Consider the following 144,179-nt stretch of genomic DNA (forward strand, 5'->3'; position numbering starts at 1 on the left):
CAAGACTTTGTACTAAAATTTCTCCTGCAGTTGGAAAGAGAGAGAGGGAAGAAGGAGAGAGAGAAGTGGTAATGTTGTAGTTGGTTTTTATCTAGCAACTAAATTTTTCATGAGTTTGTATCTAAGGTGATATAGCATCTCTTTTGGGGGGCAAGGCAATTCAGTGAATTGTCGGTTAGCGTCTTGTGGAGCAAGTGAAGAAAAACACATTTTTAACTCTATAAAAATAGATTTATCATGTTCAAATCAACCAAGGACAGATATCTATCTTGACCTGAGCATTTACTTTTCAGCACAAGTGGATATACTCAGATACCCATCCTATATCATCTGAGGCATGACTATGATGTTCCTGAGCTTATTTTCCAAAAAAGGACATGGGCTTCCCATTCTTCAAGTATTTCCTGAAATCACTATAATTTATTAAGTCTATAATAATAAGCATTATTATTGAAACAACTTTCAATCTATTTCAAATCCAGTTTTTGAATTAACGAAGGATGAACTTGGCTTTACCTTCCCAGAACAGGGTTCTGGGAATTCCTAAGCAGAGGAAATGGTCTACCTCCTCTGCTTTCTCCTACACAGACTCAGAAACTCTTAGTTGTGAATGGACTTTTTGGCCTCTGTTAAACATTTTGCTCTGTGTTAGGGCAAATGGAGGTATTGGGATCATGCTGGATGTAGGATAAAATGGAGCAGAAACCCAAAGAACCTATCTAACTTTGGAAACAGTGCCAAGAGCCCAGTGCAAGGACCAGAGTGAACAGATATAAAAGTAGGAATTAAATTTAGATCCCTACAACTTTTGGAATATTAAGATAGTATGGAGTTGTAGTAATTATCTGGTCCAATCCATTTTGGTGAGGCGACTTACCAAAGTCACAAAATTGCCACTGGCCAAACAGATGTTGAAGTTTTGTTCTCTTGGACTGTACCTTGAACTTCTCTTCCTCCAGCATCTGAATTCAGAAAAGGGCCTGTTGTCTGGCTCTCTTGTTAACAGCATCTGTGATCCTGTGCAAATCACTGACTGTCACTGGAATTCATTCTCCCCATCTGAAAACTGGACAATGATACCTTTCGGGCTATAGCTGATTAAATTGATTTGGAAGGACTTTGTAGAAGTAAAGCACATGGAGAAGTTAGTAGAGCTGTGGAATCAAGCTGAGTCTAGTTGGATCCACTCACATTCTTTAGGAAATTTCATGCTAGATCTAGACTTCTTCCCAAATACCTTGGGTGTGTATCCAAAGCCCATGAACATGTCATGCAACAAGAGGTGGTAAGGTAGTCAGGCACGACCTCAGTAACATCATCCCCAAGGACCCACTTATAGTTGGAAGGAGTCTTGACTCTTGGGAGTTGCTGTAAAGATTATGTGGGCATCCTTTAGCATCTTCTTTCCACTGTGAAAAAAATATATAGTTAATAGATTTCACTACTGTCTATAGGAGTGTTCACCAGGGATCTTTGGAAAGAGTAATCTTCACATTTAGCAGTATTTTCTCATTACAGGTAATGGGATGATGAGGTGGGAAATGATCTTGGCTACCTATGATTCTAAAAAGCCTTCAGAGTGAATAATGTTTGGTGAATTAGACATAATGGCAGCAAAAAAATAACTCATTTAATACAAGGTCCACTTAGTTATTTAATCACTTTTACTGTCATACAAATATGCATTCCCATGCAAAGTGTTGAAAAAGTTAGTAATGGCATAAAATGCAGTGGTGTAATGACATCTCTCTTCTATAAAAGGAGAGCTTCATTCTGGACAGTTCTGTGATTGAGCCAAGACTCCTTGTGGCATGGATATTGTAGAGCAGCAGTGATTGGAATCTCTCACTTTGTCCCTAGATTATTATACATTGTGGAACAGAGAGGCATAAAATTGGCAAGTTAGACCTGGATTTCATTTGTGCTGAAATGAGATCATTAGTGCAAAAATACTTTGGGAGAATCCTGGCAGAATATGGGGTTACTATTACCTTCAATTTTTAGATAATATAGGCCAAAGAAGGGAATGGACACTATTAGCCACATATTCTGAAAATATTACCAGAAAAACCAGTCCTAGAGTTATGACAGGCATCAAAATGCTCCATTTGGATTCTGGTGTCAACTGAAATTATTAGCAAAAAGCACAATTGCCAAATTGTGTTACAGATGCCGAGTATGCGGACACTCGGTGATGTGGTATGGCCAGTGGGTAGAGGAGCAATTAGAGCTACACGAAGATCTTGAAGAATGGGAGGAATTTAAGTGGGGAGCAGGAAGGCACATTCAAGGCTTGTTTGTGCTCCAAGAAACTAGTCAAGGTTAGCAGCTAGAAATGTATGGATGGTTCTAAAAGCTGGGCCAGTCCTAGCGTTGTACCCTTGCCCTTCTTCTGGGTCCCCAAAGAGTTTTTTTTTTTTAATTTTTAACATTTTATTTATTTCTGAGAGAGAGAGACAGCATGAGCAGGGGAGGGTCAGAGAGAGAGGGAGACACAGAATCTGAAACAGGCTCCAGGCTCTGAGTTGGCAGTCAGCACAGAGCCCGACACAGGGCTCAAACCCACGAACTGTTGAGATCATGACCTGAGACGAAGTCGGACGCTTAACTAACCCAGCCACCCAGGGCCCCCCCCCCCAAAGAGTTTTTTAACAGTGAGTCAGTTTGAGGATCTTGCTCAAAGATGANTGAAGTCGGACGCTTAACTAACCCAGCCACCCAGGGCCCCCCCCCAAAGAGTTTTTTAACAGTGAGTCAGTTTGAGGATCTTGCTCAAAGATGAGCACAAGTGTAGTTGTGACACAGAAGATGGCAGTGGTGGATGGTGAAATTTTTCTCCCCTCTCAGTCTCATTAAACTGTAAAGCAAGTATTCTCTCCTGTAAGAGAGCTGCAGTAATTGCCGTCACCCTCCTGGCTTAGCTCTGCTTCTTATGAAGAGCTGTGGCAGAGAGAGTATCTGTTAGAGCTCTGCTGTCCAACAGAAACGAATGCAAGTCACTTATGTATGCCACATGTGCAAGCCACGTATGCAGTTTAAATTTTCTAGTAGCCACATTAAAAAGTAGAAACAAATCTGATGAAGTCATTTTAACTTATATTTTATTTGACGTCATATATGTAATATAAAAAGTAATCAATGAGATCATTTATATTCTTTTTTTCAAAACTAGTCTTCAAACTCTAATGGATAATTTACTTTTTTAGTACATCTCAATTTGGACCAGCCACATTCTAAGAGCTCAGCAGCCCCATGTGGCTTTTGGCTACTGTATTGGACACCACAGGATTTTCTTCTCCCTTTGAGGAGTGGCTCTGCCTGAGTTCACTGCCTGTATTTGAGGATATTTCCAAAGTATCTGGGTGGGGTGGGGGCCTCTGTCCATACCTAACGACACATCCCAAATCAGCTCCATGTGATCTAAAAAGTTAAAATATTTACCAGAAGAATTTGTATGTTGTCATAGACTGTGGGTCTGGAGTTCTCTCTTGTCCAGCAAGAAAACACGGAATTTAGGATTAAAAGTGCGAGAGAGGCTAATGTCTGGGAGGAGACAAGAGCCCCAAGTAAGGGCCCTTGCTCCATTTTTATTAGGATCAGAAGGCTAACAAGTGTGATGGGCATGCATAGATCGACAGTGAAATTGTGAACATTAGCTCATGGGTATGGAGAAGTTGGGCTTTGGAGATGTGCAGTGTTAGGGGTTTGAGTCAATACAAAACAAGATTCTGGTGCTGAGTGGAAGGTTGTTTACAGCAAACATGAGGCCCCACCTCTGTTTATCTAAACTGGCCTAGGGGACAAAAAAGACAGAGCATGCTACCTCAGGGTCAACAAAGCATCTTTTTCTAATTAGGTCCTCTCTGGGCAACTTCGCCCTGCTGTGGTCTATTTTACCTGTTTACCTAATTTGGTTCCTTCCTTCCTTTCTGCTATTGTCCTATACCTTTGTCCTATACTGGGGGCCTTTGCCCCTTTACCTAATCTTATGTACCTAATCTTGTTTACCCAAATTTGAGTGTGTTCATCCTATGGTTTTATAATTCTTTATGCCTTGTTAACCCATCAGTGCAGGCCCAGGGAATTCCTAAGCTTATTCCCCACAGTATGTATGTTAGTTTTCTTAATTTTGAACAGAAAAAAAAAAAATCACAAAAGAAATGTTTGGTAATCTACCAGTATCACAATATAAAACTTACAGGTAATGAAAAAGTCAAAATTATTATTAAAAGAAGGAACTCAATAGATTGAAAGAGATATTTGCATTCATTGTGAGACAGGTTTTAATGAATACATACACCATATAAAAAATCCTCATTCACATATAAGGAATAAAATTAATACCTCATTTGATTTATGAGATATAATACAATTTATAGAAGAGAAAAAAGAGAAAATGAAAACATTCAATTTGTTTATTCCTTAAAGAAATGAAAACCAAACTATCATTAAAACAAGGTAATTTTTTTATACTTACGAGTAAAACAAAAATGATAGTGCCCAGTGCTGATAAAATTATAGTGAAAAGGGTACATTGGTAAAATGCTTTTGAAAAGTAATGACACAAGGGATCTAGAACCTTTAAAACTATTCCTTTCATCTCACCTGTAATTCCATTTCTGAGTTTATATCCTAAGGAAACAATCTTTCAGAAGAAAAGAAAGTATATGTTTCAGAATGTTTATTTCTACTTGTCTATAATAGTGGAAAATTGGGGGGTAAGTAAGCAAGTGATGCTAGATCACCTTAACCTATAATTATGTAGTCATTAAAGTGGTAATTTTGAAGATTACACAGAAAAATGTCTAAGGCATATTAAGTGGGAAAGAAGAATATAAAATCTCAAAGTACATTTTGGTCATAACAACATGAAACTATGTCCGTGGATAAAGACCAGAGGGAGTATATGAAAAAGAAAAAAAAAACCCAAACTATGTAAAAGGTGGAGGGATTATGAGTGATTTGGTGTCTTTGTTTTACAAATTCCAAAAGATTGGATCAGGATAGTAGGGAAGGACCATATGCATCTATCTCTTCTATCCAACGCCTTATGAAATGTAAGAAATATGAGCAAAGATATTAAATATATAGTCATCCCTGAAAACATGAGGGAGCATGAAATGAACTAAGGTAATCTGTGGACTTTGGGCGGTTATGATGTTCAGTGTAGGCTCATCCATGGTGAAAAAAAATGTAACATTTCAGTGGGTGGTGTTGATAACAGGGGAGGCTGTGCATGTGTGGAGGCAGGGACCATATGAGAAATCTGTGTTCCTGCCTCTAAATTTTACTGTAAACCTAAAAGCACTTTAAGAAAATTAAGTTTTAAAAAAAAATGAAGCCCAGATGTGTATTTACACATGGGCCGGTCTCTTGGATGGTGTCGCTAAAGTGAAGAGACCAAGTCTGATCCCCTTCATGGAAAGAAAATGTTCATATACGTACATAAGTCCATGTAAAAATGATACAAAGGGAGTACAGAAAGGGACCGTTCATGTTTTAAATCATGTAATTTTGGATCTGTGAATCTTCTGCAACATGAATATATCCCCATGTTAATTATGCAATACAAATTGAGATGAGAAAAGAAATGACAACCTTTTTACTAATTTGTTATCTTTTTTTATTGTCAAGAATATAAAGTAATACTTTTCCATCTGTAATGACAAATGGGAATGTAGAAACACTGCGGGTGCCTGGATACATTTCTCTACAAAAGGCATCTTTTGATACTGGCTCACATTTCCAAATAGATCAGGCTGGTTTTGGGGAGCATGGACTCCAAAGTGGTTTCTTATATCTGTCAGGGACTTCCTCACTGGCTCCCCAACCCTGGGCCAGAGCTGAGGGGTGCTCTGTTTTCAGGCACAGGCTGACAGTTGGCAGCGTTTGCTCAAAGNAGGAAAGGCCAAGATTAGATGAGGAACCACAGTGAGAGCCCCTGTTTTTTCCTTTTTTCCTCCTTTCCCCCTTTCTTCCTTTTCTCTTTTCCTCGCTACTTCTGCCTTCTCTTTTTCCTTCCCCATTTTTCTCTGTTTTCCTCTTTCACATCCACCGTTCTTTTCCTTTTCCCTGTCATCTCTTTCATACACAAATGATTTTTTTTACTGTTTTTGGCTTTAAATTTTTTAAATGTTCATTTATTTTTTGTGGAACAGAGAGAGTGTGCATGAGTGGGGAAGGGGCAGAGAGTGAGGGAGACAGAATCCAAACCAGGTTTTGTGCTGTCAGTGCAAAGCCTGACATGGGGCTGGATCCCAGCAACCCAGGCACCCCTAGTGTTTTATTCTTTTAGAAAGCAGATTTAGAAGAAAAATTTATGTGTATTACTACAGTGCTTCAAGTCAGTGTTGTTCTAGGAATATATCCCAAGTAGCACTGACGGGGAACATTCTTGAACAATTAGTAAGTTATATCAACAGGAATCATTTTGAGTTTTTTAAAAATACTTTTAATTCAAGAAAAATCATGTTTTTACTGGAATTTATTTACTTGAATATAAATAAATTTAAACCTTATAAAAAATTTAGTATTCAAAAAATTTCATATTCCCTGTTCTCAGTTTATTTTTTTCTTCAAGAAATAACTAAAGTCAATTGTGCATTAAATTCTCAAAATTTACTTATATATTATTAGTGCCTTATTTGAGGTTTTGTTGCTGGCTTAAAGTAATAAAAAGTATTTAGTGTGAACATATTTTTAAAACTTTTTAAAAGTGTTTTTATTTTATTTTTGAGAGACATAGTGCGAGTAGGGGAGGGGAAGAGAGAGAGGGAGACAGAATCTGGAGCAGGCTGCAGGCTGTGAGCCGTCAGCACAGAGCCTGACATGGGGTTTGAACTCACAGACTGAGTTTGATCATGACCTGAACCAAAGTCAGTTGCCCAACCAACTGAGCCACCCAGGCATCCCAGTGTGAACAGATTTTTTAGAAAAAAATTTTTTCAGTGTTTATTTTTGAGAGATAGGGGGAGGGGCAGAGAGAGACAAAGGGAGAGAGAGAGAGAGAGGGGGAGAGAGAGAGAGAGAGATAGAGAGAATCTGAAGTAGGGTCCAGGCTGCAAGCTGTCAGCACAGAGACCAACATGGGGTTTGAACTCATGAACCATGAAATCATGACCAGAGCCAAAGTCAGATGCTTAAGCAACTGAGCCACCCAGATGTCCCTGAACAGATTTTAATTGGCATTAAAATGGCCTTTTGCCTAAAATTCAGTAGCTGAATGCCAAACCAAAACATTGTAAGACTATCTAAACTGATCAAAACAAACATTTCATTATATCTTAGTGTTTGTTGCTCTCTCCAAGGAGAATGGTGCCCTGGTGGGTTATGTTGGTTGTTCAGGAAAAAGAAAATACAAATTGAGCTCAGATTATTAAATTTTCTGCCCATCAGCTTTTTATGTGAAATGGGGAGAGTAAGAGTAGTATCTACTTCATAGATGCTCATACTATTGTGAATATAAGATAAGAAACAAAGTATGCAAAAATTGCTATGTAAATCTTAGTTATGATTCAGTGCTCAGAAGGGACAGAGGTCATGATTCTCAAAGGTCATGATTTATTTCTAATTTATGGTTTGTTTGCAGCAGCCATGGATATCCACTGAATGAAAATGGATATTTTATCCAACGATGAAAACTTGGTATGTTTATTGGAAATTTTCTGAGAGAATAGTAAGATATTCATTAAAAAATTTAAATGTACATGGTCTTATCTTCAAAGAGTCTCTGGGACTGTGTTTCTTGAGGAAAGCCCATGCATAATTATTCATCTTCGCATTGCTGTCACAGTGCCTGGTTCAAGGTTTATGCTGTAAGTAGATAGTTACAGCATGACTGGGTCTAGAACTCCACTTGTGGGAGAGAATGTTGGTCCAGTCCATTATTAAACAGCTAATACCTGGGAATTGAGTACAAAGAGTCCAGAATACTCAAAATGATTCTTCATCTTTATAAAGTTGAACAGAAGCCATAGGTAGAAACAGGATTTGGAGTGGCTCACCTTTCATCTTTAGTGTCTATAAACTCCCAGACTTTCAGGGCTTTTAGGTTCTTCAGACCTGACTTATGGGGTACCTCACATACCCAGTCCTAGATACTTCTTGTTGCACTTTCTTTCTCTTCTTCTTTCCATTCCTAACCTCTCCACCTGCATTTTCTCCTCTTCCCAGAGACTGATTTCTTTTCCTTGGCCTCTACAGCAGCTTGTCAACCATCCAGTTCCATTTGGCTCCACTCTAGAATGCATGGAGGCAGCTTTTGGTCCCAACAAGTAGATCGTTTATATTGCTAGTGTTGATCTCCTCCTAACATGGCCACTCTTCTTTATGATGCTTATAGAGTCTCTGTCACATCTTCCATGTTGAGTTGTATTACTGAATTCCACTTCAAGTACCCAAGCTTAACATGGGCCATGCCCTAGAAGGAGGATAAAGTTGGGATTGGGCTGGAGAGAAGGAAAAGGCCATCCCATCACAAATGAATGAGGGTACTAACGTTTCAGTACAGAGAATATTCAATGAAGATCTAAAACTTTGTTCCCTGTACACAAACCACCAGAGCTCATTATTTTCAGTGGAAGCTGAAGTTGCCAGTGCCATTGAGGTTGGAAGAAAGATCTTTTCTGGAAGCCAAAAGTAAAGAGAATGAGTCAGAGCAACTGCCAGTGAGTTGTGTGTGAGAGCAGGCAGAACCCAGGCTCATGGGTCAGTAGTGAAGTGGTCGGAGAGCCTTGCCCAGTGGAAGAAGTGAAGGGGAGAGGCCAGTCTATGGTGCTGATGGCTGGCAGTTGAATTCCCTGATAAAAATTTTCCTTCTCAAAAGGCTTCCCATGAGCAGCACAAATGGGGTCCTCACTCTACCACTGCGTGGCTGTAGAACGTTAGGCAAGTCTCTTGAGCTCTCTGAATCTGGATTTCTTAACCGTAAGATGGGGTGACAGTAATTGATAATATCTGCTCTCCCTGTTTCATAGGATTGTTGCAAGTATAAAAAAGGACAAAAATAAATGACCCAAAGTGTTAATCAAGTGTTTATTTTAGGTGAACCGACAGGTCTCACATAGAAAAGGAATTGTGAATCAAAAGCCAGAATTACCACTCATTTGTAGATCCCTGCACCAATATATGTGTTTTTATCCTATTCTGGAAACTTAATCAGTGTGTTTAAAAGTAATATTCATTATAAGTCGTTTCAATCCAGAATTGAGCCAATATATTCTGTAATTTATATAGATACAAAGCAAAACTAGACCTTTAAAATATTTAACTTTATCAAATTGATGTTATATATATCAGATTCAGTTCTCAGACATTAGCTTGTGATGAAGTATCCTTTTCAGACATTCACCATTATCTATTTCAGTGCTTTAATAATCTCTTACAAGTGCGGCCAGAGTAGGCTCATCTCTCAGGATGTCTTCCCTCTTCAGTGTGGGCTCTGGCCATTAGTGCTTAGGAAGCACGGCTGTGACACAGTCACAGTCTCCTCATTTATTGCTGTTCTTGACTGTCAGTATTCTGACAGGGTGGGTTTGTTACTCTATGAGCTGGCTCCTCAACTTTGACATTTAGCCACAGTGGCTTACATTAGTCTTCAGACACCTAGACTCTGGCCTAATTAACAAGGCCACACACACCCCTCTCATCTCCTCCTCAGGAGCCTCTCACAAAGACCCAATTTGGAGTGAGATTAGTGCTAGATTCATAGCTTGCAAACCTGCCTTTTGATTCTGGCTCTCTGTTATGCAGGGAGGGGCCTTAGCATTAAGGAGATGAAAACAAATCTGTGAGGGAAGATGAGATCCACAGTTGGTGGGCTCAGGGACAGAGTCAGGCATGGGCAGGAGGCTTGTCAGGGGAAACTGAACAGGAAGGGGAGGAAGTGGAGGTGGCAGTAGTTATAACAAGGTTTTAGTGGCAGGCAAAGCAGATAAATGCAATTACCCGTAAACTCATAAATGCGGCTATTCTCACCGCAGATTTGTGATCCACAAATGGAGGGGTGACCAGGAGACAGGAGAGTGTGCTGGTTCCATCAGTAATATATGACTTGATAAGGCTCCTTAGAGAGGCAAGCTCAAACGGATTGATAGTGAAATATAATCTTATTAGTAATAAAAGGAACCTGGCCATTATTGAGATGTATGCTTAATGATCAGTTAAACCTTATGATGATGTACTTAATTCTGACTTGAGAGAGGATATTTCGCCAGGGTAGGAAAGAACATATGATTATATCAAATTGCTTATTTTCCCTCTCTCCGTATTGTGGGTAAGGGGATGTTGCATTCAAGTTGAAGAATACCACTGTGCTCATGTTGTTGGAAAGAAAGGGCTATTTCCTTGGTATGGATGGGGTTGGATGGAGTCTCTATCCTCAAATAGAAGGACTAAGGCAATCAGCAGCATAAAAATATACTGTCAGTAACAGATAGATACAGATAAAATATAGTTCGCTCTCAACTGACTATGTGTGGCTTACGTTTTTGTAAGTTAACCTATGGCAAATGCATGCAAATCTCTCATGGCTGATTATAGATATGCACAGAATCAAATGCAAAGTTGTTGCTAAGTTAGATTAAGCAAAATGCAAAAGATGCAAAATTCATAGTGAAAACAACTGGTTACTAATAAATCCATTTTTTATTTGACAAATATTAAAGAACACTTCCTGTGTATCATGTACTGGAGACAGCATACAGACTCTCTAAACTTGTGGAATGGACACTCCAGTGCAGTAGAGATGACCCTACAGAAAAGAGTGATCAAGGAAAATAGTATCCAACAGTGGGACAGTGCCAGTGATCCTCAGAGGGTGGTCCTAGGTTAACAGCATCAATGTAACATACAAACTCGTTTGAAATGCAAATTCTCACAATGCTCAGATCTGCTGGAGACCAATTGAATCAGAAACTCAGGGGGAATAGTCTAGGAATTTGTGTTTTAACACGTTCTACAGGTGATTTTGATTGTCCAGGTTGAGAGCCATGGTACTGTGCACAGAAGTAACATTGCCATATGTAGTTGAGAGTGCTCAGGTATTTTAGTTGAGAGGATTGGGTGCTGAAGGAAGAGGTGACATTTAAGTCAGAATCTGAATGTCAGGAAAACACATCCCTGGTTCCAGACAGAGGAGAGACCCTATGTTGGGAATGCACATGGCATATCTGAGGAGCAGAAAGGTCAGTATGGCAAGAGCATAGTGGTCAAGGGAAAAAGTGGTTCACCTATGGCCAGAAGTATAGGCAGGGCTCAGATGTGGTAGACAGAGGCTTCTCAGATTTAATGGACATATGAATCACCAAGGGATTCTGTTAAAGTGTGGATTCTGATTTAGTAGCTCTGAGGGTGGGGATTGAGATTCTGCATTTTAGCAACCTGCATAATTGCTGCCAGTCCATGGGCCACACTTGTGTAATGTTCAATTGCAAAATGCAATGGCAGTACCAAAGCTCTGTGGGTATGTATATGGTGGGTTTGGGTTTATTTGTTTTAAATTTTCTGCTCTTGGATAATCAAGCTTTGACATACACTGAAGAATTGTTCTGTGAGGGGATAGTTGATTGTATCAGGTTGTAATTGGGACACTTGGAAGGTTTTTGAAACTAATTTAAAGAGACCGTATAGTTCAGTGCTTAGTGACAGAATCTGGGTAGGTGTGGCTTGTCTGGGCTTCAAGAGGGACAAAGGAAGGCTTGGTTACTTTAAAACCCAGCTGTGTCATCCTCTCCCACTCAGGTGTTCAGCTCTTGGAATTCTTAAGCTGATCAATGGAGACTTCTCTTTATGCTGACTTTTGTTCAGGGGTTTCCTTCCTGTTCACCTCCTACCTCAGTGGCCTTTGACTGTCTAACCCTTACCTCTCTCTCCCATGTCTTAGCTTCCCATTAGTGATCCAAATTGTGCAGATGTTTAGTTTGCCCTCCATCCATTAATTCCATCTTTAGTACCAAGACCTTGAGATCTGCTGAGAGACATTCCCTGATGATGGCAAGGCTGAAGACCTTTGAATGAAGCCCTGTTCCCCAAAACACTATCCACTCAAATTATGTTGGACCCACTGTGGGAGCCACTTGTGTTTCCTAGCCTCATCATATGTTCCTGCCAGATTCAGTGTCCTGCCTGTGCATCCCAGGGCATCTGACAATGATGTGTCCCCGATTGTTGGTGTTACTGGGGTTTTCCTCCCTCCCCTGCTATAGGGCCTTGCCTAAGGGCAGTCTTGTCCTGGAAACTGTCTTCTTGGGAGTTAGTTTTTGCTCCTTTGCTCTCTGCTGCCCTCTGCTGGGTCTCAGGAGCCAGAGCCTTTCACCTTGCTGTACCTTGGAGCTCTTTTGCTCTGAGTACTAAGTACCAAGCAAAGTCCTTTTCCCACATTCATTCTTTCCTTTTCATGCTCATCAAATACTAGTGAGGGAGATGTCCTATGTGCCTGGAACTGTATAAGGCCCTGGGATACAAAGGTGGTCAAACAGCCCCTGTGTGTTCGGACCTCATTGTCTAGAGTGAAGACAAAAGATAAATAACAATTAGCACATGGCTTGAGAAGGGCCAAATGAGAGAAAGGCAGAGGAGGGATACAGCTGGGAGGAAAGAAACCTTAGTGTTGCTTGGGGAAGTAGAGAGAGCTTCAGTGGAATTTGGCATTTGAGTGGAGTATTAAGGGATGGTCAGGTGTGGGCAGGTTGCTGGGGTCTTAGATTTATAGACTAGGAGGGATGGAAAGGATACTGGAAATTACATTTTGGCTTACTTAATAATGAGTCATCCACAGTGTTAGAGGACAATGTCATAGATCATTTAAATTCATATCATCTTTGCCTTGAGGTTTAAACACTAGGGTCTTTTTATAATCCTGCTGCCTTGTATTTAGGCATATAAAAACATAAGAAAAATAAGCACCAGGGTTTTCCTGTTTAAAATTAGGCAAAAACTCCACAAACAACCAAGCAACCAAACAAACAATACAGCCACAGAAAACCAAAACAACAAAAATCTCTTAAAGAAATAGGTTTCTATGAATTTCTATATTTTTTTAAGAGAGATATTGTATGCTTGTTCTCTCCTAAAAGCTGAGGAATGCTTTCACTCTTGTATTATTTGAATTTCTGTGCTACATACCAAATAAGAACAGTAAATACATTATCCTCAGAAAGATGTTTTGTTCCTGTTGCTGGTGAAAAAAATTAGCTCACTAACACTTCATCCCCCAATTATGCTGTTCTTTCACTGGAGCGTGGCTCATCAAGATAACTGACAGCTTCAATTGTTATTTGTAGAAAAGTTGACATCCAGGCTGGGCATCTTGCCTGCAAAATGGCACAGGCTGAGGATGAATGGTAAGTTAAGGAGCCTGCCTACCTCTCCTCCCCTCCCAGTGCCCTTAGCAGGAGGTACAGTAAACAGCATCTGGCTTAGTAGTGTAAATGAGGAGGCATTGGAACTCTGAGGAAGATGAAGTTATTACATCCTTATCTGGATAAAAAATGAAAATGGAAAATTCTCAGCTTATTGGTTAAAGGAGCTCATGTCTCCTCATAGAGCATGGCCCTTGCCTTACCTCTTTTTATGTCCCTGGTTCCTCTCATAGGATCTGGCTTGTGGTAGGTGCTTTTAGAGTGTCAGTATAATTGGGTTGAATTTTATTGCCCTTTGGACAGAAGCATCATCTTTATGTCTTCCTACTCGGTGGTAGTCCTAGAAAAGAGTTTGCTTTGCTGAATATTCCGTGGCACACGCGTAGACCTTTCATAGAAACTATGGAGGGACCCTGTTTCTTTACACTTACTCATTATGTTCCCTTTTTTGACTCTTCAGGCTGCCCCCCGTTCTTGACACAATCTTTCTAGTATGATTCAGAAAATCACTAAGAGCTTTTGCCAGTCCTTCATCTCTTTCCTGAGTAACTGAGCTGTGACAAAAAAGATGAAACAGATAGAAGGAGATGTCAAGACGAACCATAGAAAAGTCCATTTCTCCTGGAGTAGGAGTGCCCAGTGAAAGAAGTGTGACAAAAATTGAAGAGAAGACTCTTACGGAAAATCTATTCCTCAACCAGAAGGTTAAAATAAATAAGTCTGAGGGATTGAGCTTACTACTCAAAGAGCTTCTTACACTTCTATAGTCATGGAATCCGGGACTGGAGAGTCTTTAAGAATCCAGTATTGAAAATTTGTGTTTTTTTATGAATGGCATATTTGTATTTATTTAGAAAGAGATATTCTGACTTGCAAAGGCTTAAAGACAATAGAATTTTCTTTATTTATTTTTTACACAAAGAAGTCTGGTAGTATTGGTTCAGTGGCTCAAATATGTCGAGACCTATCATCACTTATTGCCTCTTTCTTCATAGTTGAAAGAAAGCTGCCATTGTGTTAGACCTCATGGCTATGTTCAGTGCAGGAAGAGGGGGTGGAAATGGTATTGGCCACGTTTGTGCCTTTTATGGGAAAGCAAAATTCTTCTAAAAGTTCTTCACGTGCTTCGCTCCTTCTTATATATCTCTTTAGCCAGAACTGGACACACAGGGCCTCCCCTAGATGTAAGAGGGGTGGATAAAGTGGGGACTGGATCCAGTGCTGTCACTAACAAAATTGAGGGGCTTTTAGCAAGAAGGAGGTGGAGGTGTAGTCAGACAGCATTGATCACAAATGGAGAAGCATATAAGTACTCAATACTGGTGGACAGAATATTTTTAACAATACCTTACTGTTCACATAATTCAAGCAAATTAATGCTAGGCTAGTATTGTCAATTGTTATGCCCAGTGGCTTGGCAGAATATAAAACAGATATGGATTACCTGGTTTTGACCAGTCTGGGTAACTGCAAGTGGCTTTGATAGTCAGGATTATCCCAGTGAGGTTTATTTGCATTATGGGAGGCAATATGCATTTTTGCGTGTTGTAATTCTAATACCTGATGGCACTGAGCTATATAATAGACTCTTGGCATTTGTCCTGAGACTTTCAAGAACCATCTCATATTTATGAAAAACACTAGTGAATGACAAACTAACATCAAAATGCAGGCTCTGGCTCATTCACCACCTAAATGAGCAATTTCCCAAACACTAGCTCACAGTGGGGGTGATTCAAATTAGTGCCTTAGCAAAATTACAAATTGCTACATGTCATGGTCATCCAGGATCTCTCACAAATCATCAAAACCATGAAAGTTAAATTTGCAGATGGAAAAATGCCTACTACGTATTCTTCAAAATGCTTTCATATCATCAGTGAGATAACTATGACATAATGACAAGTTTTCGGTATTTAAGAAAATATTGAGGGGCACCTGTGTGGCTCAGTCAGTTAAGCATCCGACTCTTAATTTTGGCTCAGATCACGATCTTGAGGTTTGTGTTTATAACCCCATGTTGGGCTCTGTGATGACAGTGTGGAGCTTGCATGGGATTCTCTCTCTCCCTCTTGGTCTCCTGCCCACCCTCTCATATCATGTGCACACTCTCTCTCTCTCTAAATAAATAAACAAGCATTAAAAAAAGAGAAAATGTAGCAATGGCTACAGTTTTACTATTTTCATTTATTAAGAAGCGATAGGAGGCTAGTGTCCTCTTGTAATTTTGTCCTCAGATATTGTTCCATCTGACACACGACCAGGCCGAAGTTTGAGCTTCCTTTGTCTTACAGGCTTGACTCTGTCCAGGTAGGGTAGTGGGGAGCCAGGGTCCGGCATAAATGATCCTAGGATAGCTGGGTTTAGGCCTTAACAGAAGGGATGGTAGCCTAGAGGTAAAAGAGAAGCAGAAGAAGTGGGGCTTTCTAGCTCTGAAGAAACAGAGATGGTCAACATCAAGGAAAGGGTTGAGAAGTTTCCCTCACACTAGAGTTTCCCTCCCACCTTTCTCTCTGTGCTATCCCATTGTCCCTCTCAGACTTTCTTCTTTTATGTTTAGTTTTATTTTTTAAAAACGTTTATTTATTTTTGAGAGACAGAGAGAGAGAAAGAGAGAGAGAGAGAATGCACAAGCAGGGGAGGGGCAGAGAGAGGGAGACACAGAATCCAAAGCAGGCAGGATCTGAGCTGTCAGCACAGAGGACAATGCAGAGCTTGAACTTACAAACCATGAGATCATGACCTGAGCCGAAGTCAGATGCCTAACTGACGACCAGGCATCCCTTCTTTGTTTTTTTTTTTTTTTAAACACTTCTCCTCATGGATGACATTCTGGAAAATATATCCATACTCACCCATACTCAGACTGTACCTATCCATGTGCATCTATTGGTATTAGGCCAACAAAATTGCCAATATAATTACCAAAAATGGCAAGTATATCAAAATATAACTGGTATTGTAATCACCAATTTTATTATCTAATGTAAGATATACAACAACTCTACAAGAGTGGAAGTCCATATGTTATTTAGGAATTTCCTTGGTTTTATACAGAATGTTCTCTAGAAAACTTGTAGGAAATGAAATGTATACGACTTTAAATAAGATGACCTGTGAGTTTTGTTACCAGAGAGCTAAAAAACATTCTAACATTTCTAATCACACCTTGTCTTTTAGGCATTGTCATCAATGATTAATACATTTTGTACATGTTCTTTCATTTTGTTATTTCCCTTCAGAACATAGCACAAGGTTGACCAGCTTGAAGTCAATGAGCATCTGATTGAGGCTAATGACTTATTAACTCAATACAATTGAGACAAAGAGAGAAATCATTAGGCCTGCGGAAAGTGATAAGTCATTTGCTTCTTATCACGGTATCAGCACTTTCATTGTTCTTTTCTCCACTCATTTTTGTAACGCAATAAGGAAAAAATGCAATAAAATATTCATATAATTGCACAAACATTGTTTTACCTTCAGAACTGGGATGCACCTAGGTAGCAGTGCTGCTGCGAAATAGCCAACCAAGTATAGATGCAAAAAAGTTCTTGTTTATGGAGTTAAATCAATAAAGTATCAATGCATGGATTGCTTAGAAGTTGGATACATGGAAATGACACACAACCAACACAATTTTATAGTTGGCCCTCAGGCATACATTACGTGTCCAAAGCTGGGGCCAGGAGCCAGTACTCCAGACGAATGTTCTTTAATTTATTCAGCACATAATTTTTTGAACACCTGCTATTATATGCAAGATGCTTTTCTAAGTGATAATACTCTGTTTTGTGTGATCCTGAACTAGTCTTTGGTGACAGTCCTCTGATTCCAACTTGAGTTTCATCTTTGTAGCCCCTCATTAGCCCTTTGTCTTTGTGTCTGATGTTTTCTACTGTTGTGCTGCTTTTGAAAGAAACTTTCTGCTTGCAACATGTACCCACTTAGATTTTTCTGTTGTGTAGGAGTAGAAGCCAGGCCATATCAGACTCCAAGCATCTCCATTTATGTGACTGTATTAACTCTGCAGTGCAGTGTAGACAAGGAGCCTTGGAAGAATCTCTGCTGAGTGATAACGACAAACATTTGCAGCCCCTACAGCCAAGCATTAAAATGTAGCACTCTCAAATGATGACCAAATGGCAGGAGAAATTCTTTCCTATCGTTCTACCTTTAGTCTCAAGGTTGTTTGTGAAGCTTTCCTATTGTTCTCCTTCTAGTCCCAAGATTGTTTAGTCTGCTGGAAAGAAACCCCCACCTCGTCTTTCATGAAGTGGCATGGAAAAGGAGTTTGCTCTATAAATGAGTCACAGGTTGCATTCTTAGAAGTAGGCATAGAGGTAGAGCTTAGTGTTCAGGTTGTTTATTAGAAATCAGCCTTATAAAAGGAGGATGGAGAAGCAGGGTTGGGTAGAGGGAAAAGTTGGACTGTGATATAGTCCCACACACTGTGATAAAATATTTACAAAATATATATCTGAGAAATGACTTGTAGCCAAAATATATAGAGAATTCTTAAAGCTATACAATAAGAAAACAAACCAAATTAAAAAGTGGGCAAAAAATCTAAACAGTCACTGCACTAAGTAAGCATATGAAAATATAAGTGAGAAAGATAGTAAGTAAGCATATCAAAAGATATTAAACATCATTTGTCATTAGGAAACAGCAAATCAAAAGAATAGTGAGATACCACTGCATACCTACAAAAACAGAAAAAGAAAGAAGAGAGAAAGCAAGAAAACAAGCAAGCAAGAAAGAAATTAAGAATAAAAAGTCCTGATAGTACCAGTTTGCTGGTAAGTGTTCAAAGAAAGAAAAAACCCTCATTTATTTCTGGTGAGAATGCAAAATGGTAGTCACTTTGGAAGACAGTTTGGCAGTTTCTCACAAAGTTAGGCATAGTCTTACCATCTACTGTAAGGACACACTCCTAGTTGTTTCTCCAAATGATTTGAAAACCTGTGTCTACACAAAAGCCTGCATATGAATTTTTATAGCAGCTTTATTCATAATTGCCCCAAACTGAAAACAACCAAAATATCCTTCTGTAGTTGAATGGATAGACCTTGGTGCATCCATTCAGTGGAATATTATTCAGTGATAAAATGAAATGAGCTACCCAGCCACAAAAAGAACAGAATCCATCCTAAATGCTTATTGCTAAGCAAAGGAAGCCAGTTTAAAAAGGGCACATATTATTTGATTTCAATTATATGGTGTTTTGGAAAAAGTAAAGCCATAGAGACAATGAAAAGATAAGTGGTTGCCAAGGGCCTGGGGAACTGGGAATTGTAGGTTAAGTAGGTGAAGCATAGGAGATTTTTTAGGACAATGAAATTATTCTGTATAATATTATAATTGTGACAAATGACATTATATATTTGTCAAAAACCATTGAACTTTACCACAGAGAATAAACCTTAGTGTATGAAAATTAAAATCACATAGAGTTCAAGAGGAATCCCACGATGTAATGCAGACTGTGACAAAGCAATCTATCTAACTGTATTGCAAATATATGAAGCAGCCTCACTGAAGGAGGGATGGGGAAGAAAGGAGCTGACCTAAGAAACTTTGGAAATGAGTGGAATCTGTAAAACTAAGGGCAAAAGAAGCTTCACATAAGCATTTTGTTCCAGCTGATAAAATTGTATCTCATGGGACTCTGGGTTAACAAATCTGATGATGCTATACATTTATACTGGAATTGAACAATTAAGTAGATGGATGGTGGGTAGTCAGAGCCAGGTTTCTTGATATTGGAGAAGTTTACAAATAAGAAGAAGAGGCTAGAATCTAGCTATATGGTAGTGAATTAGAGTTGGAGATATCAGTATGAACTTATGTTTAGCCTAATATAGATATGGATGTCACATATAGATATATTTATAGAGATGTATATATACCTGAGTTAGTGTCCACATGTATATTTCCTTGCTTGTTTGGTTACCTGAGGGGGCCTACCTAGCAGCAGCCCTCTCCCTGCCAGTAATAATGAGCAGATTTGGTATCTAGATCATGGTTTAAAATTTTTTTTAACATTTATTCATTTTTGAGAGACAGGGACAGAGCATGAGTGGAGGAGGGGGAGAGAGAGAGAGAGAGAGAGAGGGAGAGAGAGAGAGAGAGAGAATCTGAAGCTGAAGCAGGCTCCAGGCTCTCAGCTGCCAGCACAGAACCCGACATGGGGCATGAACTCACGGACTGTGAGATCATGACCTGAGCTGAAGTTAGACGCTTAACCTACTGAACCACCCAGGTGCCCCTAGAGCATGTTTTTCAGTACCATTCTCCAATACAAGAAATCAGATGATCTAAGACTAAAGGCAGGAAATATACCAGATGAGCCTGGAGCATCTTGTAATGCTAGAAAGTAAGAAAGTACTCAGCAAACAAACAATCCCTCCTCACAGTGATGGGGATATGTCAGAGAGACATAGAAATCACAACTGGAGGAGCTTCCAGTGGCCAAAGCGGGAACAATTTGATCAACAAAACAGTACTGGATTGTAACCCAAGGTATAAAATCAATATCTGTGTGTTCATACTGATGCAAATAAATGATTACATAAATAAATACATGGGAGGAAAGAATACATAAATATCCTGTGCAAATGAAATCCAAATAATTTACGTGGATAATATACCTTCAAGGATGTGGAACATAACTCCTGATTCCCATAGTGTAGGCTACGCATTGTGACTTCTTCCCAAAATAAACTATGGAGAAGATGGGATGGGGGGACAGTAACTTTGCAGTGAAAAATCTGACAAATATAACCTCAGTCAGATGATTAAAGCCAAAATCAACAGTATAACTGGCATTATGTGTAGACTTGATAGGACGTGATGACAATGGCACTTAACCTCTGGGGTCTTCCTCCCCCAAACCTATAATCCTGGTCTGTTCATGAGAAAAATATCAGACCAATTGCAACTGTGGGACATTGTACCAAAAAAACCTGACTAGAACTCCTCAAAACCGTCAAAGTCATCAAAGACAAGGACATTCTTTTTTTTTTTCCCTTCAAATTTTCTATTTTATTTTATTTTATTTATTTATTTATTTTTTTACAAATAGTTTATTGTCAAATTAGTTTCCACATAACACTCAGTGCTCATCCCCACAAGTGTCCTCCTCCATGCCCATCCCTCCTCCCCCCCACATNTAAGACAAGGACATTCTGAGAGACTGTTACAGCCCAGAGGAGCCTAGAGAGATATGACCACTAAATGTAGTGTGGTGTCCTGCATGGGGTCCTGGAACAGTAAAAGGACATTAGGTAATCTGAATAGAGTATGGACTTTAGTAATAATGTATGCATATTGGTTCATTAATTGTGGTAAGTGTGCCATATTAATGGAAGGTTTTAATAGTAAGAAAACTGTGAGGTTTATAGGAACATTCATACTATTTTTGGAGTTTTTCTGTAAATCTAAAACTATTCTAAAATATAAAAGTTTATTGTCAATTAAAAAATGCATGGCAAGCATTGTGGTGGGAATGGGAATGTGTAAGAATGACCTGTCCTTAAAGAACTAAAGTTTGTGAGTCCACAGGGGCGTGAACATACAGTTTAGGTTCAAGTTGGGAAACAGATGCCTAATCAGAAGGCTTTGGAAACATGGAGTTTTATTTTATTTTATTCTTTTATTTTATTTTATTTTATTTGTGAAACCTTGGGTTTTAGATTGTCTGAAGACATCTTTCCCACATCCTTTGAAAAAGCCAATATTCTTTCTAAAATTTCTGTGAATACCAAGTTTGGGGTGGTGATGACCTTCCTATTTCTAGGTCTAATGTATTGTTGTGGATGAGATCATGATCTTTCTTCTCCAACTGATGTCATGTGGACTGGGAGCAAATGGTCAAGAAAGAATTCTCGAGATATATTTCAGTGCAAAAAGATGTTTTTGTTAAAGCAGAGAGACTGCATCTTTGGGCAGAACACTGCTGTACAGGGATTGTGAAGAGGGACTGATTATACACTTAAAATTTTTTAAAAAATGTTTATGTATTTTTGGGAGAGAGACAGAGACAGAGGCAGAAGGAGACACAGAATCTGAAGCAGGCTCCAGACTTTGAGCTATCCACACAGGGCCTGATGTGGGGCTTGAACTCATGAACTGTGAGATCATGACCTGCGCCAAAGTCGGCCACTCAACTGACGAGCCACCCAGGCACCCCATAACCATTTTATTTTAGAATAGATTTACAAAAAATTATGAAGATCGTAGTTACTTATACAATTGAGTAAGCCACCCTAGCACCACTGATTACACACTTTTAGGCTGTGGTAGGGGGTAGAGATAAAGGAAGTTTCCCAAACCATTTCATATGTTAAAGAAGACTTACTTTGGGGATACTGGAGATCTGGTTGTTGTCAAGCTAAGGTTGCTTTTTGCCTTCAGCAAAGCATTAACATTAAGGCACTAGTGAGTTCCTTGAGCAAAGTCCTACTCTCCCTGTCTCCAGTCTTGGTTATGGGCTGCAAGATGTAAGGACATTTAATTTTATCTACATTTTTTTTGCCTTTGTTCTCCTCATCACTGCCACTGTCCTCTTTGCTTAGATTTGTGCTGTGGTGCTGGGTTTTTCTGCCTGTTTTCTTCTTTTTTTGCCCACGCACGTGTGTTGTCAGACTTTATTGAAGAATGAAGATATAGAAGTTGTTTACATGTCTTAAAGACAAAAAAAATTAAAAGTATAGATTTGTTACCCTGTTCCTAAAGCTTCCTTGGCTGTTTCACCATAGGGAACATCTCAGTGCTGCTCCTGGTTTGCAGACTTGAGCTTCCTGCCACGTCTGGTCCTCCCTCTCCTATCCATTACTCTGGATCATTTCTTCTGCAGCAAAGTTTACCTCTCTTTTTATGTCTTGTCCTTACAAGGCAGGTTTGGGAAATCACCTTCTCCACCCCAAAGCAGACTAGAAAAGTATGTTTCTTAATAAAGACAAGTTCTTCTTTATTAAAAATTTTTTTAATGTTTTATTTATTTCTGAGAGAGAGAGAGAGAGAGAGAGAGAGACAGCGTGAGCAGGCAAGGGGCAGAGAGAGAGGGAGACACAGAATCTGAAACAGGCTCCAGGCTGTGAGCTGTCTGTCAGCACAGAGCCCAATGCGGGGCTCAAACCCACGAACCATGAGATCATGACCTGAGCTGAAGTCGGAGGCTTAACCAACTGAGCCACCCAGGCGCCCCAAAGACAAGTTCTTCTAAAAAGCAAACAAACAATAAAAGAAAATAAAACAAAATAAGGTAAGGTAAAGTGAAATAAAGAGTAAAGTGTGAAAGGAAAATAAAATGAAATAAAGTATAAAATGAAATCTCAGATGCCAACCATTATAATAGTAATTTCTTGATATTGCTGTATCAGGTCAAAAAACAAATTGAGTATGTCGAAAAAAGGAGGCTTGTTAAGCAGGCATGGGACAATACCATCTATGTCAGCTGCAGGACATAAATTGGGATGGTTGTAGCTGGACACTGGGAAGAGGGGATCTGTAGTCTCTCCCTTGGCTTCCCTCTGCCTTTCTGTAAGGAAGTGCCTGCTTCCTTCTCTCCTCAGAGTTCTTGGACAATTCACCTGCTTTCTTTTTTTTTTTTTTAATTGTATTTCAGGATGTTTTTTTTTTCTTAAATAGTTTATTGTCAAATTGGTTTCCATATTAACACCCAGTGCTCATCCCCACAAGTGCCCTCCTCCATGCCCATCCCCCCTCCCCCCCACATCCATCAGTCCTCAGTTTTTGTCAGCATTCAAGAGTCTCTCATGGTTTGCCTCTCTCCCTTTCCCCCACCATTTCCCCCCTTCTTCTCCCCCATGGTCCTCTGTTAAGTTCCTCCTAATCCTCCTATACGTGCAAACATATGATATTTGTCCTTCTCTGCCTGACTTATTTCGCTCAGCATAACACCCTCAAGGTCCATCCATGTTGCTATACGTGGCCAGATTTCATTCTTTCTCATTGCCATGCAGTATTCCATCATATAGATAAACCACATCTTCTTGATCCTTTCATCACTTGATGGACACTTAGGCTCTTTCCATGTTATGGCTAATTGTTGAGAGTGCTGCTATGAACATTGGGGTCCATGCGCCCCTATACATCAGCACTCCTGTATCCCTTGGGTAAATTCCTAGCAGTGCTATTGCTGGGTCATAGGGGAGTTCTATTGTTCATTTTTTGAGGAACCTCCACACTGTTTTCCAGAGGGGCTGCGCCAGTTTACATTCCCACCAACAGTGTAGGAGGGTGCCCGTTTCTCCACATCCTCGCCAGCATCTAGAGTGTCCTGATTTGTTCATTTTAGCCACTCTGACCAGCGTGAGATGGTATCTCAGTGAAGTCACCTGCTTTCATTTGGATTATGGCAACACCCCAAAATGGCAGTCCAGTTCATCAGTGCTGTCTGATATTTCAGTTCAACTCTTCCTTGGTATTTGGCTCAGTTTTGGTAGTTTTCCTGGTATCTCATCGATCAGCTTTGGTAGGGGAACAGAGTCAGCTTCACCATGGCCATGGCCAGAGGTGCTCACAGATGCTGGTTGTTATCACTTTTATTGGGGTTCTTATTTATTGAATTGTTTAGAACAGCTTCCCTCAGCCAGCTACAGCCATATTCTATAGCAATTGTTTAAGAGTCTGTACTTTCTTCTGCCTTCTATTCTGACTCCTTTATCCTGAATTGATAAAGAGGGTCCATATTTCTCAAGTGTCTATCTCAGTTGGAAGAAATACCAGGAAGTATACTAATCATGACTCTTTTGTTACAAGCTATAAAAACCCAAATTCAACTAGCTTAAGCAGAAGAGGGAATGGACGGTAGTTTCAAGATCAAAGGATGAACTAACGGATTCAGGGCACCTTGACAAAAGATTTACGTATGTCTCTCCATTTCTCATCTTCTTTTCTTTGGCTGCTCTTTGCAGGCAGGTCCTTACTTACAGCCCCAGAATTTCATCCTCCTACTTCAGCCACCCTGGCAGGAAAGGGCCTGTTTTTGTGTCATGTCTGTGAGTCAGTACCAGGGAAGAGACCTGGGCAGCCCACCTGGGTCACACACTCTCTCCTTGGGTCAGTCACTATTGCCAACAGTGTGGGGGCTCGTGATTGGCTGAGTGTAGCTCCTGTGCACCTCTTAGGGCAGTGGTTTTGGGCACTATGACTAATGGCATCAGAATGGCAGGAGGTGGATACAGGGCAGACAAGTCAGCCTATGTCCACTACTAAAAGGATGCGACTTTTTCTTTTTTTTCTTTTATAAATTTTTTATAGTTTTTATTTATTTTTGAAACAGAGAGAGATAGTGCATGAGTCGGGGAGGGGCAGAAAGAGAGACACACACACAGAATATGAAACAGGCTCCAGGCTCTGAGCTGCCTGCACAGAACCCCATGCGGGGCTCGAACCCACGAACCGCTAGATCATAACCTGCGCCGAAGTCGGATGCTTAACTGACTGAGCCACCCAGGTGCCCTGAGGGTTCTACTTTTTCATGCTGGGATAATGAGTGTAAATAGATCTTTGGAGAGACGCTGGGAATAGAAGAGGTAGGAGGGTCTGACAGGTAGAAACTTGTCTTCCTCAGGACTGCTTAGCCTGTACTCCTTTCTCAGAAGCAGGAGAAAGCAAACGAGAAAACTCACCTTGGCGTGATGGATCATGTGATTTGGAGGGCATGAGGTCCAGATAAAACAGCTTGGGAATATGTCCAGGGATCAGTAGAGTCTCACTGAGGTATGGGGTCTCACCTGGACCTCTAACATCAGCAGGGATGAATGTGGTATCTTCTGTGTGGTTTCCACAGAAGCCTCTCAGCAATAGGCTCCTCATTCTGAACTGGTCTGGAATCTCTCAGCTGGCCATGATTGCTGGTACTCTCATCCTGGGCTTTCACAAGTCTGAATAAAGAGTTTGAAAAGGTCTTTATTTTTCTCCTGCCAGAGAGGTTGGAGGCCCCACTTGCTGGGGGCCATTCCCAGTTCTGAATAAGAAAGTGGCTAAAGTGGTAGCATATGAGAGTCTTTTTTCTTCTTATTAATGGTTGCAGCGGATTATAAAATGAAATCCAGCAGGCTTGGAAAGGCTTGCATCCATTTCAAAAGCACTAGTACATTCAGAGGCCAAAGAAATCTTTTGAGAGTGCACTGCAAAGAGTGTTGTCAGTAGTATTTGTCGCTGTAAGCCTGGCAGGGCTTCTGGAACAAACCAATGCCATTTCATTCTCAGTTCTAATCACAGTCTAGTGGAATTGAGTCAGAGGCCAGCTGGAGTCTCTTCTTAGGCTCAGGAGAAAGCTACGTAGAACTCAATCAGAAAATATTTGTGGAAGGCTTTCTTGTTCAGGACAGGCACCTGAGTCCTCCAGGCTGTACATTCCTGCCCTTGGGGAGCTCACAGTCTAAACAATAGAAATTTGTCACTCACACACAACTATAGTTTAGGATTGGATAGGAATAGAACCCTGAGGGAGGTAAAGGCCAATGACTTGACTTGGAGGAGAGAGACATTTTCTTTAATCAGGTAAAAAAGGGTAGGTGGTGAAGTAGGGAGTAGAGAAGAGAAGGAACATAATTTTGTCACTGGGGACTTCTCCTTAGAGTTCAAAGAGAAACATCAGAAAGAAATATCAGAAGTCTAATTGCCAAATCTTAGAGCACTTAAGTGATTTTGTGATATCTCCCAAGTAGACAATGAAACATCCCGAGATTGGCTTAAAGCAAGGCATTTTGAAAGAGTTATATGTGAATTAAAATGCCTTTCTCATTATTGTAGTATTTCACAATACTCTCCAAATCCAGACTTCCTTCTTCTTTCTCCATAAGTCCCATTCACTTAAATGGGAGGAGTGGTAAGAGGGGTGAACCTGTCAATAAAACCCTTGTCCTAGTTAGTGGAGATTAACCCAAGATCTCTTACCTTATTGTGACATATAGATCCCACTCATGAGCCCTGAAAAGTTTCCAGATAGAGTGAGGCTAGAGTTGTCAGATGAAATACGGGACACATAGTTAAATTTGAATTTCAGATAAACAGATTAACAATGGGTAATTTTCTTATATCAGTATGCCCTGGCTCAGTCCAGGCTTGTTTGGCATCTTAGCACTAAATGAATAGCGTGATTTCTTCTCCTTATGTAGCTTTATTAGATAACATCATTACCAACGTCACATGCTTGTCAAAACAAGTCCAACAACCCTTGTTCCTGTCCTAACTCCTCATAGTATCAGAAGGGAGACTCAAAGCAGAGCAGGGGAAAGGCACTGGCTGAGCATATATACTAACAAGAAGCTAATCTTGGGAGCATCAAAGGTCTGATTGCCATTCTAAATTCCATCCCAGGTTTGGATCTTGGTCAGGGCTTCTTATCCTGTTCTCTTCCACTGTCCACAGTATTCAGAAAACCATTTTTACCCTAGATGTGTGCAAAAGGAGAGCAGAATGGTTGAGCAGAACTTGGGCTGGAGGCCGAGCTGGGGAGTGGAACACAGGGGAGAGTGAATGACGAGGTTAACAGGATGAACTGAAATGAGGCCAAGCATAAGGCAGTGAGTCCTCTCAGCTGGTATGAGTGGTTGTCCCCACGAGGGGGACGCCCTGAAAGTATAGAATCAAGGCCCCACAAGTATTGAGGCAACTGGGGCCATGTTGATAAAAGCAGTACTTCTTGAACTTTGAACTTTAATGTCCATACAAATTACCTGGGGATCTTGTTAAAGTGGAGATTCTGATTCAGCAGTTCTGGGTGTGTCCTAAGATTCTGCATTCCTAATAAGCTCCCAAGTGATGCTGATACTGCTAGAACATGGTTCACATTTTGAGCCGTGTTAAAGAGAAATTGCAGTGGACATTTGTTAAAAATGGCAAGGAAGACTTTATTCAATGGAGGAGAGAGATTGAATTCAATGTTGAATTCAGCAGGCGCAGGTGGGGATTTATAGCTTCCAGGCAGAGTGAGGGAGAGGATGGAAAATTACTAAAAGGAACTTGATTGGGTATCAGGGGGGATTCTTGTTCAACTGGCTTAGCAGGATTTGTGCTAAAACCACCAGGCTTTTTGCTTAACAATAGATTGTCAAATTGTGAACACTCTCCCCTCCCCTCCTGCCAGTATCATGCATTGCTGATGTTTTATAAACATTGAGACAAAATTCAATACCTCAAAATCTTTCTGAAGAAGGGGGCCCAGTGCATGCAGTGGTTTGCCCATTCAGCAACAGGGGGCTCAGTTGAAGGTCATCTCATCTCAGGGGCTTAGCCACAGCATTTCCTCAAGGCCATGATGGGCAGAGGCTCTACTCTTTTAACCACATTGAGAGCTTTTCCCGTTATCTTTCTCTGTAACTTATCCTCGGTGGCCAACAGCACCCGAAAACCCTGTAAAGACTCCCCAGGGAGCGCCTGCAGACTGTCCTGGGAAGAGAGATGTCTACTTATAGGGGAGATGTGGGCAGAGGAACAGGTTCAAGTGTTCTTTTTCTTCTCAGATCAGGACAAAAGAAGACTTCAGAGAATGCAGAATTAAGGAGGGTCCTCTCTCCAGAGTCTGGGGTTGACCTACTCTCATGCTTCCCCACCCTCCCTCATCCCATGCCCCTTTTACATAGCCCAAAAGGCTTCTGTGGCCTTTTCTTTTCCGTATTTGCCCAACATTTGTTTCTTTCCTTTATTTACAACTTTGTTGCTTCATTGCTTTTAAAAATGGAAGCCAGCGATTTTCTTCCTTGTGAAGCAGAGGGAGATGTGAAAGGAAAAAGCCCCAGAGCTTAGAGGCTGGCAACTAAGATCCTTTTTCCCCACCGCTGCTTTCCTTGAAGATACGGACATGAGCAGTGGTAAGAGTAAGAGAGATCACTTCCAGATGACTTCTCCTTTGATCTTGGGCAACTCATTAACTACCTTTGTCTCCATCTTCCATATTTAAAAAATGAGGGTAGAAATCACTCTTCTTTGCCCACATTAAATAAACGGATAGGAAGGCATTGTGTGGAGTATAAGTTGCAAATCACACTTTGGTTACTTTTGCTACTAGGAGCAGATTGTAAGTAGAGAACACATTTTAGGAAGTTTTTTCTTCAAATGAATAAGACAAAGGCGTGGTGAAAACAGTTATACAGTGAAAAGTATGCTTCCTTCCCATTGTAAGTTCTTTCTCAGAATAGTAGCTACTTTTAACCAATTTCATATGTTTTCTTCCAAAAATACTCCCTGCACATATAAGCATTTGCATATATGTATGCATGTATGTGTAAACTTGTATTATTTATTTTTAAACAAATGATACCATACTTCTCTTTCTGTTAACTGTTTTGTGATTATTCCACATCAGCATGTTAGATCTTTCTCATTCTCTGTCGCAGCTACACGTTATTTGATTGCATATCATCACATACTAATTACAATTTACTTAACCTTACTTCTGGTGATGGACATTTAATTTATTTCCAGTGACTGGCCATTTCAAGTTATGCTGCAACAGCCATCCTGAACACTGGTGTATCTGTACAAGTAGATCTGCGTCACAATGTATCAGAAGCAGAGTATCTGGGTCCAAGCGTATGAGCACTCTACATTTTAGTAGAAATCACCAAATTGCCCTCTGGAGAAATGTCAATAATTTACATTTGCACCAACCCAGTTTTCCCATACACCTCTCTACCAATACTGTGAATCAGTCTGTGCTAATATGAATTTATAATGCTATCTCATTGTTAGTTTAATTTTGTGCTGCTGTAATTTTGAGTGAGCTTGAACATCTATCTCTCTATGGGCTTAAAAACCATGTATCTGTGCACAGCTTGAGTATGCTCTTTTTCCATTTGAAAAAGCACATATTAAGAGGGCTGGCCCAGATTGGCCTGGCTCAGCAGGGCCACTCTCCCCAGGGCTCCCTCTCAGCTCCCCTAGCTCCTGTGTCTCTTTTTTTGGTGTCTGGATGGTGCTCCGGCAGTCATGGAAGCCCTAGGCTGTGTATCTGCGCCAGTGCATCCATCCATTTGCCCCCGATAAGAGAAAGCTGACTGTATAGTTCTGTATTTATTTATGGCTTTTCTTCTAGCCACAAGGCGTATTTTATTCCTCTTCACCAAATTCCTGAGAGCTGGTGTGAAACAAGTGTCTCCTCAATTTTATAGTACAGCAAACGGAGATGTGAAGACATATAATTGGCTGTTTGAGCACCTAGTAAGACAACTGCCAAGTCTTTGAGTATAAGATGTTTGGCTATGCCACTGGGTGGAGCACTGTACTAGGCATGTAGAGATATGTACTTTCTGCTTCCAGTTTTAGTATGGATTTCTTGAGAGATTGGGCAGAGTGTGTTCCATCTTTCAGGTCATCAGACCACAGCGAAGTTCTGACACCTGTGTAAAGAAGGGGAAGGGAGGAGAGTGGGGTAGGAAGAGCCTCAGCTAGTAGAGTAAAAAATCTGAGAAAGTCTCAACTGTGCAGATGGGGAACTCCAGAGTGGAGACCACACACTGGAGGGTCATCTCAGACAGAGACTGTTGGGCCCTTACACCCCTGTGTGTAGTCATTGGCTAGTAGCTGCTCCGAGAGACATTGCCTGGCCTTGGCTTAAATACTGTTGTGCATCCTAAAACTCTGCATTTGGAGGCTGTCAGCCACCTACACTCCTCATGGCAGACTCTTCCCTGCATGAGCTCTGGGTAATAGACCTCCATGGCTGCCAGGGCTGGCTTGTTTGGGTGGTTTCAGTCAGAACTGGGGGTGTTACTCTGGGCCCCTCCAAAAGCTTTGCAGATCTGGAGACATAATTAATCCAGGATTAAGCAATAATCATACTCCTCTCCTTCCTATATTTTTTAAATTTATTCTTAAAATTGTGGGAGGTAATCTGTTCTTTCTTACTGTGGAATGTTTAGAAATATATTTTCTCAACTGTATATAGAATTTGCATAATCTCGGACTCATCTAGACACAAGGGAGGGGCCAAGTACCAAAACAATGATAAAATCCCATATTCTTAGGTATTTATGGGATGAGGGACACAATATGCCCAGATATCATAAGAGGAAATTGGAATGAAATTTTCACGTGAAATTTTCAATGACAGCTCTTATTTGAGTTTTCTCAGGACCCTGAAGGTCCACATAGCAGCAGACCTTTGGTGCCCCATATCTCATGTCTGTTTCTGATTTTAGCCTTAACTGTGGAGGACAGTTCTGTGGAAGCTCAGACTCTCCTGGCAGCATCATACCTGAAGCATAGAGGTACAGAGTTCTTTTCTGTGTTCTGCCCTGGGGTTCTTTCTGAGCTGTCGGAGTCTACTTGGGTCCTGGAAATGTCAGGGGGCTGATGTGTCTGAGGTCAGTCTCAACCCACAGGGGCTGAGAGTCTGTGGATGAATGCCCCAGGCCCTTGTCTTTCAAGTGGGCAGTTCTGGGGGCACTCTGTACTCATTTCTGGAGCTCCCAAGAAATGCAACCCCTTTGGTCAATAACTGGAACCCCGATTATGCACCCTTATTTGGTCTTTTCCTCTTTGCCAATCTTACTTTCCTTGGTTTCTTCCTTCCTTTAGTTACCTGGGATTGCCTAAAGAAACTACCTACACCCATTCTGTCTCAGGCTTTGCTTTTAGGGGAACCCAACCAGGGTTCACAGGCCACACAATGCTGCAAAGTGGGTCCTAATAACTTAGGCAGCTATTGGAACCTTTCTGTGAACTGTAAGTGAAGAGGTAGGAGACTGCTTTCTGCTTATTTCCTCTTTATGTCTCTCTTAGGTGGTATGGTGGGGTATGGTACCTTGTTGGGAGTGGCCTGAAATTGCTAATCTTAGGGTGGTTAGTGCCAAGAAACAAAGGAGATTTGGGCAAGAACCTATGATTCCCAGGTGACCACCACATATGAGGTAGCCTAGATACTGTTGACTCCCTGCCTCTAAACTAATATTCTCTTCATTTGGCTTTTCTTGAGTAAGGCCCAGCCTGGGACCATTTCCTCTTCAATAGATTCTGTATAAAGCTCAGAGTCTGAACTATGGAGCTGCTGTATGCATCAAGGTTGTATTGTTCTGCGTAATGGCTGGGTACCCTCAGATCTCCTGATTCTTGACTATTTGCTCACACTTGTGGTTATTCTGCATTTTGGCTTTTATTGATGTCTCCCTGGTTCTGTCTTTAGCAAGTTCAAATATAACCCAATCACTAAGGTTTACTTAAAATTAAAAAAAATTAATGCCTTTTATTTATTTTTGAGAGAGAGAGAGCGAGAGAGCGAGTGAGTGCACAAGTGAGAGAGGGGCAGAGAGAGAAGGAGATACAGAATCCGAAGCAGGCTCCAGGCTCTGAGCTGTCAGCACAAAGTGCGATGTGGGGCTGTAACTCACAAACCGCGAGATCATGACTTGAGCCAAAGTCAAATCCTCAACCGACTGAGCCAGTTAGGTGCCCATAAAAATTTTTAATTAAAAAATTGTAGTAAAATATGCATAATGTAAAATTTGCCATCTTAACTGTTTTTCAGTCTACAGTTCAGTGGCATGAAGTGCATTCACCATGACCACCATCCATCCATAGAACTCTTTTCATCTTGTAAAACTGAAGGTCGATATTCATTGCACACCATCTACCCATTTCCTCCTTCCCCCAGACCATGGCAGCTACCATTCTACTTTCTGTTTCTATGAATGTGACTACTCTGGGTACCTCATATAAATGGAATCCAATAGTATTCGTCCTTTTGAGGCTGACTTACTTCACTTGACATCATGTTCTGAAAGTTCACTGATGTTGTAGCATGTATCAGAATTTCCTTTCTTTCTGTGGATGAATCATGTTCCATTGTAAGTATATACAACATTTTGTTTATCCAGTCATCCATCGATGACCACTTGAGTTGCCTCCACCTTTTGGCTGTTGTAAATAAAGCTGTGATGAACATGGGTAAATAAGACTCACTTTTGATGCTTCTTCCTTTAAGAAGTCTCCCCATGTGCTTTTTTATCCTGTCCTTGCTAGATGGTGAACAGTGATGTGGCAGTGTCTCATGCATCTTTTTATCCCATTGACAGAGAACCTAGCAAATATTGGGCACTTACGTCAATGGTTGTTGAATTCCTTGATTCCTATGCATTATATCCCCCAAAGCTTCTGAATCTCCATAGCAGCTTGCCCTAGCTTGCTACCTGGTTCTCCCCTTCCTCCAGTGTCTGTAGCCATCCTGAGTATCTGTTAAATCAGTGAGTGCTCCTGGACTCAGTGTCTCTTACTGCCCTCTGCAGTCAACTTCTACTTAACCTCCTGGCCTTGACCTGGAAATTCTGACTTAGACTTAAGAGTTAGGCTCTCTTATTGAATCATCTTCCTCTATTGACAATAAGAAGCAGGATTGTGAGGGTGTTGAATGAGGTGGTGTGTGTAAAGCACCTAGCAGAGGACCTGGCTCATGCATGTGCACAGTAAATAGTGATCATTATTGTTAATCATAGCATTCTTTATTATATACATATGTATGTATATATAGAATAATCTTTTTACTTATATTCTTCTTCAAAAATCACTTAAGGCTTTCAGTTATGATAATTGAAAGTTACTTGTATAGGTGCATCTGGGTGGCTAAGTTAGTTGAGTGTCCAGCTTTGGCTCAGGTCATGATCTCATGGTTTGCAAGATTGAGCTCCTCATTGGGCTCCTTGCTGTCAGTGCAGAGCTGACTTTAGATCTTTTGTCCGCCCCCTCCTGCCCCCCGCCAATCTCTGTCCCTCCTGGCTCATGCATACACCTACCCTCTCTCAAAAATAAATAAAAAACAAACAAAAAATACACACACACACACACAACACACATGAAAGTTACATGCATAAAAGAATTATTGAAATAAGACCAAAAATTCAGGAGTAATGATTGGAGGCCGGGAGATTGTAATATCAGAATCCTAGGTTAAGGATAGCTATGGTACTTAAGTCTCAGATTGAGCTCTGATCCTGCAGTTGCACCAGAAAAAGCATGAGACACCCGAGTTTGTTGCCTCAGAAGGTCCAATCCCTTTCCTGGGGAAGTGGGAACCACACTCTATTCTATAACTCTCCTTGAGTCCTCTTCTGACTGGCTATACATATGAGAACAGAAAAACTGGACCACTACAGCATGGGTTTGAACTGGTATTTTGTACATGGACAAAAAAAGAAAAAAAGTAAAGAAGAAAAGAAACAAGAAACAGCTCCATTATCTCTTACTTTCATATTTCAGGGGACAGAAGAAAGAAGATAGCCCTCTCTGCCTGAGTAATGAGTGCTAGAAGGGGACCTGATCACTTCTTTCAGTGTTTGCTGAAGAGAATGTAGTAGGGCAAGAGGGAAAGGGTTACAAAGGAAGTGTTTGCTTCTCTATTTTATACTTGTTGGAAAGGATGTCTCCTTTCTTGCTGGATAGAATAAGGGAAATATCCCCCTTTTGGATTGGAGTGTAACTGTTCCCTTTGCAATGCTCACAGCATTTAGAAGACTTCCTTGGGCAAAAGAGTTATGAGAATGGTAAAAGGAATGTATGCATGAGCAGGTAACGCTGTCCTGGGTAGGTCCTCAGAGCTGACACAAGCTTCTCAGTCTAATTGGCTGGAATACTCTCCTTGATCACTGTCAATACTTCAGGCATTTATCTTCCCAGTGTATTTTCATATGAAGTGTTGCTTAAGTTTGAAGTTGTATCTGGTGTGAGCAGATTGAGCAGTTTGAATCACCAAGGATGTCAGAATACATATACTTTCCTTACTCAATAAATAAAAACCACTCAGGGCCCTTTCACTGATACAGACTGAATTGTAAACCCTAACCCTCAGCATGACTGTGTTTGGAGATAGAGCCAAAGCAAAGTGAGGTAATTAAGGTTAAATGAGGTAATAAGTATAGGGCCCTGATCTGGTAGTAGTGTTCTTATAGGAATAGACACCAGAGTGCTGCCCTTCCCTCCCTCTTCCTCTCTCTCTTCCTCTCCCTCTGTCTCTCTCTTTCCCTCTCTCTCTCTATACCATGTTAGGACATAGGGAGACCATGGCTGCCTGCAAGCCAGGAAGAGAGCTCTCACCAGAAGCCAAATCAGCTGGCACTTTGATCGTCTTGGACTTCCCAGCCTCTAGAACTGGGGGAAATAAATTTCTGTTGTACAAGATGTCCAGTCTATGGCATTTTGTTATGGTAGCCTGAGCAGAGTCATATACTCACTTGTGTACCCAACCCAGGGACCAGAAGAATCACAGCATCACTGCTTCCACCTCCGAGATCTTTCATGTCTCAAATGTTCTGCTTCCATCATGATCATCCCTGCCCAGCTTCATCTAGTCAGAGCCCCAGCCCATCTCTGTGATGTGAGGGCCTCAACCAGGAAAGGAAGAGCTCACTCCCAGAGAAGGGAGCCTGTTGGCCTATCCTGCATGGGCATCTCTAGGTCTGCTCAGAGGGGAGAAGGGACCCTTGATTCTGTTGACACAGCCTTCTCCATGCATTGTTGCTTCTGGGACATCAGTTTAAAATATACTACTAGTTTCTCATACTTCTTTTTTAAAAAAATATTTATATATTTATTTATTTATTTATTTTTAGAAAGAGAGAGAACAGGGGAGAGGGGCATAGGGGGAGAAACAGAGGGAGGGAGAGAGAGAATCTTAAGCAGACTCCATACTCAGTGGAGTGCAGGGCTTGATCCCATGACCCTGAGATCATGACCTGAGCTGAAATCAAGAGTCAGAGGCTCAACTGACTGAGACACCCAGGCGCCCAAATTTCTTAAACTTCTATATAAGAGTTCCTAAGGACAGGGGAGGAAATAAGTACCTCTGGGCATTCCAGGGTTGTAGCTAAAGTGTCTTTTGAAAACCTGGAATTCTTGGGGGGCCTATTTTATCTTAAAAACATTTTTGGCATTTTGCCTTATCCTTCATAATATTTCTCTGTTAATTTTAATGCGCCATGTTTCCCCAATCAAGTGTGAATGTGTGTGTCTGTGGTATAGAATTTGTACTCATGGGATTCATATATGTTGGCATATCTCAAGAGCCCCATGGGGTTATGCATGCCTCAGTCTGAGAAATACATGATTTTATATAATTGTTAGAATGGGAATTACCTTCTTGTTAGCTTGGTAAAGTAAGGTGACATCAACCTTATATATATCATAGTTGCTGTAAATGTCTGTGGTGTTCGTGCTATTTGACTAATGTTGTGGCCACCTGTAGAGGCAGAATGGACTCCCACCCAAAATTTGGTTTAATTTTTTTAAATGTTTTATTTATTTCTGAGAGAAAGAGAGAGAGACACAGCGTGAGCAGGGAAAGGTCAGAGAGAGAGGGAGACACAGAATCTGAAACAGGCTCCAGGCTCTGAGCTGTCAGCACATAGCCTGACACGGGACTTGAACCCACAAACTGTGAGATCATGACCTGAGCTGAAGTCGGATGCTTAACTGACTGAGCCACCCAGACGCCCCCCAAAATTTGGTTTAGATGCCAATTGATGACAGTACATACACCAAGAGGGATACAAGGATTTGTTATTTGTGTAAAATGAAGAATTCTGGAGTGAACGGGGCAGGCGTCTCAAGCTGATCCGAAAGTGGCTTGTGAGAGCAAGGAGAGGAGACTAAATTTGGGTTTTTTATTGTGGTTGCGGGGTAGGGCTTCAGTGAGGGGTACCAAAGGAGGGAGTGCCTGAGCTTTCTATCAGCTTGCCTAGAGGTGAGACAGCAGGAGAAAAGGGAGGGTGAGCTTAAAAGCTGTCAGCAGTCAAACATCAAGAACAGAGACTTACTGTTAGAGTTTGTTGTCTGTTATTTTCCTGAATCATCACACACCATGGGGAGAGGTTCCATGGTGATTCACATTTTACAGATGACGAATTGAGGATAAGAAGTGTTAAGTGACTTGTACAAGGTCACAAAGCTGGTAGACAGTGCTGAATTTAGGCCCAGGTCACTCAGATCTAGGTCTGTGCTCTTAGCTATTACATTCCCATCAATCATAATACCTAATATAACTTATACTCAAAATTACCCTGTTGGGTAGCACAACCCATTTTTTCAGAGGAGATAACTGTGATTTAGACATTTAAATGTTCTTAACATCTAATACTGACCAAATGGGAAGCAGAGATTGAACTCCAGTGTCTGTAACTTCCTTTAGTTCTCTACATATTGCCCTTTTATCTTGAACTTTGTTTATGTCCAATTCTCATAAAGTTCAGAGATTTGCTTTCTTTCATTTTGATGAATCACTGTATGGTTAGTCGTGATTATAGTTTTTCTTTATATATATCAACAGCAGAAAAAAAGCAAGCAAGAGCAGTGCATATTTCTCAATAAGTAAGAAGATAGGGTAAGGTTGAAAAGAGTTAAAAATCTAAATCAAGAGCTAGGTTGAATTAACTAGTTGTTAATATTAGGCAAAAAAACAATGCTAATATAAAACTAGAGAAATAAACTTTTCTTATGTGACAAAAATAAATAAATAAATAGGCAAAAAAAAAAAGCTAACATAACTTGCTTGTCATTTCAAGATTTTTTGGACATGTAGATCTATGTTCTTTCATCATCCAACAGTGAGCTCCAGGAGAGGAAGGACCGAGCCTGTTTCACCTTTGACTCTCCTGGCCCCAACCAGGACCACTATGTTCCATAATGGTAGCTCAGTAGCACATGTTAAATTGAATTATAACATTATCCCTGAGGAAAAAGAGAAACACCGAACTAAAAGAAATTATTAAGAGTATCAATGGCCACCTTTAAAAAAAAATTAATTTTAACTTTTATTTTTTTTTTATTTTAGAGAGGTGGGGGACAAGCAGAGAAAGAAGGAGAGAGAGAATCCCAAGCAGGCTCAGTGTGGAGCTCCCCCTGGGGCTTGATCCCACGACCCTGAGATCATCACCTGAGCTAAAATCAAGAGGTGGACACTCAACCAACTGAGGCACCCAGGCACCCCTCAGTGGCCAGTTTTTAACAAGCACTAACCATGTACCAAGCTTCACATAGTACCTCCAACAACCTTACACAATTAGTGGACTGCTGCTGACTTAGAGAATAAAATTTAGCAAAGATAAATGTGGAAATCTGCATTTTGGCTTATACATCAGTTGCATAAGTAAAACTCGGGACAGACCAGCTGAAGAACAGTTTCTGTTACAAAGAACTTTACCACACTGTTGACCGCGTACTAGGTCAAACCAGTCGGGCAGTGTGGCTGGTTCCTTAGAACCATCATTCTCAAGCTGAATGGATGGAAATTCAGTGTTTGGAGCAAGTGGGACAATAGTCCATTGAATTCTGTACTGGCTCTTCAGAATATTATATGTTATTATGGACTATAAGTTTTAAGAGGGATATTGATAGCCTGAGATTTATGCAGAGAAGAGCCCAGAGAGGAGAAACACTGGGATCTTTGCCACCCAAGAGCTAGCTAGAGAGGCTGGGCTGCATTTGGCCCAAATGAGAGGAGACTCAGTGGGATGGGGATGACTGACTAGCATTTGGAAGGTTAGAGCTGAAGCTGTACCCCAGGGATGGGCTCTGTTCACTTTATAAATACATCCTTAGCACTCATGAGATACCTGTACAAAAGTATGGATTTGACATTAAACGAATGAATACCTACTGGGTATTCTGGCTGATTCATTTGGTTACAAGGAACAGAGAGGTGCTTACATTGTGCTTAAACACTGCTCAAGGTTTGGCTTGAACTGTAAAGACACAGGAGAGCACTGCGCAGTGGAACTCTGTGATGATGGAAATGTTCTTCATCTGCACTGTCCAGTATGGTAGCCATTAGCCACACATAGTTGTTGAGCACTTGAAACGTGTCAGTAAAACTGAATTTTTAATTTTAATCAATTTGAATTTACTTTTCAGTAGCTATGGCTACTGCAAGGAGAGAGCAGATATAGATTTCAAGGGTGGGATCTGAAGGGTGTATGGGCATCTCTAGGTGATGGCTTCTCTCAGACTTACATGCTCTGCCTTACCTTTCTCCATCTCTATTTCTCTCTGTGCTTGTGCTTCATTCCCTTCTCTCCTTAGAGAGTTTTGCTTTCTCATAAGCTGAGGTTGTCTTTGGCCATCCTGAATGCTCCTGTTTACACTATTACATTCACCAGCAACTGACAACTTCCTTCTGTGTCTTAGTTCCAGTTCCTGAAAGAGAAGGAAAGAATCTGACTGGTCCAGCTCATCTTTATAGAGCATCTTGATCTTTGGGTCAGGTGTCTTATTGAGTCAGTTATGTCTAGGGATAAGGGGAGAGCCCTGCAATGTAAACACAGCCCCATAAGTAGTAGGACTGTGGGTGAGCAGATTCCCTTAGAATGGCTTGGGGGAATATGTAGGCAGAGCAAACAGTGATTGGCCACTGCTAGTAGATACAGAGCTTTTGTGGGTCTCCAGAGGGCAGTGGAGTTCATAAGAAGGTAGATTGCAACTTATTCTCTGCAGAAACACTTTCCCATCAAGGAGCTTCAAGGATATTGACTATTGTGGCTATTCTCTCAGTTCTCAGATTATGCTCCTCATCTTCCTGTGTGCCTCTTGTGTACCCAGCTGAGCCCTGGGCTTTGGGGTCACACTTGGTTTCTGCCATTAGCCAGGTAGTGATCATGGTCAAGCAATTTAACTTTTCTGTGCCTCATTTTTTAAAAAATCTGCAAATAGAAATGGTATTGCCTACTGCATAGAGTCCTGGAGGCTTAAGTGATATAAATGATATTATATCATTTTGCTGAATGTTCCAGAGCATTTAGAACAGCACTGCCACGTAATAAACATATATTACCTTTTAAGAAGATGGGAACTCTGGTTGTTGTTCTGGATTTTATACAGAGTTTTCTTCTACAGCTGCTTGATTTTGTTGACACAGGATTCAAAAATCTCACAGGATAACATCTTTCTCTATGCTAAATTATTTCCTGATCTTTTTGAGGTTGTGATCCTTTCTTACATAATTTTCATTCTGGTTTCCTCCCTCCCTCCCTTCCTTCCTCTTTTTGTAACAGTTTTCTTGACATATAAATCACATGCTATACAATTAACTCAAAATGTACAATTCATACTGTTTTGATTACTTTGGCTTTGTAGTATATCTTGAGATGTGGAACTGTGATACCTCCTGCTTTGTATTTCTTTTTTAAAAATTTTTAAAAATTTATTTATTTAAATTCAGGTTAGTTAACATACACTATAGTATTGGTTTCAGGAGTAGAACCCAATGATTTATCACTTATGTGTAACACCCAGTGCTCATTTCTTTCTTAAGGTGAAGAGGAGAGTGAGATACAGGCTTCCAGTTATGGAATAAATAAGTCACAGGAATAGAAGGCACAGTATAAGGAATATAGTCAGTAATAATGTTGCATGGTGACAGATGGTAGCTATGCTGGTGAGCATAGCATGTTTAAACTTGTTGAATCACTATGTTGCACACCTGAAATAATGTAACATTCATTGTGTGTCCAGTACACTAAAAAAAGTGTACAATCCAATGGCTTTAAGTATATTCATAGGGTTTTGCATTCCAATACCATGATCAACTTTAGAACAATTCTATCAAAAAGAAGCCCCATACCCATTAGCAGTCTAGTCTCCATGTTACAGACTTAAGTTTTTTTTCCCCTCCATACTCATATATTGCAGCCTGAATTCCCAATGTGATGGTATTTGGAGGTGAGGCCTTTGGGAAATTATTAGGTTTAGATAAGGTTGTGAGAGTGGAACCACCATGGTGGGATTAGCGTCCTTATAAGAGAAAGATAGTAAAGCTTGCTCTCTCTCTCTCTGTTTGCAGACACCAAGGAAGGTAATATGAGGACATAACCAGGAAGAGGGTTCTCGCTAAGAACTTGACCATGCTGGCACCTGATCTTGGACCTCCAGCCTCTAGAACTGTGAGAAACCAAGGTCTGTTGTTTAAGCCACCCAGTATATATGGTACTTTAGTTACAATGACCCAAACCAACTGACTCCCCATCCACCCATCCTCCACCCCCAGTACCTGGCATCCATTAATTTACTTTCTGACTCTATGGATTTGCCTATTTTGGACAATTTCATGTAAATGGAATCATCGTATGCAGAGTTTGTGACTGGCTTCTTATAATGATGTTTTCAAGTGCCATCCATGTTATAGCATGTACTTCATTCCCTTTAATTGCTGAATAATATTCCATCTATGGATTTATCACCAGCTTTTTATCCATTCATCAGTTGATGGGCATTTGGGTTGTTTCCACCTTTTTGCCATTGTGAATAGTGCTGCTGTGAATGTCTGTGTATGAGTATTTGTTTGAACATCTGTTTCCAACTCCTTTGGGAAGATACCTAGGAGAGGAATTGCTGGGTCATATTGTAACTCTATGTTTAATATTTTGAGGAACTGCTAGACTGTTTTCCACAGTGGCCGCCACATTTTACATTCCCACCAGTGGTGCCCCCGTTGTTTCTTTGATTTATCATTACCTCCACTCGCCAGCTGACTTGTGAACAGGGACCTCATGGTCTATTATTGATATATGTTTATTTAAAAAGGGAAGTAGAGTGAAACCTAGTTTCCTTTGAAAAATTTCTGGCACATATTGAGATAATTGAGTTTTATCAAAGAAAGAAAACAAAATAAAGCAAAACAGAAGAAAGATTTGGTGGATAGGCAACAAATGTTAGCAGTTACTCTTAGGTGCACCTAGATTATAAACTCCTTGCCGTCAAGGCCTAAGCTTTGTTTACGTATATTTCCTTCATGGGATTTAGCAAGGGGTTGGGATAAATGTGCATTTATCATTCTTCCATTCGTTCATTTAATACTTCACCTAGGGTTATTGTGTATGCCTATAGAATGGTGTGCAATGAAAATAAGAGAAAAGTCATTTAAATGCTGTAGTTGGTCCACCATTCTACTCAATGAAGGTGGACCCACAGGCAATAGATGCACTCAAGCCTGAAACAGTGAATGCAGGTTTGAAACCCGTGGAAATTATTTATGAATAATTTTAAGGGCTTCCCACCCTTTGACAAAAAAGGGTAGATACATGATTCTGGTAGCCAGCTAAGTGGCTGATGATGGCTTTGCTGACAATGAAATGGAGGAATTAGTTGAGGGCCAGGAGAAGCTTGAGCAAAGGGGCATGAGAGGAACTGATAGGCTTGTTCTCAGGAGACATTGGCAGGAGGTTTAAGGAGTTTAAAGAGCAAGTCCGACTTTTTGTCATTTTGTCCTTACCCTGCTAATAGCCCTGTGCTTCCTTCAAGGAAATGATAGAATCTGGCAGAAAATCATAGAAGATAAAATCTCTACCTTCGGGAGCCTTAAAGTCTAGTGTGGAAGGCAACAAAGTCACATAGCAATTGCAAAGGCTCATGAAGAAGGGAATGCACAGGATTGGGAGTAATGCAGGGTAGGGAGCACCTGAAGGGGAGGTCAGGTGTTTGAGTTTCCTAAGGCTGTTGCAACTGATTTCCACGAACTGGGGGGCTTCAAGCAACAGAATTCATTCTCTCATAGTTCTAGGTCCTGAAGTCTGAAATCAAGGTGCTGGCAGGGGTTATGTTCCCTCTGAAAGCTCTAGGGGAAGGTCTTTTTTTGCCTCTTCTGGTTTCTGGTGGCTCTAGGCATTCCTTGACTTGTGGTGGTATCTTCCAGTCTCTGCCTCTGCCTTCACATGGACCCTTTTCCTCCTCCCCGTATCTGTCTTCTGTCTGTCTCTAAGGACACTTGCAATTGGATTTAGGGCCAATTCAGATGATCCAGGAAGATGTAATCTCAAGATCTTTAATTTAATTACATCTGTGAGACCCCTTTTTCCAAATAAGGCCACATTCACAGGTTCTGGGGATTAGGGTGTGAACATACCCTTTGAGGGCCATGATTCAACTTACTGCATCAGGGAAGGCTTCCTGGACTCATTAAAACAGTTGAGCTAAATTTTGATGGAATTAGGTGGGTGAAGGGGCAGAGAAGCTTCCAGAAAGAGGGGAAGAGGGTGTCAGCACATGCACAGGCCCTGTTGGAAGAGATTCTGTGGTCATTCACAGGTACTGTGATACTCTTCGAGTGTAGTTGGTGTGTGTATGGGCGCTCTGTGGAGTGAGGAGAAGGGAGAAAAATTTTGGGCAACAGAAGTAGGCAAGGCCTAGACCTTAGAGGGTGTGGGATGACACAATAAGGAGAGAATGCAAAAACTACTGAAGAACTTTGAGCAGGGAGGTGATGTGAGCTGATTGGAGTTTTAGAAAGACCACCCTGGGCTCTGTGGAGGGTGGGACGCAGCGAGGCTGGTGGCAGAAAAACCAGCTAGTAAAATTTCTGCTTAGTAAATGTGCTTTGATTTGAGTCTGCCCTTGCTTTACTTTTATTTTCCTACATTAGCTCATGATTTTTGCTGGGCTGTTGGATGCAATTTAACATGCTAAGCCAATCTATTTACTAATAATGCTCATCACTAATAGGAAACAAGATGCTGGCCTCACAAGGGAAGCTGGCTCGGCTCAGTTAACAAAGTCCTTTGCATTGATGATGAAAGATTGTAAATAGATTGAGCAGGTTGATGGTGTCAGTTCCAATTTGTTGAGCCACTGAATCATGTTGTCAACAATTAGCATCTACAAAATATGAACACACATATATCACCCTTTTGGTAAAAGAATGAGGAACTCTGGCTATTGCTCTGAATTTGCCACAAAATTCTCCCTTATCACTGCTTTGTAGTTGCTGTTGAACTAAAGTTTGAGTGACTTAAGAATATTTACTTTCTCCTGGGTATCAGGCACTGTGCGAGAATGTAGTAGGGAGGGAAGTCAACAGCCTGGGCTCTGGGGAACTCATGGTCTAGAGAGGAGCAGACAAGCAGACAATGTTGAGGTGGTGGGGGTTGGTGAATTCTGTGCTAGTGGAAAGTGGGGGCAACTATATATCACCTAAAAATCCCACAACAGAGGCAAAAAAGAGGAGGTGTGCAAAGGCCCTATCCATCTCAGCTCCACGCTGCAGTGCTTGATGGAGCTGAAGTTATCTCATTTAGTGGTAAGAATGCAGCAGTTCTTAGTGACAGCCCAGGGTACAGAGCTCCTTTTCTGGTGATGCCTTTGGTGTCCCCTCAGCGCTCCACCTCTGCATCCTCTCCTACTGTCCACTCCCCCAACCCAGGAGGTCTCTTACAGTTGGCAGTGCGTTCCTCAAGGTCTATTTATTCATTCGCTCATTCAGCAAAAACATGCTGGCTGCTAATGGCTTGTGATGCTCTGTGCCAGGTAGTGGGGTTACTATAGATCCAAATTAGATAGGAGTCCTGCCTTGAAGATGCTTACATTCATATCAGCCACTCAAAGAAAGGGTAGTCCGTGAAGTGGTAGTGATAAGGCAGGATGGGTGACATTTCACTGGCAAGAGGCATTGCTGTCCCTTGGAAGGGGCTTTGGCTGGTGTGGCAGTGTTGGGAAACGCAGGGCAGGAGGAAAAAACACCGGAGCTGCACTTTAAAGGGTTTGAGTAGGTAGAGGTAGGTGGTGCTCAACTGATCTGATTCTTGGTCTGCATTCAGACCCTAGCCCCAACCCATGCTAGCATGAGATCTTGGGCAAAGGCCCTCGCTCACTTGCCTGAGCCCTAGTTTGCTCATTTGTGAGCTGGGATATGAAATGCTCCCCCTGACCAGTGATGCTGTGAAGACTGAGTGGAGACAGGGCCCAGCATAGAGTAAGCACTCAGTTAATACCAGCTGCAATACTATTAACCAATCCTTGTGAGAGAAGGGCCTTTCCTGACACTGTTTGCTTTGAAAGGGCACCTAGGACCGTATATTAATGAGATTGGAATGGAGGGTTTGGTTGACTATTTCTCTTAAGTTGTAAAGTTGCCCTGTAGCAAGAAGGGGGAAAAGGTGAGCCAGTTCCACATATAGAGCCCTGTTAAAGGTACTTTATTTTTTCCTGGCTCTTGGGTTGGGTTTTCTGCCTGTTATTATGAAAACATGGCCTGGAATATCTCTTGCCAAGAGGTCTGGAGCCTATGGGAATGTCAAAGCTGGGATTGGAACATAAACATGAAATGACAGGCAGCTTCATGTGCTGTTATTATACTTCACAGCTAGAATTTTTAAAGGCAAATTATCATGTAAAGATATTCTTGTTATGTTAAACTGGAAATGAAAATAGCTTATTTATTTGCTTAGATCAAATCATTGGAAGCAAAGTTAGGTTGTATTTTTCTTTCCTGCCAAATGTTTTGATGCTTTCCTTTAACCAAATGGTTTGAACATGAATATTAGTTAAGATGCATCAACCACAGTGGGGTTATCAGCCTCCTAAGGATTGTATCCTTTCAAATGGTTCAATGAATTGAAATTTAGAATAGGAGTCAGAGACTTTAATGTTTCTGGCATTAAACCAAGAGAAAAGTTTGCTCACAGGTAGTACGGGTAAGCTGTAGATGATTGAGAAATGGGCTTATTTATGGGAATTTAGGCATCCCCATTATGTACCATGGTCTTCAGGAGCATGTGTGGGTGTTACCAGGGTCTGGGACTCACTTTGATGACCACCAGATGTCACTATTGAGTCACAGAAGCACAGCCAGAAGGGCTGAGCATCCTTCCAGGGAAAGACTTGTAGGAAAACTTTATTTGATCAAACAGCTCATTCTTTTTATTTATTTATTTTTTAAAATATCTGTCAAGATCAGGATTCCAGGGCAAACTTAACTGAAGTCAGGAGAGTACTTTAAAGTAAGGAAGAAAATTAGGGCAGTGGGAAAATAAACACAATATTTGCTCTTCTGTATTCTGGGGATTCTCCTTGTCATTCAATCACTTTTGCACGCCTGGTCTCCCCCCACACCCAGCCCAGAACTAGGCAGTAAATGCACTGAACTGGTTAGACTTGCAAAGTCACAGAATGTCAGAGCAGGAAGGCCTCTTAAGGGTCATCTAGCAAATGTCTCAATTCAAGTAGAGGGACACCAAGAGGAGAATGAATCACCCAAGGTCACAGTTAACTCTAAATTGAGACTCTCTCAAAAGGCAAATGAAAGTATAAGACATTGGTTTTAAAAAGCATGGTCTCTGGACCATGTCAGAAAAGCAGATTCTTGGGTGCCTGGGTGGCTCAGACACTTAAGCATCCAGCTTCCACTCAGGTCATGATCTCACGGTCCATGAGTTTGATCCCCGCATCAGGTTCTGTGCTGCAGCTTGGAGCCTGGAGCTTGCTTCAGATTCTGTGTTTCCCTCTCTCTGTCCCTCCCTCACTTGTGCTTTGTTTCTGTCTCTCAAAAATAAGCAAACGTTAGAAAAATAAAAAAGAAAAGAAAAGCAGATTCTCAGTTCTACCCCTGATCTGTTGAGTCAGAAAGCTTAGGTTAGGGATCAGAAATGTGTTTTTTTTTTAACAAGTCCTCTAGAGGATCCTGATTGAACTGAAGCATAAGATCTATTGTCAACACGAATGGGAGGCCCACTTTCTTGTGCTACAACCATCTCTCCAGGCACTGGGCTGTGAGAGCAGCCAATTCTCAGCTTCTAGTTGGAACTTGACCTCATCTACACATTCTCTGAGAGTTAAATGTATTATCATGAAAAAATTAATCTGAATAAGAAAAATCAGTAGAGGGTTTTAAAATTCTCTACCTCTAAGCAAATTTTTGCCTGAACTTTCAAATCTTGGGGGTGTATATATGATTTGCTTTACAAAGCTCTTAGTATTTTCACTGGTCTCTCACTTTTCTTTCTCTATTCCAGGAGAGAGAAGTTAGTGTTATGGAGCATTTATGTGCCAGGTGCTTCCACGTATTCTTGGAGTTTTCATGAGGAATACTGGAGAGGACAGTTTGACCAATGCCATATTTTTTATAGGCAAGAAATGCCCAAGGTCACACTAGTGAGGAAGGATGTACACAGGAAAGATTTCAATGGCCCTGCTTCAAGTTAATGGAGCTTTATTTCCCTCCCAGGTTCTCTTTGCATCTTAAATGGGTCTTCAAGCCCCAGAAGGGAGCCACACAAGAATTCCAGATAACACTGCCTGGATCTGAGGACAGAGATTTCTAGGGGGTAGGAGACATTAAAGAAGAGAGCCTCTGTGATGCCCTACATGGTGCTGTCCTGGAAGACAGCCCACTTTCTGTGCTTGAAAAATGATTAGATCCTGGTTGGGTCTTCCACGGAGAGGAATATTCTTTAGCTTCAGCCGTTGCATCATGGTGTCATTTTCCAGATATGTTCAGGACTGCTCCCTCTTCTTTGCCATGTGTTCTTCTGGGTTTAACCTCAGGCTAGATTAATCAAAGATATCCTCTGCCGGACAAGGTCAGTCTGGCTTCCTTGCAATTTCTACCATTCTCCTATTTTTCCTTGTTTGTATACAGGGAAAAAATGCTTACTTTATCTATTTTTGCTCCTGTAGTTCTTAGGAAAAAGCCAGATCCAAACAATGATTTGGTGTGCAATAGGCAACTCCTACTTAACCCTTGTCTTGCCTTTTCAAGGTCTACTTTCTGTTTTCTTGCACTAGTGAGCTACCGAGGGGTTGTGATGAAGTCTTGGAGATAAAGGTAAACGCATGCTAATGATTTCCAGCCTCAGTTGCCATTAGCTTTTCCTCCCTAGCAGACACATCTCTTAGTTTCAGAACATTTATGTTGTTTTATGCTTCATCTCATTTTTAGGCTTTCCTCCTTCTTTCTATGCTATTTCTTTGTGATATAAGACTTAATTCTGCTTTTTCATTTTTGAGCAAGGATTTCATTTCCCTTTATGTTTAGGCACCCACTCAGCCTAACTTATCAGTGTGGTTTATTCTGCTGGGAGAACTGAGTGCTCCTGAGAACATTGTTCTCTTTGCCTTTTTCTCATTAGTTATTCTTTAAGTGTGGGCTTTGGAGTCAGGCATGCCTGTTTTGAATCTCTGCTTTGCTTCTTACTGGTTTGTGCGAACTTAGGTGAAGAGCTTCACCTCTCTGAGTCTCACCAGAATTGAGCTGGGTGCAGGAACACAGTTTCAGACCACTGGGCCACCAGGCCCTGGTGATGCCTCAGAGTCACTGCCCGAAGTTGTGTGGGCAACATAAGAAGGACAGGCTCACGTTGTCCCCAGGATGCTGGCATCTGAAGGGACCAGGCCGTTTTCTCTGGGGGGCATCAGAAATGATGGTAACCAAAAGCAGGCATACTGCCACCCCCAGGGTGAGGCTGTTTCCGGCCCAGCCATTTTCTTCATCTCTAGTTCTCCAGCTCAGGTCCTCTTACGTCCCCTCCGGCTGTCTCACCCCTCTCCATCCATTTCTTTCCCCAGAAGTTCTTGGACTTGGGACCCCAATGGGCAGGAAAAGTAGCTGGTTAGACTCGAGACAAGCTCATGTGTTGTGCTGTGCTCTGTAAAAGTACTTGATCTTTTGGTTGCCTTCAAGTTGGGTCCTGACAGAATCAACCTGAAAACACCACGTTGGGTCTTGCTGTTTTTCTTACCAGCCTGTACATTTGAGTGGAGGAAGGCCCCTTAGTGCATTTGTCCTACTGTTTCTTGTCCTGAGTATAGTGGCAGGTGCTTAACAAATGCCAGCTGAATGGCTGATTAATGTGAAGACCTGGATTCTGGCCTTGACTTAAATGGTCTTAGTCAAGTCACTCAATTTTCTGGGTCCATTTTGTAGATGGTTGACAATTACCCCTGAATTTTAGATCAAACTTTCCAGGAGGAGACTCTGACATGGAAATTCCTTCAGTGACTTATTCAGGGAGTGCTCCTGCCTAGGATGAGAGTGGAGAGCAGTAGAGGAAGGGCAGGAAGCAGAGCAAGGTTGTGATTATAGGCAAAGTCTTGCAGAGGTAAGATCCAGGCTGATTCTGCAAGGAAGCTCTGAAGTGTGGGTTAATTTTAGTACCGTCTGAGACAAAGGGGCTGGACCTTCATATTCCTGTACCTCAGTGACTGGCTGGGAACTGAGGTAGGAAGGGGAATGTAAATTCCCAGATGCTTCTAGCTCTCTACCCAACTAGGCAAAGGGTCTCCAGTGGGTTGGGGGAAGTTCTCCAAAACAGCTGTGAAGTCTGTGTGTAAGAGAAGAAGGGTGGGGTGCTGACATTATGGCTACATCCTATCTCATCTGCATTTCTGACACATTGGAATCAGATGAGAAAATATGTGGAAATGCTTGGGAACAGTAATGTTCCCTTCCAAAGTAAATGGTGGTTTTTATATTCAATAAATTGTTAAAAAAAAAAAAAAAGAGTCTCATGCATCTAGAAGACCCAGAAAAAGGATGTTCGTGTTAATCGCACATTCTGGTTCATAAAGTGTCGCCCTTAGATAAAATTTCACGTCCTTTGAGAACTGGTAATCCAATGCCAGTTTTCAAAGGATTGTAATTTAAATTAACACTACAACTACAGGCAAGACAATTTAATCTCTGTTTGATGCTTCAGAAGGCATTTCCCAATCTTGTAAGGCCTCAGGGTCGTGATTATCATTGCACAGTAGACAGACACAACTGCAGTTAACAGACTGGGTAGGGGAGTGGGGAAATGGCATTTCCTCTCTGTTTTATTATGGGAGAGGTGCTGCTGGCTGTCGCTGTATTTACAAATGGATAAACGTTGGAGCGCTGACAAGTTTTGGGGCCCAAAGCTTTGATTTTCCCTTAATTATTTGGCTGAGATGGGCCAAGACGGGGACTCTTACCTGACTTAATTAGATAATGTCAACTATAAAGACACAGACTCTGTGACGTGGGGAAATAGGATTTTGCTTAGCAGTTTCTCACCGCGTCCCAAACAGAAGCCTCAGGGTAGCTGTGCTCTAACACACACATTGCCTCCTACATCACACAATGGTTTTGTTTGGGTTGTCATTTTAGTTGTTATTTTATATCATATGGGGAAATAGCATATTTCCCTAGGCCTAGGTGGTGGTTTTCCTTAATGGACTCTTCTGTGAACTTGTCCATTGTCAAATTTGACCATAGTTGTTTAAAATACCCTTCCTTTGCACTAACAGCCTTTTTGAAACCACTTTATTGATGCATTTTTGAGATCCTGCTTCATCTTCTGTATTAAGATAGGCATATATGGGGCTGTAAGAAAAACTTAAGACTTTGCATCTGGGGAAAATATGAAGAGGAAAAGAGAAGAAGTCTTATCTAGAACCACTTAGAAATGGGAGTCAGAGAAGGGGCAAGAGAAGGGAAAACCCAATATTGGGCCCATTTATGTGTCATGTGTCATGAAGATAAGGAACACTTCTGCAGAATATTCCAAGATTTCTTGAGCTTTTGTAATTGCCCTATGTTTGTTGTTTTCATTCTTTTCCTTTCCTTGTCATGAGTGGCTGGCAGTAAAACCAATGCATTCACTGAATTATTCATAAGACATTTTTCATACACTTTCTGTGAGCCAGGTATTGTGCTGGGCTCAGAGACTGGGGTGATAACCCAGACCTGGCCTTGTCTTCAAGGCCCTGAGGGAGTCAGAGTTGGGGGCAGTGGTGGATACATCAACACCCAAGGAAAGTAGGACTACACCATCGGGGAAAAGCCAAGGGCTGTGCAAACATAGAGGAGGAGGCCAAATGGAAGAGAGTGAGAGGTGACTGTATTTTTAAAAAAATATATAATTTATTATCAATTTGGTTTCCATATAACATCCAGTGCTCACCCCAACAAGTGCCCTCCTCAATGCCTGTAACCCAATTTCCCCTCTCCCCCACCCCCCATCCACCCTCAGTTTGTTCTCAGTATTTAAGAGTCTCTTATGGTTTGCCTCCCTCCCTCTCTGTAACTTTTTTCCCCCTTCACTTCCCCCATGGTCTTCTGTTAAGTTTCTTCAGATCCACATATGAGTGAAAACATGGTATCTGTCTTTCTCTGCCTGACTTATTTCACTTACCATAATATCCTCGAGTTCCATCCGTGTTGCTACAAATGCCAGATTTCATTCTTTCTCATTGCCAAGTAGTATTCCATTGCATATATAAACCACATCTTCTTTATCCATTCATCAGTTGGTGGGCATTTAGGCTCTTTCCATGCTTTGGCTATTGTTGAAAGTGCTGCTATGAACACTGGGGTACATGTGCCCCTATGCATCAGCACTTCTGTATCCCTTGGGTAAATTCCTAGCAGTGCTATTCCTGGGTCATAGGGGAGTTCTATTGTTCATTTTTTGAGGAACCTCCACACTGTTTTTCAGAGGGGCTGCAACAGTTTGCATTCCCACCGGCAGTGTAAGTGGGTGCCTATTTCTCCACATCTTTGCCAACATCTGTAGTCTCCTGATTTGTTCATTTTAGCTACTCTGACTGGTGTGAGGTGGTATCTCAGTGTGGTTTTAGTTTCTATTTCCCTGATGATGAGTGACGTTGAGCATTGTTTCATGTGTCTGTTGGCCATCTGGATGTCTTCTTTGGAAAAGTGGGAGGTGACTGTCTTAATATAGCAGCTCTAGTGGGTGCAGACCCCAGCCCTGGAAAAAGAGGGAACAGCAGACCCAGCTGACTCCTAGAGGAACCTGGAAATGTCCCATGGACAGAAACACAGCTCTGGCTGTTGCCTGAGAGAGAACCAGTACATTTCCTTGTAGAAAGTCCTGGTGAGATCATGTGACTTAAAGAGATGGTGCAATTCTAGGGAGAGACAGAATATACAAATGGATGATGGTAATGGCCAGACCTCATATACAATTAGAACCCTACTACAACCTCTCTACCAGTTGGCCCCAAACAACCAGGACTTTATCAGTGACTCCCAGCTTCCCTAATTTTGCTCCTGTTTTCAACTGAGGATCCCACAGAGAAAGGCAAATCTGCCCTCCTACCCAATTGCATAGGATGCCAGCTTTCCCAGTCCAGTAGCCTCCAAGCAGAGCATAGCCAAAGTCTTCCCATTTTTCACTATAAAACTTTTCTTCTCCCAGCCTGCCTTTGAGTCTCTGCCAAATGCAAGTGATGGTGGCTGACTCCCCGGCTATAGCAAGTTCTGCTTGGTTCTTGTCTGAGTGGCCTGTTTACATCTACAGTTTTTGATAAAGGGCATATCAAGGCATGAACACCAGTGCTGACATCCACTAACCACTCAGTAAATGTTCTCTTCTGTTGGGGTACCCCCACCTTCCCAGCGACACGCCTGGAAAGCTTCCTCTGCTCTTCCAAGTTGTCAGTCACCCTGGCTGGAGGTGGAAAGGACCGTCATAAAGTCTGTTACACTCATGCAGGCCTGAGGGGCCCAGAAAGTTTGATGGGACAGCAGGTGAACTGCATTGGCAGGGACAGGACCATGCTCCAGTTCCACACACAACAGCTCAAAGACGCCTTCGAGAGCTGCACAGAGAAGACCAACGAGGGGAAAGGGATGCCTTTCAAAGGCAGAAATCTGGTTTCAAATCAACAGTATTTCCACCTTCCCCAAGTATGCTTTGTGATAATAAAGTTTCCGATAAGCTGTGTACAAATCACACTTCTGTAAATCGGGTCCTACTTCTCCCATGATTTACACTTTCATCTAAGTGCTGATTTATCATCATTTCTTCCCCTGGCAACCATCCTTATGACTTGCCTCTTAGTTCTTGCCTCCCTGGCAGATAATTAATGAGCTCTTAATATGGCTTATGGGCACCAGAGGGAACACAGTATTTAAAGACGCCTTTCAGGGTTTGTTTGTTTTTTTTTCAGTAAAGTGAAGAATCCCTTTGTCAAGCAAAAAAAACCCCACATCACATGCATTTGGCAAATGTTACCCTTTTGAACTTGTGGGCTATTCAAAGGCAGTTTAAGAAGTTTGCTTGAATTGGGACATGTCATTCTAGAGGTTTAGCTCCCACCCCATTCAAGGTCGGAAAGAGGGTCTTATTAAACCTTTTTTACTAACAAATTGTTACTCTTTTCTTCACTTGTTAAAACATGTTTATTGAACACTTACTATGTGCTGGGCCCCATGCCTGGCACTGGAGATATAATGGTGAGCAAGACACAGATGACATTTCTATTGTTGCTGCTCTCTAGAGCCTGTTGAGGGAGACAGACAGTGAGCAAATAATTATTTCACTACACTTTTGATAAGTGCTACCAAGAGACTGAAGTGGGAGGCTAATGTGGCCTGAGCTGGTTTGGGGAGGGAGGGAGAGTGGCTGGAGGGTTGATAATTAAATTGAGCTTCAAGGATGCCTTAGAATGAACAAGGGATGGCACCATAGGTCAGAACAAGATGGGCAAAGGTTCTGAAGAGAGAAAGATCCCAGAGAGTGGGAGAGGATAAGCCTGCAAAATAAATGTGGACACCATGGTGACAGTTCTTGTGGATCAAGAGTTTTGAATTGGATTCTTAGAGCAGTGAAGATATTATTAACAGTTCCAGGCAAGGAAGTGACATCCTCAGAAATACCTTTCAGAGAATTTTGTCTCCAGTATGCAGAATGGATTGGAGGAGATAAGGAAGAAATCAGGAGGACCCGTCAGGATCCCAGGACCTCTGTTCAGGATATTGGAGGTGGTGTTCAGTGGTTGTTTTCATCAAGCACAACCTGCGGGAGAACTTGTAGTGAGGGTTGGGGTTTGACCCAGTCATAGAAGAGTGGAGAGATGCAGTCCAAGTACAGTTAGCAAACTGCCTCTTCTCAGAAATGGGCCTACTGCTGAGTGCAGCATCTTAATTCCAGCCCACTCCAGGGTGGTCCTGGCTTCCCCAAGGCAGGCACAGATGCATGTGTCACCAACAGCTCGCTCTGATGTCCACCCGGCAGCTTTTAGAGAGAGGGCTTTCCTTAAGAGCTCTGGCTTAGAAGTGGGATCAGGATGATGGTCTCTGTATGTGAGTTTGATAAGAAGGATCTTCCTGATACAGTCCCCAATCTTCAGGGAAGTATTTAAATGTTTATCTTCATTGTCCCTCTATCAGACACCAGCTGGGAGTTCTCAAATGTCAGTGGACAAAGGAGTCCTTTGTGGGGGGAAGCTTCCTCAAAAGGAAGGTTCTTGGACCCTACTTCCAGGGATTCTGTTTCTTGTCTGTGGCTTGGGAATCTGCATTTTTTTAATTTAAAAATTAAAAAAAAATTTATTTATTTCTGAGAGAGAGAGACAGAGACAGAGAGAGACAGAGTGTGAATGGGGAAGGGGCAGAGAGAGAAGGAGACACAGAATCCGAGGTGGGCTTCAGTCTCTGAACTGTCAGCACAGAGCCCATTGTGGAGCTTGAACTCACAAGACTTGAAGTCATGACCTGAGCTGAAGATAGATGCTTAACTGACTGAGCCATCCAGGTGCCGTGGGAATCTGCATTTCTTAATAGGCTATACACATCCCCTCCCTGTCATTTCTAACTCAGATGGTCTTTAAATCACTTTGAAATTCTGGCAACTATCATCCAGTGGCTTAGGCCTCCAGAATACTGTCTGAGCTCAGCAAAATATGATCTCTCTTTCCAGGTAGTCACTAACACTTAGGATGTTCAAGAGACTGTTTGGGATTCTTGAATTGGAGGATGACTTGGGAGCCATGACTGAACCTTCCTGCTCCCCCAAATTGCCAAATTCTTAGAATCATCCAGATGGTTATCAACCTGCCCATTATTCTCCAGAGGTTCTGATTAAGTGTGGCCAGACAACCAGGAAGCTTGTGACTTCAGCAGGTGCCTCAGGTGATCATTATGATTGGCAGGTTGGAGACCTTAGTTCTAGAGGCTCATGGATAGCACTGGCCCTCAGGGCTCACAGAGAGTCCCAGATATTCTCTGGAGGCCTTCAGGATCCCCGAGGGTCCTCAGGTTCTTTGGCTATGAGAATTTTTCTGGACCCTGGATGGGGTCTGATACATCTTCTGGCTTTAGAGCCAAGCCCAGGGAAGAACTAGTGGGGGCAACCATTTCAGGCTCAGGATACCCAGCTGAAACACATCTCCCACTGCTGAGGGCCATCCCAACAACAGCTCTGCAAGCTGGTAGGGGAGGCTGGCAAATCTGAAATCTCTGCAGGTTGTCAGACTGCATACTCTTGGGCAGCAGCTGTACCACAGTCCTGAGATGGGATTTCTTTTTCCTCTGATGAACTTCAGTTTTGCTCTTAAAAGTGGTCAACTGATTGGATTATGTCTGCCCAGATGACTGAGGATCATCTCTTTTACCTAAAGTCTAACCGATTGCAGATGTTAAGCATATATACAAAATATCTTTGCAGCAACATTTAGACTAGGGTTTAATTGAATAACTAGAGCCTGGCCAAGTTGACACATAAAACCAACCATCATAAGGGAGCTTGCAATGAGGCCCACCTTCCGGGTGGAGACTAGTGTTTTGGGAGGGGTTGGGCCAGGTTAGAAGGAAAGTGGAACATGTGAGGAGGGTGTCTTGGGCAGAGTCTTGGCAGACCTGGGTGGTCCAGAATGAAGTGGAGCGTCCTGCTAGTGGCTGGCAGCCCAGGGGTGAGTGGATGACCACTGGCTGCATTGACAACTGTAATCCTAGGATTCTCCCTCATTTTCATAATTATGTTGGTTATATTAATGGTTATGTTAAGCTAGGGTGATGTTGGCTTGGCTTTCTCTTGTCCAGGAATGGAAAGTCCCATCTTGATCCATGTCCTGCCTTAGGGATTGGTATAGAGTGCTCTAGTAAAGATTAAAAGGGAGAATGTTGACAGGTAACCTTTTATTTGTGGGTGGAGCCCTCTGAAAAGCCCAGACAGCCAAAGGACATATAAACAGCAGGAAAAGTGAGGAAAAAAAAAACCAACCTCTTATTCCCTAACTCAAAAGAGTGAACCTGAACTTAAAGTTTCATGGGGGCTGCTGGGTGTGGAGGACTTGCTCTGCTCCAGGAACTCTGATAAGCAGTTTGGTTACATTCTCCCATTTAATATTCACAACAACTATCTGATGTAGGTGGGATGATTTCTTCCATTTAAAGAAAGGGAAATTGAAGTCCTGAGAGGTTAAGAAACTTCCCCAAGGTCATGTGGTTACTAAAGGACAGATCCTTGCCACAAACCCATGTTGATCTGATCTACAGCTTCTGCTCCTGTCTCACTTCATCTAAAACCTAGAAGAGCTGAAGCTTCAGAAATATATGGAAGACAACCAAAAGGAGCCTTTCACTACCATTTGGAGGGAAAATGGATGAACAGGGGAAAGACTGCTTGGGAGATATTTTAAAAGATGAGAGAGAAAGCAGAGGTACTGGATTGTTGTTTGAATTCTGACTTGCCTACCAAGGAGAATGATCTTGCTGTGGGGAAAAAGCAGAATAAAGGGGAGGGAGTCAGGGCTCCATGTAGGTGTGAAGGCAGGAAGCCAGCATGGTTCATAGACATGAGCTCAAGTCTGCAGGCTCTGATGAAATTCTACTTGCAGGTCTGTTGGAACTTGGAAGCATAAAATCTATGGGGCTGCTTGCTACACAGGATATAGAGAGGCTACTTTTTAACCTTTCCCTTCCCTTTCCTCTGGTATCTGCTCCTTCTCAAGATACTTATGACACTTAGATGGGTACATTTTTTTTCTTTCTGCATCTATTACTTGAGAGCCCTTTGACATACATAGGAAGCATATGCAGCAAACTTTTTAATGACCTTAGTGTTAAAATGTCCCCTCTCCACCCTGCTGCTTGCCCTTCTTATATGAGCATTCCCCATAGCAAAAATAATTCAGGTAACAAAGAAACAAAACATAAGCTTTTATTGCTCATGTGTTTTGAGCTAGGTTGGGGCAGGCTGGATGGCTTTGATGATCTTGGCTAGGCTCACTCCAATGTCTGGGGTCCATGGGGGTTTCACTCATATCGTCTGGCTTAGGCAGGAGAAATCAAGGCGACATGGCTCTTCTCCATTGGTTTCTCACCCTTGCACACTAGTTAGGCATGTTTGCATGGTGAGTCCAGAAACACAGAAGCGTAAGCAGAGACAGTAAGACCTGAGTCCTTGGAACTAGCACATAATACCTCTGCCACATTCTATTGGCCAAAACAAATCATAGTTCAGCCCAGACTCAAGAAGTGGGAAGACAGACTCTGCTTTTTTAAATGTTTATTTACTTAGGGGCGCCCGGGTAGCTCAGTCGGTTAAGCGTCCAACTTCATTCAGTTCAGGTCATGATCTCGTGGTTCCTGGGTTCTAGCCCCTTGTCGGGCTCTGTGCTGACAGCTCAGATTTAGAGGCTAATTTAGATTCTGTCTCTCTCTCTTTCTCCCCCTCCCCCATTCACGCTCTGTCTCTCTCTCTCAAGAATAAATAAACATTAAAAAAATGTTAAGTGTTTATTTTGAGAGAGAGAGACCTCATGAGCACTTGAACATGGGAGGAAGGAGAGAGGAGGGGCAGAGAGAGAGAGAGAGAGATAGAGAGAGAGAGAGAGAGAGAGAGAGAGAATCCCAGGTAGGCTTCGTGCTGTCAGTGAAGAATGTGACTTGGGGCTTGGGGCTCTATCTCATAAACTGTGAGTTCATGACCTGAGCTGAAATTGAGGGTCAGATCCTTAACTGACTGAACCACCCAGGCACCCCTGGGACTCTATCTCTTTAATAAGAGGAACCAGAAGGTCACACAGCAAAGGATCCCTGAATGCAGGTGATTTCCTACAAGTTCCTGCTTTGTGCCAAGCATTGCTTTAAGAGTATAAAGGTAAACAGTTATGTCCCTACATTTGGGTTTTCTAGTTTGGTGAGGCCAGTATGTCAATACTTGGTCATTCCTTGGGCTGGAAGGTGAAGTTTTGGCTAATGCATGAATTTCTAGTGTAGATACCCTGATCCATGCTGGGTATCTATTTTACCATGCACTGCTCATCTATGGCTGACTCTAGCAAATTGTTTTCTAAAGTGGAGAGCAAAAGCCCTCTGAGATTTGTTCCAGTAAGCATTCCTATTCAGCAGTTGCTGGCCATTGTCTCATCATTTCTATTAGAACTGTCAGAGAAGAGGGAGAAATTCCTTGGTGTATGTGAGTGGGGTGGAGGAAGTCTGATAAATTCAGAGGGTGAGATGGAGGGGATGCCAGAAAGATGCAGCAAAAGTGAGTAACTCAGATGTTCTCTTCCCCACAAAGACAGACCCACCTGGTGAATCACACCACCGATTCTTGTGTGATGTTTCCTTGACTGAAACACAGTTGTTGGCAATCTTCAGTCTAATTCCACAAGAATAGCAACCCAGTCTGCTTACTTTTTTCTGTTTAACAAATGCCTTACATAGCAACATGGTACGGATTCTTTAAATGTTTGTTTCTTGAAGAGAAAAAGGAGAGGTGATTGAAGACTCACTATAGGTAGGTTTTGAAGTTTTCAAAAGAGGAGGAAAGTTGTTTTAGATGCTACCAGTCAGCAGATTTGACACTGGTGAATGGTGCAGTGCGAGACTGGACCAAATTATTAAACAGATGGCTCACAAGATGCTGGAAAAGGAAGCTGGGATCATTGGGAGCCAGAATGGGCTCACCAAGAACTGGTCACGTTGAACCAACTCTAATTCCTTTTATGATCAGATTATTGTACTGTTGTAACAGCCTGGAGGCATGAAGTGCTTGATGCCCAGCAAGGCAGGTGGCATAATATTTTATTTTATAAATCTCCCAGAGTCAATAGGGTGAAACATGGATTGGGTGAGTTAACAGGTTGATTTATAACTGAATACTTAACCGTATATGAAGATCTTCTACCAATGTCTATTTTTTTTTTTTTTTTTTGAGGGGAAAAGGGAAGTTTCTCCACCAGCATGCTGCAGGGCTCTCTTGTCATTATCTCGTTTGAATTTATCAATTGCTGAGATACAGTTGTAGTGGGCAAACCTGTAACATTTCCAAATGATTCAAAGCTGGAAGGATGGGGCTTATATATATTGGATAATAGAGTAAGGATTCCACATCGTGTTGACAGACCAAGATGACGGGCTGAAACTACAAATAGGAATAAATTTACAGCTCAGACTGGACCTTGAAGAGTAATTTGCAGAGCCCCAGCTTAACAGCAGCACACAGTCAATTAGAGTTGATTCCGTGACGTGGTGGAGAAAAAGCTCTATGCCTAAGCTGAATTAATAGAAACATAGAATTAAGATCAAGGGAGATTATAGTCCCCCATCTCCTGAATTTATCAGACCACAGCCATTCAATAAAAACATTTAAGTACCTCACTGTATCAAGGTGTTAGCTGGGCACTTGTTAAATAAATGGGTGTGAGTTACAAGGAATTCCTACCTCCTGATAGAAAAGGTATCGGAAAGCCCCTAGCCTAGAGCTGGGCCCTCAGTGGGCACCATGCAAGTGCCAGGGTTCACAGTATGGCCCAAGCCCTTATTCATAGCCTCTGGGGTCAAGTGGCCTTTTATTCTATCACATTTCTTATCCCAAACCCCATCTTATAAGTAAATGGATCTTATAAGTAAATCCATTTACTTGTTTTGATTTGCTTTTTCTTTCTTTTTTAATAGTCAGCCTTCCATGAATGGCTCATTTGAAAGCATGAGGGCTCTGTGTCTGTTCCTGTTTACCCTTTTGTCTCTTTTCTCCTTGGATGTAGAGAGCTTCTTCCATATTTTGTGGGAAATGGTCAGAAGGAGCTCAAGAAGGAGCTCAAGATTACATGTTTTTTATAGGTCATAGTTTTACAGCAAGAGAGAGACCTCCTGGTGTTTATATATATCAGAGAAAACTGATTAGCCTGACTTCAGTCATATGGTCACTCCAGAACTGGCCACTTCTGAGTGTTCACCCCTATAAAGGTGGCAAAGTGTATACATATATATATATATGGGGTTCTTTGAATAGTAATTTTACTCCATATAAACATGGAATTTTGCATAGGAGAGAGCAGAGGTACTGTATCCAGAGAAATGGGGAAAGTATTCTAGGAAAGACAAATATATCTATAACTCTTCCTGAGGAGATGACTAGAATATGGGGAGGAAGAGGAAGAAGAAAGATGGTCCCTTCACCTTCATATGTGCTAATCAGCTCCTGAATTAAAGAAGGAAGAATGGCTGTGATTCCTTTTGCTCAAGCATTATATATATACTTTTTCATGTTTATCTATTTTTGAGAGAGAGCAAGAGAGTACATGAGAGCAGGTTGGGGGAAGGGAAGAATGAGAGGGGACAGAGGATCCCAAGCAGGCTCTGTGCTGACAGCAGAGAGCCCAGTGTGGGGCCTGAAGTGGGGATTAAACTCACAAACCCTGAGATCATGACCTGAGCTGAAGTTGGACACTTAACTGACTGAGCCACCCAAGCTCCCCTGATCAAGCTTTATTTGAAGACTGTAGCAGAAGACAGCCTTGGATTCAGGCTGAGATTTGATGCTGCCTTTTCCCTGCTCAAGTTTGGGGTTTGTACTCTCCACCTCTCTTTTCCTGTTGTTTGGATGTGTGAGGGAACACCCTGGGGATGCCGGATGTCCTCAGGTGAAAAATCCTCATGAGCAACCCAGTAACCATGTCCTGGTGATTTGTGAGGAAGTCCTGGATCTGCTCCATGGGAGAAGGCACTCTCACGTTCAGCTTGGCTCTGTTTCTGTCTGTGTGCGCTGTGACCAATCATTTTGTAGGTTCCCGTAGAGCAGGGCCAAGGGTACTTCCAGCCTCACTTTTCTGTGGCTGACGGATGAGCATGAGGGCCTGTTGTGGGGTTATGTACTCCCTGTGAGTGGAAGGGAGTGTGGGTTTCTGGCTCTAGAGAATCTGATGTTCACGCTTATTTGCACACCTGGGTCCCTGAGGCCCTTCCAAGCCATCACATCCTCTGCCTCTTGATTACCTGGGCTGACAAGGGAGCACTGCATGGCACCCAATAAAGTCATTTATCTTGATGTCACCTGTTTTGGCTGTGGACTTCACTCTAGCGCTCCAGAGTCATTCTGCAGAAACTATTCAATCCTAATAATGTTTATCGTGACTAATATTAGAATGAGTGAGTTTTGTAAGTGCTGTCCAGCCAGCTGGCCTACGGTTGGAAATTATTTGGTATCAGAAAATTGGCCTTCAATGGAAAGGTCGCTGCAGATTATACACAAAATAAGTGAGCCACAGGAGATCTGGCGTGATTATTTGTACTCAAGCTTAGGTCCACAAATGCCATCTTTTTATTTATTTTTTCCTGCTTCCTTGAAAAGCTGTACGTCATTTGCCTTTGCATTTATCTGTGAGATATTAGGAGTGAAAATCCACTGCAGTTTATCTACTATAAATTCTAAGCACCCATCATGCCTCATTGCCCACAACCTGAGAAGAAAGGTATACAGTCAGGTATTTTCATATTTTTTACCTTAATATAGATTTTACATGTAGATATATAATATTCATAGATTCATATAAGTGCATAAAATATATTCAGAGATATATTAATAGAGATGCATTTAAAAATATACTAGGTATATGCAATATATATTTATGGCATATATTTTATTTTCTTGCAGCCCTGTGAGATAGATATCATTATCTTCATTTTTATAAATGAAGTAACAGAAGAAATTAGGTAACTTTCCCAAGATCATGGAGTTAGTGAGGGTTCTTAGATGCAAATAATAGAAACCAATCCTGATTAATTTCAGCAGAAAATAAAATATCAAATTGTTTCGGGCAGTTCACAGCAAATCCAAGACGGCTGGGGATACAGATTGAGGGACCATGCAGCCAGGAATGACACCACTAAAAACCCCACTCTTGCTACCTGAGGCCCAATCCCCGAGATGTGTCCTGCTCACAGAGCAGCAGAGAAGGAGAGAGCCTTGGTCACTGCGGCCTCAGGAAGGCACAGGAGGCTGAAAGCTGAGGCTGCTGTGTCTTTAAAATGGCCGCCTTAGCTCTGCTCCCGTGGCAGACCTGCTTCTATTTCCAGGTTTGGGTGTGTGAGTCGGGTGGGAGGCATTTTTTTTTTTTTTTTTGGAAAGGAAAATGCATTTATAAATGGAAAAAAAAAGTGGGTCTCATACAATAATTCAAAAACTTGGGGAAGTTCAAGGTTATTATGCAGTGAATTGTTAGAAAGCCACTGTACTGTAATTAACAATAAAAAAGGGCAAATGATATGGTTGAGGGGAGGACTCTGAGGATTTTAGGCTTGTGACAAAGTGGAGTGTCATGGGACATCCCAGCTGAAAGCAGATCCATGAAGGAATCACTTCAATGTTCTTGATTTTTTTCAACCACACAGGTAATACACAAACATTAAAAAAAAAACTTAAACATTACAAACAAGTGTCAAATTACCTTGTCCATTGCCAGCAACCCCCGGTGAATTCCTCCATATGGGAAGCCATCAGTCTTCTTAGCGTAGATCCTTTTAAACTTTTCTGTTTGTGTCTTCTCCCTAAGCTTCTTATCTTGGACAGTTGGATAGTATTAATTATTGTGTGTGTTTCCTTCAGCACCATGTCTTAGAGATGTCTCCATATTGGGGCATACAGACTTACCTCATGGTTTGTGTGCTGCATAGTATTTCATTATATGACTGCATACAGCAGCTGACTCTGACAGTCCCCCGTCGATGCACATCTAGGACATCTGTGGTGTTTTGCTATTGCCAGTGCCGTTCCAGTGAACATTCTTGAACACGTCTCTTTGTGGACTCTGTGTGTTTCTCCAGGGTGGCTATGAAAAGTGAAATTGCTGAGTCACAGGGGATGCACCTTTAAATGTTAATAGATCCTGGCAAATTGCCCTCGAAAGCTCCTGTACAAAATTATGCTCCCACTTGCAGTTTGAGAGAACCATTTCCTCACATCAATGACATTAGCTAACTTCCTAATTTTTGCCTGTATGAAGTGGTTTTTAATTTGCAAGTCCCTGAACGCTGGTAATAATCAATGTTTTTTTGTGTATTTGTTGTCTACTTGTATTTTCTCTTTTGTGTATGTTCTACTCCTATTCTTCCTCATCAATATCCTAGCGTATTTCATTTGTAGGCTCCTGAGGATAGGAATGGTCTGTCTTGGACCTTGTTGTATCTCCCAATACAGTGTATCATGAAATGATTGCCCAATACTTGTTGAAATGATCCAAGTAAGCATCATAACCTTTAACCTAAACATCATGACTTTGTGCTGTTGTTCAAAGACACAGTCTGAAATCTCCTTCTCAGGAGACAGCGTTAAAGCAGAGTATTAGGCCTTTTATAGAGAAATCAGACCCTGATCATTTTTGCTAATAGACAGTTGCCCTAGAACATGAAGTCAAAGACCTGCAGGCACCTTAGAATTCATTCAAGCTCATGTGGGACTAAGGTGGCCCTGCAGAGTGGTTATTCTGACCATTGCTTTTGTCTGATCAAGACCACCTATTCATTCAACAAAATGTGTCCCCTAACTGTGTGCTTTTTTGAGAGGTGGTTACTAACATTTGGAAACTACAATACTTGAAGTACATGTCCAGAATCCTAGTTTTCCTTGAAAACCAGTAGATCCAGGGACAATGGGGATTTTTAGAAGAGGGAGTCCTCTCCAGTTTACCATACTCCCTCTCACTCTTTGGCTTCTGAAGACCTTTGAATCTGGTGTACAATATAGTTGGAGATAAAAGTAAGCCTGTTTTTAAATAAAGAACACAAAACCCAAATTACAAAGCAGTGTGGGATGAGTACCAGCTCGGTGATGTCATGTGGACTTTCCAAAGAATTCTGGAGGAAGAAAAGGCCTGGAAGGCTGGGGTAGTCACAACAGATATATTGTGAATTAACTGGACCTTGAAGGCTGGGCTAACCTTGCTGGGTGAGGAGGGGGTAAGAGTGAAGCAAGGCGAAGGGTAGCCGTGTTAGTGGAGGTTCAAGTAATACTGAGGAGGCTGTTGTAGAGAGTGTGTGTATTTCCTTGACCTAAAATTCACAAAGACAAAGAGTATTCCTGTTGTTTAGGATGGGCTTGAAGCATGCAAAGTTGAATGGGAAATTTTGTTTGAGTTTTCTTCCTGGATCCAATGTTTCCAGCAGATTTTTAAAAGATCTCATGACCCCCCCAAATGGCAAGAACGACTTGTACAGGGAGATATAGAGGGATAATGTTAAGGATATGATTTGGAGAAAGGCTGTAGAGGGCCTTGGCTTCCCACTGAAGAGTCTTGATCCTGTAGGTGATGGGGAGTCTGTGAATGTTACTTAGGAGGTGATTTCAGTGACACACAGGTGTCATAATAGTGACCACTTATTGCTACTTTTTATGTTCCTCATACTATGCTGAGCCTTTTTTTTTTTTTTTTTTTTTTTTAAAGTTGAGTTGAAATTCACATAGGATCACATAGGTCATTTTAAAATGTGCAATTCTGGGGGCACCTGGGTGGCTCAGTTGGTTGAGCGTCCAACTTTGGCTTAGATCATGATCTCATGGTTCATGGGTTTGAGGTCCGTGTTGGGCTCTGAGCTGACAGCCCAGAGCCTGGAGCCTGTTTCAGATTCTGTGTCTCCCTCTCTCTCTGCCCCTCTCCCATTCACACTCTGTATCTGTCTCTCAAAAATGAATAAACATGAAAAAAATGTATAATTCTGTGGCATTTAGTACATTCACATTGTTGTGCAACCACCACCTCAATCTAATCCCAAGAGTTTTCATCATTCTAAAAGGAAACCCTATAACCATTAAGCAGTCGCTTCCTATTCCCTCCTCCCCCCAATCCCACTAGTCTGCTTTCTGTTTCTATAGATTTATCAGTCCTGGATATTTCATATAAATGGAATCATACAATATATAGCCTTGTGTGCCTGGCTTCTGTTACTCAGTTTAATGTTTTTAAGGTTCCTCCATATTGTAGCATCCATCAGTACTTCATTCCTTTTTATGGCTGATACAATATTCTGTTGTATGGATGTGCCACATTTTGTTCACTCATTCATCCATGTCATTCACTGATGGCCACTCGGACTTCTTGTACCCTTCGGTTATTGTGAATAGAGCTGCTATGAACGTTCATGTATGAGTATCTGAGTATTTGTTTTTGATTCTTCTGTGTAGAAGTAGAATTTCTGACTCATATGGTACTTTTATATTTAATTTTTTGAGGCTTTGCTGATTTGTGTATTTTGTCCTTAATCTTCTCACCAGTGAGGTAGGGCTATTGTTACCCTTTACAGATAAGAAATTAGAGGCAAGAAGACTGAGATCCAGAGAGGTTAAGTGGCTTTCCTAAGGTTGGATAGCTGGTAAGTGGCAGAGTTGGGATTTAAGCCCAGGACTGAATCTGATTTCAGATTGCAAGCCCTTAACCATTATGCAACGCTACCTCTCCACTGGCACTTAAGGAGAGTGGTATCGTGCATCAAGAAATAAATTTGTTTTCTCTCTCAGAAAACTGTTAATTGAAAGAAAAATTTTATTCTTGCTGCAGGAATTTACCTGTTGTCAAAGCTACAAAGCCACCTACTGTCAGTTAAACTGAACAAGAGTTTTACCATCAAAGGGAAAGTGAACACAGTCTCTGTGGCCACTTTTCTACTCAGTTGTGCAAGCACACATCTCTGCCACCTGGAAGGAGGCAGGGACATTATTCTCTCAGCCTTCCCCCTTTTCAGTGCCCTTACGTCCATCCCTTTAATCTCTAATCACTTCCAAGCCTTTTGCCCCTGAGGGACTGGTGATTTCAATTACAGTGGAACTCTCAAGTAGCGTATCTGAGTGGGAAGTTGCACAAACGTATGAGTCTTCATTTCATGCAGGACGTTCCTACTGCTTTTGCCTGGGAGAACCCAGAATAAGTGGTATTCATTAGAATAAATACCCATTAAATGGAAATGTAAAATTGATCACAGATGGCCCCTTTATTGATGTTTATTTATTTATTTTCAGAGAGAAAGAGAGAGAGAGAGCAAAAGAGAAAGCCTGCACATGTGAGGGAGGGGCAGAGAGAGGGGGAGACACAGAATTCGAAACAGGCTCAAGGCTGTGAGCTGTCAACACAGAGCCTAATGTGGGACTTGAACCCATGGACTGCGAGGTCATGACCTGAGCTGAAGTCGGACACTCAACCGACTGAGCCACCCAGGTGCCCCACAGATAGGACTTTTTTTTTTTTAAGTTTAATTTGAGAGCAAGAGAGCATGCAAGCAAGTAGGGGAAGGAGGTAGGGAGTGGGAGTGAGAGAGAGAGAGAGAGAGAGAGAGAGAAAATCCCAAGCAAGCTCCATGCTCTCAGCGTAGAGCCTGATGCAGGGATCAAACTCATGAACTATGAGATCAGGACCTGAGCCAAAATCAGGAGTCAGGTGCTTAATCAACTGATCCACCCATGTGCCCCACAAATAGCCCTTTTTGAAGCAAGACCCCAGGGTGACTGAGAAGTAAGACAGGAGCAAACAGAGGCTCTACTGGGTTCATCACAACTGAGACCTGGTAACTGCTGAAAAGTGAAATCGATCCTATGAGACACAAGATTGCTAGAAAGTGCCAGCATCACTGTGGGGGCAGATAGACACGAAATCTCTGTTATATCTGCTACCCTAGAAAAGTACTAATGAGCCTAGCTGTACCCTCAGGAGCTCCCATCTTGTTCTAAAGTGGTATCTTTTTTCAGCCAATGAGAGAGGGAAAGTCACTTCAGATACCCGAGTACGTTAATAGCTGGCTGCCTACCAAGGTGTGTGATATTGAAACACAAAATTACATTTCTAAATAACTCCTTAAATCCATTTGGTATATTGAAATCAGTTGTATATCTCATCATTACAAGTGTTTGGAATGTACCTTGATTTTTATTTCTCTGTGTGTGTCTTGATTTGTACTTAGCCATTAAATTGGGCATCATTCATTTGGTCTCTAGACCCATCAATGAGTTCTTTTGCCTTCTGGTTTTTCACTGGCTTTGGCCAATGGGAGGCGCTAGCAGGACATTGGAGGGAAGGAAGGACAAAATGAAGTTGAGCACATTTGAATTCCCAGTTCATGTTCTGATGGGACACAGATCAGTGGTGGTTGCGATTCTCTGTGGTGGCCTCCAGCTCCCATCAAGTGGCCCTCTCCCAAAGCTATAGATCTTGTTGAATTCTGGTAACCCTTCCTCCATTTGTTGTCCCTTCAATATTAGGGAGTGGTATCAGCTTCCCACTTTTTTCTAGCTCTGCGGGATCTTTGTTCCTTGTGAGTTTTCTTCAGCTAGCCCACAGATCTATAAAGAGTCTATATAAGCTCTCTCTCACCCTCTTCAGCATGCCATCTGTTTCCTGCCATGACCTTTTCCAGAACCCCAAACCCTATATCTCCTGTCCCTGTGGCAAGTATCTGATAGTTGACAGGATGAAGTAAGAATTCCAAGGCTGGAACTGAATACAGGTTGACTAAACATCAAGCTAAGGTGCCATTATCTTTGCCTAGTGGGACTGGACCAGAGAATAGGAGATCTGGGAACAAGAGAACAGAAGGCTGAAGAACTTGGTCAGGAAATGGAAGCAGCAGAGGAAACTAGAAGAAAAGTTGCCCAGGAAGGGGGCATGCAGAATAGAAGAAATAAAAATAACATTCTGACCAGAGTTATTACCCTGTAGTGACTTGGGGGCCATTGGGTGAGATGATCTGTGGGTTTCAACTAAGCATGTTCATTTCACATTAATACATGCCCTGCTGCTAGAGGAACTTTTCCCTTTCCTTTGTATATCTTGAGAAGGGGCACTTTCCATGTGCACCTAAGTAGGCCATTTGCCACCTCTTCTTTCCAGGATTTGAGGTTCTTGCAGGTTCCTGGAATGACCCAAATCATTTCTTGCTTCTATCCTTTCTCAAATAGTCCCCATTTGACAGCTTTTCTACCATGGTAATTCTTAGTCTATCTTTAATCTATCAATTATCAACTATGATAATTGTCTGTCTTTCTCTATGAAGGCCTGAGAGGCTTGGGAAGTCTGACAGAGATACCCTTCTGGGCCTGCATAGCATCATTCTAGTCTTCTCCCACATTCTATCACTGCTGGGACATGAACCTGTTCTATAGGATTTTGGTTCTGCTTACTTATGCAAATAGTTTAGTAATTGTGATTAGGGGAAAGAACATTAAAAATTTAAACATTTTGGAGATCGTTGGTGATAGTGGGATAAAAAAAAAGTCTAGTGATCCTTTGAGATGGGGAAAGGAGCCCCTAGATGTTCTTAAAAATCCTATTTCAGAAGGTGAAGACATACTTTTAAGTATGAAACCAGACTCCTTACACATTAAATAAGATAGAATACATCAACAGTGGGTTCAAAGGGAAGCAAAATCCCTGAGGATTGAGGGGAAGAAGTCTTAGGGTAAGAGGGCATTTTCATCATGATCCACTAAGCTTCTTGCCCTAGGAGGGCCCAGATAAATATGTGTGAAGAGAACTACATAGATCTGTTTGTCATGATATGTGTTGGAAATCCTCAAGAACACTCCAAGGCTTTGTGATTTGCTAGGAGACTTCATGAGCTCAGCATATAATCATACTGATGGTTATGATTTAGTACAGAAAAAGGTTACAAAGCGAAATCAGCATAAGGGAAAGGTGCATGGGCTGAAGACCAGAGGAAATCAGGCATAAGCTTCCCAGAGTCCTCCCTAGTGGAGTCATACAGGGTGCTTAATTCCCCCAGCTATGAGTTGTGACAGCATGTGAAATCTTGTCTGCCAGGGAAGTTTATCAGAGATTCAGTGCCCAGGATTTTTATTGGGGGTTGTAGCATAGGTACCCTCTGCCTGGCACATGCCCAAATTCCAGACTTGCAGAAGGAAAATTGGTATTCATTATAACCGATTTTATTTTCACAGTTTAGGCACAGTGAGCCCTCTTCTCAGTGCTGGAAATGGTGGGAACCCTCTCCAAATCCAAGTTTCCAGATGCCAGCCAAAGGCCAATCTTGCAAGTAGGTCTTTCTAAGGATAGCAGTCCTCAATCCTGCTGGTTTTTTTTTTTTTTTCCCCACATGGTGTCACGTGGATAACCCCTGGTTAAAGGAGGCATCTGTGGAGTTCCCCAGCAAGTACATTTTCCTTCTCCTTAGATCCCATGAAGAAATGGGGCTTCCTGGAATATCAGCTCAAATTTCTTTTTCCAGATTTCCAAACCTAAAAGGCACCGCCAACAGTTGGCTTTAATTAAATTGCTACCCACAGCACCCTTCTTTGCATCCCATCCTGAGGGGCTTAAGTCCAAGTTCCCAAGGGCCATACCTACTGCATGTAAGACTCATCTCTCAAGGTTTTGCCAGGAGTTAAATCTTATGTCACAGGAAGGCTCCCCTTCAAATAAACTCTCTTTTATACCCAAAGCTTTCTATTCTGCCCATATTCACTAAGCATTCTAGTCATCCTATCATGGTTTTTGCCTGGTTGTGTTAGCCAGGTTCCTATGGCTATGACAGCATGTGTTTCTCTCTCTAGCAGGCCCAACATGTGCTCATCAGGTTAGGTTGAAAGTCAACCCTTGGTGTTGGTCTGATAACCAGCAGAGGAGGTGGGATCATTGTTTTGTCAGGAACCTACCCCATTTGAGGTTTTGCTGATTCTTCAAACAAGGGAAGTGGACTGTCTTCCAACATGAGGGAAGAGTACACTTCAGCAGGCCTAGGGAGTAAAGGGTAATCAAGTGCATCTTCCTAGATATCCCGACCGCAAGTCTCGGAGTCCCACTCCTTCCCATCAGGGTCCTGACTTTGGTGTAGGAATCCAACTTTCTGTGAAGTTCTGAAGATACAGTTAAGTCCTGTGTATCTTCTTCAGCTCTTTTTTTTTTTTCATGCTGAAGAAGATCAGGGTTTCCTTAAATACTGCCAAAGGAGACTATCTGACACAACTTTCTCTAAATTGTTGAATGACTGCCCTGAGGCTGTCATTTTTTTTCTCTTCAATGCATTCTTGGTATTTAGCAAAATCCACCCAAGTTCACAACCCTGATAATTACCGTATATCCTATTCCTCTCCAACACTAGAGATGCACAAGCCAGTGCATCCGCTTCCACCTATAGCCTGTCTTAGGTGAAAGTCTTAACAATCGCATTGTGCCCATATGCCAGGGATAAACGAGGCTTCATCTCTCACCAGAGATCGACTCCTTATTGCCAATCAGTGGCCCAACTCTAGAATTCCTTCCTTTGAGTCTGGTTCTCAAGACTGCTCCTCATACCAACTCTCTTAGGTCAGGGTAGGAGGCAGAATAATGGCCCCAAAGATGTCCACATCCTAATCCCCAGAATCAGCAGTTATGTTACCTGACATAGGAAATGGGACTTTGCCAGTGTGATTAAGTGAAGGGTATTAACATGGGGAGATTAGCCAGGTTTATCCAGGTGGGTCCAATGTATTTATGAGAATCATTACAAGAGGGATACAGGAGAGGTCAGAGTCAGAGAAGGTGATGTGACATGGAAGAAAAGTTTGCAGTGATGTGGGGCCAAGAGTCAAAGAATGCAGGTGACTTCTAGATATTGGTAAAGGCAAGGAATGGGTTGTCTCTGAGAATCTGCAGGAGGACATAGCCCTACCAACATCTCAATTTAGCTCGGTAAGATCTGGGCCAGATTTCTGACCTCTAGAACTTTAAGATAATAAATTTGCATTGCTTAAGCTGCTGGCTTTGTGGTAATTTGTTATAGCAGTGATAGGAAATGAATACAGTTGAGTTCCCTAGAAACAGAGCTGAAATCAGGGATTTGGGTACACATGATTTATTGAGAGAATGGTCTCAGGAGACCTCTATAAGAGAGCGAGAAGACAAGATGAAAAGCATTGCTAGGCAAGGGTGTGGCCCTGATTAAAATCTAGCCTTGGCCTGATTCATGTTGTGCTCTGGACATAAGGTACATTGAAGAATTATTCTCTCTTGAGGCAAGGAGGCTTCCCTTTGATTCTGGTTTCCGCCAGTCACTGGAAGCCCCTGGGTTGGTGATGGTGGTGGGGCTAGGGGGAGCATGCACCCTCCACATGACTCCTGTCAGCAGAGCCTTTCTCTCAGAAGGGAGGCACCTGTGACCTGTTGGCAGCCAACCCTCAAAGCAGCTGGGGCCTGGGTACATCGTCCCCATCATGGAGACCCTTGTACCGAGCAGAACTTGCACACTCCAGTGAGACTATCTGATATGCCAGACCAGAGAAATAAAAAAAAATATATATGTAATCAATGGTGGCTTTCCTAGCCTGATTGCTTTGGTCTCCAAATGTAGGCTCAATCTTTCTTAAAAGCAACAATGTGAATTCAGCTGCCTAGTAACCAGTTACTTGATGGTTTTGCAGAATTCAGCTATTTTACTGAATTATTCCAGCTTCTCTTTTAATTTATCCAAGCAGCCTTGGCTTGCCCTAGTTGATTGGTGGCCTTGCAGTTAGCATTTGGCCACTGGCATGATCACATCCAAGTGAGAAGTGCCTTGAACTAATTGACTTGCCTGGGAATTTTTGGCTGGTCTGGGACCCCCAAGGGGGCAGCGCTGGTCATTGAATACTAATTGTTGGTCTGTCACATGACTTGATCCACACAGGAAGTGGGACACCAGTAGACAGTCTCCAGTGGAGATAGGATTTCAGTCTTAATTATTTTACCCCTTGATGGCACAAGGAACGCATCCAAACTGATGGAAAATGGGATTCTTCACTGAGCCGCATCGTGCCCCAGATCCGTAATTTGATACAAAAGCTTCACACAAATTGAAATTAAAATGAATTTTAGATGCTTCCTCCCATCAAAGCAGTTTGCACCAGCAGGCTTCTCTCTTTCACGTGTTTGCTATAGAAATAGGAGGTACCGGGCGACTTTGCTGTTAGTGACTGTGGAAGTAACACAGTCTCCCTGCTTGTCAACTGCAGGCAAGAAAATGAAATAAAATGAAAACCAATTGGAGGTCTAATTATCCTTTTCAAAATGACTTCATCCTGTAGAGTGGCCCGCTGAATACATAAAAGACACCTTTCTTCTTTTCTCTTGGGGTGTTTGGGGCCACACTAACAGAGGGGTCACACTGGGATTCAGGAGATGAGGCACTCAGTGTTTGAGTCTAATTTACCTGCTTGATAGCACTTACAGAGGGAGTGGCTTTCTGCCAAGCATTGTTGAAGCACTCCTCACATAGAGACACATTTATTTCTCATAACGACTTGATGCGGTAGGTACTGATATTTTTGCTGTATTGGAGAAACTAAGGAACAGAGGGGTGAAATGATTTGCTCAAAGTCACACAGCTAGTAAGCACCAGAGTTGGAATTTGAACCTAGGTAGCCTGGATCCAAGTTCAGGATCTTAATACACTATGTTCTTCTTGTACTGAATCTGGTCGGAGTTTGGTTTTCATAAAGAAAACGAAAACAAATCTCCCATCTCTCCCATCTCCTGACAGCCTCATGGTAGGGCAGGCCTTTGGTCACAGAAGGGCCAGGAATGCAGATCCAGGTGTGTTCACAGCACGTCCTGAGGATCATCCTTGAACATGGAGCACCTCCCCAATATACTCATTCACAAAAGGGTCTTATTCTGCATACTGTTGTGATCTAGCGTCTTTCTTTTAATATGACAACTTGGGGTTACGTCTTTCTTGCTTACATTAGCCTGGTATTTACCATGTACACTGTCCATAATTTATCCAGAGTGCTGTTCCCAGGTATTAGATTTTCCCCAATTTTCAATCAGTAAGAGCGTCGATGTGATGAGTATCCATTTGTAGCCAGGTTTGGTTTCGTAAGTTTATTCTTTGGGCAGATTCCTAGCTGCAGGATTGCTGGGTTGAAGGACAAATACAGTTTTAATTGTGATAGCTCCTGCCTCATTTCTCTCCAGACAGGTTGCTCCTCCAATTCATACTGTCCCCCAAAGTGGATGGAGAGTACCTGTTTCTTCACATGCTTGCCAGGACTGTGTATCAGAAAGCAAACATTGCCTTTGTGATATGTGAGAAATGCTATCTTGTTATTGTTCTGATTACTTATGAGCTCCACTAAGCATCTCTTCATTGCTTGTTGGCTAGCTATATTTATTTTTCTGTGAAAAGTTTACTTGAATGCTTTGTCCATTTTTTTCCCAGTTGAGTTCTTTATCTTTTTCTTACTGATTTGTAGGTACCTCCTTCCTTTCTTAAAGCCTTGGAGGGCTCTAGCTCTTTAGTTGATAGCTGGCCTTGTACTCTCGCCTGGAAAGACCTTGGTTGGAACTAACTTTCTTCCTTTTCCTTTGCTTTTCTCCCCTTTAATCTTTATTTCCGAGTACAGTGTTATGCACCCTGTGGACACAATAAACATGTTCTGATTGACTGTTTTATTTATCTGATTTTTATGGCTTCTTTCCTCTGAAGAGCTCCACAGACTTTATAGTCATTAACTCGATAACCCTCAAAGCACTCTAGTGTGGCAGCTGTAATTACTGTCGGGGTTTTTGAGATGGTGAAACATAAGAGCCAAGATTCTCCAGAATTATTCTTTGAGGGCCTCAGGAGGGGGCCTGTGGTGTCGGGTGGGAGGAAATTCAGCCCCTTCACAAGCTCTGGACCAAAAGAGTATATAAAAGGGTCCTAGTCAGAATGACTGCAGACTGATGGGTGGACGATCACTGGGGTCTACAAAGATTTCTCTGACTGTTCTCAGAGTGAAGTAAGAGCAAACAGCAGTTACATGTGCCTGGTTCAACTCTCAACAACTGTGTGGTGATGGGCAATGACAGTAACTGATGTTTACTGGGCTCTTATGTATGATAGACCACATGCCAAACATTTTTCACACACTGCCTCACTTTGGCCCTCAGAGCAATTCCGTGACATGTCAAAAGGGTAAGTAACTGGCCAGCAATACATGGAACTAACTGTTGATGTTTGTAGTGAGCTGGCTGGTCGCCCCTGAGAGATATGTTGGCATCCTCGTCCCCAGAACTTGCAATTGTGACCTTATTTGGAAAAAGAATCTTTGCAGATGTAAAGTTAAGGATCTCGAGTTGAGATTACCCTGGAATGTGTATATGAACCTTAAATCTAATCACAAGTGTCCTTGTAAGAAACATACAGACACAGATGAAAAGAAGGCTGTGTAAAGACAGAAGCAGAGGTAGGAGAGATGTAGCCACAAGCCAAGGAACATTTGGAGCCACCAGAAGGTGGAAGAGATAAGGAAGAATCCTCCTCAAGTGCTTTCAGAGGGAGCGTGGTCTTGCTGACACCTTGATTGTGGACTTGTAACATCCAGAAAGGTCAGATTCTGTTGTTTGAATCTCCCCCCACCCCACACCCAGTTTGTGGCAATTTGTTACAGCAGCTACGGGAAACTCACACAGTGTTGAGATGGGACCATGGCAGGTTGGATTCCAAGTCGACTGCCTCAGTTGTGATGCTGTCTGGTGGGCTTATGGCTGAACCTCTGTGTTTGTTTCCTCACCTGTAATTGGGGATAGTGGTTGTGAGTACCCCAGAGTGCTATTGTGAGGATTAAGTGAGATGATGTATATTGTAGGTGGAGAACAGGACTCACCAGATATTGGCTTCTGTTGTTCCTATTATCATCGTTTTTATTAGGTCACCCTAGGAATGGCTATTTGTGTGCAAACCTCAGTCAGAGACAGACTCTGCCTGTGGCCAATGCTGGTCCCTTACCCAGAGTATTCTTGGGAATCTTTGGCGAGATAAGTCACTGTTCTGGATATTTGGTAGTTGAATGGATACCCTTGGGTCATCAGTTTGCTGGTGCTTTGTTTCCTGGTTACCTATGAATTGGCTATTTTCATGTCTTTCTGTGCATCTCCCTTCATTTTATTTTTCATACTAACAATACTTATTGTTAACTTATCTTTTTACACTTATTATTAACTTAGAATAAAACATACTTTTAACCTCCCAAGAACACTCCCAAGTCTGGTGATTCATATGGAGGACTCACAGGACTCAGGATATAGTTGGACCCATGACTAAGACTTACAGAGTGAAAGGGCACACAGAAAATCAGCAAAGGGAAAAAGCTCATGGAGAAGTCTGGAGGAAAACGTACATAAGCATCCAAGAGGCTCCCAGTGGAGTCACACATGATGTGCTCAATTCCCCCAACAACGAGTTTTGACAACATGGCCCTTTGCAAGGTTGTCTACCCTGAAAGACTGTTAGAGACCCAGTGTCCATGGGTTTCACTGGGGTCTGGTCACATTAGGACCTTCTGCCTAGCATGAACACAAATTCCAGACTCCCAGAAGAAAAGCAGATGTTCAACATGAACCACATTGTTTGTATAATCGTTTAGGTACAGTAGGCACCTCTGTGACTTTTGGAATGGAGGGAAACCTCCTGAGATTCAAGTTCCCAGATGCCAACAAGGGGCCAACCTTGCAAGCAGAGCTTTCTGAGGACAGCAGTATCCAGCCTGCCATGTTTATTTTCTGCACAGCATGCAGTAAGTTCATCATTTCTAGACATTATTTTATTTAATATCTTACCGGATGGAGAGCATTATTATTCATAATTTCGAGATGAAACACTGAGGTTTCAGGAGTTGAAGGACCTCACCCCAAATCATCACTAATAGATCAGAGCACAGACACATTACAGTGTAATAACTTTGCAACAAGCCATTCCCATTACAAGGAGAGGCATTCGGGAAGAAAGAAGTTATTCCGAGTGGCTCTAACAGAGGGCATGTAGACTGAGTTATGCCATGGCAATCCCCATATATCAATGACTTATAAGAACTCATTTTAGTTTCTACTCAAGCCGCATGTCTATTGTCGTTCAGCCTGGGGTGCTGTTCTGTATTGTCCTTACTCTGGGACCCAGCTATTGGAGCAGCTGCTGCTGCCAGTCCCTGGGATAGGAGGAGAGCCCACGAACAGATTGTGCACTGGCTCGCAAAACTTCCATCCTGAAGTGTGATGTGCATCACATTCATTGGCCAGCACAAGTCACGTGATCTCACCTAGCATGTTGAGGGGGTGGGGAAGTGTGATCCTAATAGGAGTATTCATTGAACAGCACTGAGGACTGCACAGTAGCTAGACAACATCAGCTTCTGGTTATTGCACCTTCCCTTGGAAGCCTCTGCTGAGCTCCCGTGCCTTCTCCTGATGTAGGTACAACTGGAAGTCTGGCCCCAGTGATGTAAAGGATGTCTCTGGAGCCTACTGGCAATGTCGTGTGTCTGCTTACTTTGCCTGTAGACAGCAGACCCCATGCTAGAAATTATAACAATTAGTATCTTTGGGGCTCTTCCTTCACTAAGCCTCTGCCTCACCCCTTTCCTTTGCCAGCAAGCCGAAACCATCTGAACACTGGAGCTGGAGAGAAACCTCCTGGCTCGATCAGACTTTTTGAATCCCTGCCAAATGTTGCCTAGACATCTAAAACCCTGGGTTCCTTAAAAAAGAATTCCAGGGGTATATTTATTAGCAAGCATGGATTTCGACAGATTTTCATGTTCCTCTCTCTTGGCAGAAAATGCAGGGATCTCCTGCCAGTTTCTGACAGCCTTGTCGCTAGGTGTTAAGTGAAAAACATCATCAGCCCAGTCTATTGATAGGTTCAAGTGACAGTGTATGTTGCCAATCTCAGCCAAGAATCACTTCTGACAATTTTCCTCTCCATTGCTGTGCTTGGGTGGGAACATCCCCCCCGCCCTGCCTTCCTCAGGACTTTAAGACACTGTAACCATATTAAGGCTGCATATGTCTGCATGGCTGTAAAGCAGTAGGTTTGTGGAGGAATTAAGCAGGGCATATGGCTTCTGGCGGGTTGCTTGGATCACCCAAGTGTCGGCCCACCCTGTGCCAAGCGGTGCTGTTGAAGCTGCTGTGCCTGGTGCTCCCGAAAAGAGTTTCCACCAAACTTGTTGATTAGTGCTCACCGAGGCTGCCAAAAGTGCTCCGCCTGCTTGAGGCCGGCCCCTCTCATGAGCAGACTGTTCCCTGTTCTCTCTCCCACTGGCTGTGGATGGCAGTCACTGCTGGTCTTCCAGCGTCACCACCTTCCCCTTGCAACTCTGTTCCTGCTTACTTCCTCCAGTCCATTCTCCACCAGGAAGTCAGAACAATGTCTTCAGAATACAAAGCTGATCCTAGCCACTATTATAATAGTAGTAGTAGCAGTGGTAGTAGTAATAATAGTAATGATGGTAATAAAACTTCTTGAGATTTTCAGTGATGCTAACTGAAAAAAACCAAAGTTCTAAACATGGTCTCTGTGGTCCTGCCTGGCCCCTACCTCCTTTCCTGCCTCATCTACAGTGAAGCTCCTGTGTGCTCTCCGTACTCAGGCTACACCAGCCTTCTTTAGGTTTCAGTAAGGGCAATCCCCAGGTCTTTTATGGGGCCTTGCATATGCCCATTCCTTTACCCCCACCCAGTCTCTTCCTCGTGGTTCAGTGGCTCCCAACCTTGGCTGCACATTAGAATTGTCTGGGTGCAGGGAGAGGGGCTCTAAAAACCCCAGTGCTTGGGACTACCACCAAAGATGTGAATTTCCTTGGTCTGGGGAGAGGCTTGGTAATCAGCATTTTAAGATGCCACAGGTGGGGCGCCTGGGTGGCTCAGTCGGCTAAGCATCCGACTTCAGCTCAGGTCATGATCTCACGGTTCGTGGGTTTGAGCCCCACATCGGGCTCTGTGCTGACAGCTCAGAGCCTGGAGCCTGCTTCGGATTCTGTGTCTCCCTCTCTCTCTGTCCCTACCCCACTCATGCTCTGTCTCTCTCTGTATCAAAAATAAATAAAACAAAACAAAAAATTAAAAAGATGCCACAGGTGACTCTGATATGCCCTCAAGGGTGAGAATCCCTGACTTGGTTCATTGCTATGCAGCCATTGGGTTCTCAGCTCTGTGGTTCTGTCTTCAAGGAAGCCGTCCCTGGTATCCCTGATTAGGTCAGATTATTCCCATTTTACATTACTGAAGAATGATTTACCTATCCTCCTTCATAGTACTTAAGAGTCTGAACTTTACACTTAATTGTGGGATAGTTGGATTAATATCTTTCTCAGTGTACTGTAAGCTTCATGTGGGCTATGGTTATATATTATTTTGCTCACTATTAAATATCCAGTGCTGTCAATAGTGACTAATGCCTGATAGGAGGTCAGTAAATAATGGTAAAATAAATGAATGAATTTGGGGCACTTCCAAAATCTTCAGGGTGGCCCAAGTAATCCTATTTAGATTTTAGGACTATCAAGGAGGCATTGAATATTGCTTCTGGCCAGGGACTTCTTCTGTGGTTAGTTGTGAGAATCCCAACCAGCCTTTTAGTGATCAAGAACAGTAACAGGGATAGAGTGGCTGAACAAGTGTGAAGTGGTATGGAGTACAGGTGAGTGGGCTAGTATGGGTGGTGGTCAAATTCTTTGGGCAGAGGGAGGGGTTAAGCAGGTACATGTGGGCAGGGATGTTCTGGCTATGAAGACATGCCTTTCCATGAGCAGCTCATGAAGGAGGTGTCCAGTAATTTCAATATTCTGACCCACAACAGTATGTTTCCACTGTATCTGGAAAGGACACAGGCATTCAAACTGGACAGATGAGAACAAATGTGGTTTAGGAGGAATCAACTCTTGAAGATGGGTGAGGATATCTTAAGAGAATGTGTAGAATCGCTGGATGAATTCAGAGGTCACAAGTCCACACGAGTCACATGTGAGGAAATAATTCTCAGCTAAAATCGTGAAACTGCAGCATGTGATCTATGAGACATAACAAGGGCTAGGAGAGCAGCTAGATATCTATAAAGGGAAAGTCTTCTGATTTTCCAAAGAGGGAAACATGGTAGAATCTTGACATTGCAGTTAAGATCTTGCAGAAGAGATCTGGAAAAATTACAGAAGGATTTAAGTGTGGGTTATGATCATTAGAAAAGAAAGCATTAAGCACCAGACTAGCATAGGTTTGCTGAGACCCAGTCTTGTTGAACTGACGTTATTTCAGCTTATTGTAAGGTTATTAGATGGAAAGATCATGTTGAAAATATATATGTATCATATTTTGATTTCAGTGAGGCATTAGGTAAATGTTTCCTCTGACATCTTTTTTTCAGATAAGGTAGAAATTAGTTGAATTTGTAACTGGCCAAACGACTGCACCAAGAATACCTCACTGTGGAAGGAGGCATCCTAGTGTTGCAGACTTATAAATTTATTCCTGTATCTTCCTCTCTCTCTTCTTTCTCTACAGGTTTCCCTTGCACATTCTCTCCCCAGTGCCTTCTCTCTGTGTGTAACTGATTCTCAGTTCTGTATTTCCTAACCATTTTTTCTCCAAAGCTACAGAACCAACCTTTCCAGCTGGAAATCCTGTTTATTTCAAACTTACTAGCCAAAGTGGAACTCATTATCTCCCTTACTCCTTACCCCAAATTTCAGTCCTGTCTTTTATTTTTTAGGAATTGGGAAATGACGAATTTGCTCTGCATTGGGCTGGCATTGGGATTTTCTTATCTTTGGGGCATAGGTTTTTTTAGTCTTTATTTTTGTTTCCAAGTAGACTGAGGAGAGGTTGGACACTGTCATCATCATCACTACCCCTGTCACCGTCACTACTACCACCCCCCCACCTCCACTACCACCACTACCCCTACCACCTTAACCACCTCTGCCTCCAACACCGCCATCACCTCCATACCACCATCACCACGACTGCCATCACTGTCTTCAACACCATCACCACTGACAGCATTGAGACAGGTGTTTTCACACAAGTGGAACACACAAAACAGAGACATAACACATTACTAACGTTTTATGCCATTGAATCCTCACAACCTAATACAGTAGGTACTACCCTTATTAACACTTCACATTTGAGAAAGTCTAGTCACAGAGAAGTTAAGTCTCTAGCCTAAGATCATACAGCTAACAATTCAGAGCCGGGATTCATATCACCTTCATACAGTTTCCATGCAGAGCCCATATTCTTAACCCTCCCTCCTCGCAGAAACAGCTTACAGATTAAAACTTCCTAATTCCTCAAAGGATTTTTAAGTTTTGTGGCACTAAATACATTGTGTCACCATTGGTTGTGTAATTCATTATTTCTGTGACTAGAATTTGAGCTCCCCCCACCTTGTTTGTTTATTTTTGAGGGACAGAGGGCAACAGAGCATGAGCGGGGGAGGGGCAGGGAAAGAGGGAGGCAAGGATTCCGAAGCAGGCTCCATGCTCTGAGCTGTCAGCACAGACCCTGACGTGGGGCTCAAGCTCACGGTCCATGAAATCATCACCTGAGATGGAGTTGGGCACTTAACTGACTGAGCTACCCAGACACTCCCAGACTTTGAGTTTTTAAGGACAGGGATTTTGCTTTTATTTATCTTTCCACCTTTTGGGCCTAGCACTGGGTTTAGTTAGCATAGAAGTGGATGCTGGCAAGAGGATTTCTTTGTTGTTAAGTGGTTTGGATTTTATCAGGGTTCCTTTGCAGGGTTCGTTCGCAGCAGAATTGCCTGGGAAATTTAGAACTTGTTTTAAACATGTTTTAAGGCTTCATGCAGACCCTGTGAATCAGTCTCTGGGAGTACGGTTAGGTAGTCTGTATTTTAAACACATTCTCCAGTGATTTTTATATTCTCTTCTTTGAAACCCACTATGGCCTCTTCCAGGGCTGAGATTTGGTGATGCTGATTTTTCATTTTGTTTGCATGGGACAGTAAAAGATGCCATGTAAGAACAGGTTCTGGGAATATATTTCTAAGAGCATTTGATTTCCAGGATTCTATATTCAGCTGTATTGTTTTTGTTGTAAGTTTCCTCAAATCTTTCGTGGAAAGAGCCAAGCTATATAAATCAATATGAATTAATAAAATTAAGCTGTACTATTTCCCTAAGTCATCAGACAATAGAAACTTCAATAACACCAGCTGCCCTGGTGGCTGCTAAAACTCTGACCCCCATTGACCAGAAGGCATTTCTAGCACAGGCAAGATAGCATGGCAGGGCCGGGAGATTTTTTAAGTACTGCGGGTCAAGCCATGTAAAGCGAATTACTGCCCTACTTTGTATTGTCTTCCTGGAATCTTCACATGTGAGATTGGCCTCGTAGAAAAAGCCAGCAGAAGTCAGCAGACCTGAGCTTATGTTCTGTTTGGTCAAGTTGGTTACCTTTTCCGAGTTTATCTCCATATCAGAGAAATGGTTGAAAAAGCCTCTTTGGGAATTTTAAGGGCTGGGAACAAGGAGAGTCCCTGGCCCATTCTTGGCATGTAGTTGGGACTTGTACAATGCATATTGCTCTTCTTCCTCCTTTTACTATTATTTAAAAATCATGATCATCATAATTCTTAGTTATTTTGACTCCTTTCCCCCAGTAGGAGGGATGAAATAATTGAATCTTTATTACTGGTGCTCTTGGAACCTGACAGACAGCATGATGACCAGTTAAGACTTGTGTTACCTTCTAGAGTTAATAGTCTATCTCCTGAACTGTCCCCAAGGAAGCTCCAACAATGCATTGCCTATATGACATATAACCTGTATTTTTAGCCATAGATTTAGAAATACACCTGTGAGGTAGATTGCAAAAGTGGCCACAATATATCCCTTGTGATATGACTTTGTGATTCTTCCATCAAGAAGTGATACCAGGAATTTCTTGTCTGTGGGAATTCTGGGAATTTGGGTTGGCCTATAACTTGCTTTGGCCTATATAGTGTTAGGGGAGTGAGAGTGTGCCAGTTCCAAGCCTGGGCCTTGCATTCTTGAAAACTTGTCATGGCCATGTGGCAAGAAGGGTGGCCAGCATGGCCAAATAGATAAGAGACCTGTGGCCCAGTTATCTCTGAAATCCTCCCAATGGCTAGTGAACCACCAGATATGTGAGTGAGGCCATCCCAGGCTAGCTGATCACCAGACAGGCTGCCAGCTCTCCACAGACTCGGTTCCCTTCTCTGACTTCTTGATGCTCTATGGAAATCTGATTCATGGATGAGTTCATCTTAATCCCATGATCTTACCATTTTGCAGTCCTTTACCCACAGTGCAGATATTCACATGCTAGGAACATACATGGTTAAGAGACTCGTATGTTCTGCTTTTAGTCTCAGAAGCTGTGAACTAACAGCATTCATTACTTATTAATTATGTAGGTTTCTACTATGTATTAACCAAAGTATTGGGTGCTACATAACCTGTAAAACTATATTTCCTCCATGAGTTGTTAAATGGGATCTTGTTGACTTGCTTTTGCATCATGACCCTCTTATCTGACAGGGTAGGGTGTTAGAATAAAGTATTGCTTTATTCCAAGTGGGATTCTAACATGCCTGAAGATTGTGATACAAACTCTGGGAAAAGACACCCTAAAAAATACAAGAGAGGGAGGCACCAGCTCATGTTATCTTTATATCCCACTCAGAGTGGCTTCTGTGAGTGTTTGTCCAGTCCAACCTGTTAGAGAGGAAGCTTTCAGGCAGATTAAATCCTGCGTGGTGAACTTCTGAATCTCAAAACCCATACAAAACGTCTCGTTAGTCATTCAGCTCCAAACCAGTTCAGGGACACATGTGGTGGGTTACTTATCTCATGAGTAACTGCACAGTGAAGCTACACCCTATTATAGCCTGTCCCACAGTAGGTGGGATCACAACCCAGAAAGGAGTATCTGAGATCTTCCGCATTTTATCCACAGGAAGCTTTTGTGGCACCTATATTTTCTGCCATTTGTGGTTGGCAATAGCCAGGCCAAAAACAACTTGGGTTGACTACCAGGTGAATAATGGGGAGGACGCTTCTAGGAGCTTAGGTGCTCTTTTATATTTTACTACACTGTAAATCAGGAGGCAGGTGAAGACAACATCTTATTGGAGGATTTAGTGCACCTTGGAGCACCAGCCTTGAGTCAGTCTGACCGCTGATGGGCAGGGCATGTGGATTGTTCAATACAGCATGGTCAGGTTAAATAAGCACAGTTTTGTTTAAAACCTTCTTTCATGGGAATAACTGTGTGCAAAACTGCTCCTTTTAAAATTTATTCGACAAAGGCTCATTCATGCTATCATACCCTCTTGACTGAACAGTTGCAAAGGATTTTTAACAGGTCTCTGATTCTTTTTTTTTTTTTAAGTTTATTTATTTATTTTGAGAGAGAGAGCATACACAAGCAAGGAAGGGGCAGAGAGAAAAAGGGGGAGAGAGAGAGAGAGAGAGAGAGAGAGAGGATCCTGATGCAGGACTCAAACTCACGACCTGAGCTGAAATCAAGAACTGGACAGTTAACCTACTGAGCCACCCAGGCAGCCCAACAGGTCTCTGATTCTATTCCTACCCTGCATAGCTTTCAATCTATTCTCTGCACAGCTTTTTTCTGACTTAGATCAGAAAAAAATGCCCCCTGCTCTAAACTTCCAATGTCTTAGAATAAATATAAACTCCTTGACATTGCTTATGAGACTCTACATGACCTGGCTCCTATTTCTCCTTTTGACCATATTTTATCAGTTTCCCATCAGCTCCTGTGTTGTAACCACATGGTATTGTTGTTGGTCTTTCCACCTGCCAAGCTGTAGGGTCTTTGCACTTGCTCTGCCCTCTGTCTGGGATACTCTCTTCCTCAGCCTTTAGTGTGGCATGTCTGCACACTTTATTCAGGTCTGAAATAGTGTGTCTTCTCTTCAGCAATTTCTTCCATGTTCATTATATCTAAAATAGCTGCTGCCTTCCCGCTATTGTCTTCATATAAATCCTTTCCTCCCCATAGTGCTTATCACTGATTGAAATTCTGTTACATTATTTTCTGTTTCCTTGTATATCATCTGTCTCCCCCATCCAAACATAAACCCCATGAAATCAGAGGTTCCACTTGTCTTGTCTGCTACTGCAGCTACAGCATCTTGAATAGGGCCAAGCTCATAGTAGGTCCTCAATTAATGAATGAATCAGTGAATAAACTCTAATAGCACTATGAGATGTATAAAGATAGGTTTAATTTACAGGATGTTATGAAAACTTGTTTAGTAAAGGTCAAACCTGTGTTGAACATGAAAGGAAAATTTATTCATTCATTCACTCACTGATTTAACAACTATGTGTCAAGTCTCTTCTGTGTGTTGGCACATACTTAACATACTGGGGTGAAGTGTTCTCTTAAAAGATATGACCAAGTCCTAACCCCCAGTACCTGTGAATGTGATCTTGTTTGAAAAAACAAAACAAAACAAAACACTATGTACTTGTTCTGTGTGTTTGGCAAGGACACAGAATCATGAAAGACAAGTCCTTGTGCTTTTGGAGATTATATCTTAGCTACTATTGACCAAACAAAAACAACGTGCCATGAGCTCTGCTAAGTGCTTTCTATATAATAACATGATGTATGTGGTGGGGGTCGGTGGGGTGGAGAAGGCAGCCCAGGCAGAAGGAAAGGCATGAGTATATTAGTTCTCTAGGGCTGCCAGAACAGACTACTACAGATGTCTCATAGATCTGGAGGCTAGAAGTCCAAAGTCAAGGTGTTGGCAGGGCCATCCTTCCTCCTGAGACTCTAGGGGAGAATTCTCCTGCCATCTTCTACCTTCTGGTAGACTTGATGTTCCTTGGCAGGTGGTAACATCACTCCAATCTCTGTATCTAGCTTTTTCCCCTGTGTCTTTCCTTTGTGTCTGTGTTTCAATTCTCTCTCTCTTTTCTTCAATGGAGACACTAGTCATTGAATTTAGAGCCCATCTTAAACCCAACTTGATCTCATCGAGAGATTCTTAACGAATCTGTGAAGATCCTGTTTCCAAACAAGATCACATTCATAGGTACTGGGGGTTAGGACTTGCCCATATCTTTTGAGGGAACACTGTTCACCCCACTCATAAGTAAATACCTTGAGTATAGAAAGCATACCATGGGGCACATAGGATACTGAATCCAGTCATCTGGGAGGACAGAGTGCTGGGTTGACCAGGGCTCCCTGGAGAATCTCATTAACTAACAGGCAAGCAGTCATGTGGTGTGCTGTATTCAGAGGCTCCCCACTTGGGTTGGTGCTCTGCTGTCGCTATCTTGAAGCCTCACAGGAGGCCACACTTTCCATTCCAGAACTTGCTTTGAACAACAGAAGGAGTGCAATTGTGTTCTAAGGAACATGAGTGACCAAGGAGCCCTATCACATCCTTTCTTTCTTATTCATGTTACTTCCCTGTATTAGGCAACCACTACACTGAAAATGATGGTATAGAAAGGAGAGCAAAGGATTGTGCAACCCATAGTTCTTTCCCCTTCGAGTCCCTCCATATTCACAGTAAGCCAGAGACAAAGTGTTGGTAGAAAGTGTGCTTATTGTGAAGTGAAATAAAACTAGTTGAGTTGGTTTGGTGCATTGTTTCCACAGTTATGGTGAGAATGAAATTGAAATGAAATTACATGTACAAGCTATGGAATACGAATTGTATAATTTTTGCGAATCCACATACAAGTTTAAACGCTCCCATATTTGCATTTTAAACTGGCACCGCACAATACAAAGATGAATGGTAAAATTCATGCCAATAAGTTAAAATTTTAATTTTTCTTTACTTAGAATGATGTTAAATAGCATATAAAAAGCACCATGACAAATTGAGAGAAAGATCATGGAAGAAAGGAAAGAGCTTTATATTTTAGTGCCATTAACATCCTAGTTTTCTGCTTTTTGAGGAAGAGGCCCACCCTTCAATTCATTTTGCACTGGGTCCTGCAAATTATGTGGCTGGCCCTGAAAAGACAATTGTTGGACAGAAGCCTACAAGTTCTTGAAGTCTGTTGCCACTGGAGCCCTTGCTCTGCTAGGCTGTGACTATTCAGTCTCCAGCTTCACTGAGGATCAGCGCTTGCTTCCTCTTTTCTTTCCCACTCATGTCTCTGTTGTCCTGATGGTTTTACAGAAGGTTCTGCTCTTCCCCTGTTTCTGTCCTGTTCCCTTCCCCCCACACTGCTCTTGACACCTCTGGCATTTCAGGGATACAAACAAACCATCAAGAAACCCCGCGAACTTTCTGGCCTCTGGTGTCCTACAGTGAGTGTTACCTCTATACAGCCACAGGCAGGGGCGGCCACCTCGCAGCAGGATGCATTTTCTCCAGATTTGAGGGGAAGTGGTCAGAAGAGCTCTCAGCCCCCAGAACCTCTCCATTGGTAGGGCAGCAGCAGGCAGTCTAACTCTTGCTTTCTGAAAAGAGGACTGTTTCTTCAGCCAAGACAACTGATGAGAACGGCACACACAACCCACAGGAGAGCTGGCTATGAACCTAGCTAGTTCTGTAACCATTGTTCCTCATTCCACTAGACAGGCTCTTCCCTCCCCAGGTCTTCAATGCTGAAAGCGCTGGGCAGGAATTTCAGCATGATTGAGAAATTGTGAAGGGTAGGTTATTCTTTTCTTGATGACAGGAAGGGAGTCAAGTGTAGACATGTATGTGTGGAAAGGAGTGTTCTTACACCAGGGCACGTTTCCATTCCGTGGGGTGAGGGGAGCCCGTGACTACAATGGACCGCCTCCCAGGTCTTCCCCCTAATAGAGATGTGTGACGACTCAAAACACTGCTCAGGACTCAGTGAAATGGTGGCGTTTTCTGGGCTTTTATTCTTGTTCCTGTTGACTGGTTCCAGTTGGGTCCTTGCCAAGCCCTGGCTGGGAATTAGGTTTTCAGGGCTATTGTATTGGTAAGCATGGCTTTTAAATAGTATGTGGAAGGGAAGACTAATATTTGTGGAACACAACTTCATTCCTACTGTAGAGCCTTCCTGGGTGCTGCATAAATGCTGAATTGATGCAGGACTGGCTGAACTTGCCTTGTGATCCTGTGCCAGGCCCCGTGTAGCTTACTCTAGTTCATTCTCATGGAGCAGCATGTGGGGATTATGACCCCTTTGTTATAGCAGGAAACTGAGGTTTACTGAGAGATGGCAATTAATTCAAAATCACATAATAAGAGAAAGCAGAGTTGAAGTGTCCACCCAGGTCTTTGCCCTTCTGTATCATGAGTTCTTTCTACTATGCTCCATTGCCAGATCCCAAATGGCAGATCTTTTTTCCTTCTTTCCCCCTTCTCTGCCCCCTTTCTTTCCTCCTGACTTCCTTTTTGCCTTCTTCTCTATTTCCTTCATCCCTTCATCAATTCAGCCATATATCTGCCCTTCCTCCCTTCCTTCATCATGCACTTTTCCAAAAAAGAAGCCGAAGGGGTGCTTGCGTGCCTCATTTGGTTAAGCGCCCAACTCTTGATTTTGGCTCAGGTCATAATCTCATGGTTCATGAGTTTGAGCCCAGCATTGGGCTCTGTGGTTATAGTGTGGAGCCTGCTTGAGATTCTCTCTCTCCCTCTCTTTGCCCCTCCCCCATGTGTAGTCTCTCTCTCTCAAAATAAATAAATAAACTTAACAGCAACAACAACAAAAAAGAAGCCAAAGTACTGATATCTCATTCTAGAACATAAGGACCTTCTGAATCTAGTCCTGGTAGGAATTCTCCTTTGCTTCAAAATCTCTATAACATATCCAGGCTGATTTCTTCCTTGTTTCCTGAATAGTCTTATTCTTCCCTCCTTCCCCCATCATATTCTTTCTTGGCCATAACCACACCCATCTTCTGCTGTTCTGGCTCACAGTGATTTATCATTCCTGTCACAAATGGAGGCTGACATTTGTAGAACACTTGCTTTGTACCGGTTACTGTGATAAGCCCATCACTCGTATTTACTTAAAGTTTCCTCAGTCTGAGGAGATGGATGCAATTGTTGTGTGTGTGTTACTGAAGGAGGGAAGGGAGGTCTGGTGTGTTGGTGGCAGGGAGTAACTTACCGAAGGAACATGGGTGGTGAGGTGGTTGTATTACTTTTCATTGATCATGTCATCTGTTGCTGTATTTCTTGAAATAGTCCTTTTGAGATAGCCAGTTATTTCACGTGGATATATCTTATTTCCCGAGAAGATGATCTGTGATTTGAGGATAGGCATTACATCTTACAATTCTGTATGTGTTTTCCAGAGTTAAAAGTGTATTTCCTGAGCATATAGTACCCCCTAACATAATATAAAACACCTAGAAGTCCACATGCCTCATTAAGCTACTAGCAAATGCCATTTGGATAATTAGATAACAAATGGAAACATTTTAAACTATAGAAATGTGGAACTAGAAGAGAGATTTTGAGAAAAAAACCTAACCCCCCTCCCCCCGGTGTATTAATTTAGGTAAAGCTATCTTTTGTATCACACAACATAACTTCAGATCGAACCGTGCCAGATATGCAGTTAGTATTTATTTTTGGCCCTTGCCAGTGAGCCTTCCTGGTTGGCAGGTGGCTCTCCTCCAAGAGGTGGCCTGGGGCTCCAGGCTTCTTTTATCTTGTGGCTTCACTATTTTCCACATGAGTTCTTGAAGATCATGGTGTTTGTCTGCGTCAATCCACAGAGGGGAGATAGGAGGATGGAAACTTCCATGCGGGTGCTGTTGGACATGGTGTCCATCACAGCCACACACATCCCATGGCTGGGACTCTCATATGGCACAGCTCTTTCAGAGAGAGTGGGAAAGGTAGAGTATGTTTTCATGAAACAGGGACTAGGTTTGGTGATCTTTTTGCAACCGTCTCTGTGTTGGGGATGGCTGATATGTGTGTTCTGCCAGCTCTTGTGGTTTGGGACTGGTTGTTTGCAGTGAGGTCTGAAGAGGGATTCTGAGGCTGAGTCCATGCTTAGAAATAAAGGGTATGAGAGTTCACTAGTTTTGTGTACCAGGGTTGGGGAGAGGAAGGGCCATATACCTGTCACTTCTTGCTGTCTCTGATTCTCGTTTGAGTTCCTCATTTTACTTCATTAATGTATTCATCCTACATATATGGGACATTATAGCCAGGTGGTAAGGACACAGAGGTGTGTAAGTCATGGCATCTACCTGCGTGGAGGCCAGGTGGTTCAGGAGAGAGAATTTATGAGGAGTGTGGTCTCTGATACAAAGGGACAATGACAGAGTCCTGTGGGAACACAGAGGAAGGGGCCAAGGAGGAGAAAGTCCAGGAGTCAGAGACCTGCTCAGGGTCACACAGTGACTGTGCAGCAGGTGCAGGACAGGAACTCCAGGGGCCCTGATCTACAACATGGGAGACAGCCAGCTGCCTCCCCATATTAGTGGGGGTAATGCACACATAGCTCACTGCAGCGTCCCTCACGGCATCAGCTCTGGACACCCATGTGCTGCCATTGCTGTACTTGTTCATGAGATTCAGTTTGTCTACACCCAGCAAATGTGAACTCTTCAAGGGCCTGCTATGTGCTTTATTCACTTAGTCAATAGACATTTTTTGAGCACAGCTACTGTGTGCCAGGCACTGTTCTGGGAACTGGGAGTAAATCAGTGCACCAAACAGACACAAATCCCACCTTTGCTGAAGTTGCACTCTGGTGTGGGGAAACAGATCGTTCATATGATACATAAGTGAGTCAGAGAGTCTGTGAGCAGGTGGTGAGTGCAAGAAAAATGGCACCTGGTAAGAAGGGTTGGGCATGACTAGCATGGGGAATGGTGGCAATTAAATAAATTTAAAAAGGGGGGGTGGTCAGAGAAGGCTTCACTGCAAAGGTGACACTGGAGCTGATTCCTGTGTATTTGCAGGACTTGATTACGTCCTTAGAATCTCCCAAGATAGATAGAAGCATCCCCATTTTGCAGATGAGGATAGTGAGGCTAGTAGAGGCAAAACAGCCTGGCCAAGCTCAACTGACAGCTGGGATTCAAACCAGGCATCTGTTCAGGCTTAGAAGGAAGCAGGTGGAAGGGGGTATGAGTCCATGGTTGGTGGCCTGGTCTGGAGTGCAGGGCTGGATCAGGCAGCAGATTCCAGTGGTATCTTTCTTCCATCTTGTCCTTAATCACACTGTGTTCCTGTACAGTTTCTTTGCTTTTGCACACCACCTCTCCAGATGCAATGAATAATATTTGGAGCTGCAAACCAGAGAGCATTTAGTGGTCACGAAGGCTTGATAAAATGTGTACATGGTTTTAAATATTCCATTGTAATGCATGGTAAGGCTTGGTTAAAAATGAGAGCATGTAAAAGCTTGCCGGGTTTGATTGATGACACACCATCAATATTGATGGCCAAGAGCACATTGGGAAGTTGGGATGCTGTATTTCTGCTGTGTCCTGCTAGCATCCAAGTCTGTAGGGATGATATATCGTAGAAAAGCCTGGGTATCACGCTGCCGTTACACTGACATTAAGTAATGATAATGGGGCCCAGCCTTAGTTTGAAGTAAAATCAGTTTTGAGTGAAACATGAGGCTCACAGAGCCTGTGCTAGTGGGGAGGGTCTGTTCCCAGGGTTGTTTTTGCCCTGGGGCCTTTCGTGACCACAAGGCATTAGCCACCCCCACATTTGGGGCTGCTCAGAGGCAGGAGACCAGGGGAAATGCTTGCTCGCCCTGAAGACCTCACTCCATGAGGTGATGGAGGCAGAGACTGGAGGGATGTGTTCAAAACCAAGCACCGCCATAGACTGCTGGCAATATCAGAAGCTGGGAGAGTCAAGGGAGGGTCCTTTCCTAGATCCCACATAGGGGGAGGGTCCTTTCCTAGAGCCCTTCCAGCACCTTAATTTTGGGCCTCCGGAAATGTGAAAGGAATGATATCTGCTGTTTTAAACCACCCAGTTTGTGGCAATTTGTTACACTAGCCCTAGGAAACTAATAGAAACACTTTCAGCTGTGTGACCTTGGGCAAATTACTGATCCTTTATATGTCTGTTTCTTCATCTGCAAAATGGGATGGCAATTGTTCCTGTTTCATAGGGCAGTTGTGAAGATTAAATGAGGAAACCCATGTGGAGAACACAGAACTGTGCCTGCCGTATAAAAAATGGCCATTAAATTTTGTTATTGTTCCTGCCACTCATTATTATTATTATTATTATTATTATTAGAGAGATCCAGAGAGCTAGCAAGCAGAGGAAGGACAGAGGGAGAGGGAGAGGGACAGAGGGAGAGGGAGAGAGAGAATCTTTTTTTTTTAAAGTTTATTGTATTTTGAGAGAGAGAGAACACAAGCAAGGGAGGGGCAGAGAGAGAGAGAGAGACAGTCCCAAGCAGACTCTGCACTGTCAGCCCAGAGCCCGATGTGGGGCTTGAACTCATAAACTGTGAGATCATGACCTGAGTCAGATGTTTAACTGAGTGAACCTCCCAGCCTCCCTGAGATAGAAAAATCTTAAGCGGAGCTTGAATCGGGGTTTGCTCTCATGACTGTAAGGTCATGACCTGAGCCAAAATCAGAAGAGTCGGGTGCTCAACCGACTGAGCTATGCAGGAAAGGAAAGATTCCCCTCTTTCCTTTATTTTTTAGTGGTTCCAACACTGTGTTAGCTCATTACACATGGCAGTATAATTTCTTTTTCTAAACTGTACTCAGAGTAGGGTGGTTTAATATCCTCATTCTTTAGATGCAGAATGGCTCAGAGAGATGATTTTATTTTCCAGGGACATACAGATGGAAGAGTGGACATGTGGGAGAGTTGGGATTAGAACTCAGAATGCAATGGCTTCAAATGCAGAGTTCTTTCCACTAACAGTGACATCCATTTGCAAAGCAAGCACTGTGCTAAGACATAACATGCATTCTTTCTAAATTTTTACAATAATCCTATCAGGTAGGTTTCATTATTTTCCCATTTGACAGATAAAAGAACAGAGACTTAGAGGAATTTAGGAAGTGTCCCCAAATCACATGGCTAATAAGTGGTAGAGTCAGTATTGTTACCTGTGATAGGCCAAATAATGGACCCAAAGATAGGTCTTCATCCCTGGAATCTGAGAATGTTAATTTATATGGCAAAAGGGACTTTGCAGATGTGATTAAGGCTCTTGAGCTGGGAAGGTTTCCCTTGGTCTCTGGAAGGGCCCTAAATATAATCACTAGCATCGTAAAAAAATTGTTTTTTAGTGTTTATTAATTTTTGAAAGAGACAGAGTATGAGCAGGGGAGGGGCAGAAAGAGAAGGAGCCACAGAATCAGAAGCAGGCTCCAGGCTCCCTGGCTCCCCATTAGCGTTTTTAGGAGAGGGGGGTTTGACTGCAGGAGAGAAATGAGGTGATAACAACAGAGGTAGAGATTTGAAGTCGTGCTGCTGGCTTTGAAGATGGATCAAGAGACCATGAACCAAGGAATGTTAAGAAAGCATCTCTGGAAGCTTCAAACTGCAAGGAAATGAAGTTCCTTCAAGACCTCCCAGGGGCGCCTGGGTGGCTTAGTCGGTTAAGCGTCCAACTTTCGCTTAGGTCATGATCTCGCGGTTCGTGGGTTCGAGCCCCGCGTCGGGCTCTGTGCTGACTGCCAGCTCAGAGCCTGGAGCCTGTTTCAGTCTGTGACTCCCTGTATCTCTGACCCTCCCCTGCTCACGCTGTCTCTCTCTCCTAGAAATAAGTAAAACATTAAAAAAAAAAATAAAAAAAAAAAGACCTCCCATAGGGAGTGGGGCCCAACACCTTGGTTTTGGCCAGTGGAAGTTGTTTTGGATTTCTGGCCCTCAGATCGGTGGGAGAATAGCTGTGTTCTTTTGAGCCACTAGGTTTACTGTAATTTGTTACAGCAGCAATGGGAAATGGATACCTTATTTACCTTTCTGACTCTAGATCTGTTTGTTAACTTCTACATCACCTTTCAACATTGGTCCTCAATAAACTCATGGCCTTGATGTGTCTGTGTTAGTGGCCTCTACACATTGACAGCTGGCAAGTAGATTCCAGGCAGAGACCACTCTAGGCTGCTTCTTCAGTGTCACTACAAGTGACAGTCTGAGGGGTCAGTGTATTTTGCTACTAGTGACAGAGCCTGTAGAGGGGTCTGCGTCCTCTAAGCACCATTAATGGATCTGGCTGCTGGTCCCAAATTTCTCTTCTTCCTCCGCAGGAATCCATGGCCCTCACCAGCAGCAGTTTTAAGCCAGGCTGATACTATAACCAGACAGGGTACTAACGAAGCTCAAGTTCAAAGCTTTGGACCAGGTGATCCTCAGTGTTGCTTTCTAGCTCCTACCTTGTTTCTTGGGAAGGTAGCGTGATGCAATAGAAGAAACTTTGTTCACAGTCAGACCCGGGATCAAATCCCAGCCCTGCTGTTGATTACCTGGTGACCTGGGGGAAGTCATTTACTCTCTTTATGCCTCAGCTTCCTCAGCTGCAAGATAAGAATAACCAGCCTCCCTTGTGACATTGTAAGGGAGGGGCACTTGGCCTTACATGATTGATTGGAGGAAGGTAGTGCCTTCCTCTTCTCTGTATTTACTTTGTCTCTAGTTGTGGAACCTGGGGAGCTATCTTTGACCTTCTGGGCTGCAGTCCTGACTCTACTCTTTAATTGGGCTTTTCCTAGATAGGTAGCCTGCCTTGCTTGGTCTGGAACTCACATTCATGTAATGAGCAGGCCCCTTGCTTGCTGACATCTGCAACTGGCGGTGCTGCTTTCTCTACCTTTTGTGGCTGTTGGTCTCCTTACTGGGATTCTCCTCTGCCCATCAGCCCAGAGCCTCTTCTATGTATTAGTTGGGAATTTTTAGCAGAAAGAAACAAAAGCTCTAACTCAGCTAGTTTGAAAAGTAAATAAGATTCCTTATTTTCCATAATTAGAAGTCCTGAAGTGGGTGAAAAATCCATGTTTGTTCGTATCATTTTACTGTTACAATCTTTGCATAATGACTTATCTTTCAGCCTTGCCTTTCCCTTGGTAGCAAAATGATCCAAGTACCACATCCAAATAGGAGTGTCCTGCAGAAGAGAAGCCTGCTCTCTATCCCTTTCCTTCTTCCTCCCCTCCTCCCTTCCTTTCCTTCTTTCCTCTCTTTCTTTCTCCTTCCCTCCCTCTCTTCCTTTCCCTCCTTCTGTCCTTTCCTTCCCCTTCTTCTATCTCTTCTTTCCTTTCTGGGTAAAAGAAAACCTTTCCCAGATGCTCTCCTGAGCCTCCCATCAGGTCTCATTGACTGGTGTTGTGCCACTGGCAGAGGAAATGGAACACTGTGATTGGCTTAGACCATGCATAATTTACTTCCTGGGAGGAGAGCTGGGGTCCACCTCTCTTGAGGCACATGGCCAAGTAAAGAGAGAGTAGCTACCTGAGCAAAATTGGAGTGTTTTCAGGAAGGGTGAATGGCTGTTGGGTAGGCAGCCAACAGTGTTTGCCTCATGCAATTCTTGGCATGTGCTTGGATTTCCCTCTATGCATCAGAAGTTCTGCCTAATCTCAAATTCAGAGATGGAGATCATAGCACTCATTGTAAGTGCTAACTTGAATTGACTGGTAGCGAATACTTGGAATATGATGTTGAGGATTCTGCCCACATCTGACTCAGTGGGAATGACAGCTATGATTGATTAACTGTGTCTGCCAGGGGTATGTGTCTGTTGGGGTGGGTACTTAGCAGGAAAAGTTTCTTCCTTTCAAAACATTTTTTTGAAAGCCCTAGCCTTTGTCTTACTAGACTGTTGCACTTCCCAAGGACTGCTTGTGATTCTAGTTTTTAGAAGCCATGCGTATATATTTCACAGGCAAATGTGTTGCAGAAATTGATGGGCCATTTATAAACAGGGTCCTTGTCTCTCTGACCCCTTTCAGCCCTTTCTCAGAGCTCCTGAGAAGGAGCTACAGGTCTCTGGCTTCCTCTTCATTGAGTTCAGGTAGGATTCAGTAGCAAGCTGAAAATCTAGGGAAGCTGTCCTCTGTTGTTCATGCCATCAGTGCAAGGCTGTTGATCCAGAGGTGGAAGATGGGATTGGAATAGCTTTGAGTGTTCAACTTCAAAAGAGGCACCTGAAGCCCATCTTTTTGCACAGAAACGTCTTTCCCACTAAAGGCAAATTTGTATGCACTTGTAATTCTGCAATCTGGGTCAGCCAAATGAGCAGTATTTTAATTTTAAAATCTTAGCCAATTATCAAGAGGGTGGCTTTCTTCCGGGTATCAGCGGCACCATCTCTGTAACAGCCTTTGCTTTCCTCCTCTCTGCTTATCTTTGGGGACTAGCCGAGCCCAGCTGCTTCGTAGATGCGATCTCCCCAGGCATACTAATAATGGGGATTTTTTTTTCCAGAGCAAGTTTTCATTATTTTGGGTTTTTGTCTGTTTGTCACATGTCCAACTAATTTCTCTTTGTTTTTGAAACAAAGGGTGGCTCTAGGAAAATGGAATTGAAGTGATACATTTATGTTGTTTTTGAATTCCTCCTTCCTCCTCTGTTTCTCTCTGTATAGTAAATGAAAAGTAGTTTTTTTTTTTTCAGGTTATGTTTGACAAATCTCTGGACACAGTCAGATAATTTTGCATTTCTAGACTCAGTGAACCACATGACAAAAGTTAATTAAACTGGCTGGGATAGGAGTATCTGCTGGTAGATCAGGAAAGCTGTCACATTTCCCTGAATAATCACAACCAACTTAGACACCTCAATACTCCTTATTGTTATTTAATAAATATACCATTTGGTACTTAGAGGTACCTATAAGCCACTGTTGTCTTAAACGGTCATTAAAATCATTAAATTATTCTATCTATGCATCAGCTCATTGCTGTTTCTCTCTCCCTCCAAACCTCAGTCTGAAAAATTCCCCACGTACCCAGTCCATATATTGATGGTTATATTGTCTCACTATCTACAGAGTGATCCTGTCTTACTTACCACTTTGCTTTGAGATGGGTCCAGACATTATTATTTTGAATCTGTGCCTATGATTCTGTCATGCAGCCAGTCTGAGAACCTCTAACATAAGGATCCTACCGTGTAGCAGTCAGGTCGGGCTGCACTGTGCTGCAGTAACAGTTATTTAAACCTCTCTGGCCTAACAAAGGACAGGGTGACTTGTTGATCTCATTACATGTCTGTAGTGCTTTGGCTGGGGGCTCTGCTCAGCGTTTCCTTCCCCTAACACTCATGCTGATGGAGTTCACAGTCAGGAGCATCATCTGTGGCCATGGTGTGGGGAAACGAACATAGCAAATTCATCTTTTGTGAAAGTAAAATGAACTAGCACATACACTTAGAAGGTGTGTGGGACATTACTATTTATTAAACACTCACTGTTATTAATATTATTAGTTATTCTAATAACCTTTCATATGTTCACATGATTAAAAGTACAATAAGGGGATGGAGGGGTTTCACAATCTTTGCAGACTTTAAGCATTAGACTGGCTTTTATCCAGGTTGATCATATTATTAATCTTCTTTGAATTGAGGACCTTAGTCTCATTGAAATTTTTTTATTTTTTATTTTTTTAATGTTTTTTATTTATTTCTGAGAGAGAGAGAGAGAGAGAGAGAGAGAGAGTGAGACACAGCATGAGCAGGGGAGGGTCAGAAAGAGGGGGAGAAACAGAATCCCAACCAGGCTCCAGGCTCTGATCTAGCTGTCAGCACAGAGCCTGATGCGGGGCTGAAACCCACAAACCACGAGATCATGACCTGAGCCAAAGTCAGAGGCTTAACCGACTGAGCCATCCAGGCACCCCTTAGTCTAGTTGAATTTTAGAAGTGCACCCCCCACCCTGCCCTATCAGTCACTTAAAAAAATCTAAACCCCAAGGCAGCACTGAAACTGCCTGATGGTTAGGAAAAAATAAAAAATCACAGACAAGCTTTTCTAGCATTCCACATCAAGTCCAAGTGACTTCCCTGATGAGTATGTCAATGATAGAGGTATAGAATTTAAGCCAAATAGACCTGAGATCTGGAATTGGACCCATGGCACAGGCTTCCTGTACATCTGTATCTCTGACAGCCCCAAGGGTAGATGTGCATCCAGGAAGCAGCAGCAGTTTCTGCACTGTGTGTTTGTGCTGAGAGCCTGGTGCTAGACAGCATTTGTAGGAGAGGAAGCACCCAGGGTCACAGCATGGAGATGTGCATGGTCAGGTGGTTAACCTAAAGAGGTGGCTGTCCTTTTTCAGAGCTTCAGCATTCAGTTCAGAGGTACATTTGTGACCGTGCTCCCCGGAAGGTATGCAACTCCTCACCTGTATCCAGCCCAGTGCTTGTGGCAGGGATCCTAGCTTTAGCATGGGTTTGAGCCATTTGCCCAATAGTAGTGGAGATGTGGTGTAATTTCGCCCAGACAAGCAGAGTAGCCTCAGCATAAGAGAAATAATTATCTCATAAGTAAGTAAATCCATTCTAATAATTGAACAGGACTCCAAGAGGGAACCTTCACAATCCTACTAAGGAAACTTTTTACAAAGAGCAAGTCTAAGGTTGCTGATGGAGAATGCTAATTTGTGAATACGCCTGGGCCCAAACTAGGCCTGTACATCACTGTTAGCTCTGATTAAGGCTGTGCTGAAAAACGAGGTGAGCAGGTGCAGACTGTGTAGAGTCCAAGGTCTGTAACTTGGGGACAATGAGCATCATAATTTCATGCATTTACCGAGCACTTGCTCACTACCAGGTATATATTTTACATATACTAATTCATTTGTTGTTCATATTAGGTTGATACTGTTAATGTCCACATTTTCCAGGTAAGGGAGCAAGGCACATAGAGGCAAATCCACTTGCTTTTGTTCTTAGGATGAGAGATTGGCTGAGGATTCCCTTAGGAAGTCTGACCAGAACACACAGATTCTTTGCTACCATGTGGTTAAGTGATGATGTGGTGAACATGGACAAGCACTGAAATGAGTAATAAGGGGCACACAGGCATTTGTAGTCAAGGCCTTAGTTATGAGGAGCAGAAACACCAACTAGGAGAGGGAAGGGAAATAGATTATAAAGTGAGAATCTCATGAATGTCCAGGGCAGGGAAAGCAGGGAGCCATGGGGCATTTGGAATGGTCTTACTCTTTTGACCCTCTTGGATCATAGATTGGAGCTCATGGAGCAAATATCTGCCTCCCTTGCTGTGCCTGCTGGATCCTTTCTGTGGGCCAGCTCTCTTAGCCTCTTCACTTCTCTCTGTGCTTTCAGTGGAGCTCACTGCAGGTCTGATTCTACACACACCTTAGCCCCAGAATCCGCCCCCACTGACAATGGTGCTGTCAATTAATTCAAGAGGGAGAGCCTGATTGGCTCAACCCAACCAATTGATTGGCTTGTCTTGAGTCAGGGTACCATCATCCTCCAACTTCTATAAACATCTAGGTGGTGAGGGGGAAGTCTGAGAGTAGAGGTTCCTAAACTTCTTTAAAAATTTGTTTTAATGTTTATGTATTTTTGAGAGAGAGAGAGACGGAGAATGAGTGGAGGGCAAGGGAGGAGCAGAGAGAGAGGGAGACGCAATTCAAAGCAGGCTCCAGACTCTGAGCTGTCAGCATAGAGCCCAACATGGGGCTTGAATTCACCAACTGCAAGATCATTACCTGAGCTGAAGTCTGATGCTTAACTGACTGAGCCACCCAGGCGCCCCCCTAATTTTTTTTTTTAAACGCAAGAAACCCTTTAGTAATCTGGTGAAACCTATTGACCTCTCTTCTGAATAACATTTTTAAATGCATAAAAATATGTGTTGGATTACAAAGACAGCCAATTCTATTAAATTACAATGATCAAAATACTAAATAAAACAAAATTTGCAATGCGCTTTTAAAAGTATATACTGATGAGATATAGCAGCAAGTTTCATAACAAGTATAATTTTGAAGAACTGTAAAAGATGTTTTGACATGCCTGCAAAGCTTGGTGATATAAAAATATCTGTGACTTGTTCTGGTGACAAACTCACAGGCACTGTTAATACAACTATGGTCTGTTGCCTGTGTTCGTTATTGAGGGAGACACTAAATTTTAGTGAGAAGATATTGAAAACAAGGATGTAAAGCTTTTTTCCTATCCAAGTTTGTAGACCCTTGAATCCTGTTCACAGACTCCCTTGCTTACTCTGTTGCAGTATTTCTCAAAGCACTAGGCCACCTGCATCAAATAAATGGGGGGGGGCGGGTGACAGGTGGGATGGGGGGCATCAGTAANTGTGTATCTTACACTAAATTTTGAGAGCCACTGATGTAAATAATTTAAAATGTCTTAGTATCATACTTTTATGTATGTATGTATGTGTGTATGTATGTATGTATGTATCTTGAGAGAGATTATTTATTAATCTTGAGTTTATTTATTTATCTTGAGAGAGAGTGAGAGCAAGAGAGCACGTGTGTGTGTGTGTGCGCGTGTGTGTGCGCAAGTGGGGGAGGGGCAGAGAGGGAAGGGCAGAGAGAATCCCAAGCTGCCAGTATACCAGGAACCATGAGATCATGACCTGAGCCAAAATCAAGAGTTGCATGCTTAACTGACTGAGCCACCCGGGTACCCTGATTCTTTTAAACCATAAAGTGGGTTTGGGGTATGAGTTAAATCAGTCACATAGAAGTAAAATATGCAAACATAGTTTTGGAGACGTTTAGAAATAACCTAATGATGCTGAATGTGGGCAATTTCAAATGCTTTCTTCAAAGATGACATTTGGTTCTTTGAGCTTAAGAGTATCTCTGCAATGGGTGGAAGCTAATTGAATTATGTGATGCAGCAGAGCACATATTTTTCTGAGACAGTTCTGAAGCCAGCTGCCCACTGGAGTGAGGACCTGGCTCATTTGCATGTTGACTGGAGGCCAAAGCAAAGGATGTTGTGTCGTATGAGGTGAAAGGGGCACAGGAGGATGCAGTTCCAGCCCCAGAGCATCAGGAGAGAAGAGGCTGAGCCACTATTACTAATCTGTGGGGTTCAGGGTCTTGCTGCTTGTGGCTGGAGGCAGAGTGCAGGTCAAGGGCAACCAGCCTCTGGGTAGACAGAATGAGCTCAGAGTTATTGGGTTGAAGACACCAGAAGTCTGCTGAGGTGAACTAACAGCAAGAAGTGGAGAGCGGAGGAGCACTCTCTGTAAAGTGGAGCATTGGCCAAGGACTGGGGCAGCTGATGCACCCGTAATGGGGAGAGCATCCTGGGCTTCTTGCAAGAGGATGCTTTCCTCACTGCTGTGGTTTTGGGTCTGAGAATACCATGGAACTCCCTGCTGGTGATTCAGACTCCTTCAGTGATGTCTAGGATGTGAGACTTCTCTTCTGGTCACAGGAGATTTTGCATCCGACAAGGAGGAAATCTGGGGGGAAGTATATGTTTAATAGGTAGAGTTTTCTGTTGCTGTCAGTTTTCCTCTCTCGATGCTAGTAGCAACGTAGCACAGTGGGTGACAGCATGGGCTCTAAGACCAGCCCTGGAGTCCCAACTTTGCCACTTATCAGCTAGCTCATCTTAGACAGGTACTTATCTTTCTGTGCCTTCATTTACCCATTTGTAAAATGGACATAGTAATAATAATAACAAGAGTACCTCTTCATGTGGCTGTTAGGAGGTTTGAGCCAAGTAACACACGGAAAGTGCTCAGGATTGGTGCCTGGTATATTGTAAGCAATATATACTAATGTTGTATGTATGTGCATATATACATAGATGTTTTGTTAAAGAAGGAAATGCTGGCATTATTTCAACAACCTCATGAATTCATTTGATGAACTATTGATTTTTTAGCACACTCAGCAGAGTTCTAGATCCAGGTTTGAGGTCCCCGCTCCACCCTATTTTGTTAACTGTGACTCTGGCTTTACTGCTTTTTTAAAAAATAGTTTATTGTCAAGTTGGTTTCCATATAACACCTAGTGCTCATCCCCACAAGTGCCCTCCTCCATGCCCATCACCTCCCTTCCNAAACACGACAAGGTTGTCCACTCTCACCACTGTTGTTTAACATAGTGCTGGAAGTCCTAGCATCAGCCATCAGACAACAAAAGGAAATAAAAGGCATCAGAATTGGCAAAGAAGTCAAACTTTCACTTTTTGCAGACGACATGATACTCTACATAGAAAACCCGACAGACTCCACCAGAAGCCTACTAGAACTGATCCAAGAATTCAGCAAAGTTGCAGGATACAAAAATCAACATACAGAAATTGGTTGCATTTTTATACACCGACAATGAAGCAACAGAAAGAGAAATCAAGAAACTGATCCCATTCACAATTGCACAAAAAACCATAAAGTACCTAGGAATAAACCTAATCAAGGATATAAGAGATCTGTATGATGAAAACTATAGAAAACGTATGAAGGAAATTGAAGAAGACACAAAGAAATGGAAAAACATTCCATGCTCATGGATTGGAAGAATAAATATAGTTAAAATGTCATTGTTACCCATGGTTTTACTGCTTTTGAATCCTTGGGCAGTCTTGAGCTCTTTGAGCTCCTTCCTGGGAAAGCTGGAAGGCTCATCTAGAAAGTCATCCGGCCCAACAATGGCCCCATTGACCTAAGGAGACTGGATTCCTCTCAAGGAGTTAGACCTTGGCTGTAAACTCATCTTTTTCTGTTTTTAAGTTTACTTATTTATTTTGAGAGAGAGAGAAAAAGAGAGAGAATCCCAATCAGGCTCCACACTGTCAGTGCAGAGCCCAAAGTGGTGCTCCATCCCAAAAACCATGAGATCATGACCTGAGCCTAAACCAAGAGTTGGACACTTAACTGACTGAGCCACCCAGGCACCCCTAGAAACTAATCTTTTAATTCATTTCTTTAAATCTGAAACAAACCAATTTTCTATGGACTGTTGTAGAGCTTGGGTTATTTTCCAGGTTGTTTTTAATGTGTTTATTTTGGGCAAAAGTATTTGGAGAAAAAAACATTGAGGAACTGATAAACGGAAAGATTGTGAGTGAGTGGAAGAATAAAATGATAAAGGGATATTCAATTTGCATTTTAAAACAGGATTTCTAAAACTCAAGTCTCATGATGATCATAGTAATAATAGTAGCTTGTATTGTTTGAGCATTTACTCTATGCCAGGCCTTGTGTCAGGAGCTTTGTGTATAGCATGCAGTTTAATCCCAGGGAGTTAGGTGCTTTTATTTTAAATATGAGGAAATTAAAAAACTAAACCAGATTATGTGGTTGTCAAAAGTCACATAGCTGACAAAGAGCAGAAGTGTAAGTAGTTAAGCTCTAGATTATTTGCTCCTAGACCCTATACTTCTGTTTCTTGCTAGTTTAACATTCCACATAGCCTACCTAGAATCTCATCTGGTTCCCCTTCCACCACCACAGGGACAGGTAGCTTATTGTCTTCAATGAAGCTCATTCCACTGTGAACTTAGTTACTTTGGTGGAGAATTCTTTGCTTTTTGAACTGGCATTGCCTTCAATGGTAAACAGAAATAACCCACCAATCCTAGGGAAAATTAAAATTTTATGTTAAAAAAACATACTCATGAGTGTTCATGGCAATATTGTTCATATAGCCAGAATGTGGAAACAACCCAAGTATTCACCAACTGACAAATGGTTAAAAAATATGATATGTTCATATAATGGTATTTTACTCAGCCATGAAAAGGAATGAAATACTGGTACATAGCACAGAATGGATGATTATTATTATTATTATTTAATGTTTTTTTTTTTTTCTAGGAGAGAGAGAGAGACAGTGTCAGCAGGGGAGGGTCAGAGAGAGAGGGAGTCACAGACTGAAACAGGCTCCAGGCTCTGAGCTGGCAGTCAGCACAGAGCCCGACGCGGGGCTCGAACCCACGAACCGCGAGATCATGACCTAAGCGAAAGTCGGACGCTTAACCGACTAAGCCACCCAGGCGCCCCTCAGAATGGATGATTATTGAACACATCATGCTGAGTGGCAGAAGCTAGTCATGAGAGACCATATATTATATGATTGTCTTTAATTTTTTTAAGGTTTATTTATTTTTGAGAGACAGAGTGCAAGCAGGGGAGGGGCAAAGAGAGAGGGAGATAGACACAGAATCCTAAGCAGGTGCCATGCTGTCAGCATAGAGCCTAATGTGGGTCTTGAACCTGCAAACAGTGAGATCATGACCTGAGCCAAGTCGGACACTTAACTGACTCAGCCACCCAAGTGCCCCTATATGATTCCATTTATATGAAATGCTCATAGGCGAGTCTACGGAGACAGAACGTAGATTAGTGATTTCCAAGGGCTGTGATGAAGGAGGAATGGGGAGTGACTGCTAGTGGGTACAGGGTTTCTTACTGGGGCAGTTAAAATGTTCTGGGTTAGATAGTGGTGATAGTCATACAACCTTTAGAATGTAATAAAAACCATTGAATTGTATACTTTAAAATGATCAATTTTATGGTATTTGAATTATAACACAAAAAATTACTTAGAAACAAAAACAGTTTTTTATTTCTGATTAAAAAATAATGATTAAATGAAACAAATCTATAGATATTTGAAGCTGACCAGTTTGTATTTATTGAAGATTTTCTTCTCCAAGAAAAAGAGCTCTGATTTCTTTAGCCATCTGTCTTATGATATGATTTTGGTTCCTGGTCTGAACTGATTTCTTCCCTAAATACCCCAGGTTGGCAGTGCTATTTTTATGATATCCCTTTCCAAATCAAAACACTGTACCTAGTTCAGACTCATGGGGTTATAGTAGAATAAAACCTGCTTCTCCCTCCCTGAAGTCATTATACGATTACCCCACATTGTTGGTATTTATGGGTTAAACATTCTCAATTTTGATGGATTGCAGTCCGTGATTCATTATTTTTTTTCTGAGAAACATTAAAAAAGTAGATTTTGTTGTTCTTTTGGAAAAGGTAATTTGAGTGCTTAATTAAAACTGCAAAACATTTTTTAAAAAGAACAAACTGTTACACTTTTTGTAGATTGCAAAAGAAAAAAAAAGCTACAATCCTCAACTTTTCCATGACCCATGCCATTGCTGTGACTTTGCCATCTCCTTCCATCAAGAGGTAAAGTTTCTATTACCATCTCTTGAATTTGGATTGGTTTTACAACTTGTTTGACCAATGGTATGTGGCAGTTGTGACAGTGTGCCAGTTTTGAGCATAGTCCTTAAGACCTTCATGCTTTGGCTAAGTTGGCTGTTTTGCTGTCATGAGAACACACTCGAGCTTGCCTACTGGAGGATGAGATACAAGTCACTGAGTTGCCCACACTGTACAGCTGATAGTCAACACTCTGAAGTGAATCCTCCAATCTGACCAGTACCTGGCTAGATGCATGAAAGCCTAGCTGCGAGCAGAAAATCCATCCAGCTGAACTCAAAGCTAATTGCCAATCCACAGACATGTGAACAAAACACGAGTATTGTTCAAATCTACTAGTTTTGGGGAAGGCTTATTATGCAACAAAACCTGAATGAGGTATTCCATCTTTGGCTGGGATATAGGAAAATGTGAGAGACCCTCAACCCAACAATACAACCACAAGTCAGTAGCAAACAAAAGCAATAAAATCATACTTTTCTTTTTTAAAATGTTATTTATTTTTGAGAGAGAGAGAGAGAAAGAGAGAGAGAGAGAGAAAGAGAATAATGACTTCAGGGGCAGAGAGAGAGGAAGACAGAGAATCTGAAGCAGGCTCCAGGCTCTGAGCTGTCAGCACAGAGCCCAACATGTTTCTTGAACCCATGAATGGTAACATCATGACCTGAGCTGAAGTTGGAGGCTTAACCAACTGAGCCACCCAGGTGCCCCAGTCACACTTTTTTTTCAAGCCATCATCAAAGAGCCGTGGAGGCAAAGAAATGTAAAGGGACTTAACTTTAGAGGGAGGAGCCATTCCTAAAAACAGTGTTTAACATACAATACAAAATTAGAGAACCTGCAAAAGGTAGAAAAGTGTGGTTAATTGCCCAAAGGCAACTCAGATATAACGTTCAGATAACAACTTAAAAATAACAATTTAGTACAAATTTATAAAAAATAAGTCTATAAAACAATCTATAGAAATAAGTCATTTTAATAAATTAGTAAAATGATGAGGAATTGCAAAAGAGATTTGAGACCTATGAAAAAGAATCTGATGGAAATCCTAGGATTGAAAAATTCTGTATCAGTAATAAAACCTTCATGTAAACTGAGGGAACAAGAGAATTACCAAAAAAAAAAAAAAAAAAAAAAAAAAAGAATGATAATTTATCAAATTTAAGACAACTGCTCAGAGAACATGTAGGATAAATTAAAACAACAACAACAACATTTTCCTAAGACATTGTAGTCAAACTGACAAAAATGATAGTTAAAGAGGAAATATTAAGATCAGAGAAAAAATACATGTACATTAGATACATGGGGACAATGCAAGAATTAAAGCTGATTCTTCTCAGAAGCAGTGGAGACCAGGAGATGCTAGAATGGCATCTTTAAAGGGCTGAAATAAAAACAAGAACTCTCAATATAGAATCTTGTATCCTATGTCTCCTGAGTAAATACACTTTAAAAATCAAGACAAAATAAAGACATTTTTAAGTGAGGGAAAGCTGGATGAATTTGTTGCCAGCAGAATGATAAAGAAAGTACTTCAAGCTAAAGGGAAATGATACAAGATGGGAACTCGGGTCCACAGTAAAGATTGACGAGTGTGAGAAAGGGTAAATAAATATGCAGGGAAACTGAAAATCCAATTTTTAGGAAAAATTTTTAATGCATACTAAATATATAGCTGAGCTTTTAAAGACTACTGACTGAAGCAAATGTTATAGCCATGTGTTGTGAGGTCTGTAATATAGGTGGGAGAAAAAGATAGTCAATATTGGCATGAAGGGTAGGCAAGGAATAAGGAATTATGCTATTAGAAGAGTACTCCACTGTTAATGAAGTTCTAGATTATTATTTTAGGCTAGACTATAATACATTAAACTTACATGGTATAAACTCTAGAGCTGTACCCACCAGCCACATGTGGCTACTAAGCACTTTGAAATATGGTTATTGAAGCTGAGGAAATGAATTTGTAATTTTCATTATTAAAATTTGGATGAAAAACTAAAGTGGCATACATATTATTCTATGAAATACCATGTTATTGTTCTTGTACAACTACCTTTCACTGTTGTGATATACTATAGGGATAAAATTCACATCAAATTTCAAAGACTCAGTGTGAATGTAATTTTAGAATGTAAACTATATCAATATTTTAAAAAATTAATGTTTACTTATTTTTGAGAGAAAGACAGAGACAGAGCACAAGTGGGGGAGGAGCTGAGAGGGAGACACAGAATCGGGAGCAGGCTCCAGGTTCTGAGCTGTCAGTACAGAGCTTGACGTGGGGCTCAAACTCACAAAGAGCGAGATCATGACCTGAACCAAAGTTGGCTGCTTAACTGACTGAGCCACCTAGGCACCTCTCAATATTTTTAATTATTACTTGTTGAAGTGACAATATTTTGGGTACATTGGATTAAATAAAATATATTGTTAATTTCACCTTTAAAAATTTTAATTTTTAATTAAATTCTATTCTAGTTTTATTTTTTACTTTTAAAATTTTATTTTTATTTTTTAAAATAAAAAAATTTAATTTTTAATTCNCCTGTGCTGTCAGCACAGAGCTCCATGTGGGGCTCTATCCCACGAACCATGAGATCTTGACCTGAGCTGAAATCGAGAGTCAGACATTTAACCAACTGAGCCACCCAAGCACCCTTACACTGTATTTCTATTAGACCGTGCTATTCTGTAGGAATTACTAAAAATATATCAGAGTGATACAGCTCAAAAGTCAAATAAAGGAGAGAAATTTGCAATACCAAAAAATACCCAAATTACCCAAATTAATGGAAGAAAAGAGGAATATAGGAGCAGATGAAATAAATGGAGTAAATGGAAAACATACCAAAATGATGGTCTTAAACATAACCTTAACAATAATTGCATTAAGCATAAATGAACAAGACACTTCGTGTACACAGCAGAGTTGTCAGAGTAAATAAAGATGTAAGATGTATATGCCATTTGTGAAAGATTTTAAATATAAAGACACAGATTGAAGGATGGGAGAAGATACACCAGGTTAACATTAAGTTTAAGAAAGCAGATGTAGCTATATAAATATTAGACAAAGTGGATGTCAAGACGGAAGAGTATTAACAAAGACAAAGAAGGATATTTTACATTAATTAAATTGTCAGTTTGTCAGGAATACTCAACAGTCTAATATGTGTATGCCTCTATTAAAAAAAGCTTCAAGATATAGAAAAAAATTATATAACTGAAGTGATAAATGGAAAATCCACTATTATACTGGGATATTTTAGAATATTTTATTACTGTTTGTTTTAAGTAATTGATAGAAAAACAGAATAAATTAGCTGCATAAATGTGATAATAGAAGTGATGTAGAATGAATAGGGATGGAATTTGCAAATTAGGATAGTCTCAAAAGTTATCAGCCAATATCCCTAAAATATTCCAAGGACCAGTTCTATTAATGTGAATAAAGATCTTTCTTTCTTTCTTTCTTTCTTTCTTTCTTTCTTTCTTTCTTTCTTTCTTTCTTTCTTTCTTTCTTTCTTTCTTTCTTATTGTTATAGCTATGTATTGATTTTAAGCTAATATAATCAGCAAATACTTCTAATTTCCTATGTGCTCTGTTAAGCCATATTTGCATAAATTATATTGGGGAAGATAGCTTGGAGAAAACCAATCTTATCATTACTATTAGCAATTTGGATTATACTTTTCCTGACTATTGTCATACAGATACCTAGAAATAATTTGTAAGTATAATTCCTCAATATCGTTTAAAAATTTTATAGGGTATCTTAGAGGTCTTTTAATGTCAGTATATAAAGATATGTATTATTCTTTTAAACTCTTACATAGTGTTTCCCAGTATGAATATTTTATACTCTACTTAGCGATTCATCTGTTACTGCACTGTTAGGCTATTTCCAGATTTTCACAATAACAAACAGTGTTGCAACAAAAATCCATTTCTCACTTTCTCAGGTATGTGAGTTTTTCCCTAGGGTTGATACTCAGCAGCATGGAGGGATATATGCATTTTAAAGTTTCCTATATACACCCAAAATTTTCACAAAACTATGTTAACAGGTTGCCCTTCTACAAATAGAATATGGGAATAACATTTGCATTTTCCTGATCATATAGTGAATTTGAACATTTTTTCATGAATGATGGATCATGTGAACACCCTTTTCTGTCTATGAATTACTTGTTCGTATCTTTTGTCCAATTTTCGGTTGGGCTGCTTGCCTTTTTCTTATCCATTTGGGAGAAAATTTAAAATATGTGTATATAGATAATAGTCTTTGTTACATGTGTGGCAGATATTTTCTCCTTGCCCGTCTCTTGCCCTTAACTTGTTTATCAGAAATTTTTGTTAATGGTGTCTTTATTACCCTGCGTCTTTCATCTTTCTCTTTCCATGACTGCTTACAGATATTTCTTGTGTCCCCAAGTGGGTTTCTCTGGGCATCTCCTTGCTTCTTTGGACCATGTGTTAGGGGGCAAATTTTGGCTGACTTGAGTCAGCATTTCTGTAGTAAGTAATATTTTATTTTTATTTTTAAGTTTATTTATTTTGAGAGAGAGTGTGTGTGTGTACGCAAGTTGGGGAGGGGCAGAGAGAGAGGGAGAGAGAGAATCCCGAGCAGGCCTTGCACTGCCAGCACAGAGCCCCGATGTGGGGCTTGAACCAATGAATCATGAGATCATGGCCTGAGCTGAAGTTGGATGCTAAACCAACTGAGCCACCCAGGCGCCCCAGTAAGTAATATTTTAATGAGAACAATTGTCTTGGCTCAGACCTGGTGACCTCTGCTGTTTGCTGGCTGGTTGGTAACATCTGCTATTGAATAAGTTGGCTGCAGACCCCCTTCCCTGCTCTGGCAGGGATGGACGAGCATCATCACAGCCCTGAGAGGCATCCTGAAGCAGCAGCAGTTACTCCTGGCTGCAGGGTGTGGGCAACTTGGCTCTCTCACTCACTAGAGATTGGGTTTTTCGGAGCATGTCCTACCCTAAATGGATCCTTTCAGAAGAAAGTGACTGGCAGGACTTGAGATCTTGGGATGTCGTTTTGGCTTTTGGCAGAAGACTGAATAACGAGGCTTTAAGACCTAGTGGTCTTCTTGCGAATATTTTCAAATTGGGGCCTGTTGGGCATGGCATACAAACGTAAAACAACTGTTTGTTCAAACAGAAAGCTGGGAACTGTCACAGGATCTCAAACATGTCACTGTTCAGGTTCTCAGGTATTTCATGAACAACTTCTCGTGATAAAAGCTGAAGCAACCCAGGAGTGGAAGTCTCCCTCTTCGATCCTGCCCTTCTTTCAAAAGTTAACACAGATACAAGTTGGTTTGCATCTCTCCAGATACACAAGAGGTACTCTTTTAAAAACATTTTTTTAAATGTTTATTTATTTTTGAGACAGAAAGAGACAGAGTGTGAGCAGGGGAGGGGCAGAGAGAGAGGGAGACACAGAGTCTGAGGCAGCTCCAGGCTCCCAGCTGTCAGCACAGAGCTCGATGCAGAGGGCTTGAACCCATGAATCGTGAGATCACAACCTGAGCTGAAGTTGGACACTTAACCAAATGAGCCACCCAGGCGCCCCAACACAAGAGGTACTCTTTAACCAGTGCCCACATTGTACCTCTTGTTCTATGGCTTCATTTCTCCCTCACTTCTTGTTTTATGTGCCCTTCCATAAATGGTGAATCTTTTTGTGCCTTAGATCTGCTCCCTGCCTTCAGAGAGATGAGTTTAATCAGGGAACAGACCAGTGACAGTGTTACACACTGTAGTGCGCTCAATGTGAGAGGAGGCGAGGGCATATAACCTTGAGCTGAGGGGAGAAGAGAGCAGTGAAGGTATCCTGGAGCAACCAGCTGACGTCCAAGGTGACTCCTGACAGATGTGTAGGAAGTGAATGTGGAAGGTTGTTAATGGACCCAAATAGATATCCAGGTCCTAACCTCCTGCAACCTGAGGATATTACCTTATATGGCAAAAGGGACTTGCAGATGTGATTAAGAAAAGGATTTTGAGATGAGAAGATTATCCTGGATTATCTAGATGGGCCTTAAATGCATGCTCAAGTATCCTTATAAGAAGGAGATTTCACACAGAAGAAGAAGGCTGTTGGAGCAACGATACAAAATGCTATGCTGTTTCGGAGATGGAAGAAGTGACCAGGGGCCCAGGAATACAAGAAGTGTAGCTCTAGAATCTGGGAAAGGCAACCAAATAGATTCTCCCTTAGAGCCTCTGAAGGGAGCATGGCTCTGCCGACACCTTTGTTTCAGTCCAGTGAAACCAGTTGGGGCTTCTGGCCTCCAAAACTGTAAGAAAATACAGTGTGTTGTTTTAAGCTACAAAGTTTGTAGTTATTTGTTAGTGGCAAAAGGAAACTAATGCAGTAACCAAGTAGAGAAACACATTAGAAAGAGAGAACATCTTGTAAGCTTTCTGGCAAGAGAGCAAGATCCACTCTTAAAGATATGTTGTAGAAAAGTGGAGGGATGAAACACAGAGAACTGAGACTGGAAATGTAAGTAGGGGACAGATCATACAGAGCCTGCAAGGTGCATTCTGGAGGTTGATTTTTATATAGAAGAAAATAGGGAGCCAGAGAAGGCTTTTGAGCAGGGGACAAGCAGATTTTAGTGTTGATATCACCACTGGACTCTCTTCCTTGTTCTTAGAAATGAAACAGACTTTGTTTGCCTAGATAGCAACTTAGTTTTCTTACCTTTTTATATTCATTACACTAAATGTTCTTCCCTCTCATTTAAAACTATCCTGAAAATAGCTGAGCCCTCTCTTCAGACAAAACTACACAACCATATCTTCAAGGCTGCAGGCAGATCATTTCTATCAGGGTTTCTGAGAGGGTGTTCGGTTACTGCAAGAGAAGGGACCTCACCTGAGCTGGGCGGTGGGTCAGAGCAGACTCGAAGGAGGAAACAGTGTTGAAAGCCCTTTACTTCATCTCATCCATACCAGCGATGTCTTGGGGCCAGCTGCTGATGGAGGACAAGGGGATAGAGAGGCCAGTCCCCGTTCCCAAGGCCTGAAGGATGGCAATCTATCACTGGTGCTCAGATTCCTTTTCAGGGCCGAGGTCATTAATAGAAAAAGCACTTCAGATATCCTGGTTCTGTAAGGATTGCGGTATTCCCTCCAGCAAATTTCTAAATCTCTATAATGATTAAAGCAGACAGTCACCAAACCACTCAGTAGGGGAAAAAATAAAGATAGCCTTCAGGGTTGGGTAAAGGAAAAAATACACCTGAGCAGGAGGCCTGTCAGGAGATAGGAAGTTTTTCTCTTCGCCTTTTAACAGTGGCTGTTGACTGGCAGAGACAAGACTGCAGGAGATGGAGAATGTCTATTACTGGGGCTGCTCTCTCCAAAGGAGAGCAGTTGAAATGAGCAAACAGGGACGTTATTGGGATGAAGGGGTCCATGGACTTCCTGAGCCATCCAGCTACTCCGTCCTGTTTTGCCTTGTCTGATGTAAAAGGCATTAAGAGAAGCATTGAATAAGCATCAGCTTCCAGCCCAAATGGCAACAATCCACTAGATATGATAGCTGTTTATTATTATAGTGTTGGACACAGATTGATTCTGCCTATTCAGGGTCCCTTGCCCATTTCCTCTGGTAAGGGCACATGGATTTTTCTCCGGGAGCCGCCCCTTCTCCAATCCCACTGCGTGTGGGTTGGGTGGTTGGCCTCCCCACCTCTAGATCTCATTGTGGGCTTGAAACTGAAGCAAGGCCATTAGGATATGCTGTCTGTCAGGCCTAGAGAATGGTTCAAGGATGGGCAGGTGACTTGAAGTGATCCACATAAGACCCTCCTGAATTTTCACTCTAACTATTGGGAAAGTTGTGCAGGAGTTACTGCAAGGATAGGATGTGAATCTGCAGCAGCTGGCAGCCATCTTGCCCCAACAGGGAGGGAGCGTGGCTGAGAATCAAACAAGATCATAGAAAGATAAACCAAGAAGTTCCAGATTTCTAGAGGAGTTTTTCTGAGCACCTAGATCTAGCTGTGCCTAAAGCTGTTACTCCCAATAATCCCCATGTTGTTTAAGCTAGTTTCAGTTGAGGTTCTATTCCTTGCAATTGAAAGAGACTAATTTCACATTTATTTTCACACCATTATAATTAATAGCTTTCATTTATTGAGAAGCTATTATGTTGCAGCCTGTACTAATTGCTTTTGTTCAAAAAAGGATAATTTAGGGAATGTCATGATTTGGAGAACTCTAGGACCATCTAGCTGATGGGTTCCTACCCAGGTTCCATGGACTCATGGATAGTCCCTGCTTATTTCAGAGAGCTTTTTAGACTCTGGCTTTTGTGCAGAATCTTGAGCACTGAATTTTTTCCTGGCAAGAGGGTCTATAACTCTTATCCAATCCTCATGTGATTTGTGGCCCTAGATCCTCTTCTTTATATCACATGGAATCTTTCCTTTTGTCATTGGAAGATTGGATTCCAGTGCTTATTCCTCCATGGAAGAGTCTGGGGATATTGACTTGCTACTTCTTGAAATGCAATGCAAGGATACATGGAGCTGAATTTATGGTTCTCATGAAACTTTTACAAATGTAGAAGAAGGTGCTTTAGGTCAGTTTCTCCTTTTTTGGTGGCTGCTTTGGGGTTTGCCCCTGATACGAGCTCCCATTCCCAACTTCTGTGAGAGTCAGTCTCCTCCCACAAAAAAAAAAAGAGAGGTTTAAAAGTGTTGCCTTTATGTTTTACAGGGGAGTAAGCTGAGGGCAGAACAGTAAAAATGCTCTTAGGTATTCGCTGGTCTCCTGGCCCCGCCTCTGCTTGCATTCTTCCTTGCAAGGTGTTTGCTGCTTTTAGGCTGGTTGCAGCTTCTAGACTGGGGTGTCTTCTTGCATTCCGTATTCCCAGCAGCATCACTGATATCCTGGACTGGCTTGTGTATAGGAGAGCCTGTTCATTAAGTTACTGTATATAGTTCTTAACAAACACATTAAGGAAACATTCAGAATGTCGCTTGCAGAGCAAATGAACAAAAATAGATGGGCCATCTGATACAGAGAGAGATCTTCTCTTAGCTGGTGGATTTTATCTCCCCTAACACAAGGCTAAGTCCTCCAGAATGAGTTTGTTCATTAATGCTCTTATTCACTCACTCAGTTGTGTGAATGTTGAGGAACGCCTCTGTGCCCAGCACTGGGCTGAGAAGATGGGGGGTGTGAGCGACAAGCAGTGCCAGATTCCTATCCTCAAGAAGCTCATGTCTCAGTGATGGGACGGAGACACCCAAACAATTAATTGCAATGCAACACAGTGGGCGATAAGACAGGTGTTAGCAAGGTATGGTGCGAAGACAAAAGAGGAAAGCAACTAAGTTCTAGGGTGATGTGTGGGAAGGCTTCAGAGAGGAGGGGACATTTGGTCTAGGTTTTGAAAGATGAGGAAGAGTTTGCCAGGCAGAAGAGGCAGGAAATTTCCACTGGAAAAGAGGAGGCTTCTCTGTGGATTGTGGTGCTGAGAAGGAGCAGAGTCTTGCTGCGCTGGGTGCTGGTGGCTCTGTGGGGATGGGCACAGGTACAGTTGGGAGATGGCCAGGTGCTGGTGGCCAAGGGCTGTGATGTGGCTGCTTGGGAGTCGTTCCTGCCTTCTGCAGGCCCATGGCAGGTTTTTTTGTTTTTGTTTTTTCCCAAGCAGGCAAGTGGTATGATTAAATGTTTTAAGGGAAAGGAAAGTAGAAATATTGGATGTAGACATAAAAAGGAATAAAGGAATCCACCATTCCCAAAGCAGTGAATCCCAACTCAGGCTTCACAAGAGAATCGCCAGGGAACCTTTCAAAAAGACCCATGTCTGATCCCTCTTCATGCCAATTGAATCAGTTTCTGGGGGTGGGGTCTAAGTATCTTTTTTTTTTTTTTAAGTTTCCTAAGTGATTTTAAGTTTCCAAATACATACATATATATATAAAATCTCCCAGAGAGAGCTTGAGCAAAGGAGAGGGGCAGCAGGAGAGAGAGAGAGAACATCTTAAGCAGGCTCCACACTCAGGGTGAGCCTGACATGGGACTTGATCTCATGACTGACTGTGAGATCATGAGCTGAGCCAAAATCTAGAGTTGAACGCTTGCAGGGCCTGGGTGGCTCAGTCAATTAAGCATCTGGCTTAGGTCATGGTATCACAGTTCGTGGGTTCAAGCTCTGCATCAGGTTCTGTGCTGATAGCTCAGAGCCTGGAGCCTGCTTCGGATTGAGTCTCCCTCTCTCTGCCCCTCCTTGGCTTGTGCTCTGTCTCTCTCTCAAAAATAAACATAAAAAAAAAGAGTTGGATGCTTAACTAACTGAGCCACTCAGGGGCCCCTTCAAAATGATTCTAATGAGCAGCCCATGTTTGAAAACTACTGCTTTAGGATTTTCTGGATACACTTGAGTGTGTTGAGCACAGATGATAAGACACCACAGGCCAGAGATTCTGATTGAATAGGGCTGTAATTCATTTTTTATTTTTATTTTTAAATTTTTATTTAAATTCTAGTTGGTTAACATACAGTGAAATATTGGTTTCAGGAGTAGAATTTAGTGATTCATCACTTACATACAGCACTCAGTGCTCATCCTGACACATGTCCTCCTTAATCCCCATCACCCATCTAGAAACTTTTTTTTTATTTAAAAACAATTTTTAATGTTTTATTTATTTTTGAGAGAAAGAGAGAGACAGTGTGAGCAGGGGAGGGTCAGAGGGAGACACAGAATCTGAAGCAGTCTCCAGGCTCTGAGCTAGCTGCCAGCACAGAGCCCGACGCGGGGCTCGAACCCACGAATCATGAGATCATGACCTGAGCCGAAGTTGGACGCTTAGCCAACTGAGCCCCCCAGGTGCCCCTGTTTTTGTTTTGTTTTGTTTTTTTTTAAACCACAGGGTAAGATGCCATTCTCATCACATAGTATCAGTATGTATACTATCAACATGACTTACCACTTTTGATGTTGACCTTGATCATGTGGCTAATGTCATATTTGTACACTTTAGAAAGAAATCGCTGTGCACAGGCCACACTGAAAGATTGAGGAATTAAGTTCCATTTCCTTGAAGGTAGAGTATCTACATAAATTATTTGTAATTTTTCTTGATGAGAGTGTTTAATATTTTCTTCTTTCCTCCCTCCCTCCTTTTCTCCTTCTTTTTTTCTTTACTTCTTTCCTACTTTCCTTCCTTCTTTCCCTTGATATGGACATATGGTTATTTACATTATATCTTTGGGTTATATCCAATCCTACTTTATTTTCTTGCTCAAATTGTTTCAGCTTTGGCCATTGGGAGTGCTTTTGGTTGATTCTCTACTTGACATATCTACATCATTGTGGGCTCTTTTTTTATTTTCAAGTACTTTCTTACTTTCTTGCACTACAATTAGCTCAGGACTCATCTGTATATGCCTGTGTTCTAGAATCAGCCCTGGTTCTTTGAATTGGGGAATGATATTAGAAACCAACATTTGAGTACTAGTTTTTGCTCATTGCTCCTGGGGTGGTATTGCTTCCAATAAGCCCATCTTTTGTAAAATTTAATGTTTAAATCAATTTTATTGGGGCACCTGGATGGCTCAGTCAGTTAAGCATATGACTTTTGGTTTTGGCTCAGGTCATGATCTCACAGTCTGTGGGATTGAGCCTCACGTGAGGTTCTGTGCTGGAAATGGGGCACCTGCTTGGGATTCTCTCTCCCCCTCTTTCTCTGTCCCTCTTCCACTTATGCTGTCTCTGTCTCTCTCAAAATAAATAAATAAAGTGTTTAAAAAAAGAGTTATAAGTCAATTTTATTGAGGTATACTTTACATACAATAAAATGCTCCCACTTTAAGCATACATTTTGATGAGTTTGGACAAATTTACAAATTTATAAACCCATAAGCTCCCACATGGAGAGTTGCCACCACTCTAATCAAGGTTGAGAACAATCCCACATTGTTGTGTTATTTCCCATTCACTCTCTATTCCCCTCATCCCCCTGCCCTGTCACTGTAGCTTAAATTTGCCTTTTCTAGAGTTTCACGTGTATGGAAACGTACAGTACGTACTTTTATGTCTGGCTTCTTTGCCTTACCATAACATTTTTGAGATTCATACATGTTACATTTATCAATAGCTTATCGTATTCATTGCTGAATAATATTCCAATGTGTGGAGATCCCAATTTAGTTTATCCATTCACCAGTTAATGGACATTTGGGTTGTTTCCAGTTTTTGGTTACTATGAATAAATATAACTACATTTCAACTAACATTCTTTGCTGATTCTGATGCTGACGGTATGAAGAACCCCACTGAGAATAATTTTAATGTTGTTTTGGAAAAGTCCCTTCTGGTATCTCTCATCTTACCACTCTTGTGTAACATGTTTAGGCTAGCTTGGATTCTTAAACCCTGATCACAAATTGAGAAGGTAATAGCTTTTGTCTTTTGTTAACTCGTCTGTGATTTAGGTGATCTCATCAGACCTTTCCCTGGGCCTGAGGCTCTCTAGTCTAAGATGTTTCTCAGCCTTTGAAATTGGTCTTATGTCCTTCAAGGTTCTTGCACTCTCTCTGTGCCCGAGACTCTGCTTCTAAATTCTCCAACCAGCCTGAGGATTTCCTTTGTATTTTCTCTTTTTTTCCCTTCTCCTGTTCTCTGTCAAAGAAATCATGTGAATCTAAAGTTATGTTTTTCTTTTTCTAAAACAGTGGGCATATAATCCCCTTTTGTGGCTCATGTTTTATTAGTAAACTCAGTGGAAAAATAAACCACATTTACCTTTTGATGTTAAAGAACAGAAACTTACAAGAGCAACAGAATATGATTGAATTCCCATCTTATTCATCATCCATCTTGTTTTCTCATTTAGCTTCTCTGTTGCTCCCCACAATCCCTTACCACTTCTGTACATTAATATTGTATCAGCTATGATAAAACATAAACCCCAAATTTCAAAGTTTATTTCTCACTCCTGTCAAATTCCAGTGCAGAAGTTTTCTGGTTGATCAGCTTCCTCCCAAGTGGTGATTCAAGGGACTCAGACTCCTTCTGTCTCATGATTTTGCTGTCTTCAACAGGTGACTATCAAGTTGCCATGGGGGTTCTTTCTATTCAAGATGTGGTACCAAAAAAGGGACAAAAGCATGGAGAGCATCTCCTGTTGGAAGTCCTCGTGGGCGAGGCTCAGAAGCAGCTCATATAATTTCTGCCCATGTTCTGTGGACCAGACTCAGTCCCATGGCCACAAAACTGCAAAGACAGCCCTGTGCCCAAGAGAAAAAGGGAGCCCAGGCTACCATCATGGTGATGCTTCTATCCTTCTTTTCTTAGCCATAGGGGTTCCACTGGTCATGTGTGCAACAAAGGGCAGGGGAGCTAACATTTTCTTGAGTCTTTTTTCAGCTTTCACGGTCAGTGTTTGCCTCTGGGTTCCTTGGGGGAAAATTTTACTGCACACCAAGTTTCACAAGAGTAAAAGTCTTGTCTCCTTTACCCCGTATTGCATTACTAGTACGTAGCATAGTTTCTGGCATTGCATGGGTGCTCAGTAAATATTTATTGAATGGATTTTTCTAAAATGAATTTATGAGTTGAGGTTTTATCTTGGCTGGGTGCCCTTGGAGTGTGTGCAGGCCACCAGCAGGTGGCAGTGTGGCTTGAAGTGTGCACACAGGAATAGGGAGGTAGAGAACTGTCTGGTGGCCCAGCTCCTGCTGGATCCTGAGTGCCAGGTCTGGGGTGAAAATGGGGTGAGTGCAATAGAGTAATAATTACTGGGCATTTGCCATGTACTTGGGCCATACAAAAAGCTGTGCTATATTGACCCCGTTGACTCTCCCAAGAACCCCATGTAGTTGGATGGGTTGCTATCATTGTTTCGTATGGAGTGGTTAACTTATCAAAGATCATGTAGCTAGAAAGGTGCAGAGTTGGGATTTGAATGCAGGCAGAGGGCTCTAGGAAATTCTCACCTTGGGGAGGAGCTGGTCAATGTGCAAGTCAAGGGAGGCTTTTTGGACATTAAAGGCCAAGCAGGGGACTGGGGAGCACAGGGTTAGGGGCCCTGCCATACTCAGCCTCCTTGTTACTGGGAGTGGTGTGGGAGGGGGTGCCCAGAGGGAAGGCAGAGCCTCCACGCTGGCTTGGTAGCAGCTACTACAAGGAGAACAGTGGATGCCAGCCTGGGACAGACTCACTGATGTGGCCACGAAAGACTAGAGTTGAGGAGTGCCTGGGTGGCTCAGTCGGTTAAGCGTCCTACTTTGGCTCAGGTCATGATCTCACGGTTTGTGGGTTTGAGCCCCGCGTCGGGCTTTGTGCTGACAGCCAGCTCAGAGCCCGGATCCTACTTCAAATTCTGTGTCTCCCTCTCTCTCTGACCTTTCCCTGCTCATTCTCTCTCTCTCTCTCTCTCAGAAATAAATAAAACATTTTTTTAAAAGACTGGAGTTGAGAACATGCTAGAAATTCTGAAGAGAGGATTTCAGCTCTATTGAAGGGCTGACTCACAATTTCCAAATGACATTTGGCAGAAATCTGGGCTTTCAGGAGACACGTGGGTAGCCTGTGGTATTGATGGGGAGAGAAAGCAGGCCCTCCTCTCAATATCAGCTGATACAAAACTACAGTTACCTCTTTTATGTATTGGGATCCCATGGAGGAGTTTGTTTAGTTTTTTTTTTTTTTAAGTCTCTGTTTTGGTAACTGTCCAGCTAAATAGCTTCTAGAATCCTTCTTTTGAGCTCTGAAGTGGAAATGGTATTAGAAGCCTGCTGACGTAAAGATGGAGTGTGTTTTGTGGGCTGACTGGAGAGTCCACTTATATGGCTCAGGCTGGGGCCTTTTTACGTGCTCTTTCCACCCTCACTGCCCTGCACTGTCCCACATTCCTCCTCATACATCATGCAGAAGAGAAATGGCCGTGATGGACCCAGCCAGGGGGAGATGTGAGCAGCAGCTCAGAAATCCTCTGGTTTGGACCATGCAGTCTTATTTCCATCCCAGACTGAGTCCCAAGCTCAAGAGCAGGCCTGGCTCATTATCTGAAAGAAATGGCCTGAGTGGTGGCCTGCGGAGAGTGAGGAGAAAAAGGAGAAATAGTAACATTGATTTATTTGGGACAGAAAGATCCACAGACTGGGGAAACAGGGAGAGCAATCATAAAGCTGGCTCAGTTTTGCAACCTGCCGGGGGCAGAGACCATCACAGTGCATGGTAGAGAAGGCAGACGAGATGGACACGGGGAGGGTGGTCCCTTCATCCTCATCACAGAACAATAAAGCTGGAAGTCAAAGATGAAATAGATGGGCTCAGAGCCCCTAGGACCTCGGCTAACGTCAGGCCTAGCATCTACCTTCTGAAAGGCTGCCTGCATTTGTATTGATGTGTTCTCTGCAGCCACTCTGTAGGAGCTGTTTATAACAAAGGCTTGGAAGGGCAGACAGGCTTTTCTTTCCACGTCAGCCCCACTCCTCAACTGGCCGTCAGCTCAGCCGCTGCCAGGAGGCCCACCTTGCCTGCTTCTCCTGTGGGGCTACTGAGGCCTCCAAGGGCAGAGCCCTCCAGCTGGGTGGCTCCTAGGTTGTGTCTGTCTCTGGGATCAGGGTCTTCTGAGGACAGCTCTGGGACCCTGCAAGCCCAGTCTGTGGGGTCTGAGAGGTCAGATGAAGGACACTCCTCATAACCGGGTCCATTTGGGGACTCAGAGACCCCGTGACCCATTTCGTCACCTACTGATTCTGCAAATTGCTGCAGATCAGAACAGGGAGAGGCACTTTTATTATTTTTTTTAAGGGTTGGAGAGGATTTTACTGTATAAATTGAAGCATCTCCCTGGGTGGTACTTTCTCTGAGGCTGAAGGACATGCAGGAATTGCAGGAACTTTGCTTCCCCAACAGTTTGGCAGTGCAGAAGGTGGCAGAAAATCAGTACCCACTTGGAAGAGTCTAAAATATTTTTCATTGAAAACCTGGTGCCTAGAGATAGGTGTTCGAGCCACATTCAGTGATGTGGACAAAGAGTTGATGAACACATCTGGGCTGCTTTTGTCCCAAGGGACTGAGACTCTGGGAGCAAGTTGACTAAAATATCTGGGTGTGGGTACATATGGGGAGTACAGGGTCACAGGAGCTGTTCTTAGTTCTGGATTACCATGCTATGCAAGGCACAATTGCTTCCCCTGAACCTGGAACTCTAGAGCCCTGATCATCCTTCCCATGTGTTTGTTGACCATTTTTGACCTTGATTGGGGTTGAAGGGAAACCCTTGCAGCCTAGAGGTGATGGTTAAGGGTCACTAGAACACCCGGATTCCTAGTCCAGCTCTGGCTTTTGAGCTGTAGAACCTTGGACATCTTCCTCAGCTGTTTCAGACCTCAGTTTCCTAATCTGTCAAGAGCGAATGATAATGGTTATACAGTGGGTATTTCCCATTTGTCCCTCCAGATTCACTCTCCACCCTTCTCCATCCTTCTTTGTGCCAAGGAGGTTGACTTATATGGGCTGCATCAATGGGCTTCCTTGTTCTGTGCAGTCTGAATGGTTAATGGGAGTTGTCAACAGGAAATTGGAGAAAGGGAAGAGAGTGAGGTTGGGGAATTTATTCCCCTAGCTCCCTTCTTTCTGGGTCACTGTGAATTGGTTTCATCCCCTTTCCTAGCCAGGGTGGCTTCCTTCTGGTGCTGGTCCCTACTTCTCCCCTTGCAAGTTCTTTCACAACCCAGGGAAGTGATAGTTTCCTGCTGATGCCAGGCTTGGAGTGCCGTACCGGTGCCTGCCGGTCCCTGAGACACTGCCTACACCTTTGTAAATGGCCTTTTATGAAGCTCTCCTCAATCACCTCATTTGAATGTGCCATCTGTGTCCTAACAGGACCCTACCTCTTCCTAGAGTGGCTGCGATGACTAAATGAGTTTGTATATATGAAAAGCTTAAAATAGTGCCCAGCACATAAGGTGAGCTTGTTAAATTTTAGCCTCTGCATGAGTCTTAATTCTTATGTTATTATGCTATCTCCAAGTAACAGGATCATGTCAGATGATAGGTGCTTGATTTCATGGCTATTTGGCTCTTCTATCATTTTTTTTTTTTAAGTTTATGTATTTTGAGAGAGAGAGTAATGGGGGAGGGGCAGAGAGAGACTCCCAAGCAGGCTCCCCACTGTCAGCTGAGAGCCCAATACGGGGCTTGAACCCATGAACTGTGAGATCATGACCTGAAATCAAGAGTCCTTAACTGACTCTTAACTGAATGAGCCACCCAGGTGTCCCTTCTACCATATTTCTGACAGTTACATGTTCTTCTTCTCTGAGGTGTGGGTTGATGGGTGGGTTAGCATGTGCCACTCACTTCTGAGCTCACCAGTCTCCATCTCACACTGTACTTGACTACAGGCTCTTTATAGGGTTCTCTTGAGCCCTGTGTCATGGCTCAACCTACTCTAGAGGCCTAAACGCAGACACAGGGAGCACAACCTGTGTGAAGTCACTTCCTCTTTCCCCCACCTCCCCAGCCCCTGGCAGGCACGGATCAACTTTCTGTATCTGTAGATATTCCTTTTCTGGATGTTTCATATAAGTGGAATTAAACATTACATGTGGCCTTCTGTGTTGGTCTTCTTTCACTTAGCATAATGTTTTCAAGATCTATTTATGTTGTAACATGTTATCAGTACCTCATTCCTTTTTATTACTGATAATATTCCATGGTATGGATATATCACATTTTACGTCTTCATCTCCTGTGGAAGAACATTTCGATTGTTTCTATTTTTTTGGTTATCATGACTAATGCTGCTATGAACAGCAGCATATATCACACAGGTTATTTATTTGTTGATTATTTGACTTGTGTCATTAGAATATAAGTTCTGTGAAAGCCAAGTTTGTTCTATATTATATATAACAATATATCAATATATATAAAATTAGTACATATGTATCCAATGATTATACATACATATATATATATAATGTATATAATGACATACATATGTGACTAATTGTGTTTGGCATTTAGTAGCTTGGAAATCCATATTGGTAGAGAATACTTCTCAAGAGGAACCTAGAGGCTTTCCCTCAGCATCACTTAAGGGGTGGGGTCAGGGAATCTGCATTTTAGTAAGCTTTCTAGGCGATTCTGAGCACCCTGATGTTGGAGAAGCCCTGAGCCTTCTGCCTCATGGGAAAGCCTGCCTGTGTGTGTGTGTATGGGGTGGGGGGATGAGGGGAAGTACCTCATTTGTTCCTGCCCAAACATTTTACTTTTACCACTTTGTTTACAAGAAAAACGGAATTGCATTCCTCTCCCACTGATGGTCCCATGTGGGACATCTCTGTCTGGGTCAGCTTGAGGCTGAAGCATTTTCTAAAAGTAATTCCAGTTTTCTTCTTTTGCCCTGTGTGCCAACTCTCTCACAACTCATCAGTGAGGTACAGGTTTTCCTTCGTTAGGAGGGGATGCTGGACAATTGGAGAGGCAGATAAAGAGAGAAGTCCAGATCCACAACGTGACCATAGGGAGCCATAGAGTCTTGGGGAAGGTGAGCAGCAGGTTGGGTGTGTGAGGACCAGCAGTCTGCGTGAGCAGGAAGGGGCTAACAGGTACCCCTGTAGAATCATTGCAAGGCAGCACTTCCATATTTCAACATACAGACAGGCTCGTAACTCTCTTTTGTCTTGTATTGAACCAAACACTGTTAGTTTGCTTTTCGACTGTGGAGAGATGTACGCAGCTGTCTTTTCTGGAGGAAGCTGCTGCTGGTTTTTAGAGGAAAGGTTTGCTCTTTACTTTGATCTGACTTCTGAAAGAATAAGGCATATTATTTTTTACAGTAAAGGAGACTTCTAAGAACTTTGAGTATTTAAATTTGAAGTCTCCCCTCAGCATGTGAAAGCAATATTAGTGTCAGTTAGGTGTAATGGATGAATAGTTAATGTAACAAGGGACAAAAAAATCTGAAAAAGATCCATATCCAAATGAAAACCCATGTTTGAGCTAAACTACTGCCTTTTTGCTACTTATTTTTTATTTGATAATGAGCATTAACTACATATGGGCACCGAGAGGCTCTGCAGGTTAAATAAGGCATATATCTCCCTGAAAATGCTTGTAAATTCAGCGGAGTGCTTAGTCCTTTTCTTTCCTTCAGGATCCTGAAACAGAATGAGGAAGACCGGCATGCATCTACGTGTGTATTACACAAAGTAGAATAAAATGCTGTTTCCCCCTTTATAACCTGTATTGTGCGTTGTCCTCTATTCGCACTCATGTCACATTGTAATAATTTACTTTCTTAAAATTTACGTATTATTTATTGGGTACCTTACTCTGTGCCAGGCACTGTATTAAGCTCTTCACATAACATATTTCAGGTGACCCTAACCTCAGTCCTATGAAGTAGGAACTGTTGTTAGTCCTGTTTTACGGATGAGGCTCAGAGAGAAGGATGCCCCTTGTCTAGGGTCATGAACTTGGCATGTGGCAGAGGCTGACTGTGCTGGACTCCACAGCTGACTCTCTTTAGCCACTAGATTCTAGCAGTTCTCAAACTGTGGTGCACAGAACTAGGGTTTGGGGGAAAGGGGTTCCCTGAGAGGCTTTCAGAAGCAGTCCATGAAATCAAAATTTTTTCACAATAATATCAGTTCATAATTTGTCTTGATATTTGTACTGTTGGAGTAAAAGCAGTGGTGATACATTAACTCCTTGATCCAGTAAATTCTAAATACCCAATGTGTGATGTAATAGAATCATGTATGGGGTGGAGATCCACTCAAAGTTTATTTTTGTTTTTAATGTAATTAAATTAATATTTTTAAAATTTCTCGGTTTTAATTTCTTTTTTTTTTTCAAATGTTTTATTTATTTCTAGGAGAGAGAGAGAGACAGCGTGAGCAGGGGGTGGTCAGAGAGAGAGGGAGTCACAGACTGAAACAGGCTCCAGGCTCTGAGCTGGCAGTCAGCACAGAGCCCGACGCGGGGCCCGAACCCACGAACCGCGAGATCATGACCTAAGTGAAAGTCGGACGCTTAACCGACTAAGCCACCCAGGCGCCCCTTCAGTTTTAATTTCTAAAATGCAAATATTGGTAGATATAATCCTTATAAACAAAAGCCCTCTGGATCCTTAATATTCTTTCTTTAAAATCTTTTTAAATGTTTATTTTTGAGAGGGTGGGAGAGAGAGAGGGAGAGAGAGAGGGAGAGAGAGAGAGAGAATGAGAACAAGCAGGGGAGGGGCAGAGAGAGACACACACAGAATCCAAAGCAGGATCCAAACTCACGAACTGTGATATCATGACCTGAGCTGAAGTTGGATGCTCAACTGACTGAGACACCCAGGAGTCCTGGGTCCTTATATTCTTTAAGATTGCAAAGGGATCTGGTGAACGAAATATTTGAGAAGTACTGCCATAGGCAGCTGGGAGCCATGGGAGTTTCTTGAGTAACTAAATTCTCTCCCCATTTTTATCATGAAAAATGTCTTTGAAAGTCTCTGCTATTAACAGAGTGATTTGGGTATGTTAAGCCAGTGACCTGGGTCAAATGAATTCAGTTGTGTTGATTCAGACCTGGAGCTCTGGTTCTGTGAGAATTGCCCTGTGGGCAGCACTTAGAAACCGATGGTCCAGGGATGCCTGCATGGCTCAGTATGTTAAGCGTCTGGCTCTTGATCTCCATTCAGGTCATGATCTTAGGGTTTGTGGGTTCGAGCCCCATGTCGGACTCTGTGCTGACTGCATGGAGCCTGCTTGGGAATCTCTCCCTCTCTCTTTCTCTCTCAAAATAAATAAACATTAAAATAGAAGAAACTGATGGTCCAGTCTGTACAACATGTTTACCCAAGAGCCACAGGATCTGGATATCTGGTTCTCAGACAGTTTGGATCTAACTGGATAAAGCTATTGTCCCTGTGGGCGCTTCATTCTCTGAGGGGCATGCAGTCTACATGTAACCAGCAAATGAAGGATTATAGTCCCACATACAAGCTTGGACTGGAGAGGTTAGTTATGGACAGGCCAGCCTCATGAAATGGGGAGGATCACGTAAGTCAAATGTTCTAGTGAGATAGACAACTTCTCCACCAGAACAGCTGGGTAATATAAGGAAATTTTGGGGGGTTGGACTTGTCAAAAACAACATAGATCTGAAGCTAGCTGTTGTTGTCGAGTGCTTATTTTCTGCCAGATACTGTGCTAAATTGTTCTCAGGTATTATCTCGTTTAGCTCCCACAATAATCCTGTCAGGTAAGTATTGTTTTTTGTTTTTTTTTTTTTACATTTTATTTATTTTTGAGAGAGACAGAGCATGAGCAGGGGAGGGGCAGAGAGAAAGGGAGACGCAGAATCCGAAGCAGGCTCCAGGCTCTGAGCTGCCAGCACAGAGCCTGACGCGAGGCTCGAACTCACAAGCAGTGATATCATGACCTGAGCTGAAGTCAGACGCTTAACCAACTGAGCCACCCAGATGCCCCAGTATTGTTAATGTCTCCATTTTATAGATGAGAAAATTGAGACCCAAAGAGGTACATGGCTGAGCCAGGCTTTGACTTTAGCCTTGTTTTTCTCCAAAGCCTCCAGTTTTTACCTTTGTTGCACTTCTCCTTTTAAGTGAAACGAGAAAGTCAATTGGCCAGACGGCAGCTGGAAAACATTCTGAATTTAAAAGAAAATGGGCGAAAGACACAGAGGGAGCAATGGGGACACTGGAGAAGGGACTGGATGTGGAGAGGGAGGGAGCAGCTGAGTTTGTTGGTGTAGCTGCTGGTGCATATGTGCGCTGAGCGCTGTGTGCCCCGTAGGGAGGCACGGATCCCTGCTACGCGGCTGGATGCTATTCAAGACAGAATGTCGCCTCATGGAAACCAGATACAGTCAACACCCTGAGTTTCATGTAGTCAGAAGTTTTGAGGCCAAACAACGGGCTGGAAAACTCCAGGCACGGTGCTGAGGAGGGGACTGGGTGGCACACACTAGCAGGAAGCATGCATGGAAGGTCATGGACTATGGCCGAAGCAGAGGAAGCTGCAGAAGCAGAGGAAGCAGCAGAAGGGGACTTGAGTCCTAGCTCTACCCCATGGGGTCAGCATTGCTCTCATGTCCCAGATGGAGACTGCCAAACCACCTTGAAGCACTGTCAGGAGAGTCAAGGGAGGCAATGTGTAGGAAGTCACACTGTGTCCTCAAATCTTTCTTCTTTCCCTCTCTCACATTAGCCCGGTGAGCTAATTCTGTTTGAATCCTGTCTCCACTATCTCTGATTTCTTTACATATATATATGTAATGTGTGTATATATATATATATATGTGTGTGTGTGTGTGTGTGTGTAATGTGTGTATATATATATAATGTATATAATGTAAGAATGTTTTTGCTAGTCCATTTATGGAGTGTTAGGATATCATTTGGGAACCAGATTGCCTGGGCTTACCTAGCACTTAGTAGCTACTTGGTTTTAGGCAATACACTGAACTCTCCTTGCCTTATGTATCCCAACTAGAAAGCACTAGAACAAAAGCATCTACCTGTAGGGTTGCCAGGAGGATTAAAGGACATGGAACAGGTGGGGGGGAGAGTGCACGGCTTGACACAGCGAATGAGCTCAAGAACTATTTCTCATCATTATTGTGGCTGCTCTTCGATCATCATCATGTTCTAGGCACTTTCTGAGCATCATGCTGCTGAGCCTTCGCCACAGTTCAGTGGGACAGGCACCATGATGCCCGCTTCACAGATGAGAAAACTGGGCTTCGGAAGCAGGAAATCATGATACAGATGTTGACATACGGGGCTTTCTCTTTTGTCTCTGCATCCTACCACACCGTGGGTTCCCTCTTTTGTTTTTATGCAGTGCTGTTTGTGATTTAATAATTGGCTGTGGCCTAAGGAAGTTGAGAGCCAGAGGAAGGCTGCTTTTTATTTTCCCATTAATAACTCATCTCGTAGCACTGAAGACCCAACTGAGATCGTGTGTGAAAAGACTATGCAGAACTTGGAAGCACTCTTCAAAATATTTGTTCTTCTTCTTTTTTTTTTTAAATTTATGTAGGCCCCCATCATGTTCCAGAAAGGGATTTGAAGTAGCCTATTAGCTGTCATTAGGGTGATGATGATTAATGATTATAATAACAAGACAGGCATAATTGGTTCAAATTGTGCCTTTTGAAATGGCCTCCATGGAGGCCAAGCGGTGGGGAGGGAGGCGGCAGCCTCTGCCTCAGGGAGCTGAAAAGATGGGCCTAATTGGTTAAAAGCAGCTTTGCTAATTGCTTTGGCAAGAGCCTGAGAGAAAGCTTTGGTATGATTATACATGAACCAGGGTCCCTCGAAGGCCTGTGATTTCAGGCTAGATCTGTTCCTCAAAACACAAGCAGAAAAGAGAACAGATGTTCAGCCACTTGACAGAGATTTAATAAGACACTTAGAAAAATTACCATGTTCACTTTGCCCCTCCTGACCTCTGGGTTGGAAGCTGGAAGAAGGCCTGTTTCGGACGGCTGATGTTCTGAGCTGGAACCGAGAGGGGCCTGTGCTATATACTTTTCCATTTATCTGAGATCCTGCTGTTTTCTGCCCCACCCCCTCCATCCAAAGGGTTTTCAGTGGTTGGAGAAGAAAAGGTAACAGGAGAAGGAAGACGCTTGATTACAAGCAACAGATGTGTTCTAAATTTTTGTTGAGGGTAGGTAGGCTGTGATTGAGTTATTGAAATATTCTGCTTGGGGTACGAAGGAATAACGTCAAGCCAGCTCATAGCTCAGTGTGATAAATCTCCGTGGCATGAGCTGGGCCACTCAGGAGGGACAGAAGCCCAAGGTAAGATTTTTCTGAAAAGAAATTCTTCTTGTTAACGGTGTTAGTCACAGCACAGGGACTGGCAATGAGAGTGTACTGTGGGACTGCTCCAGCAGGGGAGGCCAGGGAGGCCTCCAGTAGCTCTTATAGGAGGTTGAGAGTGACCACCCAGGCTAAAAGCTGACTCAGCAGTTTATTGGTTATAGACTCATACAAATCACCTCACCACCCTGGGCCTCAGTATCCTCATTTCTAAACTCATGCCTCTAAGGGCAAGGGCATGGGCAGAGTTTACAGGAACGCAAGGTGAAGGTGGCCTGGGGAATTGATGTGTTTCCCGCGGATGCTTGGGATGGTGACTGGTGCTTCAAGGTGCTCTGGGCTAGTTCATTTACAAGTCCATGTAGATCTGTGCCCCCACCATGGTCCGGGTGCTGTGCTAACCGTGGGGAATTCATAGTGGGGAGCCAAAAGTACAGCCTGTATTCTCCTGGAGCTTACAGTTTAGAGGGGGAGATGTTGTAGAGCTGTTCTTCCAAAAACCTAACGGGATAGAAAAATAAACTGTGTTAATTGCTGGGAAAGAACAGGGCTGGGCGTCGCTATGAGGGGCCAACTCTACTGGGGCCTCTGAGCTAGTTGGGAGGAAGTGGAGACTGAGGAAGGGCTGTGCTGAAGAAGGGCATTTGAATGGAGAGCTAAAGGAGGAGAAGGAGTTGATCAGGTGTGGGATGCTGTGGAGTGGAGAGAGATGTGCGGGAGCATGGGGGCTGATCTGAAGTGTGTGGCCTCATCTCTGAGTGCAGCGGTACTGTCCATCCATGTCCATGACGGAGGGGGGGCGGTGCCTCCTCTGCGGCTCCCCAGAAGATGACCAGTCTGTCTGCTCCAGTTCTCTGGAGCATGAGGCCAGACGTGTATGTTGGTCCACAATGTGTTTTGATGGTTTTTTTCTTTTTTGTTTTTGGAAGAGTTACCACCATATAATCTTTGGAAAAGTCAGATACAATTTTTGAGTTCCAATTTCTCTTGTGAAACCAGAAGGTCTGGCAATACTGGCTTTCGTCTCCTCAGGACAACGGCCGAGAGGACCTGTGTGACAGCTTTTGAATGCAAACTACAGACACCCCACAGGCCCCTTCTCTTTGTATACTTCCTTCCTGCCCTTGCAGGCACTTGAGTTTGAGAGCCCTGATCTCTGCACTACTGAAGATGGTCAAATGGGAGAGAACAGACCTCATTGGTTCTTTCAAGGAGATTGTTTCTAATTAAAGTCCTGTTGCCCAATTTTTACCTTCCTCCCCCTGGAAAGACATCCATCTCTCCATGGAAGGATTTTCTTCAAATGGGATACACCTGGATGGCTCTTAGATGGCTTTCCTTTATTCTACCTCTTTCTCCTTTCCATATCTTTAAAAACTGGCAATGAAACCTTTTTGGCAAAGAATATCTTATGCAAAATCCCAGTGTAAGATACAGATCAAAGCGAGTTTGCTCAAACTGAACTTGGTGTGTTTACCCTGGAAACTAGCTGCTTGACTTTCTCTCATTCTCCTCCCCAGGCTAGCTCTGGGGCATCTCTAGGGGGACCCAGGGTTCCCCAGAATACAGTTGAGAACCCCTACCTAAGTGCTATGGGAGAGGCTGCTGCCTGTTGGAGAAACAGGGGGTAGAGCTGAACACACACACACACACACACACACACACATGCACAAGACAAAGGTACGTTGGCTCCTCAGCTTGTAATTCGGAGCCAGGCTAAAAGTGGACGACATGCAAATGGCAAATCTAGATCTCTGTTCTCCTGTCTTCCCCTTCCCCAGACCCCCCACAGCAGGGATTTCCAGATAGCTCAAGTAGCAGCTGGTGAATATTAGTCATCGCTGCAAGGTATGTTAGGTCTGCTTTGTGACTTTGTGACTTGCAGGAGACCTGGAACTATACCCTGCTCAGGAGTATGTGAAGTGTGTGACTTTCTGTGGCATGCAGTATGGAAAAGCAGTCACTGTTCTGCTGCAGCTTTGAAGCAGAGGCCGGCTCTCCTTACCTGGTGAAATGCTGGTACATAGAACTCTGGGACTGGAGCACTGGCCACACTCCATAGGAAATGCCTTGAGTATTGCCAGCAGTGAGAGGGAGGTTTCTGAGCTTCCTCAGCTTAGCCCAGAAACTGTACTGTCACTTTATTACAGATGCTTGTCACTGAAGCATCACTGTCTGCAACCTTGACATGCACTGTTTCAGATTCATTTTTCAAAATTGCTTTGAAAGCCCAGGGCCCGTCCCATCCATTAGGGGAACTCCTCTGTGACAGGTGCTAGGGGTGAGGGAGGTGGCAGAGAACTGCATGTGCACTGTTCATTCCCAGGGGACATGTGCAGAAAGACACAGGCTGCTGCTGGGGTAAAGCCTCCATGGAGGTTTGCAGGCAGTTTCCTCTTTCCCAGAAGAGGGCATCATGCTTCTCCATGGCTGTTTGGCCCCTACCTGCAGACACCGGGCCTGCACACCCCCACCAGGGCCAGCTTCTTTAGATCTGATTCTTCATCTGTCCACACTGTGTGCTCTTAGATGAACTTCTAAGCTTCTTTGGGTTTCTGTCTCCTCATCTCTGTAAAGAAATAATATAATCCATCTCCCAACCTCATCTATAGAATAGAAATCATATTACCCACCTCACAATCTCATCTGTTTAATAGAAACTATGTACTCACCTCCCAATATCAGCTGTATAATAGAAATAATAATACCCTAAATGCCAGTTTTGTTGTGAGAATTGGAAATAATACATGTAAAATGCCAAGCAGTGCATTTTTTTATTAAAATTTTAAGATGTTTATTTATTTTGAGAGAGAGACAGGGAGAGGGAGAGGGAGAGTGAGCACAAGCAGGGGAGGGGTAAAGAGAGAGGGAGAGAGGGAGATCCCAAGCAGGCTCTGTGCTATCAGCCCTGAGCCGGATGCAGGGCTCAAACTCATGACCTGAGCAGAAATCAAGAGTCAGAGGCTTGATGGACTAAGCCACCCAGGTGCCCCCAAGCAGTACATTTAATACATACTAGGGAAAGGAACTCAGCTTTCTAGAGGCTGGAAGGTTTACATTGTTGAGCCTCCAGGTATGTTTTAAAAAATGAAATTTCAAAGTTGTTACAAAAGTGCTACATTTTAAATGTTTACTTTGAACAGATGAATGCTTTTAATAAACATACAAGAATAGAAGGACCATGTAAATAGCCTCATTGAGGGTGACCTCAAAAGTGTAAATCCATGCTCTTAAGGAGATGGGGTCTGGGCCAAATGTGTCATCCCCCATGCCCATTAGGGCCCTAAGTATGCCCTTAATAAATGATAGTCATAATGGTATGATATAATGATATTACATCTATCCCTTGAGATTATAAACAATGTTTTGTCTCTATCTGCCTATAATTCAGGCTAGTTTTTCTCAGCATTAAAGCACTTTGTAATGGCCCGGGGGCTGTGCTGGGGGAAGCCGGTGGGGCAGGCTCCAGCTTTTCACTGCTGCTGAGAGCTTCTGTGCCCCAAATGGGACCCACGTGTGTGGCTGTGGAGTTTTTTTGTACTGAGTGATACAGGTTGACCCACAGACCAGATTGAGTTTGTGCTCTAGAGGGTGGGATGATGTGGGGTAAGGAATTCCCTGCTGCCTACATAATGGCCCCAGGCTGGATGGGGTCAGGCTGGGAGTCGGTAAGCTGTTGCCTTGGCAATGGGGTGGCTCCCTCAGGGACGTCCAGATACATTTCAGGTAACAGCCTTGCTAAAACCACCATCTCCGTACCTGGACTAGTAATCCTATGCTTTTACCATTGGTGAATGTACATGTGCGCATGACTTATTGAGGAGAAGGGACTTACATTCTTGGATTTTGCTGAGATGGAATATCCAAGTGTCCAAATGCTAACCTTAAGGAGGAGTCAGTGTCTTATCACAGACCTAGGAGAGCTTAAAAGTACCTCCTTGTTCTTATGCAATGACGGGAGCCTGTCCTGAACCAGACTGGAAAAGACAAGTGTTCCAGAGACAATGGGGCTACCCTGACTTGTGAGTTCTCAGACCTCCTAAAGTTTGGGTATCAACCCTCATTGTCAGAGGCTAGTGATCATACTTCTAAACTAAAAGTGAGAATCATAATTTGGCTAATATCTGAATACTCATGAGGACAACAGGGATGGGTTATTTATTTATTTATTTTATTTATTCATTTTATTTATTTATGAGAAAGAGCATGAGCAGGGAAGGGGGGGTAGAGGGAGAGAGAGAACCTAAAGGCAGGCTCCTACGCAGCATGGAGCCCGATGTGGAGCTCGATCCCATGAACCTGGGATAATGACCTGAGCTGAAATCAAGAGTCGAATTCTCAATTTACAGAAACCCAGGTGCCCCTGGGATGGGATATTTTAAAATGGGGGCCTCCTGAGAAAATCCAGGACCCATGACCACAACATGTAAAAGTCAGTGATCATAGCCTATGTATCTGAGGTCTGGGTTACCAGCAAAGAGTATGCTTTTTAAGAGTTAATTTTAGGACCACTCAGTACTTTTTAATCACTCCCTGGACATATCTAGAATTTACCATTATAATCAAATGGAACTTACTACAAAGTTAATTTGAGATTATATTTAGTGATATGCTTTAGCATTGTTGTAGTGAGTGGTAATTAGGAATAAAATGGGAAACAATTCCCATAAAAGATTGTGATTAGCATTGATTATGCGGACAACCTAAGCTCTTCCACTGGCACCTTGTAGCTTCTTCCTTCTCACTAATTAGCATTAGTGTTGCCTCCTCCCATGCTCTGAAACACAGATTCTAGTTCTAACTCCGTGCCCAGCCTCCCTTGTCCTGTCACTCCTTACCAGTGGCTCTAGATTGAGGATCAAAATATGCTTTTGATGTTCATCTGACCAGATCCCTTCTTGGTTTCCTACTTCTAGAATCCTTGACGTTCTCCTCTCTGCCCCTTACTTGCTCTGGGTGGCAGATGGAGCAGGGAAGGCTTCCAGTGACCCCGGTGTTGGTGAGGGGTGAGAGGTGTCCTAAGATCAAGTCTGGGGGAGGGGAGGCTAGATTAGGGGAGGAAGAGCAGCAGCCATGAGCTGAGGGGTTTCTTGCAGAAAACATCAAGAGCATAGTCTCCTCACTGTGTCATTCAAAGTCCAGGCCAGTTAGGGATGCAGCACCAGCTAACAGCCCTGTCTCTCTTTGTCTGCAAGCCTCTCCACTTCTTATTTCATACAGCCTGAGATTCTCAACTGGAGACAGGCATTTCATTGAACACTAAGGGAGCTCAGGCTTACACTATGAAGACTGAGATTGTCCATATGCTGATGTGAAGAGTTTCAGGTTCCAGGCTGATTGCTACATCAGCTCCTTGTGCTTTTGGGTCAAGGTGGGGGCTAGAGAGCAGAGGAATGCGGAGTGTCTGAAGGGGTAGGGGTGTTAGGGTAGGGGATGCTGAGTGGAGGAGTGACCCAGAGGGTCACTGGGGGTAGTGGAGGCCTGGAGGCAGTGGAGACAGAATCTTGAAATCTGCAGAATTTATCCTGAAAGGATGCCAGTGTGCTGTGTTTCCCTTGTCCAGCTTGACCACTGAGCACCTATAACTGAGAGCAGGCCCTTGGGCTCTCTGTAAGGCTCTCCAAGGCTATAGTGTCTTTCTGGAAAGTTGCAAGTCATTCTGGCCCCTTTCATCTGACATGGGTAGTGAAAAGGTCTGGGGGTGGAGTTGGCAGGAGTGGATGGTATGATTCCTCTACCTCAGAGGTAAGAAGCCACTCTCACTGGAACATTGCTCCAGTCTATCCTTTAAGTCTGTTTTCCACTTTAGGAGTGCCTGGGTGGCTTAATCATTTGAGCATCCAACTGTGGCTCAGGTCATGATCTCACAGTTGGGTTCAAGCCCTTCGTGAGACTCTGTGCTGACAGGTCAGAGCCTGGAGCCTGCTTCAGATTCTGTGTCTCCCTCTCTCCCTCTGCCCCTCACCCACTCATATTCTGTCTCTCTGTGTCTCTCAAAAATAAACATGTTAAAAAACAATTTTAAATCTGTCTTCCACTTGAGCTCTGAAAATGCAAATAAGATCACACAGTGCCCAGATAGGACCATCTGATGGTTTGGTTTCCCAGTCCTATTAGAATAAAATCCTAGCTCTTTCTTTCAAAATGCTGTCTGATCTGGTCCTGCTTCTCTTTTGATGTCATCTGCTATTCATCATTTCATTTGTCCATGCATCTGTCCTTCCTTCCACTTACTCACCCATGCATGTATCCATGCATGTGTGTATCCATCCATTCATCCATCCTTCATCCATGCATGCATCCATCCATCTACCCATGCACGCACCCATGCATGCACGCACCCATGCATGCCTGCATGCATCCATCTACTTTGACTCAGACACAGTTGCTTTCTTGCTATTCCTTAAGTGCCTTCAGTTTATTCTTTCTCTGCATTGTTGTTCCTTCTGTCAGAATACTCTTTTCCTCATACCCACATATCTCACTGTTCTCTTCCTTTATCTGGGTCTCTCTTCTAATGTCACTTTCTTAAAGAGAACTCTCCCCCATCATCCAGGATTGTGCCTGGAAGAGGGTCTTGGGGGGGGGGATTCTAAAATATGGTCTTCTTTTTATTGATCTGAGTGCTTGTAACATTTTTGTGTTCAGCATGTTAACATTCAGTCAGCTATAAACTAATACACTTCTCTCTGTGTGTATTATGCTTCAACAGAATCATAAATACCCTCATGCCTATCTCATTCTTATTTCTGCTTTGTTTTTCTTCATGGTCCTTATCAATGCCTGACATTGTCTTAAGTCCTTGTTTGAATTGTCTATCATTCCTACACCATGTATAAATTACATGAGGCTAGAGGCTTAATCTAGTTTCCTGCTCTATACCTAGTGCTTAGTCCAGTGGCTGGCATTGTAGGAGGAAACCAATCATTGTTGACTGACTGCATGAGTAACTTGTTGGGTACCTTAAGCAATTAGAAGGTATAATGTGGAAACTGGAAGCAGACCATCTAACTCATCTGGCACTTTAAGTTATAAGGGTCTGAGAAAGGCTTCAGCTTCCAGGAGATCTCCTCTTTACTCTTGGAACCTTCTGTCCCTATCTGACCTGCAGTCCTGACTTTTCTTCTAGTTGCCTCTCAATACACTGGCCTCATATGTGAACATTTTCATGAAGGACTGAGCTTAGAGCATCCATGGCATCCCAGGTCAGTTGCTAAATAATAAAATGTCTTAGAAAAGACTGGGGTCAGTGAGTCATTCCAAAACTCATCTTCATCCACAGTGAATGCAGTGGGTAAGAATACTAGCTCTGAGGTCCAGAAACCTGGGTTTTATTTTTATTTTATTTTTTTAATAGTTGACTGTCAAGTTGGTTTCCATATAACACCCAGTGCTCATCCCCACAAGTGCCCTCCTCCATGCCCATCACCTCCCTTCCCCTCCCCCCACCCCCATCAGCCCTCAGTTTGTTCTCAGCATTCAAGAGTCTCTCATGATTTACCCCCCTCCCTCTCCCCACTATTTTTCCCCTTCTTCTCCCCTACGGTCCTCCGTTAAGTTCCTCCTAATCCTCCTATACGTGCCAACATATGGTATCTGTTCTTCCCTGCCTGACTTATTTCGCTCAGCATAACACCCTCAAGGTCCATCCATGTTGCTACACATGGCCAGATTTCATTCTTTCTCATTGCCATGGAGTATTCCATTGTATAGATAAACCACATTTTCTTGATCCATTCATCTGGTGATGGACACTTAGGCTCTTTCCATGTTTTGGCTATTGTTGAGAGTGCTGCTATGAACATTGGGGTACATGTGCTCCTATGCATCAGCACTCCTGTATCCCGTGGGTAAATCCCTAGCAGTGCTATTGCTGGGTCATAGAGGAGTTCTATTGTTCATTTTTTGAGGAACCTCCACACTGCTTTCCAGAGGAAACCTGGGTTTTGATCTTATCTCTATCTTGTTCTAACCATGTGATCTTAGACAGTGTACTTAGCTAGCTGGGCCTCAGTTCCTCATTTGGATAATAGGACTGGTTATCATTCTTCCTTCTGGGTTTGTTCTGAGAATCAAGTGATGTGTTGTGCATCGAGCCATTGGCACACTTTTTGACATTCCAGTTACTGTTAAGAATGTTTGACATTCTTAGGCATTCAGTCACGGTTAGTTCCCACAATGTTATTATTGATTATTATTGATATCTGTGTCCCTTTTATGATGTTAGGATGTCAAATCTCTTTCTACTTTGTACCTTTAGAGCTCACTACTGGGTCACTCACCATGCATCTTTCTTTACATGAAATCTATTTTAAGAAATGAACTTCTGATTTATTTTCTTGTATCTTAAACAAAACACACACAAAAAATGTGTGAAGATACTTGGAAAACCATAAAGGGCTTCATAGGGGCACTTGTGCACTCATAGACTTCTGTTTGTGCATTGGCTTCCCTTGGAGACACTGTGACAGAGCAGGACTCATGTGGACATTAGTTGGAGTGACAGTGAGTGATCATTTAACTTTTCAAAGATTCAGTTTCCTCATTTGGGGAATAGGATAATAACAAGCCCACCTACAGAGTGATTTCGTGTGTCCTTGAAGGTGGTAGATATGGAATCACTTGCAGGAAATGTGGCAGAAATTCAAATGTCCTCCCAGCCCCCTTCTTCTCTGCTTCATTTGTGGTTTAAGTATATCTATATAATTTAATCTAGGGGTGCCTGGGTGGCTCAGTTGGTTAAGTGTCCGACATTGGCTCAGGTCATGATCTCATAGTTTTTGGGTTCGAGCCCCACATCAGGCTCTGCGCTGACAGCTAGCTCAGAGCCTGGAGCCTGTTTCAGATTCTGTGGCTCCCTCTCTTTCTGACCCTCCCCTGCTCATGCTGTCTCTCTCTCTCTCTCTCTCTCTCTCAGAAATAAATTAAAAACATTTTAATTTAATCTAGATGTCTAGTTATATTTCATCTTTCTTACCCAAACTTTTTCCAAATACTTTTTTTTTTTTTTTACTAGCTATAGATAAGTTTCTTTAAAAAGTTTTTCTGCCTTGTCCATTGGCCTTTTTATCAGCCTTTGTCCTGAGGACCATGGAGCAGGCCCAATGAGATGGACAACTCTGTGTAAAGATTCTGTGCACAACTTTTTAGGAGACTACCCACTGAGGCCAGATAAGATGCCTGCATCTGTGGACGTTTTACTTGTTTGTCTAGTGTCAGATGCCTTTGGCCGGACCTCATTTCCTCCATCTCTGTAGGTCTGTGGTACCACTGGATGCCAGGCACCATAGCTGTGGTCACTGTTATCTTTCCTGAGGCCCCAAAAGTCTCCTTAAGAGTTTGCGACTGATTAGTTAGAGAAATCCAAGTATCAAGAAAGGAAGCACAAATTAGTTTGATTTTGTCTTGCTTATCTGTCTAGAGAAAGCATCTCTGCTCTTTCAAATGTCTGATAAATGGACTTGATTATCCTTCAAGCAAACACGTGGTTGAGCGGTGGGGGTTGTGGGTTGTTGGAGAGTCTACTGTCTGACAGCAAATTCTTCTCTTTGTGGTTCTCTTCTCCATCTCAATGACAGCACATTTTCTGAGAGACAGTGCAGGTTTCCCCTCACTGCTCCTCTTGAAGAGGTGACCTGCATGAAAGTTGGAGTGTCTGAGAAGGGGTGGTAATGACTGGGATTGGGGACCAACAGAGCTGTGCTGTGGTGTCAGTTTATTACTAACAGTCTCGTTGATTTGTCAGCTTGACTTTTCTATTCATTCACCTCTTCCTCCTTCAGCAGATAGGTATTAAACTCACAGCATAGTGACTCTGGGCATGTTCTCGGGAGCCATACTTGGGTTTGCATCTTGGCTTTTCATCTGGCAGCTATGAGGCCTCTGTTATTTAACCTCCCTGTGCCTCTGTTTCCTCATTTATAAAATGGGGTTAATAAAAGGTTCTATATCATAGGGATTTTCCCCAAGGATTAAGTGAATTAATATTTCCATATGTTAACTGAGTTATTTCTGACACCTGGTGGGTGCAGTTTAAGAATCTGCTATTGTGTTAATACTGTAAATTGGGCTCATGGCTAGGTAGCAGCACAGGACAGGGCCCTTCCCTCACAGGGCATACCTCTCCTGGGGAGATGAGCTGTCCCAGTGCAATATTTGCAAGAAGTGCAGGGAAACAGACATGCAGGGTACAGTGGGAGTGAATTCAGTTACTCTGGTCCACTTGGGGCATGTCCCGGAAGTTGTCCCTGGAAGGTGACATTTATGCTGGGATTCAGGAGGCTAGGGGACAGCCTCAACAGGGTGGAAGTAAGCCATTGTGACTGGAGTGCAGACAGTGTGGGGTGGGGAAGCCCCAGAGCTGAGAAGGCAGGTAGATCATCAGATAGAAATACTTCCTTAGGAATTCTCAACTTTCAGTGAATTTCACAATTGCCCTGAGAAGCTGCTTAAGAATGTAGGACCTCTGAAGGTTCTGACTCAGATGATCTAGGGTAGAGGTCTTCATTTTAATGAGAATCTTGGGGTGGTTGACATAGCAGAGTTGTAGACAACAGTGCCAACAGCACAGTGAGACCATGTTAAAGATAAGTGTTCCTATCTTTATTGAATTAGGGAATGACTCAAGAAGTTCTTTTGTAATTTTTTTAAATTTTTATTTATTTTTGAAGGAGAGACAGAACATGAGCAGGGGAGGGGCAGAGACAGAGGGAAACACAAGAATCCAAAGCAAACTCCAGGCTCTGAGTTGTCAGCCCAGAGCCTGATGCAGGGCTCAGACTCATGGGCTGTGAGAGATCATGACCTGAGCGGAAGTTGGATGCTTAACAGACTGAGCCACCCAGGTGCACCAAGAAGGTCTTTGATATAATTGTGGCATAATTTCCATATGGGTCTCATTCACGTTTAGAAGTTCTGTGGGTTTTAGCAATAGCTAAATAATAGTTATGTAACCACCAGCCTGTCACAATCAAGATGCAGAATATTTACATCAGCCCCAAAGTTCTCTTGTGCCCTTTTTACAGTCCAGCCCTTATTCCTCTCCCAATCCCTGGCAATCACTCATCAGTTTTTTCCATAGACTTTGCCCTTTCCTGAGTGTCATGTGAATGGAGTCATACAGCATGTAGCCTTTTGTGTCTGGCCTCTTTCACTTAGCATGATGCTTTTGCCATCAATCCATGTTATTGCGTGTCAGTAGTGTATTTCTTTTTATTTATGAATACTAAATTCAATGTGTGTAACACAATTTGTTTATCCATTCCACAGTTGATGGACATTTAAGTTATTTATAGTTTTTAGAGATTGTGAATAAATCTGATATAAACATTCTTATACAGGTATTTGTGTAGACATGTTTTTATTTCTCTTGCATAAATATCTAACAGTGGAATTGTTTTATCATATAGGAAGTATATGTTTAATTTTTAAGAAATTGCCAAGCTCTCTTCCAAAGTGGCTTTGCATTCCCACTAGCGATGAGTGAGAAGTGCTATTAGTTTATATCTTTATCAGCACATGGTATTATCAGTTAAAAACATCTTTTGTAGCTATTTATTGTGGTTTAAATTTGCAGTTTCCCAGTTGCTAATGACATTGAGCATCTTTTCATGTATTTATTTATCACACATTCATAGTTATTCTTTGGTGAAGTGTTTGTTAATGCATTTTGACCATTTCAAAAAGATTGTATTGTTTTATTCTTATTGAATTTTGAGAGATCTTTAAACAATTTTTTTAAAATGTTTTATTTCTGAGAGAGAGAGAGAAAGAGACAGCATAAGCAGGGGAGGGTTAGAGAGAGAGGGAGCCACAGAATCTGAAACAGTTTCCAGGCTCTGAGCTAGATGTCAGCACAGAGCCCGACACGGGGTTCAAACCCACAAACCATGAGATCATGACCTGAGCCGAAGTCAGATGCTTAACCAACTGAGCCACACAGGCGCCTGTGAATTTTGAGAGTTCTTTAAGTATTCTAGCTACAAGTCCTTTATCAGTAGTATGTTTTGAAAATATTTTCTCCTAGTCTATGACTTGTTTCTTCATTTTATTAATACCGTCTTTCAGAGAGCAGAAATTTTAAGCCTTATAAAGTCTAATTTATCATTTTTTTTCTTTTATGGTTCATGGTTTTTATGTTTTATCTAAGAAATTTTTGCCTAACCCAAGGTTGTAGAAATTTTTCTTTTAAGAGTTTTATGGTTTTAGGTTCTTAATATGATGTATGGTATGGGTCATGATTCTTACCAGTGTACCTTTATTTAAAAAAACCAATTGACCACATATATTTGGGTCTATTTTGGGAATTCTGTTTTATTTCATTAACCCATATGTCCGTATTTTCACCAATGCCATATTATAAGGGTTGGCAAACTGTGGCCTGTTGGCCAAATCTATGCTTCTACCTGTTTTTGTAAATAAAGTTTTATTAGAACACAGTCGCAACCATTTATTTGTATATCCCCATGGCTACTTTTCCTCTATTGTAGTTGTGACAGAGACTATATGGCCTGCAAAGCCTAAAATATTTCTCTGTGGCCTTTTACAGAAAATGTCTGTTAACCTCTGCTATAATGTCTTACTTACTCTAATTATATAGTAATTCTGAAAATCAGGTAGTGTGAGTTATCCAACTTTGTTCTTTTCCAAATTATTTTGTTTTTTTCTAGGTTCTTGCTTTTTCATTTCATATAACTTTTAGAACCAACTTGCCAATTTTTAACAAAGACCTGGGGTGATTTTGATTAAGATTGCATTGAATCTTTAGATCAATTTGGAGAGAAATAAAAATATCAAATCTTCTGTTCTATACATAGTATATCTTTCATTTATTATTATTATTTTTTATTTCTCTCATTAATATTTTGTAGTGTTCAGAATACAAGTATAATATTTATTATGTTAGCTTTATCCCTAAGTATTTCATATTTTTGGATGTTATTGAAAATGGTGCATTAAAAAATTCAATTTCTCAATTGTTCATTGCTGGTGTATAGAAATACAATTGAGTTTTACACATTGATCTTGTTTCCTGTGACCTTGCTAAACTCACAAATACATTTAGTGGCATTTTTCATAGATTCTTTGTGATTTTCTACTCCATCATGACATGTATAAATAATTACAGTTTCTTTTCTTTCCAATCTGTATGTTTTTTATTTCTTATTTTTCCATATTTTACTGTCTAGAACGTCCAATATAATATTGAATGGAGGAGTAAGAGTGGACATCTTTGCCTTGTTCTCGATTTAGGGGGAAAACTAAAGTGTTTTAAACAAGGAGCTGATATCATCTGATATTAATTTTATTTAGCAGCAGCCAGGCTCATGTGATCAGTTCTTACCTGTTTCGAAGGGATGATACTGTGCATGTATATCTCTTGTATCAGTTAGCTTTCATCATAATAATGCTGTCTAACGAATAACCACCATAGCTCAGTGGCATATGCATCAATAGACATTTATTTTTTGCTCCATATCTGTGGGTTTGCTGGAGCTTAGCTGCTCTAGGCTGAGCTAGTCTCCAAGCTGTGTGCTGGGTTAAGTTTATGCCACATGTTTCTCATCCTCCTTGGACTGTGTCTGCCAAAGGCAGGGTTTTCTCTTATGTAGAGGAGGAGAGCAAGAGGGCAAGCCCTGCTGTGAAGTATGTTTCAAACCTCTGCTGATATGATGTCAGTCAATATCCGTTTGGCCAAAGCAACTCACATGACCAAGCCTAAGGTCCACTGGAGGGATGTATTCTTATCCCACTCTGAGGCCATGGTAGAGAAGTGGATGAATAATATGATTCCAGGATAGCAAAGAACTAGGGTCAGTAATTCCATTATCACAGCTCTTAAGTGAGGAAACAGTCAAACTTCATGTGGTAGAAAACCTCTGAGCCCTTCAAGGGATGGGAGACTGTCTGAGCCCTTCAAGGGATGGGAGACTGTCTGTCTTCCTTCTTTTTGTATCCATTTGATCAGCATAAGATGCCTGCATCATCATGTGTCCAATATATTTTGTTCTCCATAGACTTTGCCTTTTCTTGTCACATGAATGGAATCATATGGCATGTAACCCTTGGGAGAGAGAATCCCAAGCAGGCTCTGTGCTCAACACAGAGCCCAGAGCCCAGTGTGAGGCTGAATCACACAACCATTAGATCGTGTGCTGAGCATTATATCAAGAGTTGGACTAGACTAGACTAGGCTAGACTAGACTAGAATTTGTTAGTGGTTCACAAGCTAGCTTATTTTCTATTTCTAGTCAAGAGATTCTTGGTCCCACATGAACTTTACTTCTCATCTGTTTTATACATCATTCTCAACGGGCTCTAGAAAGCTACTTTTTCTCTCTTTTTAAAAAATGTTTATTTATTTTAAGAGAGAGAAAGAGAGTCAGTCCTAAGCAGGCTCTTTGCTGTCAGCACAGAACCTGATGCGGAGCTCAATCCCACCAACTGTGAGATCATGACCTGGACTGAAATTGAAAGTCAGCCACTTAACCAACTGAGCCACCCAGGCACCCTCAGAAAACTACTTTTCAATGACAGTAAAAAGGATAGGAAAAATTAACACCTTTGTGTCTGAGGAAAGGCTGTTCTCATTGAAAAATGCCTGGAAAGAGCCTGGAGAAAATAAGGACACCTGGGTTTGTGTTCTGATTCTGTTTGTTAGTTGTATAATGGGAATCACTGTATGTAATTTTATCTGTAAAATGTAAAAATTCTCTATCTCTAGTTTGCTCTGTCTACCTAACAGGACTTTTGTGATGATGTATATGAAATATATGAATGTATCTATATGATATATATGCAATGATAATGTATTTGAAATCATAAAGAGCTGTAAATATGAAAGTCTGTAAATTCTAGGCAATTGCTCTTCTACTCTTCTTAACAGGTTATTGGGTTGATGGGGAGACATTCGCAGCTCTGAGAACAGCAACACTCTGAGGTTCTGATGTTTAACGGAGGAGCCTCATAGTGTTCAATATTCTTTTTATAAAATCACAGCCTTTTATTTCCCCACCCCTTGCTTAACACTCTCCTTGGTTTCCCTTTCTCCTCAGGGAGACTTCCGCCTCCCTTTCTATCCTCACATCACCTTTCCTCAGTCCCCTTCTCAGCCTCTGTGCTTCACCCACATGGGCTTCTTTCCTCAAATATGCCCAATGCTCTGTCTCATCTCTCAGGCTGGGCATATGCTGCTGCTTCTGCCTAAAATATGCTCCCCCACCCCCAAGCATTGCTAAATCCCACTCACCTTTCAGATCTCAGCTCCACCAGCAAATGTTCCCTGTTCCTTACATCTAAGTCAAGCACCCTTTTATGAGTTCCTATATATCCTGTGTAAACATTTTCTGTTTAATACCACCCTTGGGCAGTACTGCTAAATGCTATCTGTCTCTGAAATACATTCTAAAGCCATTTATATAAATTATAAAATATTTCAATATGAAAAACCCATTACATTACTGCGTGTGTGTGTGTGTGTGTGTGTGTGTGTATCTGTGTTTCTTCTTCATCATGTCCTGCAACTTTTTTTATTTATTTATTTTGAGAGAGAGAGAGAGAGAGAGAGAGAGAGAATGTGCACGCATGCACATGTTGGGGAGGGGCAAAGAAAGAGGGAGAGAGAGAATCCCAAGCAAGCTTCACACTCACCACAGAACCCAATGTGAGGCTCATTTGCACAGCCATGAGATCATGGCCTGAGCATGGTGTCAAGAGTCAGACGTTCAACTGACTGAGCCACCCCATACCTCTATCATGTCCTGCATCTTAATGTCTTTCAGTCATGGATAGGTGGGGCTGGGCAGGCTCTTCTATATATTCTTGACCAATGAATGTCAGTGTATACTTTTGGAATATTCTCCTCCAGAGAGCCCCTACCTACAGCATGGTCCTGAAGTGAGTATGTTTGGCAACATATGCTATTTCCTCTGCGAGGGACTTTCTTCCTGTCATGTATATTTTGAGTCCTAGAAAGCAGTTCTGACTCCAGTGACTGAGGCCAAGTATGGCAGTGATGCTGCTGCACCTGGTCTAGATAACCCAAGGAAGTCTATCTCATTGGAGGCTAGCATTCACTTTTGACAATATCTGGAGTTTACTGTAAGGTAAGCGGAAGGCAGAGACCCAGCATATGTTGTCGGAAGGCTTGAAGGCCTCTGACAACTATTAGTATCATGGTAAAAACTTGAGAGGATTGTCCAACAATAGCTTGAGACCAGCCATTGGAAGAAATTATGAGTGGATGGCAAGTCATATTGTAGAAAATTTGAAGACCACTTGCCAGGTACAATGATAAGACACACATCCAAATAAACTTCAGTATAAGGATTCAAGATGGTGCCAATGTAGTGACCACTTCCATTTCAGGAATATATTCCTCCATGCTAAATGGATACCAGTGTGCATCTATAATGCAACCAATTGCATTGTAAAGAATCAAATCTTTGTTTACTCTTCTCACTCCCTCTCACCACTGGATTATAAGCTCTGTGTGAACAAACCTCTTGTCTATTTTGTTTACCACTGCAGTGAATGCTGTGGTCTACCATCTATTTCCCCCTTCAAGAATTAAGTATTCATTTCCTGTCTACTGATGTGTTTTTTGCCTTCTGATGGCTCGTGGCAGAGTTCTTCCCTGGGCCTGCCATTGCCCTGCTATAGAGAACTGCTTTGTCTTAGATTATGCCCCTTATCTGTGACCAACCAATGTTTAGTGGGTTTTAGACTGCGGTGTGTGTGTGTGTGTGTTTGTATGTGTGTAGGGGGGAGGTATATGGAGGTTTGCTCACCTTGCCTCAATCTAAGACAACTCTGAAGGACCTATCCGTCCTAGAGCTCCCATGTGATTGACTAAAATCACTGGAACTGCATCACAGTGCAAATTCTGTTTAATCTAGCTCCTTCTACTCCCTCAGAGGGGTTGTTCCTGAGAACGTTCTTTAATAAGCTTCCTGAATGTAATTCTTTGTATCAGAATCTGTTTCCCAGGAAATCTCCCAATGCTTGACTCCTTTCCAGCCTTGCAGGGGCGGTAGATAGTTCCTCCATTTCATACATGATAAAGTGGAGGTTCAGTGCACTTTAGTGACTTGCCAAAGACCATCCAGGTGCTACATGCTGAACTGGGCAAACACTTACGGCAAAAGGGTTGATGGCTTAAATGAGAATGTATAAAAGTAACCATGAAGGGTAGGTTCTTATTAAATGCTGGTGTTCTTTTTCTAAAGGGTTAGGGCTAGCCCTGCGGAGCTGAAGGAAAAAGGAAGGCAGTGTACAGAGAAGCATGACTTGTACTACCCTGTGATGAAACACGCTAAGGAGCCAGTTACCACCTTTGCCCCAACTCAAAGATTCAGCCTCTGTATCCCTGCCTACCTGGTCTATCTCCTTTTCAATAGCCTAACTTCATAGAAAGG

Source organism: Crocuta crocuta, unplaced genomic scaffold, assembly GCF_008692635.1.
Source record: "Crocuta crocuta isolate KB4526 unplaced genomic scaffold, BGI_CrCroc_1.0 scaffold61, whole genome shotgun sequence".
Classification (NCBI taxonomy): domain Eukaryota; kingdom Metazoa; phylum Chordata; class Mammalia; order Carnivora; family Hyaenidae; genus Crocuta; species Crocuta crocuta.